This window comes from Aegilops tauschii, chromosome 5 (genome assembly GCF_002575655.3).
Source record: "Aegilops tauschii subsp. strangulata cultivar AL8/78 chromosome 5, Aet v6.0, whole genome shotgun sequence".
In the NCBI taxonomy this organism is placed as follows: domain Eukaryota; kingdom Viridiplantae; phylum Streptophyta; class Magnoliopsida; order Poales; family Poaceae; genus Aegilops; species Aegilops tauschii.
Window position 1 is genome coordinate 69,326,975 of NC_053039.3, and position 144,179 is coordinate 69,471,153.

Consider the following 144,179-nt stretch of genomic DNA (forward strand, 5'->3'; position numbering starts at 1 on the left):
CCTTCGAGCGTCTCTCTGGCTGAAGGGGCCTGCCGCCCGCGGGCCGTACTGGCGCCTGTCGTGGGTGACGTCGCGGTCAACATGGCTACAGTGCCGCGCCAGACGGGGGATGGCTGACCCGTACGGCGCACTGTGGCCATGCATGCTCCGGGATTCGGGGGTGGCAGGCTGTACTGCGGCCACGCCCCGTCTTATCACCGTTATGTGGGTGCAGTCTTGGCCGGCTTCTGGGAGTTGGCCTTCTTCATGGCCGGCTTCTGGGAGTCGGTCCTCTTGGGGCCGGCTTCCTGGAGTCGGCCGTCTCGTAGCTTTCTTCGGGAAGGTTTTTGAGGCCGGGTCGCCTTCTGGTAGTCGGCCTTGGGGACAGCCGGCCAGAGGAAGGCGGCCCCGTGCTCTGGATGCTTGAAGGCTCGATTGGCCTGGTAATTTTTCGAAGAGCCAGGGGGAGTCGGTTAGGCTACCCGCGGCCATTTACTCTGACACATCTAGGTGGTTTGAGGCACCTGGCGAACCCAGTGTTGCCTGTATTTTTGGATATCCCGGAGTACCTGTGAGATTATCCTATGGACCGCCACCCAGGCTCAAAGGGATCATGAGATTATTCATGCTAGAAACTTCCGTGTGCAGCCACAAGCTATTATGGGCTCTAGCATAGTTGAGTATGTTGCATGACCTCTTTCAGTGGTGGGCTAGCAGATGTAGGGGAAAGTAGGTGTAACTGTCCACCCAGAGTAAAGAGTTAGTGTTTCTGAAAGACTGTGTCTCGGTCATCCATTTCTCAAACATCGTGTAGTGCGAGAAATCCAACGGAGGAGATCGAGTCTTGTGGGGAAAAGTGCGCAAACCTCTGCAGAGTGTACAAACTAATCATGGTTAGCCGTGTCCCCGGTTATGGACATCTTGAGTATCTAGTTCTTGGATTATCATGTGAATCTCATCATCATGTTACTTAATTTAATTTGATTGGGTTAATCACGTTCTTAATTGGGATTGAGTTGGAGGTACCTTCTCAATGTTTAACAATCACCATGATAGTTAAATAAAATTTATTCCTTTGTTGTAGGGAAAAATTGGCTTTTCGCAAACTGTAACCATAGAGCTTTCCACCAGCCATATGTGCATGTAGTGATAGCATTATTCGGTTCATTACTCTCTATGTGTTACTTTGCCAGCATATTCCATGTGCTGACCCGTTTTCGGGCTGCAACGTTCATGTTGCAGACTTTTCACACGACGAGTAAGGTGCCATAGGTCGTGGTCTTATACTCAGTGATGCCGTTGGAGTTGATGGACTCACTTTATCTTCCAAGCCTTCCGCTGTTATCGTATTTAGATGGCCTTAAGCCATATTTATTGTAATAAGTTCTCTCTTGAGACTATTCGATGTAATAAGTGTGTGATTGCTACTCTGTTATAAATCCTTCAAGTACTGTGCGTGTTAGCATTACCGATCTAGGGATGACACTGATGCACAGAGACTAGACTGTTTGAGGTCTGGTCGCTACAAGATGGTATCAGAGCACACGCTGACTGTAGGACACGACCACTAAGCTAAAGCCCTAGATCACTACTCTCTTCTCATTTCTGACTCCTCTCCTTTCTTCCACTATTTTAGGATGGCGGATGCAAGGAACAAGTTTGCGCAACCGGATGAGGATACACCTTTTGGACGACACTTGAAGGAAGTTACTAGGTACCTGAACATCGGAATACCAAGCTTCATCAGGACCTACAACGCCACACTACGAAAAGAGGAGCATTGGATGATTCAAGTTCAAGTTCCAGGAAGGACGTTCATGCCAGTCACTGAGCCCATAGAGTTTTCCTTTGATGCACCAACCTGGAGTCTAGGAAAGAGCATGGCAGCCCACATCACCATGGGACGCATTGGAGAAGTGTACCACAATGATCTCAAGGATACTATCTATCAGATTTGTGGGCGCCGAGACGAGCAATGGGAGATGATCAGCACTAGGAAGGATAGATCTATTGCAGCTTTCATTCAGGAGTTAAACCAGCACATTCGTCGCCAGGAGAACCAGATGTGCGCAGGCATGATAGACTGAAGAAAGTAATGACAAGGATCATGGAACTGGAGGAAGAACTCAAGGCTACACGCGAGGACTATATGGAGGAAATCGTCGCACTAGTGGAGAAGAATGGCGACCTGACAAAGAAGCTAGGAGTTTTCATGGGAGACCCTGTGCCAAGAGGAGAAGATGACGATTCTACTTGCCCGGAGAACTACATCATCATCGACGACACCGACTCGGACCCCAGTGATGATGATTTGGAGGATGAAGCCGGAGCAGATATCATGGAGTCTTCGACCGATCAATTTTTCTAGTAGACCACCAAATTAGTAGTAGTATTCCACCATGTATATAGTATAGTCCAAGCACTTTGTAACGATAGTTAGATCGATTGTATGCCTTGTTTGAATTGATTGGAGTGATATGATTGTGTTTGTCTCATGTGCATATGGGTAGTGTTTTCCCTCTAGATCTCATTCTATCCTATTTTCTCATCTTTTCTAAACCCATCAGATGCCTCCGAGACGGGACACCGGATTTGTTTTCCCACCGGAGATCACTCAGTTGATTCAGCAGCAGAATGCCCTGATGCAAGCGCTAGTTCAGAACCAAGGCAACAACAACAACAACCCACCACCACCACCACCTGTTGATCACTTAGCCCGTTTCTTGATGCTGAATCCGCTGGTGTTTTCCAGCAGCACTGAGCCGATTGTTGCAGATGATTGGCTCCGCAAGATTGGAAGGGAATTGACCACTGAGGGATGCACAGATGCAGAGAGAGTGCGTTTTGCCGCACATCAGCTTGATGGACCCGCAGCATCATGGTGGGAGAATTACACAGCCACTCACCCCATTGACACTGTCACATGGGACATGTTTCAGCAAGCTTTCCGTCCTGCCCATGTTTTAGCAGGAGCTATGGCCATGAAGAAGCGTGATTTTCGCAACTTACGCCAAGGAGGACGTACCGTTGGCCAATACGTGGAGGATTTCAGTAAGTTAGCACGTTATGCCCCAGAAGACATTGCTACAGATGCAGCTAAGCAGGAGAAGTTTCTGGAAGGACTGAATGATGAGCTGAGCATGCAGTTGATGGTGGCAACTTTTAACAACTACCAGGAGTTGGTAGACAGAGCTCTCATGATTGAAGGGAAGCAGCAGCAGATTGGGAGCCGTAAGAGGAAGTATGGACAAGGAAAGTACAGTACAGGAGCTCATCAGAAGCCTCGTTTTACCCCGAACTCGGGAGGACACCTTCAGCATAACCACGGAGGTCATAATCACAATGGAGGGAGCTCGCACAATCATAGTGGCCCCAAGAATGGCAATGGGAACAGAGGAAGCAACGGACAGAACCGTACCAACCCATCAACCCTAGCCAAGAGGGATCTGAGCCACATTACTTGTTTCAAGTGCCAGAAGACTGGACATTATGCAACTGAATGTCCGGAAGCTAAGAATGGAAATGGCAATGGAAGCTCGGGGAAGAAGCCGAACCCTTTCAACAGGGGACAGGTGAACCACGTTAACGTGGAGGAGGTTGAAGCACAGCCTGATGCAGTAATAGGTAAGTTTTTGGTTAAGTCATTTACTGCAATCGTTCTTTTTGATACTGGTGCATCACATTCATACATATCAAGGGGATTTGTGGATAAGTATAAGTTGCCCACCAAAGTTCTTAGAACACCTATGTTAGTAACCTCGCCAGGAGCAGAGTATATGGCAAGCCAAGGATGTTTTTAGATGCCATTGGCCATAGGTAGGCATGTTTTCCCCTCAGACCTAATATTTTTGGAGTCGCAAGGTTTGGATGTGATTTTGGGAATGGATTGGCTATCGATGTATGGAGGAAACATCGATTGCGCCAGTAAGACGATCTTGCTTACTACCCCAGAAGGAAGAAGGATTAAGTATGTATCCCGGCATGTGCCGAAGAGGACTCAAGTGAATTCCTTATCAGGAGTTGTACAGGAGGAAGTACCAGTGGTGAAGGATTTCCCTGACATATTTCCAGAGGAGTTGCCAGGCATGCCACCGGATAGAGACATTGAGTTTTTGATTGAGCTTTTGTCAGGCACAGGGCCGATATCTAAGAGACCGTACAGGATGCCCGCTAAGGATTTGGAAGAAATTAAGAAGCAGATTAAGGAGTTACTGGATAAAGGATATATTCGCCCAAGTTCGTCACCTTGGGGATCACCAGTACTTCTAGTGGAGAAGAAAGATGGATCGTTGAGGATGGTTGTTGATTATCGTGGATTGAATGAAGTAACAATCAAGAACAAGTACCCACTGCCGATGATCAATGATCTGTTTGACCGAGTACAAGGAGCTAAAGTATTTTCCAAGATTGATTTGCGATCAGGATACCACCAGTTGAAGATTCGAAAGCAGGATATACCCAAGACAGCATTTACCACAAGGTATGGGCTATATGAGTACACCGTTATGTCATTTGGCCTGACTAACGCACCTGCCTATTTCATGAACATGATGACCAAAGTGTTTATGGAGTTTTTGGATAAGTTTGTCGTAGTGTTCATTGATGATATTCTGGTCTATTCGAAGAATGAAGAAGAGCATAAGGAGCATTTGCGTTTGGTACTTGGAAAGCTCAGAGAGCATCAGTTATATGCCAAGTTCAGCAAGTGTGAGTTTTGGTTAAAGGAAGTTGGATTCCTTGGACATGTTATATCCGGAGAAGGAATAGCAGTAGATCCCACCAAGGTTAACACTGTGACAAATTGGGAATCACCCACGTCAGTTGGAGAGATCCGGAGTTTTCTTGGACTCACAGGATACTACCGGAGGTTCATTGAGAATTTCTCAAAGATTGCAAAACCTATGACCGAGTTGTTGAAGAAGGACACCAAGTTCAATTGGACGGAGGAGTGTGAGGCTAGTTTCCAGGAGTTGAAGAAACGTTTAGTTACAGCGCCAGTGTTGATTCTGCCAGATCAACGCAAGGATTATGAAGTATATTGCGACGCTTCTCGTCGAGGACTTGGAGCAGTGCTTATGCAGGAGGGAAGAGTTGTTTCATATGCCTCACGACAGCTTAAACCCCATGAGTTGAATTATGCTACACATGATTTGGAGTTAGCAGCCGTAGTGCATGCGTTAAAGACATGGAGGCATTTTCTCATCGGAAACCATTGTGAGGTGTACACGGATCACAAGAGTTTGAAGTACATTTTCACGCAGAAGGAGTTGAATCTCAGGCAAAGGAGATGGTTGGAGCTCATTAAGGATTATGATATGAGATTGCATTATCACCCAGGGAAGGCTAACGTAGTAGCTGATGCGTTGAGCCGCAAGAGCCATGTCAACACACTCATGACCGGAGAGTTACCCAATGAGTTAGCCAAAGATCTTCGTGAACTACGTTTGGAAATAGTTCCAAGAGGCTTTGTAGCAGCATTGGAGATTCAGTCTACTTTGATGGATAAGATCAGAGAAGCTCAAAAGACAGACAAGTAGATTGCCGAGATAAAGGAAAGGATGAGTAAAGGAAAAGCCAAGGGATTTCGTGAGGATGAGCACGATACCTTATGGTTTGAGGACCGCGTTTATGTGCCCAATGATCCGGAGATCAGGAAGTTGATCTTGCAAGAGGCCCATGATTCGCCGTATTCAATTCACCCAGGAAATACCAAGATGTACCTGGATCTAAAGGACAGTTTCTGGTGGACTGGAATGAAGAAGGATATTGCGGAGTATGTAGCAGTTTGTGATGTATGTCAGAGAGTGAAGGCAGAGCATCAGAAGCCAGCAGGATTGCTACAACCATTGCCGATACCCGAATGGACATGGGATAAGCTAGGCATGGATTTTATCACGGGATTGCCCAGGACTCGTTCAGGCTATGACTCGATATGGGTTGTTGTCGATCGTTTGACGAAGGTAGCTCATTTCATCCCAGTAAAGACCACTTATACCAGTGCTAAGTTGGCAAAGATATACATGAGCAGGATAGTATGTCTGCATGGAGTTCCAAGGACCATTGTATCAGATAGAGGAACCTAGTTTACCTCAAAGTTCTGGCATCAGTTGCACAAAACTTTGGGTACCAGGCTAGAGTTCAGTACAACCTTTCATCCATAGACAGACGGACAGAACGAGAGAGTCAATCAGATTTTGGAGGACATGCTCAGAGCTTGTGCGCTTGATTATGGATCTAGTTGGGACGACAATTTGCCATATGCAGAGTTCTCTTACAACAACAGTTATCAATCCAGTTTGAAGATAGCCCCTTTCGAAGCTCTGTACGGAAGGAGGTGCAGGACACCGTTGTTGTGGGACGAAGTTGGAGACCGCCAGTTGTTTGGACCAGATTTGATTAAAGAGTCTGAACAGAAGGTGAAGTTGATTCGCGATAGGCTCAAGGTAGCCCAGTCCAGGCAGAAGAGCTATGCAGATTCTAAACGCAAGGAGACAGTTTACGAAGTCGGAGACAGAGTTTATCTTCGTGTGTCCCCACTTCGAGGTGTTAAGCGCTTTGGGGTTAAGGGAAAGTTAGCGCCACGTTTTGTAGGACCATACAAAGTTTTGGAGCGTATGGGAGAAGTTGCTTACAAGTTGGAATTGCCCGAAGGATTGTCGGGAGTTCACGATGTGTTTCACGTATCCTAGCTGAAGAAGTGCCACGCGGAGATGGCTGAGATACCACTAAGAGATACAGTGCCACTGGAAGCGATTCAGCTGGATAGTGATTTGACCTATGAGGAGAAACCAGTCAAGATTCTCGAATATGCCAGCCGAGTCACCCGCTGCAAGGTTATCAAGTTTTGCGAAGTTCAGTGGAGCCACCATACCGAGGATGAAGCCACCTGGGAGCGAGAGGAAGATCTATGGAAGGACCACCTCACCTATTTTCTAGCCAACCCGAATCTCGAGGGCGAGATTCATCTTAAGGGGGGTAGGTTTGTAACATCCCAAATTTTTAATTTGGAATGTTATACAATAGATCATCATTGCATATCATATTTTTATTTGCATCTTGGCTAGATCCAAGAAAGTCAGAAATTCTACGCAACTCAAGGACCCACGAAGAGAGTTGGGGATTTCGTTATTTTCATATTTGGGTTTTCTCAAATTTTGAAAATGGGATCATTTGATTTTATTTATTTTATCTTCAATTATTTCAATAATAAAAATAAGTGAGAGGGAATAAAATGAATTTCCCAAAATAAAGAAATATTGAGGATCTAATAATAAAATCAAATAAGATTTTATTTCGGATTTTATCGCTATTTTATTTGAATTTAGGAAAATGCACGTTTTGCAAAATTTCATTTAGGCCCCAAATAAATGTTCATCTTGTCCGGCTTGATTTTAGAGGACGGGGAAAATTTATTTCGGGATTTTTGGAGTCTGTTTAGTATTTCTTTTAATTGTTTTTCTGCGCAAAACTATTAAAAGAAAGAACCGACCTAACCGGGCCGTGTCCGCCTGGGACACCGACCCGGCTGGGCATCTAAAGCCCGAGCCACCCCAGCCACGCCAAACCCTAGCGTCGCCGCCGAATCGCGCTGCCGCCGCCGGATACCGTCGCCGCCGCCCGTCCCGACCGCCGCCGCCGCCGCCTCGTCCCGCCTCGTCGACCACCGCCGCCGCCGCCGCCCCGCCCGCCGGAGCCCGACGCCGGACCTCGCCGGAGGTAGCCGCCCCGCCGCCGGCGGTTTTCTTCAGAAAAACCGCCCGTTTTTTTTAAACTGCGGTTGTTTTTTTATTAGATCGGGTTTTTTTCGGTTTAGTTTATTTAGCGAACGCCCGTTCGTATGTTCGTTTTGACGAACGGTTTTCGTCATTTAGCCGTAGACAGCGAACGTTCGTTCGTTAGCCTGTTCGTCAGTTTTTCTTTTTCTCGGAATTTTTGCGATTATTTTCGATCGCGATTGCCGATCTGTTTTTCCTTTTAGTATAACTTTTCGCTCGTTTATCGGAATCACGCGATTCAATCGCCTAGAGTTTCATCTCGAAACCCTCTTTCTGTTTAACCAACTTAAACAAGTTTTTGCTATTGTAAAATTTGACTTAGGTCCAGATTAGTAAATGGAGATTGTTTCTTTCGCCGTTTGAGTTTCGTTGCTTCGTTTGATTTGATTTTTTTTGCAAACCGGAGTTCTTAAGTTGAACTTTCTGGTTAGGTCTCTTATTTTGAGTTTTACCCATGCACCCTTGCTTGATTGCTTATGTATGTATTGTTTGTTTGCGATAGAGTACCCAGAGTGCGAAGCGTGCTACTACGAGTCTCTAGGTTTCACGGATCATCAGCAAGGCAAGTAACACTTTGATCATACCTCTTTACCACCCATTTTATTGCATTAGATCAACCCTCAAACTATTGCATGGTTAGGAACTGTTTAATATGTGGGTTTTGGGAAGTAGATGAGGTAGTACCTATTGCCCTGTTTATTATCAAACCATTGGGAGTTACTTCTACGTTTGCTTATATTGCTATGCTATGCTCGTAGACGTGGATTGGGTTTGAGTGAATTTCCATGACAGATGTGAGGATGTTAATTAATGGTTCAACTTAAGGTGGTTACTTTAATTCACATCTGGGTGGATTGAGGCACCTGGGGAACCCAGTGTTGCCTGTATTTTTGGATATCCCGGAGTACCCGTGAGATTATCCTATGGACCGCCACCCAGGCTCAAAGGGATCATGAGATTATTCATGCTAGAAACTTCCGTGTGCAGCCACAAGCTATTATGGGCTCTAGCATAGTTGAGTATGTTGCATGACCTCTTTCAGTGGTGGGCTAGCAGATGTAGGGGAAAGTAGGTGTAACTGTCCACCCAGAGTAAAGAGTTATTGTTTCTGAAAGACTGTGTCTCGGTCATCCGTTTCTCAAACATCATGTAGTGCAAGAAATCCAACGGAGGAGATCAAGTCTTGTGGGGAAAAGTGTGCAAACCTCTGCAGAGTGTACAAACTAATCATGGTTAGCCGTGTCCCCGGTTATGGACATCTTGAGTATCTAGTTCTTGGATTATCATGTGAATCTCATCATCATGTTACTTAATTTAATTTGATTGGGTTAATCATGTTCTTAATTGGGATTGAGTTGGAGGTACCTTCTCAATGTTTAACAACCATCATGATAGTTAAATAAAATTTATTCCTTTGTTGTAGGGAAAAATTGGCTTTTCGCAAACTGTAACCATAGAGCTTTCCACCAGCCATATGTGCATGTAGTGATAGCATTATTCGGTTCATTATTCTCTATGTGTTACTTTGCTAGCATATTCCATGTGCTGACCCGTTTTCGGGCTGCAACGTTCATGTTGCAGACTTTTCACATGACGAGTAAGGTGCCATAGGTCGTGGTCTTATACTCAGTGATGTCGTTGGAGTTGATGGACTCACTTTATCTTCCAAGCCTTCCACTGTTATCGTATTTAGATGGCCTTAAGCCATATTTATTGTAATAAGTTCTCTCTTGAGGCTATTCGATGTAATAAGTGTGTGATTGCTACTCTGTTATAAATCCTTCAAGTACTGTGCGTGTCAGCATTACCGATCCAGGGATGACACTGATGCACAGAGACTAGACTGTTTGAGGTCTGGTCGCTACAGTTGGTGCCAATTTCGTCGGTGCACCCAAACCCCGTGATATGATACGCTCTATCACACATAAACCTCCTTATATCTTCCTCAAAACAGCCACCATACCTACCTATTATGGCATTTCCATAGCCATTCCGAGATATATTGCCATGCAACTTTCCACCGTTTTCATTTATTATGACACGCTTCGTCATTGTCATATTGCCTTGCATGATCATGTAGTTGACATCGTATATGTGGCAAAGCCACCATGCATAATTTATCATACATGTCACTCTTGATTCATTGCCCATCCTGGTACACCGCCGGAGGCATTTATATAGAGTCATATTTTGTTCTAGTATCGAGTTGTAATCACTGAGTTGTAAAAAAATAGAAGTGTGATGATCATCATTAATAGAGCATTGTCCCAAATAAAAAAATAAAAAAAGAAAGGCCAAAAAAAGAGAAAGGCCCCCCAAAAAAGAGAAAAGAAATAAAAAGGGGGACAATGCTACTATCCTTTTTTTCCACACTTGTGCTTCAAAGTAGCACCATGATCTTTATGATAGAGAGTCTCCTATTTTGTCACTTTCATATACTAGCAGTGGGAATTTTTCATTATAGAACTTGGCTTGTATATTCCAACAATGGGCTTCCTCAAATGCCCTAGGTCTTCGTGAGCAACCAAGTTGTATTTTCCACTTAGTTTCTTTTGTTGAGCTTTCATACATTTATAGCTCTAGTGCATCCGTTGCATGGCATTCCCTACTCCTTGCATTGACATCAATTGATGGGCATCTCCCTAGCCCGTTGATTAGCCGCGTCAATGTGAGACTTTCTCCTTTTTGTCTTCTCCACATAACCCCCATCATTATACTCTATTCCACCCATAGTGCTATATCCATGGCTCATGCTCATGTATTGCGTGAAGGTTGAATTTTTTTGAGATTACTAAAGTATGAAACAATTGCTTGGCTTGTCATCGGGGTTGTGCATGATGAGAGCATTCTTGTGTGACAAAAATGGAGCATGACCAAACTATATGATTTTGTAGGGATGAACTTTCTTTGGCCATGTTATTTTGAGAAGACATGATTGCTTAGTTAGTATGCTTGAAGTATTATTATTTTTATGTCAACATTTAAGTTTTATCTTGAATCTTTCGGATCTGAACATTCATGCCACAATAAAGAAAAATTACATTGAAAAATATGCTAGGTAGCATTCCACATCAAAAATTCCGTTTTTATCATTTACCTACTCGAGGACGAGCAGGAATTAAGCTTGGGGATGCTTGATACGTCTCCAACGTATCTATAATTTTTGTTTGTTCCATGCTATTATATTATCTGTTTTGGATGTTTAATGGGCTTTATTATACACTTTTATATTATTTTTGGGACTAACCTACTAACCAAAGGCCCAGTGCAAATTGCTGTTTTTTTTGCCTATTTCAGTGTTTCGCAAAAAAAGAATATCAAACGAAATCCAAACGGAATGAAACCTTCCGGAGAGTGATTTTTGGAACAAACGCAATCCAGGAGACTTGGAGTGGACGTCAAGGAAGCGACGAGGTGGCCACGAGGCAGAGAGGCGCGCCCAGGGGGTAGGCGCGCCCCCACCCTCGTGGGCCCCTCAAGGCTCCCCTGACCGACTTCTTTCGCCTATATATACTCACATACCCCGAAAACATCTAGGAGCACCACAAAACCCTATTCCACCGCCGCAACCTTCTGTACCCGTGAGATCCCATTTTGGGGCCTTTTCCGGTGCTCCGCCGGAGTGGGAATCGATCACGGAGGGCTTCTACATCAACACCATAGCCTCTCCGATGATGTGTGAGTAGTTTACCACAGACCTTCAGGTCCATAGTTATTAGCTAGATGGTTTCTTCTCTCTCTCTGGATCTCAATACAAAGTTCTCCTTGATTCTCTTGGAGATCTATTCTCTGTAATTCTTTTTGCGGTGTGTTTGTCGAGATCTGATGAATTGTGGGTTTATGATCAAGATTATCTATGAAGAATATTTGAATCTCCTCTGAATTCTTTTATGTATGATTTGATATCTTTGCAAGTCTCTTCGAATTATCAGTTTGGTTTGGCCTACTAGATTGATCTTTCTTGCAATGGGAGAAGTGCTTAGCTTTCGGTTCAATCTTGCGGTGTCCTTTCCCAGTGATAGCAGGGGCAGCAAGGCACGTATTGTATTGTTGCCATCGAGGATAAAAAGATGGGGTTTATATCATATTGCTTGAGTTTATCCCTCTACATCATGTCATCTTGCCTAATGCGTTACTCTGTTCTTATGAACTTAATACTCTAGATGCATGCTGGATAGCGGTCGACGTGTGGAGTAATAGTAGTAGATGCAGAATCGTTTCGGTCTACTTGTCGCGGACGTGATGCCTATATACATGATCATGCCTAGATATTCTCATAACTATGTGCTTTTCTATCAATTGCTCGATAGTAATTTGTTCACCCACCGTAGATGCTATCTTGAGAGAAGCCACTAGTGAAACCTATGGCCCCCGGGTCTATTTTCCATCATATAAGTTTCCAATCTATGTTACTTTGCAATCTTTACTTTCAATCTATATCATAAAAATACCAAAAATATTTATCTTATTATCTCTATCAGATCTCACTTTTGCAAGTGGCCGTGAAGGGATTGACAACCCCTTTATCGCGTTGGTTGCAAGGTTCTTATTTGTTTGTGTAGGTACAAGGCGACTTGCGTGTAGTCTCCTACTGGATTGACACCTTGGTTCTTAAAAACTGAGGGAAATACTTACGCTACTTTGTTGCTTCATCCTTTCCTCTTCAAGGGAAAACCAACGCAGTGCTCAAGAGGTAGCAGTCCCCGGGCCGGGTTGAGGCGCGGCTGGGTCAGGTGGGATGTGGATGGACTCGGAGTCCGTAGACGGCTTGACGGATGGCTTGTGCAGGTGCTCGAGGGAGACGCCGGACGGAATGGACTGCCGGGACGAGGCGATCTTGGCGAGCGTGTCGGCGGCCTCATTTTCCGCGCGCGGGACATGGTGGAACTCGCGGCCTGCAAAGAATCCGGATAGCTTCTGGACGAGGAAGCGGTAGCTCGCCATGTTGGAGTCGTGGGCGTCCCACTCGCCGGAGCACTGCTACACCACCAGGTCCGAGTCACCATAGCACAGGATGCACCGGATGCCGAGTTCCTTGGCAAGCCGGAGGCCATGCACAAGGGCTTCGTACTCGGCGACGTTGTTGGAGGCGGCGAAGTGGATCTGCAGTGCGTACTTGAGCCGGTCGCCCTTCGAAGAGGACATCACAATTCCGGCCCCTAGGCCGAGACGCATCTTTGAGCCGTCAAAGTGCATGCACCAGTGCATCAAGTCCGGCGGCGGCGGCAGGTACTGGGTCTCGGTCCAGTCAACGAGGAAGTCGGCCAAGGCTTGGGACTTGATCATAGTGCGGGGCTCGTAGAGGATGGTGTGGCCGGCTAGCTCGAGCGCCCACTTGGCGACCCGGCCGGAGGCATCCCAGCACCTGATGATTTCGCCGAGGGGGGCCGTGCTGACCACGGTGACAACATGCTCTTGGAAGTACTACTTCAGTTTCTTGGCGGTGAAGTAAACGCTGTAACACATCTTCTGGTAGTGCGGGTAGTTCTGCTTCGAGGCGGAGAGCACCTCGCTCAGGTAGTAGACGGGACGCTGGACGGCTTGGACCTTGTCCTTCTCTGGTCGCTCGACCACTATCACCGTGCTGACCGACCGCGAGGTCGCGGCGATATAGAGCAACAGCGGCTCCTTCTCGGCCGGTGCGGCCAGGGCTGGTGCGGTGGAGAGCATGCGCTTGAGATCCCGGAAAGCCTCATCCGCCTGATCGTTCCATTCGAACGGCATCGTCTTCTTCGTCAGCGGATATAGGGGCAAGGCCCTCTCGCCCAGCCGACTGAGAAACCGGCTGACCGAGGCCAAGCAGCCGGTGAACTTCTGGACATCGCGCAGCCGGGCCGGCTCGCGCATGCGCTCGATGGCCTTGATTTTCTTCGGGTTTGCCTCAATGCCGCGCTCCGAGATGAGGAAGCCGAGTAGCTTTCCGGCCGGGACACCGAAAACGCACTTTTCTGGGTTGAGCTTGACCTTGTACTAGCGCAGATTGGCGAAGGTCTCCTTCAGGTCGTCGAGGAGCGTGAGGTGCTGCTTGGTATTCACCATGATGTCATCCACATAGACGTGGATGTTGCGGCCGAGTTGCGGCAGCAGGCATTTCTGCATGCAGCGCTGGAAAGTGGCGCCGGCGTTCTTCAAGCCGAACGACATGGTGATGTAGCAATATGCCCCGAAGGGCGTGATGAAGGACATCTTCAGGGCATCGGCCGGATCCAGCTTGATCTGGTGATAGCTGGAGAAAGCATCCAGGAAGGACAGGAGCTCACACCCGAGAATGGAGTCGATGACTTGGTCGATCCGCGGGAGGGCGAACGGGTCTTTGGGGCAGGCCTTGTTCAGGCTGGTGTAGTTGATACACATGCGCCATGTCTTGTTCTTCTTTAGGACGAGGGCTGGGTTAGCCAGCCGCTCGGGGTGAAACACTTCAATGATGAAGCCGGCCGCCAAAAGCATGGCGACCTCTTCACTGATGGTCCTTCTCTTCTCTTCGAAAAAACGTCGCAGGGGTTGACGAACGGGCTTGGCGTCCTTGCGACCGTGGAGTTTGTGCTCGGCGTACTTCCTCGGGATACCCGGCATGTCCTTTGGGGTCCATGCAAAAATATCCTGATTCTCATGGAGGAAGTCAACGAGCTCGCCTTCCTATTTGCTGTGGAGGCGGGTGCCCACGACAACGTACTTGCTGCAGCTGGGGTCTTCCGGGTTCAGCTTCACTTTCTTGGTCTCCTTGGAGGGCTTGAACGAGGCCTCGTCGGCCGGCTCCTCGGCCGGGATCGGCGCGGCCAACGCTTCTTGGGCCAAGGCGACAATCCGGTCGAGTTGGCGCCGCTCCTCGGCTACGACTAGCGACTTGGCCAGCTTGATGCCGTCTCGGGCGGACTCTATGGACTTGCGGTAGTCGTCGGTGTTGGTGATGAGGCCCCTCAGACCCGGCAGCTTCAGCTTCAAGTAGGAGTAGTAATGAACTGCCATGAATTTGGTGAGCGCGGGCCGGCCCAGCAGCGCATGGTACGCACTGGTCAGGTCGACCACCTCGAACCAGAGCGGCCCGCGTCGGAAGTGGCTGCTGTCGCCGAACAGGACGTCAAGCTGGATCTGGCCGATCAGGGAGCTGGAGAGGCCGGGAACGATGCCGTGGAAGATCGTCTGGGTTGGCTCCAGGTCTTTGGCCTTGAGGCCGAGCTTGGTCATGGTGTTGCGGTAGAGGATGTTGATGCTGCTGCCGCCGTCAATGAGAACCCGGGAGAACTTGCACGTGTGCCGAGGTGCGATGATGGTGGGGTTGAGGACGAGGGCGTAACCACCCAGGTTCGACATGACGGCCGGTTGGTCCTCCCGAGTCCAGGTGACCGGGCGCTCCGACCAGTGCATGTATTTCGGCTTGGCCGGGATGACGGTGTTCACCTCCTTCCGGAAGAGCCGCTCGCTGCGCTTGTCGTTGCCAAGGCTGGTGAAGACGACGTAGGTCGCGTTCTGTGCCGGGTAGGTGTCGTCGCGCATCGCGCCGCCGGCCGGTGGAGGTGGTGGAGGCAGAGGCGGCTGCCCCGCTCCCGGAGCAGGGGCCGGAGGAGGCGGGATGTCGCCCCTCATGATGCGCTTGGTGATGGCGCACTGCCGGAGCATGTGCGTGGATGGCCTTGCGCCGCTGTAGTGCTTGCAGGGAGCGTCGAGCATCTCTTCGAAGATCATGGCGGGCATCCACGTCGCGTTGCCGGCCTGTCGGCGTTTGGCGGCCGGGTCGGTCGCGGGCGCCTGCTCGGTGGCCGCGACGAGCCGGTTGTCGTAGCGTTGGGCCGGCTGATCGGCCTTGCGCTTGTTGTTCTCCTGGTTGTGCTGCTACCGGCTTCCTTCGCCGTCCGACTTCGGGGGGGGGGGGGGACCGGCTTTGCTTTGCCGGCTTCATCCAGCGCCACCTGGATCTTCATGGCGGAGTCGGCGTTGGCGTACTTGTCCGCCGTCACCATGAGCGCGGCCATGGTGGCCGGCTCGGAGCGCAAGAGCTTGTGCTTGAGGAGGGTGCCATATTGGCACCCGTTGACAAAGTACTGGATTGCTTGGACTTCGTGGACGCCCTCGCAACTGTTCCGGAGCTCGGTCCAGCGTGCGAGGTACTCGCGGCCGGTTTCCGCCGGCCCCTGCACGCACATGGCGAGCTGACTGGGGCGGCCGGGTCATTTGTAGGGGCCGGTGAAGTTGCGCACGAAGGCCTGCTCAAAGTCGACCCACGCGTTGATGCTGCCCGCCGGCAGACTGTTCAACCAGGTGCGGGCCGACCCCTAGAGCATGAGAGGCGTGTAGCGCACGGCGAGGCGGTGGTTACCGCCGGTGATGCCGATGGCGGTGGTCTAGTCGGTGTGCCAGTCCTCCGGCTTCACAGTGCCGTTGTACTTGGGGGTGTCGCGGGGGAGCGTGAACCCTTTAGTAAAGGGCTCACCCCGGATGCGTGGCCCGAAGCACGCCGACCCGACGGGGCCGGTCTCCTCCAGCTCTTGGGAGAGAGCGAGTCGGTCGAGGCGGTGGCGGGCATCGGTGTCGTCGATGGCGCGTGGGCCCAGCCGGTCAGTGACCGTGCCGCGCGGGGGGGGGGGGGGGGGTGGGTTGGCTCCAGTCGGACGTTGGCCGGGTTGGAGCAGAGGGTCGAGTCAGCGTCGGACCTCCGAGGCCGGCTCGTAGCCCAAGCCGCCGGCAATTGTCGGGGTGGGGTTGCACCGGGTCCGGGTGCGGTCGGAGTGCGCCTCGCCGGGTGGTGAAGATGCCGTGTGCTGGAAGTCGCCGGGTCCAGCGATGCGGGCGGAGCCAGATCCGGCCGGCTTGGCGAGTTGGTTGAGGCAGTCCTGCTGCGCGTTGGCCGCAGCGAGGAGGTCGTTCACCCTCTTGAGGCGGTCCTACAGCTCTTCGCCTCCGAGCTGGTCCAGGCCGACCGCGGCCGCCTGGGCAGCGCGCATGTTCTTCACAGGAGTCTCGTAGACCGGAGGGATGGCGCCAAAAGCGCGCCCGATCGCGCCGCCCCGTGCCCGCACATCGGCGACCCGGCTGGGCTAAGGCGCATCCGGTGTGAAGCCGTAGGCGGCGTTGCGCTCCAGCTGAGCACAGTCGAGGCGGCGCTGCGTGGCAGCGAGCGTCTCGGTGATGTCCAGCAGGCGCTGGCGGTCCTCGTCGAGGCGAGTCCAGGCCCCGACGATGTCGGAGGCGTCGATGTCGGTGCCGATGGGGACGCGAAGGCTCTGCACCGTGGTGCGCAGCGGGTTGGACGGGATGGCCCGCTCCGCTGCGGCCCTGGCTTCGGTGGCCTTCCTCGCCGCGCTGGACGAGGAAGCGGCGCTGGTGTCGGTGACGAAAACCTCCACGCAGAGGTCCATTGCCCCGGCGGGAGTGCCGCCGCCGAGGGAAAGGGGGGAGTCAGAAAAGTCAAGTACCTCACTGGGGTACTCGTCGGCCACAGGTGCGTCAGAGATGCGCAGCGCGGCGAAGGAGGCAGCGAGTGCGTCGATGACGTTGTCCGCCAGTGTGACGGGATCGTCGGAGTCGAAGAGGAGCCCCGTCTGAAGCATGCTCCCGGCCAGGACCTCGAGCCGCCCCATGGTGGGCGCCAACTGTCGTGGTGGGCGCACGGCAGATGCCAAGGGATGGCTAAAGATAGGAGGAGGCTCGAGGGCACTGGTGGGCTCCAGAGGCAGGGTCGAAATGAGCGAGCGCGGGACGCAAGACATACCCAGATTCGGGGCTCTCCGGAGAGATAACACCCCTAGTCCTGCCGAGTGTAGTTGATGTGTATCAGTACAGAGTTACTCCTAGAGCTGTATGGAGGAAGAAGGAAGGTGAGACGAGGCTTAGGCTACTCCCTCTCCTTGGGTGTTGCTTGCTACATGCGTATGGGTGAGTGATCGCCTGTGCGAGTGAAAGAGTTGCCCTATGCATGAGGGCTCCTGGGGGGTTTTATAGGTCAATCCCCCAGGGGTACGATGGTAATGTTACAAGGCCGTGGGGCCTGGTTGTCATTGTCCGGGAAGCCGGCGCTGGGACCTGTCGGGGGTCAGGGCTCGCCGGGTTCTCCGGGCGTGGGGCCCGCCTGGTACGGGGGCACTGTTGGCCGTCTTGTCGATCGTTAGGGAGTGGCCGGGTTGAGTCGGCTACTGTGGCGCTCCGTCAGGTCGCCGCTTGCTGGCGTCATGGGTGACGATGGTTGCACTGTGGCCACGCCAGCCCTGGTCAGCGGGGCACTGTTGCCACGCTCCGGCTGACCAGAGGCATGGGCGGGGCACTATTGTCTTCGTCATTGGTAGGTGGTGACTCGTCCCATCGTACGGCCGGGATAGGACGGGAGCTGACCCGTGGCCAGGTTGGAGAACACGCCAAGGGTGGAGCTAGCTTGTTGGGGAAGTCTTGGTGCACCGGGCTCGGCCGTCTTGAGCTGGTTGTTGGGGCCGGGCTGAGGAGTCCGGCCGGGTCGAGGATTAAGCCGGGTCGAGGGGCTTGGCCGGGTCGAGCAACCCGGCCATGCGCGAGTCGGCTTGAGGGGCGATGTTGGCCCCGTTGTTTTTGAAAAGGATCCGGGTTCCGTTGCCTGCCCAGGGTTCATCCCCCGACAGGTGGTTATGGCGAATGTACTTTCAGAATTGAACTGGTCAAATTGTTCAGCAGTCAAGTGAAGAAGATTTGTGTGTACTTTTCCTAAATAAAAAATTGATGTACAACTCCTCTAAAAGAGATATGTGGTAGAACTTGAGAGCATCTACAACCATAGTCGCCTAATATGAGTCCCTATACACCCGCGGACGAGTCCGGACACGCACGCTGTGTAGTCCCCATATGTCCGCACCAAATCCATACAATGCATGCAATAACGTAGATCAACATCCAAAGAGAAATTTAGGGCATAGTTCATCGGACAAACTAAATCAAACACAAAAGACATTGTTCGCCGAATTATACTACAAACAAAATAAACATAGACGATGCAGAGAGGGCGAGATCACCACTTCTTGCCCGGGCCCTTGCCCTTGCGGTCACCTCGGCGACAGTCCATCTCCTCTGTGTACGCGTCCATGGCGGGAGGATCATCGTCGTCCGTGCCGGTGGTGCCGCTCTCCTCGCGTGTCATGCCGCCTTGGCGACGGCGGACTCCTCCCTCGCGAGGCGCTCGGATGCTTCGAGCCCGAGCCGGAATGCCTTCGCGTTTTTGCGCCAGAGGCGCCTGGTGTCCAAATCCACCGTGGTCAGCGGATGGCGCATGACCTCATGAAGGAGCACCTCCTCCGAGTTGAGAGGGACGGAGCGAGTGCGATGGTGGGAAGAGACGGGCTCAGCCGCGGCCATGGCCCGCTGCCGTTCGCGCAGGGCCACCTTAGCTTCCGAATTTGGCATCTGCACTGGAGCCGCGGGCACGAGCACCCAGCGGCTGCCTGGACGGGGCTAGCATTGGGGGGAGGGGAGACGACCACCATGCTCTAGATCTGGAGCGGCGCATAGCGGGATGGGTGACCGCGACCCGCATTACGGCGGAGGACACGATGGAGCTCGAGCTCCCGCTGGTGTCCAACAGCGACCACTGGATGGCGATGTGGAGCGCCAACTCCTCTTGGTCTGGTGAGTCGCTGCTGGAGTGGGGCTCCTTCTTCATGCAGAGATGAAAAAGGGTTACCCCGCTTTATATATATAAAGCAACCATCACCGAACAAGCCAATACAAAACACACACCCCACACCAACACAACACACACACCCCACACCAACCCTCGTCCACGGATACACCGTACCGACGTGGCCGACCGGAAAGGGGCAGAAGACCCCCTCCCACCCCATAGCAGACACCTTCGCAGGGTTGGTGGCCTCGGCGGCCAGATCTGGGCCAGTGAACTCCGGTAGCCACACGGTGCAGCCGCCAGATGCAATGGAGGGGCAACCCTGTCCCCTAACCGAAGTCCCCTGCCACCTCCGGCAAGCCCTCGCGCGCACCAACACTGCACCGTGAAACCACCCCTGCCCGTCGAGCCCGTACCTGAATCTGTAGAGGAGGGAGGACGCTCACCTAAGTAAGTCGTAGATGAATAGACGCCGGAGCAAGTCCCGCCGTCGCGCGAGCAGCCCGACTGACCACGTGGTTGCAGTCGTGCTGCTGCAAGCCACCTCCATGCAGAGTCCACAAGGACCACCGCCGCCACCCCGTGACGCCCTCTGCCGCCTGGGACCAAATCCGCGAGGAACTGGCCGGCGGCGCACCGGCCCGCCACCACCCGATCTGACCTTTCGCAGCCGCCGTGTTGCAAACGCCCACCAGGTCGCTGCCTTGCCGCCACCAGGGGTCCCCAACGCCACCCCAATGGAGCGCCGCCATACCGTTAGCCCCCGCCATAGACCAGCGCCCTCATTCGAGAAGTCATCTCACGTCGGGCATCACTACAAAAAAAACACACATCCGTGACATTTTGGGCCGAACGAATTTTTTTCTGTCATACATATGACACTTCTATGACAATAATTGTGACAAAACCCGGTATCATCATAGATGTGGTGGGCTCCTACTTCTATGACAAAAATCATGACAGAAAATGGGCTTTTCGTCCTGGGCGGGCCGGAGACGTAGCTGCATGACATTCTTTGGGCCGTCCATGACGGAAAAAACCGTGGTAGAAGCGAGGGCGAGGAAAATTTCAGGGAGTTCCCGGTTACGGTGGGAGGTCGGGGGCCGAGCGATGCACGTTTCTCTCGTACACGTACGCGCGTGTGTGCGAGGCACTGGCTCTAACTGAACCCGAGGGAGGCGTTGGGCTCTAACTGAACCCGAGTGATTGCACTGCAAGCTACGCGTTACTGAACCCGAGCGATCGATCGATGGCTGTTAACTGAACCCGATCGAGCGATTCCTTCGCTACTGCTGCTAACTGAAGCCGATCGATGCTGCCTCTGGATGAACAGTGAGCGTTGCTGGGGGGGTTTGGATGAACAGTTCCCGGTGGGGGTGGATTAACAGGACCCCGTGGTGTTGCCTCTGGATGAACAGGACCCCGATCGATCGAGCCAGTTGGGGCTAGGTGAACAGGACCCCGTGGAGGGCAGGATGAACAGGACCACCCCGTGGAGGACAGAATGAACAGTAGATGTTGGAGGGCTGGATGAATAGTAGCCCGTGGAGAGGGCTGGTTGAACAGTAGCCGATGGAGTAGCGCGTGGTGGAGGCTGGATGAACAGGAGCCCGTGGATGAACACTCGCAGGTGGAGGCTGGAGGAGGTCGACGGTGGATGAATAGTAGCCCGTGGAGGCGGGAGGGGGTCGACGATGGAGATGAACAGTGTCCCGTGGAGTCCCGTTTTGCGGTACGCCACACCCCTCCCGATGAACAGGACCCCCGTTTCGACCGTAGCGCTCCAACACAAGTCTGTTTCCTCTGTTTTGCGGTACGCCACACCCCTCCCGATCAACAGGACCCCCGTTTCGACCGTAGGAGGTCCGTTTCCTCCGATTTGCGGTACGCCAGACCCCTCCCGATGAACAGGATCCCGTTTCAAATGTGGCCGGTCGAACACAAGGCCGTTTCCTCCGTTCTGCGGTACGCCAGGCCTCGTTTCCATCGGCTGTTCCGTCCAAGCCCTCCCGATGAACATGATGACGCATTTCGTTCCGACCCAGCCGGTTGGCTCCCCATGAACACGACGACGACGCTGTTTCTCCGTTCCGACCCAGCCATGTACACGAGCCCTGGCCATACGTATGCGCGAGTAGGCGTTCGAGACCCTACCCGTATGTACGTACGTGGCCGTATTTTCTTTCTTGCACACTGGCCGCTGTACGTACATGTACATGCTACGTGCGCGCCTCTACTACGACACGTGCACGCCTCTACATCGACCAGTATGTACGTACACGTTCGCGACCAGAATGACAATGCTACGTACGCTTCGACCAGGTGGGTCCCGACTTCAGGCACTTCCTTGCCTGCAAAGATGTAGCTGGTGGGTCCCAGCAGTCAGGGGGACGAATCATTTTTTGCCCGGACGCACTTCCTTGCGTGCGAAGATGTAGCTGGTGGGTCCCAGCAGTCAGGGGGAAACGTTTTTTCATGAAATACAGTGGCCCGTGCGGTGGGTCCCAGCTGTCAGGTGGAGGAATCATTATTTTCCGCGTAATAAGGAGGCACTTCCTTGCTGCGGCCGTGGACCCAGCTATCAGCCTCTCCACGTACAGTCCACGTCCAATGGAAGTCGTTCCTTGACCACGTTGACCACGCCGCGCCGAGAGCACCAGGGTGGTGGACGACGGCGAGGCCTAGGAAGGGGACGACGGGGAGCCGGGGAAGACGCGCCAGTGGAAGCCCGTGCGGAGAGGAGTACGAGGGTTCACTGGTTCGGCTGCGGTGTGAGGCTGCCGTCGCCGCAGGGCCTGGCCAGCGGTGGGAATAGTAGGGGGCGGTGAGGCCTCCGCGGCACCATAGCCGGCCACGGGAGGCAGGAGCATGCGGCACGACCGACGCTGCTTTGGGCGGCTGGAGCAAGAAGACCAGAGGTTGAAGAAGCACTACGGCCGTTGGATGGACATCGTACGGTCACTGGAGCTAGAATCGTTCATATTGACTAAAGTTGACAAAGGCCCCCGTCCCAGTCAACTTAGTAGGCCCACAAGTCAGCCTCCCACCATGGTGGGTCCCAGCTAGCAGGGGGAGTATTCATTTTTTTGTGCGTAATAAGGAGGCACTTCCTTGCGTGCGAAGATATAGCTGGTGGGTCCAAGCTGTCAGTGGTGGTAACGTTTTTTCGCGAAATACAGAGGCCCTTTCGGTGGGTCCCTGATGTCAGGTGGAGGAATCATTATTTTGCGCGTAGTAAGGAGGCATTTCCTTGCGTGCGGCCGTGGACCCAGCTGTCGGCCTCTCCACGTACAGTCCACTTCAGATGCATGTCGGTCGTTGACCACGTTGACCAGGCCGCGCCGAGAGCACCAGGGCGGTGGACGACGGCGAGGCCTAGGAAGGGAACGACACGGAGGCAGGGAAGACTCGGCAGTTATTTCCCACGCGGAGGGGAGTACGACTGTACGAGGGTTTACTGGTTCGTCAGCCATCGCCGGAGAATAACAACAGGTGTGGGTGAGTAGAGGGATGGCTAGGCCAGCGATGGGAGTACGGTGGGGCGGTGAGGCCTGCGCGGCAGCAGAGCCGGCCGCGGGGAGGAGGGAGCAGGCAATCCCGCCGGCGCTTGTTTGAGCGGCTGGAGCAGGAAGAGTAGAGATTGAAGAAGCACGACGGCCGTTGGATGGCCATCCAACAGTCACTGCTTGTGCGTCAACCTTTTTTTAGGAAAGCCTCAAATCTGTGGAAAACAGCATACAGCCCATCTGCCATTATTTCTAATAATTTAGAACCCATTTGCTAATTATTAAGGTTTTTTTTGGACCCCATATTCTTTTTATTAGCATTACAGCACATATTGTGGCCACGGTTAAAAAATTATACGAAATTTTGCATATTTCTGTGCGGTCCGAACTGTTTTTAATCCCGAAATTTCGACTCACATTCAAACTGATTTTAAAAATAAATGTATATCAATATAAAATCCAACAAATTCTCCATGCATAAAAATTAATGTAATTTAAAATCTCGAAATGAAAAAAAGGTATTTGAAACTAATTGCCGGTTTGATGTGTTTTAAAAATGTACAGCCCATTTCTCATTACTGATGGGCCATTTTCTCGGCCAGCCAAATGAAAGCTCTCCTCGTCTTGAAAGATTTGCAGCCCAACAGGCCTGACAAAGCGACTTACTTGGCAAATCACAAAAAAAAAACTGGGCTGTGGCCGTGCACCCAGCTGTCAGCCTCTCCACGTACAGTACTCTTCTGATGGAAGTCATTCCTTTACCACGTTGACCACGCCGCGTAGAGAGCACCACGGCGGTGGACGACGGCGAGGCCTAGGAAGGGGACAACGTGGAGCCAGGGAAGACGCGGCAGTGGAAGCCCGCGCGAAGAGGAGTACGAGGGTTCACTGGTTTGGCTGCGATGTGAGGCTGCCGTCGCCGCAGGGCCTGGCCAGCGGTGGGAATAGTAGGGGGCGGTGAGGCCTCCGCGGCAGCACAGCCAGCCACGGGAGGCAGGAGCATGCGGCACGACCGGTGCTGCTTTGGGCGGCTGGAGCAAGAAGACCAGAGGTTGAAGAAGCACTACGACCGTTGGATGGACATCGTACGGTCACTGGAGCTAGAATCGTTCATATTGACTAAGTTGACAAAGCCCTTCATCCCCGTCAACTTAGTAGGCCCACAAGTCAGCCTCCCACCAAGGTGGGTCCCAGCTAGCCGGGGGAGTATTCATTTTTTTGTGCGTAATAAGGAGGCACTTCCGGTGGGTCCGAGCTGACAGCGGGGGGAACGTTTTTTTCGCGAAATATGGTGGCCCGTCAGGTGGGTCCTAGTAGTCAGGGGGCAAACTTTTTTTCGCAAAATACGGTGGCCCGTCCAGTGGGTCCCTACGGTCAGTTGGAGGAATCATTATTTTCCGCGTAATAAGGAGGCACTGACCCAGCTGAGACTCTCCACGTACAGTATACGTCCGATGGAAGTCGTCCCTTGACCACGTTGACCTCGCCGCGTTCCGTTGCATGCATGCGTCAATGGGCGTGGTGCGTCCCCACTGTCAGCCTCTCACGTACAGTCATCTTCCGATGACTCTCGGTTGTTGACCACGTTGACCACACCGTGCCGAGCGCACCCAGACTGGAACGACTCGGAGATGGGGAAGACGGGGCAGTGGAGTCACAGATGGAGAGGAGTGGGAAACTTCACTGGTTCGGGTGCGCGGCAGCACAGCCGCGGTGCCGCCACGGGAGACAGGAGCAACAACAGAGGTTGAAGAAGGAGCATGGCTGTTGGATTAACATCCAACGGTCCAGCTACTAGAATCATTTGTTGATTAAGTTGACAAAGCCGTGCGTACACGTCCGCTTAGTAGGCCCACAAGTCAGTCACCAAATCTGACGGGTCCCAGCTGTCAACAGGATGAATAATTTTTTTCGCAAAACAAGGAGGCACTTCCTTCCGTGCAAAGATACAGCCGGTGGGTCCCAGCTGTCAGGTGGAGGAAACATTTTTTTCAGCTTAATAAGGAGGAACTTTCCTTGCGTCCAACCATGGACCTCGTGGGTCCCAGCCATCAGGCTCTCCACGTACAGTCCTCTTCCGATGACTCTCGTTTGTTGACCACGCCGCACCGAACGCAGCGAGGCGGTGGACGACGGCGAGGCCCCGGACGGGAACGACTCGGAGATGGGAAAACGTGGCAGTGGAGTCGCAGATTGAGAGGAGCAAAAGGGTTATAACTAGTTCTGTTGCGGCGTGGGGCTGTAGTCTGTGGAGAATAACAGGAGGTGTCGAGGGGTGGAGGGATAGCCTGGCCGGCGGTGGGGTAGCGCTTCGCAGCGATGCGTGCTAAGCAGAGCCGCTAGCCGCCGGAGGCTAGACCAGGCGGTCCCGGCGACGCTGGAGGAAGAAGACGAGAGATTGAAGGTGCATACCGGCCGTTGGATATAAATCCAATGGCTGTGGATGACACAATCATTTGTTGACCAAGTTGACAACGCCCTGCGTAGGCTTCGACCTATTGGCCCACATGTCAGCCTGCAAAAATGTGGCATATATTTAACCCATGTTTTCTAGAATGTATAGTCCATTTGCTGGGCTGGGTGAACAAATAATTTCGCGTCAATCAGGCCCATTTATATTTTCTAAGAAAACCCAGCCCATTTGCACTTCCTTGAAATACACGTATTAGGTGGGCTCGTTATATATATAATGTTATGTTAGAAGGAGCAATTAATATCAAAGAATAAACCGGAGAGGCACATTTTTTATATATATAATTAAGAAATTAGCGAGTTATTGCTCAAAATAAAAATGAGCGCGTTATTATTAAATTGGTCCTTAAAATCTTCGCAAGCTTTTGTACGCAATCACCAGGATTTTCCTTGCCTGTGAGTCAAAAACAACCAGGATTTTCCTTGCCAACTTCCGTTAAACATTTACTTTTATAAGTTAATAACACGTGGGATGTTTTTATAATGTATATAAGTCTCTATAAAATATACGATAATAGTAATAATATAAATATATATAATGTGGTTAGAAGGGAAAACATAAATTGGACACAACATTACTTTTATAAGAGACATGCGTTTTATACCCCACAGTAGGCATACTAACAAGTTCACACACAAATACAACAGAAAAGGTAAACATTCATATCAAACTCAGGTTCACAGGACATGTTCATATTCATAGCCAACATTCACTATCAACAACTCAAAAGATTCATATATACACAAGCTCATCATATCTATGCATCCAAATGATTGATAAATCACACGACAATATTCATACATAATTCACAAAAAGATTCAGATATACACATGTTCAGTATGTTTATGCATCCAAATGATTGAGATCACAGCCAATATGATCCATGGACGAACTTTAATTACCTAGGGTACAGATGGTAAATGGTGTTCAATCGGAGGTACTTCTTGCTAAAATTAGTTCTTGTACGAGTAAACTTTCGAGTACATAAGAGGCAGCACAGACAAACTAAACTTTGCTTGTAGGTTTATCCTCAAATAGTGGCCTCGTGCCGAGGGAGGTTTGAGCAACTTGGTCACTACTTTCATCCAACTAGTTTACTGGCTCATTTTGGTCCTGTATCTCGCCAAAATTCTACATTGCAGACGAGAAAGGAGGCGGTTGAGAAAATGAACCACCCAAATTTTTTGTGCAGTTCAACTGAAATGGAGCATCCTTGGCGTGCAGACTGATTAAGTGCCAGATGAATATACGCGTCAACCAACTTGTCTGGAATCTTTAGACTCCATGCCATATAGTTCGCTACCATATGTGCTGATAACCAAAAGGCACAAGTTGGGACCAAAGACTAGACTGCGTTTTTCTGGGTATGCACCAAGCAATATTTGTGGTGTTCACTCTCCTAATACTTGGAGTTTGACAATTGGTTGACGCCGGTTGATACTTGAATGAATATAGGCACTTCTTGTCAACATCGATGCTTGTCTGAGTGAAATTTGGAGTACATAGCAGCAGCATAAGTACCTGTCCATCTGATCATTTTGTGCAGTTCTACTGAAATCACCCGATGTAATGATTTGCCTGCGAGTTCAGGCTCCAAATTACTCCTTTATGAAATTGGCAAATAGTAGCACAATACCAAATTACCAATACATATGACAGGCACAATAATCAGGATAAAGACCAGTACCAACCTGTGTGAGGTAGCATATCAATTACTATTTCCTTTGACTGGAAGCTGAGATAAGCCAAGCGACTGACAGCAAAGGAAGAAAGCAAGCGGAGATTAGCGACTGACAGGAAAGGACGGAAGCTGTCGAGGCAATGAAGAACTCAAAGTTTTTGTGCAGTTCCACCAAAATCGAGCATCCCTGTTGGCACATATATTGAGAGAGTGAGATTACTGTAATAGTGGGACTAGTTGATGAAACATACACTAACAAATAGAAGCACCCTCATTATCTTAATGGGTAAAGTTAGCAACATAGTAGTCTTGCTTAAAGAGAGGTATTAGTTTATTTAATCAGTGCCAATTAGCTCAACTCAACACTCAAAGCATTGCCATTTATCATAGGTTGCAAAACTTTAACGTGCAAAGATAAAGGAGTTTCTCATGACAGTAGCACGATACAAATAGAGATGACAACAAACTAATATGGATGAAGGCCTTAGGCCCGTACCAACCTGAGAAAAAAAGCTTATTCATGTAGTCCCATAAGAGATGATAAAGCACTCACTGGAATCACACAATAGTATATATTTTTGTGCACTTCAAATGTATGGTTGAAATCACTCTTGTTTACCAGTGCTGAGATTATATCGAAAGATTATCAAGAACTTCCAGCAAAGTTAAAGCACTGGCTGGGATACAGTTCATTGTATTGTCTTGTGTAGTTCCACTAAAATGTATGATTAGCACAACATGATCCCTGTTTGCACAAGTAGGAACAAGGTGAAACCTTCATTAGCTTAGTGAGAAAGGATAGGAAGACATTAGCATATTACTCAAACAGTAGCATCAAATTCATGATGGACAATACGCAAAACATTGCCTCATTGAACCAATGGCAATAAATTGACATGCAAAACAAGAGCACTATTATGTGACACTAATAATATTCCCTCCCTGCTCCACCACATGATTCACCTCCATAGACAAACATACAAACGTACATGATTCAGCATAGGGTCCTACTAAAGATTTGTTTAACTCCAACAGGAAAATTAGGCAGTAATAAATTAGTGGTACTTAAGTACTCCTAATTAATTAAGTGAGACAGCAGAAGTGGAAGGGCTCCCTGGAGGATCGTCTCACATGTAAGGTAGTCGTTGCCGGAGCCCTTGAATGGCCTCGACTGAGGCCTCTGGCTTCAGCAAGATCGCCTTGGCACTGTTTATTCTTCTTCTTCCTCCTCTTCATGCTCTGTTTCTCTTTCTCCTCACCAGTTGGTGAAACCAAGTACATGATTGGCCTTCTAATTCAGAATTGGTTTTGTCAGTGAGGGAGTACAAGTGTACTAGTAAAAAACAGCATTATTTTCTCATGGCAGTCGGAAAATAGAGATGAACACATGCATTAAATATCATTCTTACCTAAAGGAAGGTTATGGCGCCAATATGGATGATGAGGATTGGAACACAGATCTCCCTTTGTGCAGTTCCACCAAAATGAACCAACTGTTCCATTCTGACATTCCAGTTAAACAGCACAAAAGTCACTTTTTTGAAGAAGAGTTTTGTGCAGTGCACCAAAAGGTCACAACAGCAACCAGGTGAATTGGATATCCCTGTTTGCACAAAAAGGCACAGAGGAAACAGTCAGAGTCTCAAACAATTACAGGCAAAAACATTTGGCTAAACTTGTCATGGCTTATAACAGTGGCATGGCTTCATTTTTACCAGGGACATTAGATTAAGAACAGCTAAGGCTGCGTTCGGTTCACAGGTTTGGTGCAGGATTTTCGTAGGAACACAATTCCTACGGTATTCTTTCCCTTCCAACCGTTTGGAACACGGGAAAGGTGAATAGTGTTTCATAGGAAAGCTGGTCTGGTAGTACTGATTCCATAGGATTAGAAACATCCACGCGCTGCTCATTTTTTGGGCGGAAGCCCGAGGTAGGCGCTCGCTGCCATGCGTTAGACAGGTTGTTGTGCTGTGTTGCCGGAATAAAAAAATCAACCTATGTGTGGTACGTGAGGTGAGGACAAGAGTAGTCACTGTGCAGCTGAATAAACAAATAGCATCTCATACTGCCAAGCATGCTACTCTAAAAAAACAAATCTGTACATTTCGTAGTCCATCCGAACACATTCTCTTGAGAGTTTCCTCCGGTTCGCTGTTCCATAGTTTTATACCTACATTCCTTTCCTATTCCTCTATTTTCATCAAGACCTATGTTTTCTGCCCCTTTATTCCGAACGGAGCCTAAATATTTGGTATAAGGGCATGGGACAGTGGGTGCACCAGCAGTCCAGCACCATGTACGTAAACAGGGGCATAAAGTGGTGATTCATAGTTTGTTGCCCCAAGAAACAAACATCCAAGAAACATATCTGGGTTGGTCCCATTTTTGTTCACTCTAGCCACCTACTCCTATGTGTGGATAGCAAATCTAGTCCTGGTCATACCACTGTGTACAGCGTTGCCCCTATATTTCCCTTTTCGACCAAGAGACCGGTTGGATGACCAGGTTGTACTACTTTCACCCCCTTTCCTTCCTGTTTGTACCAAGTCCGATGTACTCCCTCCATTCGGAATTACTTGTCGCAGAAATGGATGTATCTAGATGTATTTTAGTTCTTGATACATCCATTTCCGAGACAAGTAATTCTGAACGGAGGGAGTACATACTAAATTCCGCCACCCCCACTTTATTTCTTGTTTGAACCAAGTACTCCCTCCGTCCGGAATTACTTGTCATCAAAATGGATGTGTCTAGAACTAAAATACATCTAGATACATCCATTTCAATGACAAGTATTTTCAGACGGAGGGAGTACAAGATTCGACTCCATGAAGTAGCTTTACCTCTAACAAAAGAAAAAAATATGTGACGTTGGACCATCCGATCGAGAGGGGCTGAGAGGTAGAAAATGATGCACATGCAGCGATGTAGTGAGCTGGGGAAGTAGAGCTAAGGCGGTTTCGAACGAAGATATACCTGAAGGTCGTCAGGATGTGGATAGGTGGGCGGCGGGAGGCCGGATCCGCCCACAGGCAACGACGAAGGGATCGGAGGACCTCCCGCGCTGGCGCTCGGCCAGAGATAACGGTGCGGCCGGCAGTGGGTCTCCTCCCTCGATGTCGACGACGGCCTAAACGCTGCCCCTACTCCCCTTCACCGGCGAAGGGGGATACGTCCGGATCTGTAACCAGCGGTGAGGATAGAAAGCCAGTGTTTTTTGAAGGGAGAAAGACAGTGTTACTACCCCTATCTTGTTTAGATCTGGAGAGGATGAGAGTGTGTGAATAGAGCAATCCTAGCGAGCAAGCGCGGAGGCTCCGGCCTATATATACGTAGTGGGGTAGTTTTCCTTTTTCACTCCATCAAAACAATCGTTTAAAATTGTGTACTACTACATGCCAGGTCGCGGTTTTTTTAGTTGTTGATTGTTTTTTGAGATAGCTACCCGCTTGTTCCAAGTGGTGTTACGGTGTGCCAGGTCGCACTTTGTATCGTTCAAGTCTGGTACTACAAGTCCCTCCATTAAATGAACAACCAACCCCTCGTAAAAATTGTGAACAAGCCCATGGCTAAAATTAGCGGAAACGTGGGTTGCGCCAACATGCATTATTATTTATATTTTCTACCCCCTCCGTTCCTAAATATAAGTCTTTTTTATAAGCCACACCTAAGACAAGAATTTTTTTATTAGCAGTGAACCCCACATGTCATAGACACAAAAATTGTGGCAAGATTCCCTTAGGCAAGCCAAAGTGTGTCTAACAATTTGAGCAACTCAGGTTAGGCAAGTGTGGCAAGTGTGGGAAAAATAATGTGGCAACATAAGACAAACATAGTCAGAATCCAAACAGCCCCGTAATTTTTTGTGACATGCATGAAAATTTGGTTAGTTAAATTTATAGTCAAAATTTGGCAAGGTGCATCAAATCAACACATGCAAGTATCAAAAGGAAAGTCAAGGCATGCATGCATGCGTTGTACTCCCTCTGTTTCCAAATATAAGTCTTTTTAGAGATTGCAACAAGTGACTACATACGAAGCAGAATATGTCTACTCCTACATACGAAGTAGCCCATTTTAAATGTGTAAAAAGACTTATATCGAGTGCAGTGCTTTGATGTGTCGCGTCAACTCGTACAAGACCGAGAAATTTAATTACTACAACGCCCTCTCCCTCGCGGACTGAGCTCCGGTGCCTTAACTGCACCTGCCTTTGGCTGCATGACAGGAGGGCCAACCACCTGTTGGGCCCACCTGTCATAGACGCAAAGCCAGGAGCAGTAAGTAGAAGCTTTCGCTACACGCTATCCCTCCCGCACTAGGTGGACGGACATGCAGCAGTGGATTCGATACTGTAGAAGTAGGAGTAACATCATTGTTCGTCTTCTCGAAGAGGCGAAGAGCCAAGCGCAACCCGAACGTGGCAGTTGCGAACGCTCGCGTGGTGTGGTTCCTTGGAGTACTAGCCAGGATCTTGCATGAGACAAAATTGCTATTGTTTAACAATTAAACTCCATTATCCATTGGTTGATACTCATTCTGCATAGGTCCACGCGCTTAGCACCGTTTCCTCCTGGGGTCACCAATGTTTATTTGCTAATTAATAGCATTGCATGCAATGAACTAGCCATTGCAAGTCATTAAAATCATGCACACCTCTCATCTCTTATTGGTTGATATGTCAAGAAACAAGAAACAAGGTAGAAGTTAATGCACCGCACCTAAGTGTTTTGGGACTATTTGGTTTTCGTAAGATGACTTACACACCTAGACGGAGGGAGTAGTATAGCCCTGTAAACTGGAAAGGAGTGTTTGCCTTTCTAGAGATTTCAACAAGTGACTAGACTACACCGTGTGCAGTACTCCCTCCCTTCCGGTTTATAGGGCTCAAATCTCATGAACCAAGGCATTTTGCGATTGGAGGAATGTATCTCGTACTTTACAAAACTACCCTAATTAAACTCATGCATTAATTACGTAGTTCTCTCGTTTTCCTCTCCGCCTTGGTCGCGGTGCACAATATTGAGCACTCCTATATGACTAGCCGCTCTATCTACATGCGGGACATTTCAAAGCATCCGGGCCCGCGTGCCATCCACCAAATCACAGCGAGGTGCTACAGTCGAGACTCACCTGTTACCCTGGTGTGGCCGTCATGACCCGTCATATCACAAAACCCACACCTTTACCAGCAGTGGTAAGGTGGCCTCCAAGTTGGACTGGACGAAGCAACCATCATTTCACTGGAATGCTCGTTCAAGCCCTTTCTTCCTTTTCTTGAAGAAAACCTCACTCCAGGCTACTCACTTCTGCCATTTTTCTTCTGTACCGACGAAGGAAAGGTGGGCGAATCAGTTATGCTGCTATATTTTCATTCCAAGAATCTTCTTTTTCCGAAGCACCGACCGATTCTCACATCCTATTCTTTTCCCGTTTTCATTGCGATTGTGGTTTCCTTTCGATTGCTTTTTGTTTGTTAGTTCATTGATGGATCTTGGAGCGCTAGGCAAAAGAGTTGCCGGCGGACAACCCACTGGAGACAGCGATCTCCAGGAAGCGAGCACCGACCAACGAGTTGACCATGTTGGCGGGCCAACCCATGGAGACGAAGAACTTCAAGAAACAAGCACTGGCTAAAGAGTTGAGGACGTTGGCGGACGAACTCCTCAAAGAAAGTTGGAAGAACAGCAAGGGCCCCACCGTGCCTACCCCAGGAACTCTGATTGCCACCTATGTGAGGCTCAAGACCGAGTTTGAGGAGATAGTTGCCGTTGAGAAGCAGTATTCCCCTGGCAAGGTGATGGCCCCCATCGAGGAAGAGGAGATGGCCCCCGGAGGGATGAGATCCCCCGGTGAGCTGCACAAGGTAAAAAATAATGGCTTATTACCATAGTTGTGGTTTTTGATTATTTGCAATGTGCTTGCTAATATGTTAGGGTTGTGCAGGTGCCGGTGGACGTCCTTGATGATTCCGATGTCATGGCCCGTCCTGTTGGCATCGCCCCGGAGATCGATTCCGATGCCGCTGTCCATCCTGTGGACATCGCCCCAGAGATTGATTCTGATGTCGCGGTCAGTCCTATGGACATCGCCCCAGAAATCGATTCCCATGCCGCTGTCCGTGCTGTGGTTATTGCCCGAGAGATCGATGACAAGAAATAGTTGGTCGCGCTAATCCTTCAGGGTAGTTTGCATTGCCCTGTGTTTAATTACCAGAACGATGCATGTTATCAAACCATCTTAGGGCTAGTGCACTGTCTTGTGTGGGCGAATCTTGCTACTTTTGTTTGATAGTGAATCATGCGAACCCTCTCCAAGTTATGGAAACAGATGTATCCTCACCAGCTTTTGATGTAATATATGGCATGCTTAGATGTAAGTTTGAACTGTTTATCATATCAGTAGGGCTTGTTTGATAATTCTTGGTGTTAGTAGGCTAGCTACTGTGCAAGCTATAGTACTTGCAAAACACTCACCGAAGAGAAACGTTGGGGCTGATGAGCTCATGGTACGCTTATACTTACCCCTCGTCGATCGACCAATAGCCCTAGCTCCTAAAATTGTAGGCTTAGCGATCGATCAGACAATAGTCGACATGCATTCAGGCCTCATTTGGTTCATAGGGTAGGAAAATCGTAGCAAAAGTACAGAGAACGTGCAACACAAAATCATAGCAGTGCAGAGACGTACTCCCTCCGTTCCAAAATAGATGACCTAGGCGGGCTAGTTTGACCTAGTGGGTTTCAGTGATATGACGTGGTACAGTGCCGTCCAGTCTTCGCGTGTGGTAGCAGTATTGCGGGTACAGTGAGTTTTCTTGAAGAAGCGGAATTCAACAAAGTCATGATGGTTCCTTCGTCCGAACAACTTACAGTGGGAAAGGTTGGGCCTGCGATACGACCGGGGTAGACCAGGATAATTTTGTGCATGGCAGGTGGACCAGGATGGTCGACGTCCCACATGTCGGCGAATGAAAGTATTCTTTCTGATATAGAGGACGAGCAACGAGTATTCATTGTTTATTTTGATGAAAGCTATTGTCTCCACTATTACGACGGAGGAGTGTGAAACACGGCAGCCCAGTGAACTTGGCATGTGCACCACTCCCTCCTTCCTCATGTAATGCCCAGGTTACAACTTTTTCTCACTTTCTCTCTATCTATTTCCTCTCAAATGTTTTTTACCTTTCTTTTTTAAGACACAATTGTTTTTTATGCCTTTTTTTAGAATTATTTTTAATACGTAGGAGCATGTGTAGAGATGGGCTCTTGCAGAGCCCACTCCTTGACTTTGTCAATGCCTCTCTCTCCTCCACATAAGGAGTACTACTTGCTATGCATGCATGCGGCAGGCAGCTGGCGTCTTGAGGGGCCAGGGCGGTGAGAGCGGGCTCCGGAAGCGGTCCGGACTCCAGCATGGCCCACCTCACATTATCACCATATATTTCTTGGAGTCCGTGCGCGGCGGGCGGGCGATCTCTTCTCCCTCCCCCGTTTCTCTCTTCTCAGCCGACGCCCGCTGAGCGATTAGATTTCAGCTATCGATGGTTTATTCAATTACGGTCCCACATGTCAGTGAAGTTGCAAGACAACGCGTGTCCCCTCTGGTGAGCGGCGTGCGAGATGGACTATCAGGGTTGCGACGCGTACGAGTCGTAAGTGTGCCGCCTTTTCCTTTAGAACTTGTGAAGCGTAACATTTTCGCGCGATCGATCGATAGAAATCCAGAACAAAATGACGAGGGCGGTGCTTTCCCGCTCGTTAGGCGGGCTAGTTCGAGTGATATGACGTGCTACAGTGCCATCCACTTGCTCCATTTTTATGTAAGCAAGAGTTTACACTCATACGCGGGAGGAGTGCGAAACACCGCGGATCTGATTTTGATCGAGGGATAACTGTTCCCTGCCAAATAATGGAGGATTGTTAGCGATTATAGCATGATAGTTAGGGCATCTCCAGCGCTGGCCCACAAATTTACACCGGCATCTGTCCGAGGACACTGATGGATACCATCCGATGCTGCCCGCATACCTTTCGACAACTATATGAACTAACCGGACGAAATTCGTGCAAACAAAGCAAATTTCAAATTAACCGGATGAAATTCATTACATTTCGAAAACTTTTCCTACAAACTGGACGAAATTCATTACATATTTTGCACAAACCGTACTAAAACCTACTGTAAACCTAATCTAAACAATCGCCGGCGCCCGACCACCATGTCCGGCCATGAACCCGAGAAAGCCGGCCATTGCCTTTGCCTCCTCCTGATCCGCCTCGATAACCTCCTCCTCTAGAGCGGCGGCGACCTACCGTGTACTACTCTTCCTCGCTGCCGGCTGCGCCCACGCACGCGCGCCGGCTTCGTGGTCGTGGCGGCGGAGGGCGGCCAGGGGGGTGCCGGCGATCTCCTTCGTTTGCTCCTGCGACAGTACGTCGAAGAGAGCTTTGGAGCGCGCCCGGAGCGGAGCCGCCGATGTCCCTCGTCTGCTCCTCGTGGTCGTGGCGGCGGAGGGCGGCCAGGGGGGTGCCGGCGATCTCCTTCGTTTGCTCCTGCGACAGTACGTCGAAGAGAGCTTTGGAGCGCGCCTGGAGCGGAGCCGCCGATGTCCCTCGTCTGCTCCTGCGACAGTACGTCCAAGAGAGCTTCGGAGCGCCAGGAGGCCATGGTTGAAGTGGTGTCGGCAGAAGGAAGGGACCGAAGGAGAATAAGTGTGTGTCTTTGGCTATGGCTGGGAGCTGGGGCTCAAGTTAATATAGCGGGCGAATGGCAATGAGCCGCGGCAGGCGGATGGACAACTGGCGCCGGAGGAGGTTCGTCGGGCGTGAATGCGGACGCTGCTTCAGTGACTTAACTGCAGATGCGTTTGGGTTACTGACATGTGGGCCCAACGGGCATCTGGCCCGCATGTTAGTGACACACCAATTGCACCTGCAGTTAAGTCCGGTGAATGCGGCATTGACATTCTGGAGAGACGGTGACCGTTTCAGGCGGGAAGCGCGCGCTAGCGATGGAAGGGGTTTCGGTGTGCAGTGGCACTAAGATCGGTCGCTCACGATAGTACATACTCCGTACCATACTACCATAGTACCCTCTCTAGCTTAGGTTGTTTTATAGATTGTCGTTGTGATGGACGATATACATGAGCAAGGCGGTCCGAGTATGACCGTTGGTGTTGAGCCAGGTGAATACATGCTCGGCGTTCGCGTAGGCCTCCATCAAACGTCTAAACAGTAATGTCAGGCACCGCCGGGGCGCGCAGGTGATGGGCTCGCCGTTTGCGTTGCGCCATGAGCAGGACATTGATTTAGAGGGCGACGTGCATGCATTAGCATGCTTTGACAGTGTGAGCCTGAGTGTCTGACGCGAAGTATTTCATTTTCATTTGGCTGACGAGGGTGTGTTGCAGCGACGAGTCCGTGGTTTGATTCCCCACATACGCATAATTTTGGTTTTTACAGTATTTCTTTCTCCATTGACAGGTAGGCCCGCGTAGATAGATAAATAACACGAGCTGATGAGGCGCATGCGGACTGTTTGACTGGTCAACCAGACAAATACGGAGCTATACGCTGAGCCAGTGACCGTATAATCACGATATCTCGTATACAATGATCAAAGTGAGCTATCAAGACAAGTTCGATGACCGCCAATGCATTTTACTCCGTAATAAATGACCAGGATTGAAGGGGAATCCAAATTTGCTTCGTCTTCTGTCCTTGAGCTCTTGACAAACCAATGCACTATACGGTTGTCCGGCCACTCCACCCCAGAGCTCTCACCAAGCGTCGTTCATGCCACCGCGCCGCACACTAACCGGTAAGGCAGCGATGGCATCCCGCCGCGCCAAGTTCCTCGCCGCCCACGACCGCACACAAAATGGTAGGGAAGCGATGGCATCCCGCCGTGCCGAGTTCATCGCCGCTCGTGACCTCACAACTATGTGGGAGGAATTTGAAGATGCCAAGGCCGAATGGGCGGTAGAGCAAGAGGCGGCGAAAGCCGCACAGAGGGAGCGGAAAAGTCAGAAAGCACTCAAGAAAAGAGAGGCCCGCCGCCGCAAGAAAGAAAAGGACGCACGCGCTGCTGCGGAGAGGTCGGCGGAGATCCAAGCACGGTGGGGTGTCGCCAACAAAGCCGGAAAGGAGAACGACGGCGATTGGCCAGCATGTGAGAAGTAGTAGTACTAGTAGTTAGTGTGGGTGTCTGTGTCTGAGTACGAGCATGTACCAATACTACTAGTTACTACTGTAGTTTTTAGAGCAAATTACCAGTACATTAGCCTAGACTAAATGGAAAAAATCCTATCCTAAGCATCAAATGGCATCTCTTTCTCTATAGGAATTGAGATGCATGTCATCTCACTTCCTATGATTTTCATATTCCTATCCTATGAACGAAAGGAGGCCTCTGTTGGAGTAACTACTGTAGCTAGCAGTACTGCTGGTACAGTAGTTTTCTTCAAGAAGCGGAATTCAACGAAGTCATGATGGTTCCTTCGTCTGAGCAACTTCAAAGTGGGAAATGGGCCTGTGATTTGACGGCTCATTAGTCATTGTTACTGCGGCGCTACGACCTGGGTGACTCTCCCTTGGAGTTCTGCGTGCATGGCAAGTGGACCAGGATGGTCGACGTCCCACATGTTGGCGAACGGAAGTATTCTTTCCGATATCGAGGAGCAAGGAAACCGCGTGGTATAGTATCACTGCTGATTGGTTCGCAAAAAAATAGTATCACTGCCGATTTATAATTATTTTTTATTTCTGATGAATGCTAGCGTTTCAACTCTTACGACGAAGGGTGCCAAACACGGCACGTGCTGGATGTCCCACACGTCAGCGAAAGGAGTGGGACATGAACAACGTGGTAGAGCCCATCGTAAAAAAAACAGCGTGGTAGAGCGTCTCCACTTCTTCCACTTCTGGGTCGGAGACCACACGTAGTAGTACTTAGTGGTATAAACGATACAAAGTGCGACCTGGAGAGAAAGACACGTCTAGTTGGAAGGTCTCGGGGCATACACGTAAACAAATATAAAAGTTAATATGTGCCTCCAACTAATATAGTAGTAGTAGAGTACTTAGGCACGTACTCCATAACATCACCGTGCATTGCACGTATAACATTTAGTGGTAGTACGTAGTAAGAGACAAATGCCGCCCAAGAGTTCCCTTCTCGACCTACTTTTGGGTGTTTGGTAGAGTGTATGGAGGGTGCATGAGTCCACACTAGTTTAGCACAAATACACTAGAGGCATGCATGAAGAGAGCATGCATGAAGAGGGGTGTTGAGTTGAGCATGCATGAAGAGGGAACAACTATGCTGAGACGAGAACGCAACCAAACACACTCTATATGCCACGCATGTTCATACCATTTGTGCCTTTCTACTTCACTTACTGCGCTACATTACTCGGGTTCGTACGTCCACTCCTGGGTACATGTCTGTCTCGTAGTTCCAGTCCCACGTGTTCTTCATATAGATGGAACGATCCTTGCATAACACGTGCACCTTGATGCTAGATGTCTCACATGTTGGCAAAAGGATGAACAAAGCTCACGTAAAAGAATAGAGTGGAAGAACATAGATTCCGGACGACCGAGAAGGAGCAATGAACCTCGTGGTGGAGCGTCTGCACTCATAATATTTAATATTATTCAGCGATATAAAATTAACCAATCATCTCCATAGTGGACTGGAAGAGTACAAAACACGGTAGCCCAGTGTAGTTACATCATACTAGTACATGGTTAACCCACGCTATCACCATATTTCTTGGCTTCCGTGCGACACCTATCTCTAGTAATCCAGCAGCATGTATCGCTTCTCCCTCCTCGTCTCTATCAAAGTGCGGCGGGCTGGCGTTTCTGCCGTCTATTGAGGTCGGTTAACTATCACATGTTAGCGACATGCCAAGAGCATTCTAAAAAACTTCCTTTCACGTTCCGTTTTCAAAAAGAAAAAAATCCTTTCACGTACGAATTTTCCTGTATGCTTTGAGCAACTTGCATGTCCTATACTGCTCCTGTTTGATACTCTAACTTAGCTAGAGGTTAGACTAACTCATGACTAACCCTGAACTAACTGTAGCCAAAGAGGTGTTTGGGTGACAGGGTTAGATTGACAATAAATGCACTTCATGGAGAGAGAAAAGTGATTTTTCAGTGGTCCCAATGAGAACTATCTCCAGTTAGCACCTCTTGGGTGGGATAGTTTTTTTTGGTGGGTTCGGTGCAACTTGCTCCAATTTAAACCCTCATGCTTGGATACTTTAGGGCTATTTGAGCCCCAACTAGCTCAAACTAACTCTAACCCATGGATCCAAACAGGGCCTATGGCCAGTCTCGACGCGGAGCAGTCGCGTGCACCGGGAAGCGGCGCTCTCTCGGCCGTCGCGCCACTTCAAAGCCGGCGCCAGTGAGAGGTTGCCTCCGCTCTGGCCGGGCATTAATGCGGCACTGACGCTCCAGGGCGACGCTGACCGTTTCACGCGGGAAGCGCGCGCTGGCAAGGGAGTATAGGTTTTGAACCGTTTCAGGTGTAGTACTGATAGTTTGCAAAACTACTCAATTATTGCACTCAGTTTCCTAAGAAATTGTGGTAAAAAACGTTACTCCACAGCCCGCTTCCCTTCTCCTTCCTCTTCCACCGTCCGCGCACGTCCGCGGGAAGCGACCGGTCAACCCTTATATAGGAGTGCTAGCACAAAAAGATGCATGCATGACCACTAAAATTTCCATATTAAAGCGCCGCTCCGGCGGGAGTATGGCGTATGTTGTTACCTTCAGCCGGCCCATGGCTACCGGGCGACGGCGACCAGAGAAGAGGCGGCGGGAGGGGAATGAATGCAGCTACTGTTTGGGTTCGCCTTCCGGCTTAAATAAATGCGCAGCATCACGTGTACCCGCGGGTGCACAAATTGTAACATACGTGTCTGCTTAAGTGGGCGTCACATAACTGGTGTGTGTGAGAGAGATTCTGAGAGACAGAGTGCGTGTGTGCGACTCTACCCTTCGGACATGTACTCAACCTTTTGCATCGGGATATAAGTATAATGGTATTTACTTTAGCTAGTGATTTACGTGGCCATGTTCACGTGGTTGTGTCAAAAAATGTCACTTCCTGCTCGTGATTTGCGTTATATAATTACAAGCAAGATTCTCGTGCATTGCACGGAACATCAATATGCATTTTTTTACAGAACACCTGTTGTGATTGACCCATGCAGGAGTAATCCCATGTGTAAAAACTAATGATATCTCAAGAATTTTATCGGAAAACTGGTATCTCGAGAATGTCATCGAAAAAATGAAAGATGAGAGATAAGGCGAGGAGGAGTGGAGCGTGGTGGTGACTGGTGGTCGGAATGGGCGGAGGCATGGGGATGGACGGCGCCGGCAGGCGGCAGCGGCCACCATGCATGCTAGATTGTTCCAGAGACTTATTCCTTTTTTAATTGCTGAGCAATGAGGTTGCGGGAGATAATGATGTGGAGAGAGGTGTGGGTATCTTTTGTAAAATTATCATAGTTTGCTTTCTATCCTCAGATATAGATCATACGGTCTGTATTACAAGATGGCAGGCACACCATCACCGCCAACTCGTTTTTTTATAAGGGTACAGATGATAAGTTTGCTGACTACTAAAGTAAAGTGGAATTTCTCCATGTTATGCAAGTAAATAAAGGTGATTGTTTATCATACGGGTAAGGTTGGATGAAGGGTGGTAGGAACAAATGCTCCGCCTAGAGCATGTGTGTGTGAGATGGAGTCTTAGTGTGTGTGGGGGGTGTGTGCGTGTGTGAGAGAGAGAGAGAGGAGAGAGAGAGAGATGGAGTCTTAGTTTGTGTGTGTGTGTGAGAGAGAGAGAGAGATGGAGTCTTAGTGTGTGTGTGGGGGGGTGTGCGTGCGTGTGTGTGTGTGTGTGTTTGTGTGTGTGTGTGTGTGAGAGAGAGAGATGTAGTCTTAGTGTGTGTGGGGGGGTGCGTGCGTGCGTGTGTGTGTGTGCGCGCGCGTGTGTGTGTGTGTGTCGCGAGGTCCTCTGTGGCGGATGTAATTTAAGTGTGCATGGCTTCATCATAGAGAGGTGATGTGTATGGCAAAGGCCACCAACGATGGGGTGCGAGAGAGAAAATGCCCGTACAGAGGGAAGAGAAGGTGTGTGCGCGTGAGAGGAGTCGACATCAAGAGAACGTGTTTGTTCGAGAGACACCGAGGAAGACTACTATATATCGATGGTGCATGTAGGCGGGAATTAAACAAATGGATGGTCTTATTGGTTTCGGGGATATAGGGGAAGAGTGAGAGGCGAGGGGGGTAGCTAGAAGGAGATTGTTAAGTGTGAGTGTGTGTTTTACCCATCCAGGCGGAAATTATGTGCACAAAAGAGGAGAACGATTCGATGTGGCGTTAGGATTGAGGGTAATTAACTACGTATGGAGACATAGAGACCTTGAACGTGCATGTGTGAGAGGTATACATGTATACGTGGGATGTGTGTGTGTGTGTGTGCGTGCGCATGATCGAGATAAAAGAAAGAAGACATAAGTCATAAGATCAACGACATGGGAGAGACGGACCGGTATGACAATATGCATGCATGTGAGAATGCAGCGAAGAAGGCCCGACAATTGAGCATGTGTTTTTGTCTTTAAGAGATAGTGGCGTGGGCTGGAGCATGCATCTATGGCGAGCAGAGGGAGTGAGGCGCAACGATTGTGCAAAAGAGACCAACCTATAAATGCATATGTATGGAGAGACATATATAGTGTGGGTGATAGGAAGCAAGACTCCGTGCGAGAAAGAAATGTTGACGGAGAAACTACAGATAGATACAGAGATGGAGATGCTAGCTAGAGGGACATCCGCTAGTTTGGGTGTTGGAGATGACCGTCGGGTGGTTCAAAGGGTGAAGTTATATATGTGTGTGAGAGGGCACTTGACTGCATGTAGAGAGAAACATATGTAGTGTGCGTGATAGGAATCAAGAGTGAGGGCGAGAAAGAAGGTTGATGGAGAAACAGATAAATAGAAAGATAAAGATGCTAGCTAGTGTGCATTAGAGATAGGAGTCGAGTGGATCAGAAGGCTGGGTTATGTGTGTGGGTGTGAGAGAGATAGAGAGAGGGTGCATGTGAGTCACATACAAACAGATATCAGAGAGAAATGAGATCCAGAGAGACGGAGTTTTGTGTCTGCGAGAGAGAAAGATATATTCACAACGAGAGTGATAGCTAGAGAGACAGACGAGGGAACACAAGATATCTCTAGGGAGGGAGGGTGTGTGTGAGCGACATACAAGAGAACAATGGAGAAATATGAGACCCTGGGAGACAGAGTTTGTGTTTGTGTGTGAGAAAGAGACATTGAAGAGGAAGAGTCGTAGGTTCTCATATCTAAGGAGCGAAAGACATCTCTGTATGAGGGGTGTGCGAGTGGCACGCATGGGAATAGTAGAGAGAAATGAGACCCCGGGAGACAAAGTTTTGTGTTTGTGTGAGAGAAAGAGATTGCACATGGAGAATCATAGTTAGAGACACATAGCAGGGAGCGAGATATACTTGAGAGAGATAGAGTGATGAAGGTCGAGGGAGAGAGTACCGTCAGTGTGTTACGAAGATAAAAGATCATTGTCGACATACAGGTAGCACGAGAGATACCTGAGAGACGATGAACGCGTATAGGTCCAGAGAGATAGTCCTATATAAGCATGAGTGATAGCTATATGAGACGAATATCTGGATTAAAGGGGATTCAAATATTTAACTGGAGATCACGACATCGATAATATCATAACGCAAATTGGTGTATCAAACATGCATATTCATTTGAATTTGGGCACACGTGTAATGTTATATAGTTTATCAATATTGGTGATCCATAGATTCTTCAATTACAAACAATGCATGGTTTATATGCAATTAATGTCTAAACGGGATTACACTATATGTTGCGTGTGTGAAACACATTATACATGTTTGAGAAGTAAAAAAACCCGCGTGAAACACACATTAATTGGAGACAGTTAGCGAGGAATGCATACATTGGATTTCAACATAAAGTGGTTTCAAATATTTGAAAATCCAAATTGATGGATACAACCTTATGAATCTGAGATCATGCCATTTGTAAACCATATTTATGTATAAATGGTGTTGTGCTTTTGAAAGTATATATAAAAAATGATGTATCTAGAATGTAATTCCAATTGAAAATGGATCCCGACCGAAAAAAATAGAATACAAACGGGATTCGAATTGAGTTGGCACGGTAAACGTGCACTCTGCAAAATTTGAACGAAGCGGTGAAAGTCGCAGTAACCGCCCGAAACCAAAATCTGCGAGATGGAAATCATTACTGCCTATCCCTGCCACGCAAAGTCTATCTGCTGGATTTCTATAGGTTTCGATAGGGGTAGGTTTGTAACTTCACCCAAACATGACGTAACCGCCTCTCACCCGGATTCATACACGGTGGGCGCCAAAACACAGTGTGTCCTCGGCCGAAATCGACTCCCTCCCCGATTCATATTCATACACGATGGGCGCCAAAAACAAACTCTCGTCGGCAAATATTCGGTGTATGCGAGATTACCGTCCTATCCCCAACCGACTAATGTTGCTGTGATGTAGTAGAAATTTGAAACGGGGGCTAAGTTTGTAAATTTTCTCGCATTTGAGACAAGCGCACCCTAAATACATGGTTCCCCCCTTCCTGTCTACCTCCCTTTTCCCCATTAGTACTCCGTGGGCGCCAAAACACCCTCTCCACCCCACCCTCCTCCGTCCGCCGCCGTCCGTCACCCCATCCACCGCCGTCCTCCTCCACCATGCCGGAGCTGATACCCCGACGCCGCTGTCCATTACAAGAGATCGACCTCTCTCATCCATGGCTTCGGACCGGGATCCTTGCATCCCATCCTCTCGCTTCATCCCCGCCGTCGTCCACCTTGCCGGCGCCGCTCCTACGACCGTCTCGTCCACTGCGCCCCGCCGCCACCGTCTACCCTCCTAGATCTGCTTCCACGCCGCCGACAGCCATCGCTACCGCAGCACCGTCAAATTCTCAGCAGATGTGTACACGGCGCCGCACCAGAGGCGGTACTCTTTCGTATCTGCTCAACTTATTTATCAGAGCAAGAAAATAGATCGCCACTGCTTTACTCTGATTTCTTGTCTTGGTTGCGAAGTTGCCTTTGTCCGGTTTGCACCTTCAGATCCGCCATGGCACGCTCAACACTATACTCCCAATGCTTATGGTTTTCCCCTTTTATATTCCACACTAGTTAAATCACAGTAGACTAAATTTCAAAATTGGGTCAGTCGATTTTTCAGAGCTCGCCGGAGTTCGCCGGTGCGAACGAAGGGGCTCGGGTGGTTGTGGGGCCTCGCCGAACGAAGAAAACTCGACGCGGGTGGGGGTTGGGGCGGGGTGGGGGTGAGGGTGGCGGAGGAACACAGGCGGCGGGGGCCGGTGGTCCGGCCGGCAGCCCATGCGGTGTTCTGTATGGGAAGAATCAGAGACAAGGAAGAAGATGGGTTAGGAGACGTAGGATCTTCATCCAACCGCCTGAAATGGTCGAGAGACAGCTGGGTGTTGCATTCTTAATGCGCTCTGGTTCATCATGTGTGGGCACTGCACAACCAACATTTTATTATCCAAAATCTGCTTGCTCTTTTTTACCATGTTCCTCTTCCGTTCTTCTTTAATATGTACTCTCTCCGTTCCTAAATACAAGTCTTTGTATAGATTCCACCATGGACTACATATGGAGCAAAATGAGTGAATCTACACTCTAAAATGTATCTGGATACATCTGTATGTGATCCATAGTGGAAATCTCTACCAAGACTTATATTTTGGAACGGAGGGAGTATGATAGTGGTACAGTATGTTCCTTGTACTGAAGATGAGCCGGAACTTTTGCGGTGTAGAGGTCTATACGGTCGGTTGTGATGGACACTTTGAGCCTCTTTGATTCGTAGGATCTTGTAAACATAGGAATAGGATTTGTAGTCACCTGCCCACTTGAATCCTATAAGAATAGCAAGGAAATGCGGGGAGCTGTGTCGCCTTTGAGAGTAACACTGATATTAACAGTACCACACCTTCACTTGAAGAGAGCTGGTATCCGAAGCCTTTCTAGCCGTACCGGCAATACTAGCACATATATTCCAGCAAGTTCCACTTTGTTTTTTTTACTCTGATGCTTACGGTTTCCCCCGTTATATCTACACTATGATCTGTGTAGCTGCTTTGTGTCGCACTAGCAGCAGTCCACTCTTGAAGCTAAACACTGCAATGACTTACAAAATTGGCACCAAGGCATTGAGTGCCATTCTGGATGCAATGAAACTCATACGCTCCCCACCTGTTGATTCTTGTTCAGAATATGATCCTAATGACTCTTGTTCAAAATTGCCACATATAGAAAGACAACATGGAATTGCATTTCTTTGGGCGCTGTGATTCATCATGAGTGGGCAACCAACATTATATTCAATGAAGCGGAACCTCAAGAATATGCTTCCTCTTCTGTTCTTTAACATGTTCCTCTTTGTTTATTCTGTATTTAGTACGTACAGTATGTTCCTTGTCAGGAAGGGGCGCAGGGACATCTGGTCAACAGCTGATAGAGCTGGCCTGTACGTGATCGATAGGCTTTCAATTACTAGCGGCAATACAACACCGTATTTTCAAGCCAGATCCACTTTCCCGATTTATATATCGTGGTTATGGTGTACCCGTGTTATGTACACTATGATCTGCCTAGTTGTTGTGTGCTCTTGTTATCATGGTTTGGCAATAAACTCTCTATATAGTATATTATGAACCTATCATCTGCCATCTATCCTTACTTCTAGAGCCTATTTTTTTGTGTACTTGTGCCAGATTATATAAATGCATGCACCATATTACAGCACACATGAGCTCTCTCATCAGAATCCAGTGATAGCACACAAGTGTTTATAGGGGCGCCCCTATATTAGAATATCATCTGCATTACAAAGATAATCTCACAACTATTTATGTTTTCATGGTTCTCAGATATTATACGCAATTACAGTGAATATCAGAATCCGCGCATCAGAAGAATATTGTGGAACACTGCAATGACTTACAAAATTAGCACCAAGGCATTGAGTGCCATTCTGGAAGCAATGAAACTCATACGCTCCCCACCTGTTGATTCTTGTTCAGAATATCATCCTAATGACTATTCTAACCTCGAGGAGTCAAAGGCAGATGGCCTGTCCTGTTCACCCATCATGGTGCCTGTTCTAATTTGGCAAGGTTTTATTGATTGCACGTATCTTGCATATGTTGTCTTGCATTTCTTCTACTTTGTTGCACCGCCATCTGCTTAGTTTACTTATCATATAACTCGAGATGCCATGCCCATCCATTATCAATACATATTCCATCTGTCATCATACCATGTTTTTTCACTCAAACGCTGTTCTTGTGCATCAGACATCAAAAAGGAAGAGGGTGATTGCCGAACCTGAAGGAGCACCAGCAAAGTCCTTGAAAAATGTGGTGGTGCCGGAGAAATCAGACAGCGCCCCACTTATATTGGCTGTACAACCAGTGACACTAAACGTAGGACCGACTCCAGCAGACTGTACCCATACTTCACTGGCCACGCCACTAGCCCCACCACACAGGACCTTCACTCCAGCAAAAGGTATACCGATTTCATTTGCCATAGCACCAGCTGTACCACAGAAAAATCCCACTCCAGCAAAAAGTACAGCAAGTCCACCGGCCGAAGACCTATCCCAACTGCAGAGACGGCCAATTCCTGCAGATTGGAACCCCATTCCATTTATTCCCAGTTTAAAAGACAATGCTTTCAATGTTGTTAGGGACTACGTGCATATATTCCCATCATGGGAAGATTATAGTGAAGACAAACACCATTTTCACATCTTCCTGTCCAACTTACGTGTAAGTGCTATTATTCATGGTTATTATTTTCCTGTTTTCTGCTGATCGAACACATCAATGATTTACATTACATTGTTGTAACTAGGCGAGGGTCAATCTGGATAGTCATGACGAACAAAGCTTGCTTGTGCTTTTCAAGGAAGCATTGCAGCAGTATCGGTGTTACCTGAGGAAATCACACTTTGATGGCAAGTCTATAAACGAATTTCCGGTGAAGTCTCCTGTGCTAAATTTAGAAGACATTGAGTGGAAAAACCTTGTTATGCACTGGTCTCGTTCCCAGGATGAGGTACTGTCTATGAAATCAAATGACAATTTGAACTTCTACTTTTCTGCATGTGCCTTCCGGATCTTTTTTGCAGGAAATCTGCTCGAAGAAGAACTCCGGTTTGAAAAGAACGACAGGATATCGCAAATATGTTGCCCGCTGCTTTGCTCTTGTTAGTACCTGTTGTCCTGTATCACTGTACTTGCATACATACCTTGTTCATTATGTGACAGCAGTATGCATGATAGCTTGCTTATCAATTGTTCGCTCCAAATTATCTAATCTGTATGAATGGTTACATTAGTGTAGAATATATCCAATGCCAATGATTTTTTTAGCTCTGCATTGTTCTTGTAAGTACATGCTGTCCTTTATCAGTGTACTTATATTGACAGGTAGTTTTTCATGTACCATCACTCTTCAGCTTATTTTTCTTTGCCCTCCATTTTCTACACATCAGATCTATATTTACTCTTACCATAAGGTTGGTATTGAAGAAGTTTAGCTGTGCATTGCTCTTGGCTGTGCCTTTTGCCTGTATCGCTGCACATACATTTATAGCTACTTGGTTATGTAGCATCACTCTTCATCTTATCTTAAATATTCTCCATTTTTTCGTATATTATCACATCTATATTTACTCTTAACAAAATGCAGAATAAAGGCAATGCTTATGAAGAAGATTCTGTGGTAAACTTCTTGAATTGCCCCCCCCTCAGCATGGACAAGGGCTTTATAGAGCCTGTCTTCACCAGTAATGTAAGTTTGTCCTTCTCAAGCCTTCAAACTTTGTTGTGTATATTTGGTTAGGCATGACTACAACAGCTGTTTATTTTTGGTGTTTGCATCAAATTGCATGTTTAAAGTTTATTATGTAGTTCATAAACAAAAGTTTGTCCTTCTCAATTTAAGTTTTCAGTTGTACAACCAAGTGTAGGGTAACGCAGCAGAAAACAAAAAATTTCCGACCTACGCACCAGCCCAGGACCACTATGGAGACTGCATACATGGTTTGATCTTTTTCGTTACCGACTCGTAGCGCAGCGGGAAGTAGAGTCGATGACGATCGGCGGTGCAGATCCCCGCAGCTAGGATTTACAACCTCCCAACCGCGAGGATGTATACCCTTATCTGCTCCTCAGACAGCCCTCCGGGAGGCGGTCGAACAGCCCCCCGGACGGTGTCGCGGACAGCCCTTCGGGAGGACCTTCGAAACTCGAACGGTCACTCGGACAGCCCTTCGGGAGGACCTTCAAAACTCGGACGGTCACATGGACAGCCCTTCGGGAGGCACTCACGAACTAAGACCGAAACTACGATCTCTCTACAGAGTTGCACACATACGGTGTCATCTATCCGGCAGGGCTTCGCCGTCCAGAACTAGTTCCTGCCGGAACCCAGACAGCCTTACGGCTCTACGAAACTCTTTTCGTGGGAGGGAGAGAAGAAGCCAGATAATGCATGGCATGTGTATGAGAGCAAGGGATGAGTGTGGAGGGCTGCCCCTCCACCTCTATTTATAGGAAATCCCAAGGGGGTAGGGTAGTTTCACAAAAAACCCAAAATGCACATGAATGAAGTCCTTCCACAAGGACCTAGGAGTGAAACCAAGGAACAAGAGGGTCCCCAAGGGGGGATACCCCATGTGGCCGGCCACACCCCCATGAGGGGCCCAAAAAATGGCTCCTATCCATCCATGTCATCCCCAAGATCTTTTGGAGCAAAGCCCCAAAAGGTGGCTTTCCATAAAGTAACCATAAAGCTGATTTTCACTATTCACGACGACATTTTTCAGCGTCTGATCGAACTGAAAATATTTATGTGGGCTAAGAACATTTCCAGTACCCACTAAAATGATTTTCAACGCGTTCCGAAACAATTCCGGTTTTAGTGATTTTCATCTGCGAAACGCATCTGAAGTGGCTCCGGCAGCTCCGGAACATTTCCGGTTTTTATCTCAGAAAATTCCAAAAAGCTTCCAGAATGATTCTGGCATCCTCCAAGAATTATCAGGCATGTGCCGAAACCAATTTGACTTAATGGTGTATCCCGAAACAACTTTTCGGTATCATCCAAACTTATCCGATGACCTCTCTCTGCGGTACGATTCCGCTGTCCGAAACTTTTCGGTGTCCGAAACTTTTTCGGTGATTTTCTCTCAGACTCCCTGTCTAGTATTCAGCAGATAGATGACCCTTAAGCGTGTGACCCTATAGGTTCGGTGAAGTATAGACATGAACCGGAACCCCTTCCGATCAATGATCAACATCGGAGCCGTGGACACCCATATTGACCCCTATACCCACACGAATAAATATTCGAGTGAACCTCCAGCTGCCGTGTGCTATTCCTGTTGCTTCGCGATATGTTACAAATACCCGAGGTGAGACATGTTGGCATTCCCGTGGATCAACAACTTGTCCACTATGCTAGTTACCTCGTTACCGGTATTGTTCTCTTTTCTCGTTATCGTGTTCCGGCATCCCCGTGATCAAATCACAAAGTGTCTGGCCAGACGATGATGGATACCGTAACACCGAGAGGGCCCAGAGATATCTCTCCATCGTCGGAGGAGCAAATCCCAATCTTGAGCTATCAAGTTACTTGACACACTTTTCCATGAACCCGTAAGCCGCCGTAATAGCCACCCATTTACGGATGACGTTTAACAAACCCCAAAGTTCATGAAGCAAGCATGAAGAAACTCGATACTCTCATGGTCTAAGGAATCATGCAAACGTTAACCATCTCTGTGTTATGTACCAATAAACTTGTGACGAATGAATCTCATAGCATAACATCATGCCGGGTCGATTCAACACAAATGTTCTCTTAACATTATGCCCTCAAGGTTGCTGACATAGACATGCCCATGATCAGGAAAACATAACCATCATGCAACACTTGAGCTAGTCTTAGAGGCCAGACTAGGAATACATTTTATCGTTTATTATTCCACACGTGCATATGAGTCTTCCTCCGAGCCTCGTGGTTATTGCAGACTCGAGAACCATAGCAGTTATAGCATGGAACATAAACATAATTATGAACTCGGAGATAAATAATATCATTTATTATTGCCTCTAGGGCATATCTCCTACAGACTCCCACTTGCACTAGAGTCAATAATCTAGTTAATGCTAATGCACTTTACACCTGTGCCACACCGGTGTAAATATGCTTCGCTTGTGGTATAGCCTGATGTCCAACGGATCTGACGACTTCAGTTCCGTGTGTATCTTTGCATGTCCTCGTGTTTTCACGTTTTCACAAAATTCATATTTTGTGTGGACTTGGCTTTGTATGTATGTGAATCACAGGTCGAACCTGGATTCCTCAGACTGAGTTTTGGAGCAACTACCTGCAGTAGTGTCCCATTGTCAAAAGACATCTTGGAACTATACTAAGTTCATGAATGAACTATATGATTCAACATCTTCTTTGTCGCTTCTAAAGCGTCAACATACTTAGCCCTTGTTATAGAATTCGCCACAGTAACTAGTTTGAACAAATTCCAACTAACTGTGCCACCACATTGTGTGTTACACAAAACCCTTAACTTAAATCGAAAATCGCACGGTGAAAAGATGAAGACTATCGATGTAACATTTTACAACGAACTCTTCATGATCTCCGCTTGCAAGAAAACATATCATCAGTACTTACTCTAGTACTCAATGACATCTTTCACTGTTGTCCCACGATCAGTACTTTGATCACTTTAGTATCCATACTCGCAACACCATGGGAGTATCGGACATATCTGGTTGTTTTACATACCATGGAATACATGATTAATCCAAACACAAAAGTGTGTGGAATCTGCATCATGTATTTTACTCATCAGTGTTTTGGGACACCGAGTCTTGCAAAAACTCTTTCCATGTGACTTTGGCAAGAATCACTCCTTGGCGTTTTAAATGCTAAAAGGTTTTAGCATCTTGTCAATATGTATTCATTGCTTAGCCCCATTAGGTAAATCTATCTCAATAGATCATCATGCCTAATATTGAGGCTATTTAGCCTAAGCACTTCATCGAAAAACTATTTTCAAATGAAGTCCTAATTTGTGTCAAGAAATTTATTTCCAATTACCAATGTGCCAAGCACATAAGGTTTTTAGAAATATTAGTACGCTCCCACTTACTTTCTTGAATTACAAGCATCTTCGTTACCCATTGATGAAGTCAAAACCCCTTTGACCATTTCATCAAAACCCGAAGATTCCAACTCCATTTTGCTCTCTTCTGTCCATTGCTGGAACTCTGAAGTTTGCATACCTACTAGCATCCTCTGGATCGACAAATTACTTTGGACTATTCATATACAAGTCCTAGCTTTCATTTCCATCAGATGGAAATCCTTTTATCATCCATGTTTCATATCTCATGATTGAAATATGTATTAATTACTAGTTCAACCCGAACCGACTTTAAGCATCGCTACGATGAAAACAACCTCATCGTAGTCAACTCTTGAACTTGTTATTTCAACAAGTCGAGCTTTATGGATAAAACATTTTATCCGTATCAGTTTTAAGTTCCATAAATATTCGTTAGACTCTAAGTCTTCCAAAAGGTGTATCAAGGTTTTAATCTTGAATCACTTATATGGAAACTAACTCGGGTTGTATTGGCATTTAGCCAATTCCGGAGTCAGGGCCCATCAACGCTTCCTTGTGTATCGTAGGCATAATGTTGTCTAACAACAATATCTCGTTTGCGCACCTGAGAGGTTTGCACGAGCCTTGCCTACGTGGTTCAGCTGCAAGTTCGACCGAAGTTCATACATTTTATTGTAGAGACTTCCGTATCAGTCGCAGTAGGAAACTCTGGAATTACTTCCAAGGTCTCTTTCCTTTGATCTGATGACGTAGATACTGTTTATCTCGTCGAGTTGCACTATTCTCCCACTCACCTTTTTGAAAGAACCATTCTCTTTAAAAGCACACCGTTTCGCGGCAAAACTATTTGCCTCGGTATAGTGAGGGAGGAATACCCAACATTTTGGTATAACCTACAAAGTAGCACTTGTCTGATTTGGAATAGGTTTGTAACCTTTTACACAAGCCCCATATTCCAAATGTTAAGAAAAGATATAACATGGTTGGGCGTACCATACCATGGCTTCATTTCAACAGACCCGATGTAGCTCTTTTCAGTGTAAAAGCCGCAGTCTCTAAAGCATCACTTTAAAAGGGATAATGGCAAATTTATTTATGTCATCTTTCACGTTACCATGTCATAAATGGTTTGATTACATCTCCACAGACTTTCCACTTGCAGTGGTGTTCCGGGAGGTGCAAGTTATGAAACCCCTTTCACAACTCATCAGACATTCGCTAAACATGTAACTCAAATATTCCTTTGTGCAATCAAATTGCAGAAACATAATTTTCTTGTTACAATAACTTCTACTTCATTTTTGAGAACCTTTCGAATGATTTCAAAAGATCCAGACTTACGTCTCATCAAGTAAATATCGATATATCTACTTGAGTCATTTCTGAAGATAAATAAATCCACCACTAACAACACTTATCGGACTACACACATCAAATGTATGATCACTAATAAGTTTGTTGTTCGTTCCTTATGGCCTGTGAACGGTATTTTAGTCACTTCACTTTTCGGAGGAAAGTTGCAAGTGTCAGATGATTCAAAATCAAGAAGACTTCAAAATCCATCATAATGGAATTTTCCATGCGGTTTCTCCAATGTGACCAAATGTAGTGCCACACTTGTGTGGTATTCTTTTAGTCTTGCGACATTTAGCGTCAGTGTTATGGATGTATCATATTACCATCAATATTCATAACATACATGCCATCTTGGATGGAAGCATGGCCCTTCATGTTATTCATAATACTTAACAACAATTGTTGTTTTTATGAACAACTCTTTTGCAACAAACATTGTGCAATGGGCTAGAGTGTATGAAACTCTAAAATGAATTATGAAAGTAAACCCAGAGGTATTGTATTATTATCAATATTCATAACATACATCTCATTCATAATGAAAGTATGGCCCTTGTGTTATTCATAACATCGAACATAAAAAGTTCTCTTATGAACAACCTTCTTGCAAGATACCTTATGCAATGGGATAGAGTTTGTAAAACTCTAAATGAATTATGAAAATAAATACAGACGGCAATACACCGATGGAAGGTATAGTAACATTTACTATGTTCCCTGTGTATACCTTAACCTCATTTCTAGCTAGTCTTTCAGGCCATAGTAGTTCTTACATCGAGTTGCAACAGAATGCAATCGAGCGGGCAATTTTGTGATGAACTCACAATACCCAAGAATTAGTGATTAACATGTTTAACCATAATTCACAAGAACTATATCTTTGACCAGCCTTCTATACATCAAAAACTTGTATGACATTCATACATGAGCTGGATATTCCAGTCTTCTTTCCTTTTGCCTTTATACTTCTAACAGTTTAACTTTTAGTATTTCTCCTACTCTCAGAAGAAGCACCCAACTTAAGAGTGGCATTAGCCCCGGACTTCCTAGGCGTGTAAGTCATACTAACACCCTTTGGACACTTCCTTTCTCTTTAAGTTGTTGTTTTATTCACCTTTCATTATATGACAGGCGTTCTTCTGGATCCCTTTCCCAACAGTCAAATGCATAGTAAACACTTTTACTAATACTTGCAAACAAACATTGCTTTGTTTGTATCTGAAAATAATTTTCAGTTCCATGAATATCATATAACTATCCCAACTTTCGAAGTTTGGGTTTCATGGAAGCAACCATATTCCACTTGACCGTAACAGAATTCTAGCTTTTGGATCGAAGGACGAGAGTCACATGATCCATAACATTAGCGGGAGGATACGGAAAGCATGCGATAGGACAAAGTCCTTCTCGGCACTTTTGAGGACAATCCTCATATTACGTTACCAATCGTAAAGTTTTAACCAGATATTTAACAGCTATTCAATTTTAATAGGGAAGGTGGAAATGCGAACCATTATTCTACAACTATTATGCAAAAAACACTTAGACAGTGTTCATAATTAATTGCACTGAGAATTAAACATGTTAATTCAATAGTGCACTCCCACTCAAATCAATATCTCTCATAATTAATTTTGAGTGATACAAGATCCAGACTTCAATTCATCGCCATAGAATCATCATCTCATAACGGGAATTTTAATCGGTAGGCCAACTTGCCGATCACATCTCTATGTGACTCTTGCTCATCTTTCGATGCGTGTGTTCCGAGCTCAGGACGATCCTGCCATGAACGTCAAGACAACCAAGTGATCTTGCTGCGAGGTCTGACCTCACCCGCCTCACACTTCTCTAATCGTTCGTACCCATGCATCCATGGCGCACCCCGAAAAGATAGGTGCCGTGACGGTGCTACACTTGGGAGAACACTAACTACTTGATATTTTAAGTGAGAGATCACCCTAATAAAAGCGACTACCGCGCAATCAAGAAGGGTGCATCATAAGGGATAAACATCTCAGGCAATTCATAATAGCATGATATGGTATAGCCCTTTCTGACGGAGAAGTATTTCATTTCTTCGTCTTCGGCATTCTCGTCGGTGTTCACCTTCGCGAAGATTGCCACCACCTTGTCGATGCACCAGATAATATTGCTATCTCTATAGCTAACAAAATAATGCATTACAACAAGGTTGACACGCAGGTCATTAAAGTGCAATCATATGGCTCCAGCCATCATGCCGAATCATGACACACAGGTCATGTTAATCAAATTACATCATATAGTCATCTCATACATAATCAAATTAGTATGAGCACTGCTATACCACATCACATGCACATCCTGCAAAACCAAGTTAGACGCCTCTAATCGGTTTATGCAAAATTTATTTTACGTGGCTTCTAAGGTTTTGACTTAAACCGCGGCGACCAACGTTCATCATCAAGTATGATTATTCAGGTTGCTAGATTAACATCTCGGGGTGTATGAAACACGGGATAATTAAATCTCGAGCCCCATACTAAACTTCGTCATACGCATGACCCCCGTGCAGATCATATCTGCAATGCCCTTTCATCTGCGAATTTCATCTTTCTTTTGACTACGGCAGAACCCAAAGAACTGATAGCACTTCCATGATCAATCAGGATCACGGATTGCCAGAACTTTGTCAAATTCCACCATGCTGTCTCGAGATTGAGCAAACGCAAATTCTAGGGAAGCAACAAGAACCTCGGGTAACAGATTTCATCTGTCACCCGCATAAATAATTTTCAGCAATAGATCTCATCTACTACCTAATTATATTATGCAATACCCATACATCTCCATGTATTCTAGATCGAAACCTGCATCTACGCATAGCACGGCTCTTGATGCCACTGTAGGGTAACGCAGCAGAAAACAAAAAATTTCCGACCTACGCACCAGCCCAGGACCACTATGGAGACTGCATACATGGTTTGATCTTTTTCGTTACCGACTCGTAGCGCAGCGGGAAGTAGAGTCGATGACGATCGGCGGTGCAGATCCCCGCAGCTAGGATTTACAACCTCCCAACCGCGAGGATGTATACCCTTATCTGCTCCTCAGACAGCCCTCCGGGAGGCGGTCGAACAGCCCCCCGGACGGTGTCGCGGACAGCCCTTCGGGAGGACCTTCGAAACTCGAACGGTCACTCGGACAGCCCTTCGGGAGGACCTTCAAAACTCGGACGGTCACATGGACAGCCCTTCGGGAGGCACTCACGAACTAAGACCGAAACTACGATCTCTCTACAGAGTTGCACACATACGGTGTCATCTATCCGGCAGGGCTTCGCCGTCCAGAACTAGTTCCTGCCGGAACCCAGACAGCCTTACGGCTCTACGAAACTCTTTTCGTGGGAGGGAGAGAAGAAGCCAGATAATGCATGGCATGTGTATGAGAGCAAGGGATGAGTGTGGAGGGCTGCCCCTCCACCTCTATTTATAGGAAATCCCAAGGGGGTAGGGTAGTTTCACAAAAAACCCAAAATGCACATGAATGAAGTCCTTCCACAAGGACCTAGGAGTGAAACCAAGGAACAAGAGGGTCCCCAAGGGGGGATACCCCATGTGGCCGGCCACACCCCCATGAGGGGCCCAAAAAATGGCTCCTATCCATCCATGTCATCCCCAAGATCTTTTGGAGCAAAGCCCCAAAAGGTGGCTTTCCATAAAGTAACCATAAAGCTGATTTTCACTATTCACGACGACATTTTTCAGCGTCTGATCGAACTGAAAATATTTATGTGGGCTAAGAACATTTCCAGTACCCACTAAAATGATTTTCAACGCGTTCCGAAACAATTCCGGTTTTAGTGATTTTCATCTGCGAAACGCATCTGAAGTGGCTCCGGCAGCTCCGGAACATTTCCGGTTTTTATCTCAGAAAATTCCAAAAAGCTTCCAGAATGATTCTGGCATCCTCCAAGAATTATCAGGCATGTGCCGAAACCAATTTGACTTAATGGTGTATCCCGAAACAACTTTTCGGTATCATCCAAACTTATCCGATGACCTCTCTCTGCGGTACGATTCCGCTGTCCGAAACTTTTCGGTGTCCGAAACTTTTTCGGTGATTTTCTCTCAGACTCCCTGTCTAGTATTCAGCAGATAGATGACCCTTAAGCGTGTGACCCTATAGGTTCGGTGAAGTATAGACATGAACCGGAACCCCTTCCGATCAATGATCAACATCGGAGCCGTGGACACCCATATTGACCCCTATACCCACACGAATAAATATTCGAGTGAACCTCCAGTTGCCGTGTGCTATTCCTGTTGCTTCGCGATATGTTACAAATACCCGAGGTGAGACATGTTGGCATTCCCGTGGATCAACAACTTGTCCACTATGCTAGTTACCTCGTTACCGGTATTGTTCTCTTTTCTCGTTATCGTGTTCCGGCATCCCCGTGATCAAATCACAAAGTGTCTGGCCAGACGATGATGGATACCGTAACACCGAGAGGGCCCAGAGATATCTCTCCATCGTCGGAGGAGCAAATCCCAATCTTAAGCTATCAAGTTACTTGACACACTTTTCCATGAACCCGTAAGCCGCCGTAATAGCCACCCATTTACGGATGACGTTTAACAAACCCCAAAGTTCATGAAGCAAGCATGAAGAAACTCGATACTCTCATGGTCTAAGGAATCATGCAAACGTTAACCATCTCTGTGTTATGTACCAATAAACTTGTGACGAATGAATCTCATAGCATAACATCATGCCGGGTCGATTCAACACAAATGTTCTCTTAACATTATGCCCTCAAGGTTGCTGACATAGACATGCCCATGATCAGGAAAACATAACCATCATGCAACACTTGAGCTAGTCTTAGAGGCCAGACTAGGAATACATTTTACCGTTTATTATTCCACACGTGCATATGAGTCTTCCTCCGAGCCTCGTGGTTATTGCAGACTCGAGAACCATAGCAGTTATAGCATGGAACATAAACATAATTATGAACTCGGAGATAAATAATATCATTTATTATTGCCTCTAGGGCATATCTCCTACACCAAGTTCCTTCTTCATACCATGTAAATTAAACTATACAGAGCAAGTTATCTTCTTTTGCACTGCATGTATGCTTCTGTTCTTCATCCGTAATCCAGTGGTGTGGTGAACCTACCCACTACAACACAATGTCATATTCTGCAATGTCTTAACTATGAACAATGTCATATCATTCTACTATTATTTAAACCGTCTCTTTATTTGCCAATCTGAAATTGGATAAATTGACAGCACACTAACCATTGATACTTATGAGTTCTTGATCTGTAATCCAGTGGTGTCGTGAAGCTGCCAACTCCTTCACAATGTCATTTCCTGCCATGTCTTGACCTGAACAATACCATATTGTGTTAATGCAATTTTAAACTGTGTCACTTTATTTGTCAGTAAGAAATGTGATGAATTGTCAGCACTGATACTTTTATGTGCAAAACCTGTCATTTGTGTGCTTGTTTATCTTTCAGAGTGAGGAAGATATAAGTGTTGAACAAGCACAGTCTCATCATCTTGCTCAGGTGGTTGCGCTACAGCTCGCCAGCAGGGCTAACCTTTCTTGAACTCTATTGAAGTGTTGTCGGTTTTGTATATTATTTTGTCGGCGTGTTTATTTGCACTGGTGGCGATCTTTGATGCCCAGTGTATGTAATCTGCTGTCTGCTTGTGCTTTATTATCATAGTGGCGAACTTTGATGCCCAGTGGATGTAATATGCCGTAATTTCTTATTGTATAGTCTAGGTTTTTTCTTATTCACGATGCTGCAGTTATTTTACTGTATATATATCCTGTCTTCGCAGTAAACCGGCCAAACCGTAAAATTACGGTACATAATCGGGCCGTCATGCAATCACGATGTATGATCCGCATCATGGGCCTCGTCAAACTGGCCCACTAGTAGATTCGGGCCTTTAATAGGCCGAGTAACCCCCGGCCCTCTTTTCGCAAGAAAACTCAATGGGCTTTTAGGAGGCTGAGAAGTAGGTTGGGCCTGAAACGTGCCGAACAGCTCACGGGCCGGCAGCAGCCCGAAATGGACCCCGGCCCATGATTGTGCGAATCAAATCACGAGCTTTTAACAGCCCAAAATTGTCTCGGTCCTTGTTTGGCCCAATCAGATATCGGCTGCGAGCACGCCGGATGCAAACCGGGCCGTAGTTAGGCCCAACTATATGACGGGATTTTAACAGGCCGAAATTAATATAGGGTCGAAATGTTAAACGGGCCCTTAACAGGCCGAAACTAATATCAGGCCGAATTACTAAATGGGCCTTTAGCAAGTGGGCCCAAAAGCATAGCGTCTAGTTAACGGGCCCAATCTGATATGAGCCATAATTGAGGCCAAAGCCTCTTAAAGGGCCGGACCTGATCTGGGCCGTGATTTGGCCCAGAATGTGGGAGGCTTTTAACGGGCCGGATCTCATATGGGCCATTATTAGGCCCGGAACGTGGCAGGCCATTAATGGACCGGATCAAATATGGGCCGACATTTGGCCCAAAACATGGCAGCCAGTTAATGGGCCGGCCTACTAGGGTCCTCAAAATCTTGTGGGCCTACAGTTAGGCCGGCCCATTAGTGTCGGCGAAATCTCGTGGGCCTTTAGCTGGGCCGGCCCATTATGATCCGCAAGAATTTTGTGGGCCTTTACCTGGGCCGGCCCATTATGGCACACAAAAATCTTGTGGGCCTTTACCTGGGCGGCCCATTATGGCCCGTGAAATCTTGTGGGCCTTTAGCTGGGCCAGCCCATTATGGTCCGCAAAATCTCGTGGGCCTTTAGCTGGGCCGGCCCATTATGGTCCGCAAAATCTTGTGGGCCTTTAGTTGGGCCGGCCCATTTAAACTTGATGGGCCGTGCCACGTGTCAACGTATCATAGGCGCCTTCTGTCAAATGAGTGGATGACATCTGTCCCAACGATGAGCCGACACGTGTTTCCTCCAGCCAATGATGATTTTACACGTGAAAAATCCCCCATTGGTCGCGGCTGTTAACGGGTTATCGGATCCAAAACCCGACCCGATAGCTTAACGGCGTTCCGTTACGGTGGATGCCACGTGTCGGTCACCCTTGACGAAAGCACTTCTGTGACGCGCGATTTATCGTCATGGAAGTGGACACTTCCGTGATGATAATTTTGGTAATGTCATGGAACACTTCTATGACAGCACATGTATGACTATCTTGATTCTGTCATAAATTTGTCATGGATGTACATGCATGACAAAAAACGCGACCTACTGTGACAAACACGTATCATCACGGAAGTGTATTTTTTTTGTAGTGCATGGACCACGGGCGGAGGGGAGAAGAAGGTCGCGTCACCGCCCCTGCTGGCCGGGCGACGACGAGGGAGGAGGGCAGAAGAGTGGGGAGGAGGCGGCGGGTTAGAGTTCCCCTCAGGGCGCTCGCGGGAGTGCCGCGCGAGGGGAAAGGAACCTCCTTCTTCATGTAGTCGTCCAGTCTATGGTATCGGGCTCGCTGCAGGAGCCGTGGCCAGACATGGCCAAGGCTGAGGGGCGGAAGAGATTGGAAAGGAAGGGAAGGGGACAGGAGGGAAGCGGAGAGTGCGAGAGGACTAAGGGTTTGACTAGGTTTCGTCAGTTAGACGCAGGTGGGGTTTTTGTGGGGCAGTGGTGGGGGCGGCGTGGGCTATCACGGGCCGATTCGACATGGCGGCAATGTCCGGGTGCGTCCGGGCATCCATATTCGCTCTACATATGTGCTGGATATGAGCCACGGACACAATTCAGCTCCACCACCTGAGCGATTGTTGTGATGAAGGCATTGTCTCAGTGATACCCATGTATTTCACTTCTCCGCGCTGAAAAAGACCCATGCACCAGCTTGTGCTCCTGTCCATGAAATTTAGATCTTCTTCTGTGGGGCCACACTATTTTTTCATGGAAATTTCCGAAGCTGCTAGCCAAGAGTTGAGATTTAACTATTGTTTGGCGTCCATTTTAGAGTTGTTGGATGTCTCATTTGAATGCAATCCCAAACGTCAGATTAATAATGTTAAGTGTGTATCTTAATCGAAATGCTTAGCTGGATGGTCGTTGATAGAAGATATGTTTTGTGTAGCAGTTCGTTGTTGATTGCATAGCGCACGACAACGACAGGTAAAACTGTACTCCCTCCATAGCTAAATATATAGAAGAAAAATATCAACAGCTATAATATTGAATAAATACATTATAAAAATATATCTAATGGTGAATATATTTATATTGGTTTGGTATATTTATCCTAATATATTTTTTATATATGCTTGGTCAAATTTAGAAGACATTGACTTTTGAATATATTTATAAGCCATATATAAATGAGAAAATGTGGTTTATATTTTGCCAATAAATTGAAAAACAATGATAGCCTATGAAAATACACCCAACAAGCCTCGGAAAAGCTAGATCATTTTTCTTGGCTTCTTGGAGCTCAATTGACAAGCACCGGATGCATTCTAAAAAAATTGTGCCAAAGTTGTGCACGCCCAAAGAATCGGTCATAGTGGGAGCAAAAAAACAGTCGCTATCAATTTCTTTCACCTATCTGGCTATCCCTCATCTTTCAAGAAATCATAAAGCCTACTTGATAGCCAAGTTGCCAAAATCTGCCCATCTTCCAGGTTGTACGAGATTTTTTCTATGTGGGACCAACACTGTATCTTTGCTTTGGCTGCAAGTTCAGCCACTCAACAAGCTGGAGGATGCGACCATCCCAAGAGCAAAATTGATCTAATAAGAAATTATTATTTTTGCGGGGAGATCTAATAAGAAATTCAATGGTGACTCACACACTTGGAAGTCCCGAGATTAGTCATTGTACACATATAAGCAAGTACTACGCTCAAAATATATTATGTTCTACAAAACTATAGTTAACCGTCCATGACTAAACTATATTTTGATATGTTTGATAACCAGATCTTGTATGGAAAACAATTTGAAAGTGTAAATATTTTGATTCGTATTTCTTAAATGTTCATACAAAAATTGGGCATTTTACCAAATCAGAACGTTATTCTTTAGGTGTTGGGTAATTTATCGGTTCTTGAAAACACACTACCACCACCACCATCACCACCACCATGTCAGTGTAGAGCTGTCATAAAGTAGTGAATCCCATAAAGTTCCTACCAAGACTCCACCAGGGCTGGCATTAGATGCGCGCGCGCGCGCACACACACACACTTGAGGGTGCACATGAGATAAATCTGCCAAGTATCACATAGTTTTAGGTGCAACTTTTGTGCATAAATATTGCCAACATGATTCGAGTTAGTGTGTGAAACCATACGCGTTGCTTCACACACACCAAAGTTGATTTTCGGATAAAATATATTCCAAAAGTGTGTGTTCGTTGTTCAATATTAATTTATAGATCCATTGTCTTTAAAAAAATGTTGAGTTCAACATACTACTGATGGATGCATCTTATGAACAAAAGTGAGTTCATGTTGGTGGCAGATAAAATATCGAAGAGTGCTTAGGTTTGAAGCAAAAGTCTAGGAAAACTTAATAAAAAGGCCCACAACTTTGTATTCACATTATCGACAATTCAAAAAGTCCAGACCAAGTGTCCTTGTCAATTTCATTCATCTCTCCATGTTGCAAAAGATCTAATGAGCTTGGTAGCAAGCTAAGTGGCCAGAATCTCTCTCTTTCAAGGTGCTCTTGTCCATGAAATGCGGATCTTTTTTGTGGTGGGCTCACACCATATCTTTCTCATGGCTACCAAGCTTTCCAGATCAGCGAACATATGTAAAATCATTGTATTGAGTTTGAGGCACATTGCATTCGCTGCCAAGAAGCCATGTTGCACCCATTGACTACCAGGACATAGACATGGGCAGCTGAGCTAACCAAATCCATGCCACACGTATAACATTGACCAAGGTGATAAGGCGAGACGTGTCCTTGATATTATTTCAGTATCGGCTTCGCTATCTAGTCGAAGACGCTTTGAGGAAAACGAGGGTAGAAAGGTTATGTGAGAGCAACATGCAGGCCATGATATTATTTCGGTATTATCTATGACTTTACATCGACAATCGAAATGTACACATGTGCGCCTTCAGTGTCCGAAAAAATAGTTGTGGTTTTGGGGGCCAACGCCTTGTGTGCACCAAGGGTTTTAGGCTCACTTGATGCACTATACCCCTAATTAACTGTTAATTTTTTTGTAAAATCCAAAAATTGGATAACATTCACACAAAGAATTTGTTTGTTGTTCTATTTTATTTTCGGACGCGTAGATTGAATTTTGAGCTGAAATATGACAACACATAAAATTCTAGTACATGCTAAGTGAATGGCGTAAATAAAACCTAGAGCTTTCAATGTCTTCCCAACTACGAAGTATGGAAATCGAGTGAACCGAAGGCACCCCCGGTTTAGGCAAGGTCATGTATGTTTTATATACTTTATATGCAGTAACCAATCCTATAAAAACAAGCAGAGACAAATGTCATTTTCAGATTCATTGGCAGCCACCAAGTTGCAAAAAGATCACAAAACCAAGTGGGCAGAATCTATGCATGTTCCAGGGAGGTTGTAGACATACCTTTCTTCCCCAGGACCCACACAGGCTACAGCGTATCTTTAACTTGGCTGGGAGGCTATCCAGCTCAGCGGTCCGTGCGATCCACCAAACTTTGTTTGTGGCTGATATTTCTCTGAGTTGGGGACACGTCGGACGCTGCTTTCGTGCTCGTTCCTATCCACGCAAACCAGATATTATTTTATACCGTTATTATCAGCTTCTCTCTCTCTCTCACACACACACACCCACCCACGCTGCAAGGTAGCATCCGATTGGTGCCACTGGTGTGCACATGATTCATGTCTAGCGCATCAATACCCTCACGGTGGCACTAGTGCTTAGACTTTTACTTTTTTTAGATAAGCTTAGAATTTTACTGATGCTGATGGCTACATGCGTTATGTTCGGACTTGGGCCAGGTCGGGCCAGCATGGAATGACTCGTCATGCCTCGGGCCGCGTTGGGTTTGCGCCAGTCAGCCTGCCGTGCCGCACGGCCTGGACGCCCTGCCAGAGCGGTGAAGCACAACAACGCCGCGAAGGCTATATCTTGCTTAAGCGTGTTCGATGAAAGTCTCGCCTGAATGGTCTACAGTAACAGGCCGACCCATTAGCGCATATTCAAAACAAATAGAGAAAAAAATAGGGCGTGCAGGATTCAATCCCGGGATAGTTAGGTTGCAGCACAGAGCTGCTAGCCAGCCGGCCATCTTCCAGTTCATGTTATGATGGTAGGCCGCGACCTAGTTGAAGAAAAACAACCGGTCTTCCACTGGTTTTCAGGGTTCTTTTATTTTTATTTTTCTTGTTCTATCGGTTTTTCTTTATTTCTTTCTTCATTTTACTGGTTTTTTCTTAGTTTCATATTCGTTTTCACTAGTTTTTTTCTTCTCTTCCCTTTTCCTTCATTTTGCTTGGTTTTGTTTGTTTCTTTTTCTCTGTTTTCATTGGTTTTCTTTTGTTTACTTTTGGAATTTAATTATTTTGCTACACATATTTTTGGTATATATATAAAACATTTTTTCATAAATGATTTATATTTTTCAAACACAAGATTAACATTAATTGACAACATGGTCAACAATTTTTCTATACACATTTAATATTTTTTAAATGCTTGATTAACATTTTTTAAATACTAGATTAACAATTTTTGTATACACATTTAACTTTTTTTTCAAATCCTTGATTTTTTTTAAATACAAGTTTAACTTTTTCTAAATACATGGTCAACATTTCTTCTATACAATTTTTTTTCAAATCCTTGATTAACGTTTTTCAAATAAAAGTTTAACATTTTTTTAAACACATGCTCGACATTTATTCTATACACATTTGACATTTTATTTTTCAAATCATTAATTAACATTTTCAAATACAAGCTTAACAATTTTTAATACATGTTCAACATTTTATATATACATATATAACAATTATTTCTAATGCTTGATTAACATTTTCACATAATAGATTAACATTTTTTAATACATGGTCAACACTTTTTCTATACACATTTAACTTCTTTTTCAAATGCACGATTAACATTTTTAAATACAAGTTCAACAATTACATGGTCAACATTGTTTCTATACACATTTAATTTTTTAACTGCTTGATTAACAACATTAAATTAATAGTTCCACAGTTTTGAATACATGGTTAATATCTTTTCTATACACAACTGCTTGATTAACAATTTTCAAATACTTTTTTAACATTTTTTCAAAATTTTGGATTCAAAATTTTTAAATACATGATCAAGTTTTTAAATTTTTTGTATACATTTTTCGTATATATGAGAAACATTTTCTCTATGTACGTTTAGCATTTTTCAAATGCTTGGTTAAGGATTTTTTTTGAAATTTTTATGTACCATTTTATAATATATTTATATAGAATATTTGGAAGTATAAATGAAAGTAAAAAAAGAAAGCAAAAACGTGAAAAAAAACAAGGCAGTGGCCTCCGGCACACTGGATCGGCCCTTACGCTTGCGCGAGTGCAACGCGTTTCAGCGAGTCGAAAGGTTGCCTCGCTATAAGAGGAGAGCAACTAATTAACGAGCGATCCGTCGGGAGCTTCACAACGATCAGCGCCGCTTGGCGCACAACGATCAACAACTTTTTATTTTTCCGCACACGTTTTCGGCTTTTTAAATGGATTTTTTGATGTTTTGGTTTTCTACCGATCTTCCTTAGCTTTTGGGTAAAAAAAATACTCAAAAAAAATTTGCACGAAAAAAATGTGTTTTCTTTTTTTTTTCTTTTACGGGAGTCACGGTTTTACTTCCGTGAAAGGCACGGCTGTGCTTTCGCGAGAGTCACGGCCGTGTCTTTCGGAAAAAAACGATTTTCTATTTTTTTTCCTTCCGCGAGAGACACGGTTTTGCTTCCGCGAGAGACACGGTTGTGCTTTCATGAGAGTTACGGCCGTGCCTCTCGGAAACGAAAAAAATGTGTTCTCTGTTTTTTTTCCGCGAGAGGCACGGTTTTGCTTACGGGAGAGGCACGGTTGTGATTTCGCAAGAGTCACAGCCGTGCCTCTCGAAAACGAAAAAAAACGTATTTTCCGGTTTTTTCCTGCCGCGAGAGGCACGGTTTTGCTTCCGCGAGAGGCACGGTTGTGCTTTCGTGAGAGTTACGGCCGTGCCTCTCGAAAATGAAAAAAAATGCGTTTTCTTTTTTTTTCCCTTCCGCGAGAGGCACGGTTTTGCTTCTGCGAGAGGCACAGGCGTGCCACTTTCGGAAAGGGAAAAAACTTATGCTCCCGGGTCGGTTTTTTTTATGAAAAAAAAGTTCGTCAAAACCTTTTAACATGGGATCTAGTTTTGAAGATCTCGACGCGAGGAATCCAACGATAAAAACGGTTTAAGATTTGGACGCATGATTTAAGAATAAAGCGTTTTGAATAAACAGATCTACGAAGAAAAGGAAAACTCTCAGGTTGCGACAAGTGGCGCACATGCAGCGAGTCCTGGGAAAGTGGGAGTGATCTTTGTAACGAGTACTCCTTAACTAGTTATTTTTGAGGGATTACTCCTCAACTAGTGATTTCGCTATAAGAGAGGTATAGCCGTGCCCCAGTGACGCGGAACTTACACGACTGCTATATCGCTTATAGCAATTGTTTGCATAGCAATTGCTCACTGACGGTAGGTAGACGGACGGCCCATTATGAATCTAGGCGAAGCAAGCGAACCACAGTGACTGGTTTTTAGCAGTACGTAGATGGGCTGTTTTTTTCTTTTACTATTCTATCCGTTCTTTTTGTGTTTCTGTTTCCTTCCCTATTTCCTTGTTATGTTTCTGATTCTTTTTTCACATCTTCTTTGTTTCTTAAAAAAAATCACAACTTCCAGAAATGTAAAAAAAAAAAACTCTGTTCAAAAATTCATAAAATGTTGATGTTTTCAAAATTTGTTCGCCTTTCTAATGATTGACATTTTAAAAATCGTTCACGATTTTATAAAGTTAGGACTTAAGAAAATCTATTTATAGATTTTTTTTACAAATTGTTGAATTCGGGAATATTTTTTCAAATCCATGAAACTTTTTTTGGTCCATGAACAATTTTTTGAATCCGCATACTGTTTTTTTATCGACAAATATTTTTGAATCCGTGATATTTTTCCAAATCCGCAAACAATTTCTGAATTCATAAACAATTTAAAATTTATGAGTTTTTTAATTTGATATTTTTAATTCGCCAGGATTTATTTGAATTCACAATTTTTTTCAAACCCATGAAACATTTTTGAATTCATGAACTTTATTTCAAATCAACGAACAATTTTATAATACGTGAACATGTTTTGATTTAATGAACATTTTTTTTGAATTCATATTTTTTAACTTAAAAGTGAACAAACGAAAAAAAACAAAACAAAAAACAGGCGTGAGCATCTGTAGCTAGCTCGGATTGTGATCGCTAGACCAGGCCCATGTCGCACAGGCGAGCGACCTGCTCGCTACGAGCGATACATAATAGCTCTCCGAATCTCCGAGTATGGAAACATACTATAGGTACATTTTTTTGCGGGGATACTATAGGTACATTTACTAATGTACAATGTCTAGCTCTCACCTAGATGCAAAATAATTAGGTCTTATTTAACTTCTACACCATTGGATGTTACTAGAGATTCCTGGGGATTTTTTCTTTGGTTAATCACATAGTATAGGAGTGAGATGAGAATTAGCAAATCCGCACACCAAAACACTAAACACCTAGGTCGGAAAGCGTACCGAGTAGTAAATATCATCACTTGCTCGCACGGCGGGCACGACAACGATTAATCGAGGGACTTGTATAGCGAGTGGTCGTTGGCTCGGTAGACATTCGGAGTGGCCGACCATATTAGAAAAAAAATACCATGTAAAAAGAGAAAATATACTTATGTGAACGTTTTTAATTCGGGATCTCAAATTTTTTAAAGCATAGCTTTTGAACCGAACATCGGAATTAGATATTTTTTCATCGTTGGAATCCTCATGACGCATTCTTTGAAACTAGATCCCGCATGAGTATGTTTGGACGGATTTTTGTATGTACAATTTACTCCTTGTTAGGTGCAACTATCTAGCAGTCGATGTGCAACTACCTGAGAGTCGATGTGCAACTCTCTCCCTACTCATGGACGTGCAATTATCACTAATGACACCTCCACGCCAAAGTACCCACTACCAGTGAGATGTGCAACTTCTCATCTGCTGCCCCATCCAACTGCCTAGTAGTTAATGTGCAACGTCCCCCCTACCCGTTGAAGTGCAGTTTTCATTGTTTGTTGCCTCGGTCAACTGCTTAGTAGTAGATGTGCAATTTCAGATGTTGCCCTGGCCAACTACATAACGACCAATGTGCAACTTTTCACCGTACCCCATGGATGTATAGTTTTCACCGCTAGCACCCCATTCCACCCATCCCAGATAGCGAGATGTGCAACTTTAGGGCCCCACCTATAGGAAACTTTTCTCTATCATCATGGGTGTGCAGTTTTTTCACCATCCAACAAATCCCAGCCAATGAGATGTGCAACTTCGTTTGTTTCTCCGACCAACTTCCTAGAAGACTATGTGCAACTTTGTCTGTTGCCCCAACCAACTAAAACTATATATATCCACAAGTAGGAAGGGGAAGGAGTTACGCATCGACTACTAAAAAGTTGGTTGGAACAAGAGACTAAGTCGCACATCACTAGTAGGGTAGGTGGGGCAGGGTGTGCTAGCAGTGAAAACTACATATCCACGAGTAGGAAACATTTGGAAAAGGGCCACCTTCACCTCCTCCAAAGAGTAGGGAGAGTTGAGGGATAAATTCATCATGTTTGTCACTTTTTGAGGTACATGAGATAATACTTTCTCGATTCCTATCATGTGTTCCGCCTTATAGAGATCTTTATAGAAATCACGTGCCATAGACTCCAGCTTGGCTTGATCTTCGTGCACGGTCCCATTGTATTGTGTGAGTCGGGTGATCTTTTTCTTCTTCATCCTGTTATCCGCCTTCATATGAAAAAAGTGAGTGTTTCGATCCCCTTTTGCAAGCCATTGTACACACGCATGTTGCCATCACATTATTTCTTCACGATAGCCAAGTTCAGCAGGGCGCTCCTCTACTTCCTTCTCGTACGTTGGTCCAACACGTAATAGATCCAACCTTAAAATCTTGAGTTTCTTCCAAAGCTCTCTCTCTGCTCGGTTAGGACTGCACCAAAGGTGGAGCTACCCCATGGAGATAATGCACTGGCTATCGACTAGAGCTTTGCATGTAATTCTGCCATGTACCAAACTGGGTTGCACTATTGGTGGATGGTTCTTTCTCATCTCATGATGGTAGTGTGGGTGTGGGTATGATTTTGCGTCAAGAGGACGACACGGTGATCTTCGCGGCGTATCGAGTGATCTTTAATTGCAATGAGGCGTTGAAAGCAGAGATACATGCATTAATGCAAGGAATGACCCGAGCTTTACAACATACTGATCAGTGCAAATCTGATTCTTCTGTTAAGCTTTCAGTCTTATCAGGCGATACTATGTCTAGATCGGCCTATGGTCATTTAGTAGCAAAAATTAAGTCTTTGATGGAGGTTAGGGAGTTTGTTCCTCACAAGATTAGTAGAACTCAAAATAGGGTTGCTAGCTGTATGACAAACTATAGTTGTACCGACTCATGTACTCTGGTGTAGGTGAGCAGATGCCCTCTATGTTGTGAGGACTTATTGTCTCTCAATTGTAACCCTATGACGTTGGAATAAAACTCCCATATGTTTTCGTAAAAAAATAAAAAAATCTGCCACGTTCCTTCCTCGTGACGCTCCCACATGACCTTAAATTTAAAGGGCTTTTTTTGAGAAACTAAAGGCTTCCTAATGCATCGGTTATTCGCGAAATCACTAGTGAAGGAGCACTCTTTGCAAAGCTCACTCCCATCACCCCAGGTTGCAACAAGTGTCACATTGCATGTATGCCACTTGCCGCAACCTCGGAGTTTTTCCATTTTTTGTTGATTTGTTTATTCAAAACATTTTATCTCTCAAACCGCGCATCCAAACTTGAACCGTTTTCACTGTTGGATTCCTCACATCGAGATTTTAAAAACTAGATCTCATGTTGATAGGTTTCGCCAAACTTTTTTTTACGAAAAAACCAAATCGAGGGAACGTTTTTCCCTTTCCAAGAGGCATGGCCGTGCCCCTCGCGGAAGCAAATGCGTGCCTCCACGAGAAGTAAATCTTGAAGGAAATATGCCCTAGAGGCAATAATAAAGTTGTTATTTATATTTCCTTATATCATGATAAATGTTTATTATTCATGCTAGAATTGTATTAACCGGAAACTTAGTACATGTGTGAATACATAGACAAACAGAGTGTCACTAGTATGCCTCTACTTGACTAGCTCGTTGAATCAAAGATGGTTAAGTTTCCTAACCATAGACATGAGTGGTCATTTGATTAAAGGGATCACATCATTAGAGAATGATGTGATTGACTTGACCCATTCCGTTAGCTTAGCATTTGATCGTTTAGTATATTGCTTTCTTCATGACTTATACATGTTCCTATGACTATGAGATTATGCAACTCCCGAATACCGGAGGAACACTTTGTGTGCTACCAAACGTCACAACATAACTGGGTGATTATAAAGGTGCTCTACAGGTGTCTCCGATGGTACTTGTTGAGTTGGCATAGATCAAGATTAGGATTTGTCACTCCAATTGTCGGAGAGGTATCTCTGGGCCCTCTCGGTAATGCACATCACTATAAGCCTTGCAAGCAATGTGACTAATAAGTTAGTTGCAGGATGATGCATTACGGAACGAGTAAAGAGACTTGACGGTAACGAGATTGAACTAGGTATTGAGATACCGACAACCGAATCTCGGGAAAGTAACATACCGATGACAAAGGGAACAACGTATGTTGTTATGCGGTTTGACCGATAAAAATCTTCGTAGAATATGTAGGAGACAATATGAGCATCCAGGTTCCGCTATTGGTTATTGACCGGAGACATGTCTCGGTCATGTCTACATAGTTCTCGAACCCGTAGGGTCCGCACGCTTAACGTTCGGTGACGATCGGTATTATGAGTTTATGTGTTTTGATGTACCGAAGATAGTTCGGAGTCCCGGATGTGATCACAGGACATGACGAGGAGTATTGAAATGGTCGAGACATAAAGATTGATATATTGGACGGCTATATTCGGACACCGGAAGTGTTCCGGGTGGTTTCGGAGAAAACCGGAGTGCCGGAGGGGTTACGGGAACCCCCCGGGTAAGTATTGGGCCTTAGTGGGCCTTAGGGGAGAGAGAGGGCAGCAGCCCAGGAGGTGGCGCGCCCCCTCCCATGGGGAGTCCGAATTGGACTAGGGGAGGGGACGCGGCCCCTCTTTCCCTCTCCCTCTCCCTCTCTTTCCTTCCCCCTTCCCCCTTCCTAGTAGGACTAGGAAAGGATGAATCCTACTCCTACTAGGAGGAGGATTCCTCCTCTCCTCGGGCGCACCAAGGCCGGCCGGCCTCCCCCTTGCTCCTTTATATACGGGGGCAGTGGGGCACCCTAGGACACATAAGTTGATTGTTCCAAGCCGTGTGCGGTGCCCCCCTCCACCATATTCCACCTCGGTCATATCATAGCGGTGCTTAGGCGAAGCCCTGCGTCGGTAACTTCATCATCACCGTCATCACGCCGTCATGCTGACGGAACTCTCCCTCGAAGCTCTACTGGATCGTGAGTTCGTGGGACATCACCGAGCTAAACGTGTGCAGATTGCGGAAGTGCCGTACATTCGGTACTAGGATCGATCGATCGTGAAGACATACGACTACATCAACCGCGTTGTCATAACGCCTCCGCTTAGGGTCTATGAGGGTACGTGGACGACACTCTCCCCTCTCGTTGCTATGCATCACCATGATCTTGCGTGTGCGTAGGAATTTTTTTGAAATTACTACGTTCCCCAACAGTGGTACCAGAGCCAGGTTTATGCGTAGATGTTATATGCACGAGTAGAACACAAGTGAGTTGTGGGCGATACTAGTCATACTGCTTACCAGCATGTCATACTTTGATTCGGCGGTATTGTTGGATGAAGCGGCCCGGACCGACATTACGCGTACGCTTACGCGAGACTGGTCTACCGACGTGCTTCGCACACAGGTGGCTGGCGGGTGTTAGTTTCTCCAACTTTAGTTGAATCGAGTGTGGCTACGCCCGGTCCTTGTTGAAGGTTAAAACAACACATACTTGAGGAAATATCGTTGTGGTTTTGATGCGTAGGTAAGAACGGTTCTTGCTCAGCCCGTAGCAGCCACGTAAAACTTGCAACAACAAAGTAGAGGACGTCTAACTTATTTTTGCAGGGCATGCTGTGATGTGATATGGTCAAGACATGATGCTAAATTTTATTGTATGAGATGATCATGTTTTGTAACAGAGTTATCGGCAACTGGCAGGAGCCATATGGTTGTCGCTTTATTGTATGAAATGCAATCGCCATGTAATTGCTTTACTTTATCACTAAGCGGTAGCGATACTCGTAGAAGCAATAGTTGGCGAGACGACAACGATGCTACGATGGAGATCAAGGTGTCGCGCCGGTGACGATGGTGATCATGACAGTGCTTTGGAGATGGAGATCAAAAGGCACAAGATGATGATGACCATATCATATCACTTATATTGATTGCATGTGATGTTTTATGCATCTTATTTTGCTTAGAGCGACGGTAGCATTATAAGATGATCTCTCACTAAATTTCAAGGTATAGGTGTTCTCCCTGAGTATGCACCGTTGCGAAAGTTTGTCGTGCCGAGACATCACGTGATGATCGGGTGTGATAAGTGTTGGAAATATGCCCTAGAGGCAATAATAAAATGGTTATTATTATATTTCCTTGTTCATGATAATTGTCTATTGTTCATGCTATAATTGTGTTATCCGGAAACCGTAATACATGTGTGAATACATAGACCACAACATGTCCCTAGTGAGCCTCTAGTTGACTAGCTCGTTGATCAATAGATGGTTACGGTTTCCTGACCATGGACATTGGATGTCGTTGATAACGGGATCACATCATTAGGAGAATGATGTGATGGACAAGACCCAATCCTAAGCATAGCACAACATCGTGTAGTTCGTTTGCTAAGAGCTTTTCTAATGTCAAGTATCGTTTCCTTAGACCATGAGATTGTGCAACTCCCGGATACCGTAGGAATGCTTTGGGTGTACCAAACGTCACAACGTAACTGGGTGGCTATAAAGGTGCACTACAGGTATCTCCGAAAGTGTCTGTTGGGTTGGCACGAATCGAGACTGGGATTTGTCACTCGGTATGACGGAGAGGTATCTCTGGGCCCACTCGGAATGCATCATCATAATGAGCTCAATGTGACTAAGGAGTTAGCCACGGGATCATGCGTTACGGTACGAGTAAAGTGACTTGTCGGTAACGAGATTGAACGAGGTATTGGGATACCGACGATCGAATCTCGGGCAAGTAACATACCGATAGACAAAGGAAATTGTATACGGGATTGATTGAATCCTCGACATCGTGGTTCATCCGATGAGATCATCGAGGAGCATGTGGGAGCCAACATGGGTATCCAGATCCCACTGTTGGTTATTGACCGGAGAGTCGTCTCGGTCATGTCTGCGTGTCTCCCGAACCCGTAGGGTCTACACACTTAAGGTTCGGTGACGCTAGGGTTGTAGAGATATTAGTATGCGGTAACCCAAAAGTTTTTCGGAGTCCCGGATGAGATCCCGGACGTCACAAGGAGTTCCGGAATGGTCCGGAGGTAAAGATTTATATATGGGAAGTCTTATTTTGGTCGCCGGAAAAGTTTCGCGCATTATCGGTATTGTACCGGGAGTGCCGAAAGGGGTCCGGGGGTCCACCAAGGGGGTCCACCAGCCCCGGGGGGCCACATGGGCTGTAGGGGTGTGCGCCTTGGCCTATATGGGCCAATGGCACCAGCCCCAAGAGACCCATGCGCCAAGAGATAAGGGAAAGGGAGAGTCCTAAAGGGGGAAGGCACCTCCTAGGTGCCTTGGGGAGGATGGACTCCTCCCTGGCCGCACCCTTCCTTGGAGGAAGGGCCAAGGCTGCGCCCCCTTCTCCCTTGCCCCTATATATATGTGGGGAGGGGGAGGCCAGCAATACCCAAGCCCTGGCGCCTCCCTCTCCCTCCCGTGACACATCTCCCTCCTCCCGCAGCGCTTGGCGAAGCCCTGTTGGTATCCCGCTACTTCCACCACCACGCCATCGTGCGGCTGGATCTCCATCAACCTCTCCTCTCCCCTTGCTGGATCAAGAAGGAGGAGACGTCGCTGTTCCGTACGTGTGTTGAACGCGGAGGTGCTGTCCGTTCGGCGCTAGGATCATCGGTGATTTGGATCACGACGAGTACGACTCCATCAACCCCGTTCTCTTGAACGCTTCCGCTCGCGATCTACAAGGGTATGCAGATGCACTCCTCTCTCTCGTTGCTAGATGACTCCATAGATTGATCTTGGTGATGCGTAGAAAATTTTGAATTATTGCTACGTTCCCCAACAATAAGCTCTACGTTCACATACAACGGGTGCAAGCCAGTTTTGCACACGCAGAATACTCAGGTTAAACTTGACGAGCCTAGCATATGCAGATATGGCCTCGGAACACTGAGACCGAAAGGTCGAGCGTGAATCATATAGTAGATATGATCAACATAGTGATGTTCATCATTGAAAACTACTCCATCTCACGTGATGATCGGACATGGTTTAGTTGATATGGATCACGTGATCACTTAGATGATTAGAGGGATGTCTATCTAAGTGGGAGTTCTTAAGTAATTTGATTAATTGAACTTTAATTTATCATGAACTTAGTACCTGATAGTATTTTGCATGTCTATGTTGTTGTAAATAGATGGCCCGTGTTGTTGTTCCGTTGAATTTTAATGCGTTCCTAGAGAAAGCTAAGTTGAAAGATGATGGTAGCAACTACACGGACTGGGTCCGTAACTTGAGGATTATCCGCTAGGTGCCAAACTAGCTGCAGGAGCAACACCAGATGTGATGAACGTCTGGCAGAGCAAAGCTGATGACTACTCGATAGTTCAGTGTGCCGTGCTTTACGGCTTAGAACCGGGACTTCAACGATGTCTTGAACGTCATGGAGCATATGAGATGTTCCAGGAGTTGAAGTTAATATTTCAAGCAAATGCCCGGATTGAGAGATATGAAGTCTCCAATAAGTTCTACAGCTGCATGATGGAGGAGAATAGTTCTGTCAGTGAGCATATACTCAAAATGTCTGGGTATAATAATCACTTGATTCAACTGGGAGTTAATCTTCCGGATGATAGTGTCATTGACATAATTCTTCAATCACTGCCACCAAGCTACAAGAGCTTCGTGATGAACTATAACATGCAAGGGATGGATAAGACAATTCCCGAGCTCTTCGCAATGCTAAAGGCTACGGAGGTAGAAATCAAGAAGGAGCATTAAGTGTTGATGGTCAACAAGACCACCAGTTTCAAGAAAAAGGGTAAAGGGAAGAAGGGGAACTTCAAGAAGAACAACAAGAAAGTTGCTGCTCAAGTGAAGAAGCCCAAGTCTGTACATAAGCCTGAGACTGCAAAGGGACTGGTCACTGGAAGCGGAACTGCCCCAAGTATTTGGCGGATAAGAAGGATGGCAAGGTGAACAAAGGTATATGTGATATACATGTTATTGATGTGTACCTTACTAATGCTCGCAGTAGCACCTGGGTATTTGATACTAGTTCTGTTGCTAATATTTGCAACTCGAAACAGGGACTACGGATTAAGCGAAGATTGGCTAAGGACGAGGTGACGATGCGCGTGGGAAATGGTTCCAAAGTCGATGTGATCACGGTCGGCACGCTACCTCTACATCTACCTTCGGGATTAATTTTAGACCTGAATAATTGTTATTTCGTGCCAGCGTTGAGCATGAACATTATATCTGGATCTTGTTTGATGCGAGACGGTTATTCATTTAAATCAGAGAATAATGCTTGTTCTATTTATATGAGTAATATCTTTTATGATCATGCACCCTTGAAGAGTGGTCTATTTTTATTGAATCTCGATAGTAGTGATACACATATTCATAATGTTGAAGCCAAAAGATGCAGAGTTGATAATGATAGTGCAACTTATTTGTGGCACTGCCGTTTGGGTCATATTGGTATAAAACGCATGAAGAAACTCCTTTCTGATGGACTTTTGGATCACTTGGTACTTGCGAACCATGCCTCATGGGCAAGATGACTAAAACTCCGTTCTCTGAAACAATGGAGCGAACAACAGATTTATTGGAAATCATACATACTGATGTATGTGGTCCGATGAATGTTGAGGCTCGCGGCGGGTATCATTATTTTCTCACCTTCACAGATGATTTGAGCAGATATGGGTATATCTACTTGATGAAGCATAAGTCTGAAACATTTGAAAAGTTCAAAGAATTTCAGACTGAAGTGGAAAATCATCGTAACAAGAAAATAAAGTTTCTACGATCTGATCGTGGAGGAGAATATTTGAGTTACGAGTTTGGTCTTCATTTGAAACAATGCGGAATAGTTTCGCAACTCACGCCACCCGGAACACCACAACGTAATGGTGTGTCCGAACATCGTAATCGTACTTTACTAGATATGGTGCGATCTATGTTGTCTCTTACTGATTTACCGCTATCGTTTTGGGGTTATGCTTTAGAGACAGCTGCATTCACGTTAAATAGGGCACCATCTAAATCCGTTGAGATGACACCTTATGAACTGTGGTATGGCAAGAAACCAAAGTTGTCGTTTCTGAAAGTTTGGGGCTGCAATGCTTATCTGAAAAAGCTTCAACCTGATAAGCTCGAACCCAAATCGGAGAAATGTGTCTTCATAGGATACCCAAAGGAGACAGTTGGGTACACCTTCTATCACATATCAGAAGGCAAAGACATTCGTTGCTAAGAATGGATCCTTTCTAGAGAAGGAGTTTCTCTCGAAAGAAGTGAGTGGGAGGAAAGTAGAACTTGATGAGGTAACTGTACCTGCTCCCTTATTGGAAAGTAGTTCATCACAGAAATCTGTTCCTGTGACTCCTACACCAATTAGTGAGGAAGCTAATGATGATGATCATATAACTTCAGATCAAGTTACTACCGAACCTCGTAGGTCAATCAGAGTAAGATCCGCACCAGAGTGGTACGGTAATCCTGTTCTAGAGGTCATGTTACTTGACCATGAAGAACCTACGAACTATGAGGAAGCGATGATGAGCCCAGATTCCGCGAAATGGCTTGAGGCCATGAAATCTGAGATGGGATCCATGTATGAGAACAAAGTGTGGACTTTGGTTGACTTGCCCGATGATCGGCAAGCCATCGAGAATAAATGGATCTTCGAGAAGAAGACTGACGCTGGCGGTAATGTTACTGTCTATAAAGCTCGACTTGTTGCGAAAGGTTTTCGACAAGTTCAAGGAGTTAACTATGATGAGACCTTCTCACCCGTAGCGATGCTTAAGTCCGTCCGAATCATGTTAGCAATTGCTGCATTTTATGATTATGCAATTTGGCAAATGGATGTAAAGACTACCATTCCTGAATGGATTTCTGGAAGAAGAGTTGTATATGATGCAACCTGAAGGTTTTATCGATCCAAAGGGTGCTAACAAAGTGTGCAAGCTCCAGCGATCCATTTATGGACTCGTGCAAGCATCTCGGAGTTGGAATAAACGTTTTGATAGTGTGATCAAAGCATATGGTTTTATACAGACTTTTGGAGAAGCCTATATTTACAAGAAAGTGAGTGGGAGCTCTGTAGCATTTCTAATATTATATGTGGATGCCATATTGTTGATTGGAAATGATATAGAATTTCTGGATAGCATAAAAGGATACTTGAATAAGAGTTTTTCAATGAAATACCTCGGTGAAGCTGCTTATATATTGGGCATCAAGATCTATAGAGATAGATCAAGACGCTTAATTGGACTTTCACAAAGCACATACCTTGATAAAGTTTTGAAGAAGTTCAAAATGGATCAAGCAAAGAAAGGGTTCTTGCCTGTGTTACAAGGTGTGAAGTTGAGTCAGACTCAATGCCCGGCCACTGCAGAAGATAGATAGAAAATGAAAGGTGTTCCCTATGCTTCAGCCATAGGCTCTATCATGTATGCAATGCTGTGTACCAGACCTGATGTGTGCCTTGCTATAAGTTTAGCAGGGAGGTACCAAAGTAATCCAGGAGTGGATCACTGGACAGCGGTCAAGAACATCCTGAAATACCTGAAAAGGACTAACGATATGTTTCTCGTGTATGGAGGTGACGAAGAGCTCGTCGTGAATGGATACGTCGATGCAAGCTTTGACACTCATCCGGATGACTCTAAGTCACAAACCGGATACGTGTTTATATTGAACGGTGGAACTGTCAGTTGGTGCAGTTCTAAGAAAAGCGTCGTGGCGGGATCTACATGTGAAGTGGAGTACATAGCTGCTTTGGAAGCAGCGAATGAAGGAGTCTGGATGAAGGAGTTCATATCCGATCTAGGTGTCATACCTAGTGCATCGGGTCCAATGAAAATCTTTTGTGACAATACTGGTGCAATTGCCTTGGCAAAGGAATCCATATTTCACAAAAGAACCAAGCACATCAAGAGACGCTTCAATTCCATCTGCGATCAAGTCAAGGAGGGAGACATAGAGATTTGCAAGATACATACGGATCTGAATGTTGCAGACCCGTTGACTAAGACTCTCTCACAAGCAAAACATGATCAACACCAAGACTCCATGGGTGTTAGAATCATTACTGTGTAATCTAGATTATTGACTCTAGTGCAAGTGGGAGACTGAAGGAAATATGCCCTAGAGGCAATAATAAAGTTGTTATTTATATTTCCTTATATCATGATAAATGTTTATTATTCATGCTAGAATTGTATTAACCGGAAACTTAGTACATGTGTGAATACATAGACAAACAGAGTGTCACTAGTATGCCTCTACTTGACTAGCTCGTTGAGTCAAAGATGGTTAAGTTTCCTAACCATAGACATGAGTGGTCATTTGATTAAAGGGATCACATCATTAGAGAATGATGTGATTGACTTGACCCATTCCGTTAGCTTAGCATTTGATCGTTTAGTATATTGCTTTCTTCATGACTTATACATGTTCCTATGACTATGAGATTATGCAACTCCCGAATACCGGAGGAACACTTTGTGTGCTACCAAACGTCACAACATAACTGGGTGATTATAAAGGTGCTCTACAGGTGTCTCCGATGGTACTTGTTGAGTTGGCATAGATCAAGATTAGGATTTGTCACTCCGATTGTCGGAGAGGTATCTCTGGGCCCTCTCGGTAATGCACATCACTATAAGCCTTGCAAGCAATGTGACTAATAAGTTAGTTGCAGGATGATGCATTACGGAACGAGTAAAGAGACTTGCCGGTAACGAGATTGAACTAGGTATTGAGATACCGACGACCGAATCTCGGGAAAGTAACATACAGATGACAAAGGGAACAACGTATGTTGTTATGCGGTTTGACCGATAAAGATCTTCGTAGAATATGTAGGAGACAATATGAGCATCCAGGTTCCGCTATTGGTTATTGACCGGAGACATGTCTCGGTCATGTCTACATAGTTCTCGAACCCGTAGGGTCCGCACGCTTAACGTTCGGTGACGATCGGTATTATGAGTTTATGTGTTTTGATGTACCGAAGATAGTTCGGAGTCCCGGATGTGATCACAGGACATGACGAGGAGTATCGAAATGGTCGAGACATAAAGATTGATATATTGGACGGCTATATTCGGACACCGGAAGTGTTCCGGGTGGTTTCGGAGAAAACCGGAGTGCCGGAGGGGTTACGGGAACCCCCCGGGTAAGTATTGGGCCTTAGTGGGCCTTAGGGGAGAGAGAGGGCAGCAGCCCAGGAGGTGGCGCGCCCCATCCCATGGGGAGTCCGAATTGGACTAGGGGAGGGGGGCGCGGCCCCTCTTTCCCTCTCCCTCTCCCTCTTTTTCCTTCCCCCTTCCCCCTTCCTAGTAGGAGTAGGAAAGGATGAATCCTACTCCTACTAGGAGGAGGATTCCTCCTCTCCTTGGGGCACACCAAGGCCGGCCGGCCTTCCCCCTTGCTCCTTTATATACGGGGGCAGGGGTGCACCCTAGGACACACAAGTTGATTGTTCCAAGCCGTGTGCGGTGCCCCCCTCCACCATATTCCACCTCGGTCATATCGTAGCGGTGGTTAGGCGAAGCCCTGCGTCGGTAACTTCATCATCACTGTCATCACGCCGTCGTGCTGACGGAACTCTCCCTCGAAGCTCTACTGGATCGTGAGTTCGTGGGACGTCACTGAGCTGAACGTGTGCAGATCGTGGAGGTGTCGTACGTTCGGTACTAGGATCGGTCGATCGTGAAGATGTACGACTACATCAACCGCGTTGTCATAACGCTTCCGCTTACGGTCTACGAGGGTACGTGGACGACACTCTCCCCTCTCGTTGCTATGCATCACCATGATCTTGCGTGTGCGTAGGAGTTTTTTTGAAATTACTACGTTCCCCAACAAATCCCTCTTGTGGTAGAAAAAAAGAGAACACTTTTTTTTCTTTTTGCGAGTGACACGGCCGTGCCTCTTGCGGAAGGAAAAAAAGGAAGACACGTTTTTCCCTTTCCGAGAGGCACGGTCGTGCCTCTCGCGGAAAAAAATCCGTGCCTCCATGAGAAGTAAATCCGTGCCTCTACAAGATTTAAATCCGTGCCTCTCGTCATAGGAAAAAAACAAGTGTTTTTCCCTTTTACGAGAGGCACGACCGTACTTCTCACGAAAGCAAATCCGCGCCTCTCGCAAAAGAACACACGTTTTTTCGCATTATTGTTTTTCGATTTTTCCTACAATAGATGTAGAACCGGAATTGTATACTGTAGCGAATCGGAACCAGTACTGTAGCGAACCGAAAGTACCTATTGTAGCGAATCTGAATTAGTTACTTGGGTGAACCTTTTCTTAATGTAAAGTTTCAAAAATTACCAAAATTTTTCGAATTCCTGAAAAAAAACCGGAGACAGGAACATTTTTTGAATATGTGAACAAAATTTTTTGAAAAAGCAGAAAAATTTATAAAGAATATTGTTTTTTGAAAAACATAAACCATTTTTTTGAATTTGTGAACAAATTATAAAATTCTGAACAAATGCTGAAACGGCGAACATTTTTTAAATTTTTTAATAAATATTTGAAAACTAGAACATTTCATGATAATTGGAACAAAAATTTGAAAACGTGAACATTTTACGAATTTATGACCAAAAACTTTAAAATGGAACATTTCATGAAATTCCAAACAATTAGAAAGGAACATTTTTTTAAAATTCTTGAACATTTTCTGAAACGCGAACATTTTTTGAAGTCCTGACCAAAATTTGTAATCACGAAATAATGGAACATTTCATGAAATTTTGCGAACAAAAATTATAAATTGCGAACGTTTAAAAAAAAATTCTTGTACATGTTCTGAAATGCGCACATTTTCTTAATATCTGACCAAAATTTTAAACGACAAACAGACCTAAACTTTTTTTTAAAAATGAGTAATTTTCAACCTGTGAACAATAAAAAAAGAAAATATATTTTGGAATTCCTGAACATTTTTTCAACTTGTGAACCAAATTACAGACAGGAACATTTTTTTTTGAAATTCCTGTACATTTTTTGGTAGTAGAATATTTTTTTGAATATGTGAACAGAATTTTAAAGGAGGAATAGTTTTTGAAAATCTGAACCAAATTTGAAATTTTCGAAAAAAATATTAAAAGGAAAATCAACTTGAAAAAGAAACAATGAAAACAAAAGGAAAAATAAACTAAAAAGCGAATAAAAAAAGAAACATAAAAGAAAAATAAACAAATAATAAAAAAGGTAAAAAGTAGAAAAGAAAAACCAAAACAACAACGGGAAACCAAAAAAATCGTTCAGGAAACTTAAACCAGAAAAAACCGGAGTTTGAACGTTCCCAAAACCAGGATCTGAGTACACGCTAAACAGCTAACATCGGCAGGCCAACTGCGATCGCTCCGTCGATTGCTGCTAGTTGAGAAACATCGACATCTTGATGCAACGTGCGTCCGTTAGGGAATTCCCCTGCTGAGAGCTCTTGTTCGACGTCTGCGTGCCTCAAACAGACAAGCTTTCGCGCAGGGGACTCTCTTAATGGGCTAGCCCACTCATCGTGTCACGCGGAGTCGCTACTAAAATCCCACACAAAAAGGACGATCGATCGTGGAATCGAACTCTAGACCCCATGATCGTAAGCAACTCTTCTTTGCCACTCGTGATACCGAGTTTACATGATTACTTGGCCACGCGAACATTTAAGAAGTAAATGTAGGGCTAGATAAAAAAAACAAAATTTCGACCATTGAACATTTTTAAATGTAATTTGAACATTTTTATAATGTACAGTGAACAAATTTTAAATAAACATTATTTTTTTGTGAAATATGCTGAACAATATTTAAATACACATTGAACATTTTTTGTGGTATATGCAGAATAATTTTTAAATATACATTGAACATTTTTGTAATGTACGTTGAACAACTTTTAACTACACATTGAGCATTTTTGTGATAAACGCTGAACAATATTCAATACACATTGAATATTTTTATGATATACGCTGAATAATTTTGAAATGTGAACAATTTTTTAAAACATGAACAAAATCTGAAAACCATGAACAATTTTTGAAATCATGAACAAAATTTGGCATTTCAAATTTTTTTCTTGAAAACAAAATAGAAAAATAAAAAATAAAATGGATAAAATGAAAGAAAGTAAAAAATAAAAGAAATAGAAACATAATACAAAATAGAATGGGAAGAAGTAAAAAAGAAACCGGAAAACCCGCTAAAAGAAAAAAAACAGAAAGAAGACTGGTTGAGGGAACACTAGTGAGCCGACCCGTTTCGCGGTGGTGGCTTGCGCGCTTCAGCGAAAGCGCGCCAGTTTGACGCACGCGCGCGTCAAATAGGGATTGCCCTCCCTGCTCCCCCAGAGAACCCCACCATTCCGCCGGCGAGGATCTGTCGGGGAATCGCTGATCTAGAATGGCCGCCAACTTCTCGGCGTCGTCGCACAAGTAAGCCACCGGCACCTACCCGACCTCGATCACATTTAGTACCGCCTCTGGTCCCTTTGTAAAGGGATCTGCCAGGTTTTTGTCTGTTTGTATATACGTAACAGTTATTAGTCCGGAGTTTCTCAACTTCCTGACAGACTTCAAACGTCTTTTCACGTGTCTTGATGACTTTGCATTATCTTTAGAATTGTTCACTTTAGCGATAACCGTTTGGTTATCACAATTCATAAGAATAGCCGGTACAGGTTTTTCAACAACCGGCAAGTCCATCAAGAGCTCACGCAGCCATTCTGCCTCAACAGTAGCTGTGTCCAAAGCAGTTAATTCTGCTTCCATAGTTGACCTTGTCAATATGGTTTGCTTGCAAGACCTCCATGACACTGCGCCACCACCATGAGTAAATACATACCCACTTGTTGCGTAAAGTACATCAACATCGGAGATCCAATTTGAATCACTATATCCTTCTAGCACAGCAGGATGCCCTGAATAAGTAATTCCGTAACTCATAGTACCTCTCAGATAGCACAAGACCCTTTCTAGTTCATGCCAATGATCATCACCCGGGTTGGACATGAACCTACTCAGTTTGCTCACAGCAAAAGAGATATCTGGTCTTGTAGCGCTAGCTAAGTACATGAGTGAACCGACAATTTGAGAGTATCTTAATTGATCTCTCGTTTCTTTCTTGTTCTTTCTGAGTGTCACGCTGGGATCATAAGGTGTTGGAGAAGGCTTGCTATCCATAAAACCGAATCGGTTCAAGACCTTCTCAACATAGTGAGATTGCGTTAATGTAATCCCACTCTCATCCTTAATAAGTTTGATGTTTAGAATTACATCGGCTTCTCCCAGATCTTTCATGTCAAAACTTTTTGATAGAAAAGACTTGACCTCATTAATTGCATTAATGTTTGTACCAAAAATCAGTATGTCGTCCACATACAAACATAATATGACACTATTTCCCCCACCATGGCGATAGTAAACACACCTATCAGCCTCGTTAATGACAAATCCTGCAGAAGTCAGAGTTCTTTCAAACTTCTCATGCCATTGCTTAGGTGCCTGTTTCAGACCATACAAAGATTTTAACAACTTGCACACCTTTCTCTCTTCACCCTTTACCACAAACCTGTCAGGCTGATCCATATAGATCTCCTCTTCCAACTCTCCATTGAGAAAAGCTGTCTTTACATCCATTTGATGAATGATAAGACCATAATAGGCAGCCAAGGAAAGTAACACTCGAATGGTGGTCATTCTAGCAACGGGTGAATAGGTGTCAAAGTAATCTTCGCCTTCTTTCTGAGTGTAGCCCTTGGCCACTAGCCGCGCCTTGTACTTATCAATAGTACCATCAGGCTTTAGCTTCTTTTTGAACACCCACTTACAGCCCACAGGTTTACAACCATATGGTCTAGTTAGTTCCCAAGTTCCATTAGAAAGAATTGAGTCCATCTCATTATGAACAGCTTCTTTCCAATCATCTACATCCGGAGATGCATATGCTTCTGCAATCATCTTGGGTGTGTCGTCCACAAGGTATACAATGAAATCATCACCAAAGGATTTTGCAATCCTTTGTCTCTTGTTCCTTCTAGGAACTTCATTGTTATCCTTCTCAAGGACTTCCTCATGTGATTGTTCGAAATATTCATCAGTTGTACTAGATTCAGGAATTATCTCAGAAGAAAATCTAGCAATGCTATGCATATCTTTCATAGGAAATATGTTCTCAAAAAATGTTGCATCACGAGATTCCATTATAGTATCAACATGCATATCAGGTACTTCAAATTTTACCACTAAAAACCTATAAGCAATGCTCCGTTGAGCATACCCTAGAAAGACACAATCCACTGTCTTTGGTCCAAGTTTGCGTTTCTTAGGAATAGGAATATTGACCTTTGCCAAACATCCCCAAGTGCGCAAATAAGAAAGTGATGGTTTTCTCCCAACCCACTCCTCATAAGGGGTTTTCTCCTTATTATTATTGGGAACTCTATTCAGGACATGACATGAAGTCAATAGAGCCTCCCCCCACCATGCCTTAGATAAACCAGCAGTGTCTAACATGGCATTCACCAAGTCAGTCAATGTGCGGTTTTTCCTCTCGGCCACTCCATTTGATTGAGGTGAATAGGGAGGCGTCCTCTCATGAACAATACCATGTTCCTCACAAAATTCATGAAAAACTTTTGGAAAATACTCTCCACCACGATCGGACCTAAGACGCTTGATCTTTCTCTCTAGTTGATTTTCAACTTCAGCTTTATAGATTTTAAAGTAGTCTAATGCTTCATCTTTAGTTTGTAGCAAATAAACATAGCAAAATCTAGTCGCATCATCAATCAAAGTCATGAAATATCTCTTTCCACCTTTTGTCAACACACCATTCATCTCACAAAGATCAGAATGTATGAGTTCTAGAGGTGCCAAGTTTCTCTCCTCGGCAGCCTTATGAGGCTTTCGAGGTTGCTTAGATTGCACACAACTATGGCACTTAGAACCTTTGGCAACTGTGAAGTTCGGAATTAAACTCATGCTGGATAGCCGAGACATTAAACCAAAATTAATATGACATAAACGAGAGTGCCAAATACTTGCATCATCATTAACACTAGCACAAATTTGGTTTATTGACTTATTGCAAAAATCTGAAAGAGAAAAACGGAACAAGCCTCCGCACTCATAGCCTTTTCCTATAAATTGTCCAAATCTTGACACGATTACTTTATTGGACTCTAAAACTACCTTAAATCCATCTCGACATAGAAGGGAGCCGCTAACTAGATTCTTGTTCATAGTAGGGACATGCTGCACGTTCCTTAGTTGCACGATCTTTCCCGAAGTAAACTTCAGATCCACCGTGCCAATGCCACGAACAGAAGCATGTGACCCATTCCCCATTAGGACGGAAGAATCCCTTGCGACCTGATAAGAAGTAAACATGGAGATGTCAGCACACACATGAACGTTAGCACCCGAATCAATCCACCACGAAGATGATTGAAATACTGAAAGCACAATAGGTAAATTACCATACCCATCAGTATTGCTAGCGGTCACCATGTTGACAGTCTTGGAGCTTGTTTTCCCTCTGCGGTCTGCACGTTCAGGGCATTGCTTGGAAAAGTGTCCAGGCTTCCCACAGGCGTAGCACTCTAGCTCAGCCTTGTTGAACTTCTTCTTCTTGAAGGTAGTAGTCTTGGTAGGCTTGTTGAAAACAGGTTTGTTCTTCCCTTTGTTCTTGTTCTGTGGGTACCTCTGCACCATGTTAGCAGTAGGCTGAACCTCACCTCCTTTTTCAGTAGTATCTTTAGCCCGAGCTTTTTCTTCAACATCAAGAGATGCAATCAGATTTTCAACTGATATCTCCTGTCTCTTATGCTTCAGAGTTGTGGCGAAATTCCTCCATGAAGGAGGCAACTTTGCAATCATGCACCCAGCCACGAATTTGTTGGGTAGAACACATTTAAGGAGTTCAAGTTCCTTCACAATGCACTGTATCTCATGAGCTTGTTCAACCACAGAACGGTTATTCACCATCTTGTAGTCATGAAAACTCTCCATGATGTACAGTTCACTGCCTGCATCTGTTGCACCGAATTTTGCATTCAGTGCATCCCACAGAATCTTTCCGTCATTTATGTGCATGTACACATCACACAGACGGTCAGCAAGAACACTCAGAATGCATCCCACAAACATAGTATTGGCTTCCTGGAATTTTCTCCGTTCTTCGTCGATCATTCCCTCTAGAGCACCAACACTAGCGTGGAAAACTTTCAGAGCAGTAAGCCAGAGCGTGGTCTTCACCTGCCACCTCTTAAAGTGCACACCGGTAAACTTATCCGGCCTTAGTGCATCAGCGAATCCAGCCATAGTTAACTCAGGAAATTGCCTATAATTAGGTTTTTGGATTGTTGGAATATTAGGCAAGTTCATGATTAATTCCAGTAAATAATTCATGACCAGAAGAGATACTAGCATGCAAAAATCTAGCAAACTAGAAGAACAGCAAGACATGCATAACAGCAGCAAACACGTAACAATAGCTATAGAAACAGACATGAACAGAGGATGTTGGACGTACTGATCGTTAGCTATTATGGGTGCGACAGGGTTGATGACGATGTTGGCGACGATCTGCTGCTGACGGCGATGAATACGACGATGAGTAGCACCGCCCGACTTGGACGGAAGACGACCCGTGATGACGAATTTGAGCAGTCGCGCACAGCGCTTTCCAAAAACCTAATTCGTCCTCTCCCGGTGCAGGATCGCAAAGACGAACGGTTCCGGAGACCTGCTCTCCCACGCGCCGATGCACGCCGGCGTTTGGGACGGAGTAGACTACGATGGCAGCGCAAGTTGCGAGATGAGGCAAAACCCTCGGTGTTTTTCGGTGTATCTCTGGCCGCAGCCGGTAGATGTATATATATTAGGACCAGAGGCGGTACTGTGTCGCGACCACAATCCCAAACCGACTCGGTTTCTAATTCGTATACTTACCGGACAAGAAATCAAAAACTTGTCTGCCAAGACATAAAAATAAAACGGCAAAAGGAAGCTGCGCTCCTGCAAGGAGACGGACCGGATTTCGGCGGACCATTCACGCGCATGTCGCATGTACGCGCCGCCTCGCCTCGCCTCGCCACGCCACGCCACGGCCCGGCCCGGCCAGGCAAGGCGAGGCGAGCGAGCGAGCGCGTGTGGTTTTCCCTTTCTCTTCTCACACACCACTTAGAGTGGCGGAGAGAACCCACTATATAAAGAGGTCCAACTCTTCTTCAACTTCCGGGGTGGGACTAAACTTAGCACCACCACTTGCCATTTTACACATGGGCTTTGAGATTTCAGAAATTGCTATGGGCCTAGCCCATTAATTCTAACAATCCCCCACCAGATCTCAAATACCCATTTAGAGATTTGCCTTCTCTCACCACTTGTTTAATATACCAGTGTTTCAGCAGAGACTGTTAAGTTGAACTTCTGCCTAGAACTTTAAGCTACATCCATTCACAACTTGACAATGGACTATGCCTTGAATTGCTAGTTTTGTGTGAACAGGTTTCACTCAAAGTCTTAACCAGTACCTGACCGCCAGTAGGCTACCCCGCGGTTTGGAGCTTATACGTCATACTCCCTGGTCTCTTCGTGAGCTTACTAGAGATCACCCAAATCTCATAGACTGCGACGTTTACAGTCAGAACTCATATAGGTGTGTTCTTTCAAGACTGCTCTGTAGGACAGCATCTTTGCTAATTATAGCCAATAGAACCACATTAAGGCATGTTGCCAACCTGCCTTACAGATCTGAGCCTTACAGCTCTGAGAGTTTTGCATCTTCACTTGGAGACGATCATAAGTTATTACTCTCCTCAGTTAACCAATAGCTTGTTCTTCCCAGATCCTAATTCACGGGATCTCCGATCACAAAGGTTGGGTTACTACTATGGTGTAACATCTATGGGTCTCATACCCATCTCCCTCGATGCAATATCTATCACATTTCGTGATAGTCCCTTTGTAAAGGGACCTGCCAGGTTTTTGTCTGTTTGTATATACGTAACAGTTATTACTCCGGAGTTTCTCAACTTCCTGACAGACTTCAAACGTCTTTTCACGTGTCTTGATGACTTTGCATTATCTTTAGAATTGTTCACTTTAGCGATAACCGTTTGGTTATCACAATTCATAAGAATAGCCGGTACAGGTTTTTCAACAACCGGCAAGTCCATCAAGAGCTCACGCAGCCATTCTGCCTCAACAGTAGCTGTGTCCAAAGCAGTTAATTCTTCTTCCATAGTTGACCTTGTCAATATGGTTTTCTTGCAAGACCTCCATGACACTGCGCCACCACCATGAGTAAATACATACCCACTTGTTGCGTAAAGTACATCAACATCGGAGATCCAATTTGAATCACTATATCCTTCTAGCACAGCAGGATGCCCTGAATAAGTAATTCCGTAACTCATAGTACCTCTCAGATAGCGCAAGACCCTTTCTAGTGCATGCCAATGATCATCACCCGGGTTGGACATGAACCTACTCAGTTTGCTCACAGCAAAAGAGATATCTGGTCTTGTAGCGCTAGCTAAGTACATGAGTGAACCGACAATTTGAGAGTATCTTAATTGATCTCTCGTTTCTTTCTTGTTCTTTCTGAGTGTCACGCTGGGATCATAAGGTGTTGGAGAAGGCTTGCTATCCATAAAACCGAATCGGTTCAAGACCTTCTCAACATAGTGAGATTGCGTTAATGTAATCCCACTCTCATCCTTAATAAGTTTGATGTTTAGAATTACATCGGCTTCTTCCAGATCTTTCATGTCAAAACTTTTTGATAGAAAAGACTTGACCTCATTAATTGCATTAATGTTTGTACCAAAGATCAGTATGTCGTCCACATACAAACATAATATGACACTATTGCCCCCACCATGGCGATAGTAAACACACCTATCAGCCTCGTTAAAGACAAATCCTGCAGAAGTCAGAGTTCTTTCAAACTTCTCATGCCATTGCTTAGGTGCCTGTTTCAGACCATACAAAGATTTTAACAACTTGCACACCTTTCTCTCTTCACCCTTTACCACAAACCCGTCAGGCTGATCCATATAGATCTCCTCTTCCAACTCTCCATTGAGAAAAGCTGTCTTTACATCCATTTGATGAATGATAAGACCATAAGAGGCAGCCAAGGAAAGTAACACTCGAATGGTGGTCATTCTAGCAACGGGTGAATAGGTGTCAAAGTAATCTTCGCCTTCTTTCTGAGTGTAGCCCTTGGCCACTAGCCGCGCCTTGTACTTATCAATAGTACCATCAGGCTTTAGCTTCTTTTTGAACACCCACTTACAGCCCACAGGTTTACAACCATATGGTCTATCAGTTAGTTCCCAAGTTCCATTAGAAAGAATTGAGTCCATCTCATTATGAACAGCTTCTTTCCAATCATCTACATCCGGAGATGCATATGCTTCTGCAATCGTCTTGGGTGTGTCGTCCACAAGGTATACAATGAAATCACCACCAAAGGATTTTGCAATCCTTTGTCTCTTGTTCCTTCTAGGAACTTCATTGTTATCCTTCTCAAGGACTTCCTCATGTGATTGTTTGAAATATTCATCAGTTGTACTAGATTCAGGAATTATCTCAGAAGAAAATCTAGCAATGCTATGCATATCTTTCATAGGAAATATGTTCTCAAAAAATGTTGCATCACGAGATTCCATTATAGTATCAACATGCATATCAGGTACTTCAGATTTTACCACTAAAAACCTATAAGCAATGCTCCGTTGAGCATACCCTAGAAAGACACAATCCACTGTCTTTGGTCCAAGTTTGCGTTTCTTAGGAATAGGAATATTGACCTTTGCCAAACATCCCCAAGTGCGCAAATAAGAAAGTGATGGTTTTCTCCCAACCCACTCCTCATAAGGGGTTTTCTCCTTATTATTGTTGGGAACTCTATTCAGGACATGACATGAAGTCAATAGAGCCTCCCCCCACCATGCCTTAGATAAACCAGCAGTGTCTAACATGGCATTCACCAAGTCAGTCAATGTGCGGTTTTTCCTCTCGGCCACTCCATTTGATTGAGGTGAATAGGGAGGCGTCCTCTCATGATGTTTGATAGCATACAAGGTATTCCTCTGGTATTGGGAGTTGCATAATCTCATAGTCAAAGGAATATGTATAAGTCATGAAGAAAGCAATAGCAATAAAACTTAACGATCATTATGCTAAGCTAGCGGATGGGTCTTGTCCATCACATCATTCTTCTAATAATGTGATCCCATTCATCAAATGACAACACATGTCTATGGTTAGGAAACTTAACCATCTTTGATTAACGAGCTAGTCTAGTAGAGGCATACTAGGGACACTGTGTTTTGTCTATGTATCCACACATGTATCAAGTTTCCGGTTAATACAATTCTAGCATGAATAATAAACATTTATCATGATATAAGGAAATAAAAATAACAAGTTTATTATTGCCTCTGGGGCATATTTCCTTCAGTCTCCCACTTGCACCAGAGTCAATAATCTAGTTCACATCATCATGTGATTTAACACCAATAGTTCACATCGCCATGTGACTAACACCCAAAGGGTTTATTAGAATCTAGTTCACATCACTATGTGATTAACACCCAAACAGTACTAAGGTGTGATCTTGTTTTGCTTGTGAGAGAAGTTTAGTCAACGAGTCTGCCACACTCAGTGCCGTATGTATTTTACAAAATTTCTATGTCTACAATGCTCTGCATGGAGCTACTCTAGCTAATTGCTCCCACTTTCAACATGTATCCAGATTGAGACTCAGAGTCATCCGGATCGGTGTAAAAGCTTACGTAACTTTTTACGACGAACTCTTTATCACCTCCATAATCGAGAAATATTTCCTTAGTCCTCTTAAGTAACTAAAGATAACTTTGACCGCTGTCCAGCAATCCACTCCTGGATCACTATCGTACCCCCTTGCCAAACTCATGGCAAGGTACACAATAGGTTTGGTACACAGCATAACATACTTTATTGAACCTATGGCTGATGCATAGGGAATGACTTTCATTGTCTTTCTATTTTCTGCCGTGGTCGGGTTTTGAGTCTTACTCAACTTTACACCTTGCAATACAGGCAAGAACTCCTTCTTTGACTGTTCCATTTTGAACTACTTCAAAATCTTGTCAAGGTATGTACTCATTGAAAAATCTTATCAAGCGTCTTGATCTATCTCTATAGATCTTGATGCCCAATATGTAAGCAGCTTCACCGAGGTTTTTCTTTGAAAAACTCCTTTCAAACACTCCTTTATGCTTTCCAGAAAATTCTACACCATTTTCGATCAACAATATGTCATTCACATATACTTATCAGAAAGGCTGTAGTGCTCCCACTCACGTTCTTGTAAATACAGGCTTCACCGCAAGTCTGTATAAAACTATATGCTTTGATCAACTCATATCAAAGCGTATATTCCAACTCCGAGATGCTTGCACCAGTCCATACATGGATCGCTGGAGCTTGCACATTTTGTTAGCACCTTTAGGATCGACAAAACCTTCTCGTTGCATCATATACAACTCTTCTTTAAGAAATCCATTAAGGAATGCAGTTTTGACATCCGTTTGCCAGATTTCATAAAATGTGGCAATTGCTAACATGATTCGGGCAGACTTAAGCACCGCTACAAGTGAGAAAATCTCATCGTAGTCAACACCTTGAACTTGTCGAAAACCTTTTGCGACAAGTCGAGCTTTGTAGATAGTAACACTACCATCAGTGTCCATCTTCCTCTTGAAGATCCATTTATTCTCAATGGCTTGCCGATCTTTGGGCAAGTCCACCAAAGTTGACACTTTGTTCTCATACATGGATCCTATCTCAGATTTCATGGCCTCAAGCCATTTATCAGAATCTGGGCTCATCATAGCTTCTTCATAGTTCGTAGGTTTGTCATGGTCTACTAACATGACTTCCAGAACAGGATTACCGTACCACTCTATTGTGGAACATGCTCTATTCGACCTACGAGGTCCAGTAGTAACTTGATCTGAAGTTTCATGATCATCATCATTAGCTTCCTCTCTAGTTGGTGTAGGCATCACGAGAACGGATTTCTCTGAGTTACTTTCCAATTCAAGAGAAGGTACAGTTACCTCATCAAGTTCTACTTTCCTCCCACGCACTTCTTCGAGAGAAACTCCTTCTCTAGAAAGGATCCATTCTTAGCAACAAAGATATTGCCTTCGGATCTGTGATAGAAGGTGTAACCAATAGTTTCTTTTGGGTATCCTATGAAGACACATTTCTCCGATTTGGGTTCGAGCTTATCAGGCTGAAGCTTTTTCACATAAGCATCGCAACCCCAAACTTTAAGAAACGACAGCTTAGGTTTCTTGCTAAACCACAGTTCATACGGCGTCGTCTCAACGGATTTAGACGATGCCCTATTTAACGTGAATGCAGCTGTCTCTAATGCATAAACCCAAAACGATAGTGGTAAATCGATAAGAGACATCATAGATCGCACCATATCTAATAAAGTATGGTTACGATGTTCGGATACACCATTACGCTGTGGTATTTCAGGTAGCGTGAGTTGTGAAACTATTCCACATTGTTTTAAATGAAGTCCAAACTTGTAACTCAAATATTCGCCTCCGCGATCAGATCGTAGAAACTTTATGTTCTTGTTACAATGATTCTCCACTTCACTCTCAAATTCTTTGTACTTTTCAAATGTTTCAGACTTGTGTTTCATCAAGTAGATATACCCATATCTGCCCAAATCATCTGTGAAGGTCTGAAAATAACGATACCCGGCGCGAGCCTCAACACTCATCGGACCGCATACATCGGTATGTATTATTTTCAATAAGTCAGTGGCTCACTCCACTATTCCGGAGAACAGCGTTTTAGTCATCTTGCCCATGAGGCATGGTTCGCAAGTATCAAATGTCATAATCAAGTGATTCCAAAAATCCATCTGTATGGAGTTTCTTCATGCGCTGTACACCAATAGGACCTAAACGGTAGTGCCACAAATATGTTGCACTATCATTATCAACTTTGCATCTTTGGGCATCAATATTATGAATATGTGTATCACTACGATCGAGATTCAATAAACCATTTACATTGGGTGTATGACCGTAGAAGGTTTTATTCATGTAAACAGAACAACAATTATTCTCTGACTTAAATGAATAACCGTATCGCAATAAACATGATCAAATCATATTCATGCTCAACGCAAACACCAAATAACATTTATTTTGGTCCAACACTAATCTCAAAGGTAGAGGGAGTGTGCGATGGTGATCTTATCAACCTTGGAATCACTTCTAACACACATCGTCACCTCGCCCTTAACTAGTCTCTGTTCATTTTGCAATTCCTGTTTCGAGTTACTAATCTTAGCAACTGAACCGGTATCAAATAACATGGGGTTACTATGAACACTAGTAAAGTACACATCAATAACATATATATCAAATATACCTTTGTTCAAGGTCAAAAAAATATACCTTTGTTCACTTTGCCATCCTTATTATCCGCCAAGTATTTGGGGTAGTTCCGCTTCCAGTGACCATTCCCTTTGCAGTAGAAGCACTCAGTTTCAGGCCTAGGTCTAGCTTTGGGTTTCTTCACGGGAGTGGCAAATTGCTTGCCATTCTTTCTTGAAGTTCCCTTTCTTTTCCTTTGCCCCTTTTCTTGAAACTAGTGGTCTTGTTAACCATCAACACTTGATGCTCTTTCTTGATTTCTACCTTCGCCGATTTTAGCATCGCGAAGAGCTCGGGAATCATTTTCGTCATCCCTGCATATTATAGTTCATCACGAAGTTCCAGTAACTTGGTGATAGTGACTAGAGAACTCTGTCAATCAGTATCTCATCTGGAAGATTAACTCCCACTTGATTCAAGCGATTGTAGTACTCAGATATTCTGAGCACATGCTCACTGGTTGAGCTATTCTCCTCCATCTTGTAGGCAAAGTACTTGTCAGAGGTCTCATACCTCTCGACTCGGTCATGAGTCTCAAATACCAATTTCAGCTCTCGGAACATCTTATATGCTCCGTGGCGTTCAAAATGTTTTTGAAGTCCCGGTTCTAAGCCGTAAAGCATGGTGCACTAAACTATCAAGTAGTCATCATACCGAGCTTGCCAAACGTTCATAACGTCTGCATCTGCTCCTGCAATAGGTCCGTCACCTAGCGGTGCATCAAGGACATAATTCTTCTGTGCAGCAATGAGGATAATCCTCAGATCACGGACCCAGTCCGCATAATTGCTACTATCATCTTTCAACTTAGTTTTCTCTAGGAACACATAAAAAATAAACGGGGAGCTACATCGCAAGCTATTGATCTACAACATAGATATGCAAATACTATTAGGAATAAGTTCATGATAAATTAAGTTCAATTAATCATATTACTTAAGAACTCCCACTTAGATAGACATCCCTCAAGTCATCTAAATGATACATGATCCAAATCAACTAAACCATGTCCGATCATCATGTGAGATGGAGTAGTCATCAATGGTGAACATCTCTATGTTGATCATATCTACTATATGATTCACATTCGACCTTTCGGTCTCCAGTGATCTGAGGCCATGTCTGTACATGCTAGGCTCGTCAAGTTTAACCCGAGTATTCCACATGTGCAAAACTATCTTGCACCCGTTGTATGTGAACGTAGAGCCTATCACACCCGATCATCACGTGGTGTCTCAGCACGAAGAACTTTCGTAACGGTGCATACTCAGGGAGAACACTTATACCTTGAAATTTTAGTGAGGGATCATCTTATAATGCTACCGCCGTACTAAGAAAAATAAGATGCATAAACATCACATGCAATCAAAATATGTGACATGATATGGCCATCATCATCTTGTGCTTTTTATATCCATCTCCAAAGCACCGTCATGATTTCCATCGTCACCAGCTTGACACCTTGATCTCCATCGTAGCTTCGTTGTCGTCTCCTCAACTATTGCTTCTACAACTATCGCTAACGCATAGTGATAAAGTAAAGCAATTACATGGCGATTGCATTTCATACAATAAAGCGACAACCATAAGGCGCCTGCCAGTTGCTGATAACTTTTACAAAACATGATCATCTCATACAACAATTTATATCTCATCACGTCTTGACCATATCACATCACAACATGCCCTGCAAAAACAAGTTAGACATCCTCTACTTTGTTGTTGCAAGTTTTACGTGGCTGCTACGGGCTTCTAGCAAGAACCGTTCTTACCTACGCATCAAAATCACAACGATTTTTGTCAAGTCTGCTGTTTTAACCTTTAACAAGGACCGACCGTAGTAAAATTTGATTCAATTAAAGTTGGATAAACAGACACCCGCCAGCCACCTGTGTGCAAAGCACGTCGGTAGAACCGGTCTCATGAACGTGGTCATGTAATGTTGGTCCGGGCCGCTTCATCCAACAATACCGCCGAATCAAAAATAAGACGTTGGTGGTAAGCAGTATGACTATTATCGCCCACAACTCTTTGTGTTCTACTCGTGCATATCATCTACGCATAAACCTGGCTCGGATGCCACTGTTGGGGAACATAGCATGCAATTTCAAAAAATTTCCTACGATCACGCAAGATCTATCTAGGAGATGCATAGCAACGAGAGGGGGAGAGTGTGTACGCATACCCTCGTAGACCGAAAGCGGAAGCGTTAGTTTAACGCGGTTAATGTAGTCGAACGTCTTCATGATCCAACCGATCTTAGTACCGAACATACGGCACCTCCCTGTTCAGCACACGTTCAGCTTGATGACGTCCCTCGAACTCTTGGTCTAGTAGAGGGTCGAGGGAGAGTTCCGTCAGCATGACGGCGTGGTGACGGTGATGGTGATGTGATCTGCGTAGGGCTTCGCCTAAGCACTACGACGCTGTGACCGGAAGAGTAAACTGTGGAGGGGGGCACCGCACACGGCTAAGAGAACAATTGATGTGGCTTTGGGGTGCTCCCCTCCCCCGTATATAAAGGAGGGGAGGAGGAAGATGCCGGCTAGGAGGGGGCGCGCCAAGGGGGGAGTCCTACTAGGACTCCTACTCCTAGTAGGATTCGCCCCCCCCCCCTCTTTTCCTTTCTTCATCGGAGGGAAAAGGAAGGAGAGGGAGAGGGAAAGGGGGGCGCCGCCCCATCCCCTAGTCCAATTCGGACTGCCATGGGGGGGCACCCCTTGCGGCCCTTCTCTCTCTCCACTAAGGCCCATGTAGGCCCATTAATTCCCCCGATGGGTTCAGGTAACCCCTCGGTACTTCGGTAAAATATCCGAACCTCTCGAAACCATTCCGATGTCCGAATACTACCTTCCAATATATGAATCTTTACCTCTCGACCATTTCGAGACTCCTCGTCATGTCCGTGATCTCATCCAGGACTCTAAACAAACTTCGGTCACCAAAACACATAACTCATAATACAAATCATCATCGAACGTTAAGTGTGTGGACCCTACGGATTTGAGAACTATGTAGACATGACCGAGACACATCTCCGGTCAATAACCAACAGCGGAACCTGGATGCTCATATTGGTTCCTACATAGTCTACGAAGATCTTTATCGGTCAAACCGCAATAACAACATACGCTATTCCCTTTGTCATCGGTATGTTACTTGCCCGAGATTCGATCGTCGGTATCATCATACCTAGTTCAATCTCGTTACCAGCAAGTCTCTTTACTCGTTTCGTAATGCATCATCTCGCAACTAACTTATTAGTCACATTGCTTGCAAGGCTTATCATGATCTGCATTACCGAGAGGGCCCATAGATACCTCTCCGATACTCGGAGTGACAAATCCTAATCTCGATCTATGCCAACCCAACAAACACCTTCGGAGATACCTGTAGAGCATCTTTATAATCACCCAGTCATGTTGTGACGTTTGATAGCACACAAGGTATTCCTCCGGTATCCGGGAGTTGCATAATCTCATAGTCAAAGGAATATTTATAAGTCATGAAGAAAGCTATAGCAATAAAACTTAACGATCATTATGTTAAGCTAACGGATGGGTCTTGTCCATCACATCATTCTTCTAATGATGTGATCCCGTTCATCAAATGACAACACATGTCTATGGTTAGGAAACTTAACCATCTTTGATTAACGAGCTAGTCTAGTAGAGGCATACTAGGGACACTGTGTTTTGTCTATGTATCCACACATGTATCAAGTTTCCGGATAATACAATTCTAGCATGAATAATAAACATTTATCATGATATAAGGAAATATAAATAACAACTTTATTATTGCCTCTAGGACATATTTTTTACTAGAATTTATCATGATATAAGGAAATATAAATAACAACTTTATCATATAAATAACAACTTTATTATTGGGCGACCTCTTCCCAGGCCGCGCCTGCTCCAGGCAGCCCAAGGAAGAGGTCGCCGCGCCGACCGCGCCCCCCTGGGGCATCGGCAACCGGACAGCTGCCGCCGCGGCCCGTCGAGGCACCCTGCTCGACACCCCTAGTCGACGGGTACCACGACCACCAGGCGCGAACGCGCCGCGCCGCCCAGACTTGAAGGAGCCCCCAAGCTCCTCCGCCCGGGCCACGAATGCGCCGACCGACGCCTGAGTGCCGCCGCCGCGCCCCGCATCTTCCTCCCCGTCCTCCGCCTCCGAATTTCACCAGAGCTCGCATCCGCCAGCGCCCAGAACCTGCTCCCTGCCCAGCCCGCGGACGGAGCCGAGCTCGGGGACACCACAGGAGTGGGGGACGACCTCGCCGGCCGCCCGCACCTCCGTCCAGGCCGCCGCCTCGCTGGAGCCTGAGCCCGGAACCGCGTCGCCTGCCCTGTCACCGCCCGAATCGCCAGTCCGTACAGGAGCCGTTGGGTCTAGCCTATCCATACGACGTCCCAGCATTATGTAATCTTGCTTCAACATCTTATCTCTAAATCATGAAAATCCAACAAACTAACAAACTAATCAAACAACTTGCTACCTGCTGGAACCGTGATGGGCACATGACAGTATCTTACAATTTATAGATATGCTTTCCGCATTAGTTCTCTTCCTTACAGAGTAAAGCATTTGATGATTTCAGATATACGGTGGTTGGCCCAGCAGGTGAAAGTCAGACAAACGTAAGAGACCTTGTTTCCATTTCCTGACCTGTACCTTTGTTTTTATCTGTGTATTTTTTTTGGAAAAGGAGGATGTACCCCCGCCTCTGCATCTGGACGATGCATTTAATCATATTATTAATTATTCACAAAGACCATACAAGGTGATACATCATCAACTTGGCAACGCTGTTGCTACTCCTATCCCCTTGATGAAGGTGTGTCGAATGTCCGGGCCTAATATCGAACAGACATCGCACCAAAACCTAACATCTAAAGCCGGGTGTCCCATCCAAGCCACTACCTGTAATGGGTCCCACACCGGTCTGGCACACTCCCAGTGAGCACCGCACGCTGCAAGGGCCGTCACCTCCATCTTCCATCGATCCATCCTCGGAGAAGAAGTGATGCACTGACCTTGCCAGGCCTCTCTGCCATCAAAGCCACCATGACGCCAGACAACTTCCTCCTCCTGCGCGAGTCCATCTCCGCGCATCAGACGCCAAGTCTCCACAGCGCATCAGACGCCGAGATCCGCCACCATCAATGTGTAAGATGAAGCACCGCTTCACCAAAGACGCCGCCCTCCGTTCCCTCGTACCCGTGTGCACCTCCAAAAATGACGCCCCCAAAGGGGAAACGACACCAGAGAGCCGCCGTCATCCAATCTACTGATCTAGGGTTTCCCCCGAAGGTAGCAGAGAGCGGCCTTGAACTACTCCACGGTGATGCCTTCAGGAAGGGAACGACGCAGACAACGTCGCCATCGCCGGCCTTGGCAATAGCCAATATTAGGTTTTCACCCAGATCTGTTCGAAGACGTACATCTCTCGTGCACGGGCCGCCGCCATCCCTGCCGGGATATGGATGATCCAGGCCGCCGCTGCCAGATCACAGCAAGGAGATGTCCCCCCACCGAAACCCGCTGGTCGAGCAGGGGAGGCCGAGACCGCGCCCGCAAGACCAGATCCGCGGTGGATCCGTGCCCGCGCCGCCGCCCCGGAGCCAACCCCACGCGCAACCGCCACAGCCTGGCTGCCCGCTCGCGCCGTCGTCTGGCCGCCGTGCCGCCCGACGCGCCCTCGCCGCATCAGCACCAAGACTCCGCCGCGCCGCCACATCTAGCGCTACAGCCGCATGCCGGGAGGAGAAGAAGGGCCCCGCCGCCGCCGAGGGGAGGGGATGGTGTAGGAGGCGGGCACGGGGTGGAGGCTAGGGTTCCCCGCCGCCGCCCGCGAGAGCGACGCGAGCTTTATTAAACTCCAGTGTGATCAAATAAACTTGTGTTCTGCTTTTAGACTGTAGTTAGCAAGCTTTGCTTTTGCAGTCAACACATAGTTCCTTTTAAGTGGCTACCTTTGTATAAAAGAATTTATACATATTGGAGGTTTATTACCTGAAAGTCATTCAAATGTTTGGTGTTATTTATTCTTTTCCTCATAAAATCCTTCCTGGTAACGTTTTTGTGGAGTTTGCTTGAACTTCAACACTAATATAGTGATACCAAAGCTAACTGCTTTCAAGGGAAAAGTAAAAAATACCAGTACTATTCCAATCTTCTTTATCTGTATTCCTTATTAATCATAAGGTTGTTGCAGTTTTTATTGTAAGACTAACTTGTAACTAATACTATTTAGCTAATGTCTGCTACCGGATGGCTTACTTTTCCACCTTATGGCATGAGGTTCATCTTCCACCGCACCTTTCTGGCATTAACTCATGATTGCTATTTCAGAGTCATAGCTACTGCAATCACATACTTCAGGCGTGTCTATACAAGGTGTGATTCTCTATTTAGTAAAGATGCGTCAGATAGAAGAGTGCCCCTCTGGCCTCTAATGTTGCTGTCTGGATATGACTATTCTTTTACTAGTCGGATATGGATTTGACTATTTTTTACTAGTCAGAGAAATGAAAGCACAGTATTATATTTTAGATTGTAAGTTGTGCCACTAAGAAAGTAGGAAGCATATTCTTATGATGCAAGATGGTCAACGTGCAGGCAAGTAAGAATCATGTACTGTGATTGTATATTTATGTCTATGAGAACTTGTCTGCTTCACCCAGAACTCTATAATTCACTTTGCTTCATTCATAACTTGAGGGACTGTAGATGTGAGGTTCTCATCAAGTTGCTTCAACCAGAATTAGTACGATGGTGCTTTAATTGGAAACCTTTGAAATTTGATTGCAAATATTATACTTCAAGCACCAAACTCATGTTTTTATACTTTGCATGAACACAAATTGGACATGAAGGTTCATATTTTAATGGCTATTTCTACATAACTCTTTAAACATTTAAGAAGTTTTTTAATGGAACTTAAGTATTCAGAACTGTGTCCGAATCTATTTACAGAAAGAGCATAACGGAGCATGTCCTCGTTTGGTAGCACCAGCTTGTTTGTATTTGGCATCAAAGGTGGAGGAAAGCACAGTGCAAGCAAGGCTTCTCATATTTTACATCAAGAAGATGTGTGTGGTAAGTCTCTTGATCATTCAGATAGACCCATGTTTACATGGAAGGCTGGAAAAGTTGCACAACTTGCAATAACCATGTATTTTTTCGTCCCCCAAAATGTAGGTTCTGATGACAAGTACAGATTTGAAATCAAAGATATTCTTGAAATGGAAATGAAGCTCCTGGAAGGAATCAACTATTATTTGGTTGTTTTCCACCCATACTGTCCTCTTTTACAGTATGACTTTGCTTCCCCTATCATCTCAATAGAAATGGCATTTTCCGCAATAACATTTTATATCTTCTGGTGCTCTGAGCTTTTGAAATTAACTCCCCTTCGATAGATTCTACAATGGCATTGAGAGATGTGCTATTTTACAGGTTATTGCAGGATGCTGGCATAACAGATCTGACACAATTCGCCTGAAGCACGAGTTCTTGAATGCAATGCAGTGTCAGGTTGAGAACTGGATGCAATGGAACTTGTTGGCCTTTCTTATAATTTCCGTCATGGCGTACTGTTTTTTTCTTTTTGCGAATGGAAGCTGCTTGTATTTCATATACAAAAAAGTTGCTTGATTCGTTTTAGTAATATTTGGTGGTTAAAGTAGCCATTCTTTTTGAAGCATTTTCTGACAAGACTGATTTTAGTCTCGGAGCCAGACCCTTTAAATTTTTTCTCTTTGCATATATTTCACGTAAGTAAAGAGCGTTTACAGTTGGTATCATCATAAATAAATATCCTTTCTAGGAATGCAGGATCGCAGGGATACACAAATACCTCTATTGACTTTTCCTTCTCACTTTAGTAATACTAGTACAATATGATGAGATGGGTATCTTTTTTACGAAGGATCATCACATGGACGACAAATTTGAGCAAAATACCTTTTAGATGATTTATGGGTGTACAACTAGACCTATATGGCTATATCTCTATGCTGATTAGACAATGTTACTTACAGGGCCTTGTCAGTGATACTTACAAGATGGATCTTATTCTCATATATCCTCCATATATGATTAAATCGCAAAAAAAAACCCTCCATATATGATTGCATTGGCCTGCATGTACATTGCAAGCGTTCTTAAAGATAAGGACACGACTTCCTGGTTTGAAGAACTCCATGTTGACATGAACATTGTAAGTGTTTCATTGATATTTTTCCAATCATTGATGATTTGGTCTGTTCTCGTAATCCACTTGCACTCGTTTGCAATTCTCAGGTTAAGGACTTGCACGACACCTACAAGATTGATCCTAATAGGGGCATCCAAGGGGAGAAGATCATTCCTGTGATGAACAAGTTGCATAAAGGCCTGAAGTCAGATTTAGCACCGACTTCAATCTGACTGCTTAACCACACGACGCTTCTTTGACTGGAGTGTGCGTATGCCGTAAATCTTGGACAAATTCTTAGTTGAGATTTAGGGAATGCCCTGATGCACTTGGAGGGCATTGACTCAAGATAGGCGAAAATTATTTTCATGATGGTGATCCCCATGGTAGGGGTCGCCTAGTTTATGTCTTATAACAGTCTGTAACACTTGGTATTTGCAGCTTCTGTATCTTAAAATACCCAAGCCGCAGAACAGTTTCAGTTTGAGTCCTGCTTGTTGACTTGTTCTTTGAGGTCTTTCATTCATTCATCTATAGAATGGGGTAGCTGTCGAGCTGATTAAAATTGTGGAAATTTACCAGGCGGAGTACTTGAAAAGAACAGACCTAAAACTGTGACAAGCAGACAAGGTCTCTAGTACAAAAATATCATTAATTTATATATATAAAGATGTTGATACAAAAGTAATAAAATATTCTCAACTTCTCCATTGAAAGAAGTTCAACTGAACACTCGAAGCTCGCCTAAGATAAAAGAGTTACAAAAATTCGGCTGCTTTGCCCACACGACAAAACAAATCTCAAATCACTCCAAATTTGAGCTAAAAGCTTATCGAAGGCATCAGACATAGTGAACACCCTTGCCCTGGATCACCTCTCCAACGCGGTAAGCAGGGCTTGATTGCTCGATAATCCTGTCAGCTGCCCCCTTGCTTACTACAAGGACCATCCCGACGCCCATGTTGAACGTCCGCATCATCTCGGCGTCTTCAATTTTTCCAACCTATAAACGTGTACCAAATAATCCAATAACTGAGTACAGTGGCAATGAATATATTGACTGAGAATGTTCAAGCCAAGATTGTTTGTTAGATATTTACATGTTGAAGCCACTTGAACACAGGTGGCACTTCCCACGATCCAGTGAAGATTTTGGCCCCGAGTCCAGAAGGAAATACTCTCGGGATGTTATCAGTGAAGCCACCACCAGTGATATGGGCTAGTCCTTTCACACCACCCTTGCTTATGATCTCAAGCACCTTTTTCATCCAACATTATTGAGTTAAAACTTTGGGTATAAAAATAAAACCATGGGAAATATGGGTCATTCATCGATAAAGACTAACCTGCTTAACATAGATGATAGTCGGTGTCATGAGAGTTTCACCGACGGTAGTTGTTTTGCCATCGTTTCCTGGGAACTGATCAGTCAAGGAGAGTCCACTTTTGTCCAATACTCTAGAAATAAGAATCTTTTTAGCTATTATTAACCATAAAAAATTCAAGAAAAATAAAAATAATAAAGGGATAAAATTTGAACTATGAATGATCTATCTGAATTTGAGAAAAAATGAACTAGATAAGTATGATATACCTTCTAACGAGAGAGAACCCGTTTGAATGAACCCCATTTGAAGGAAGACCAATGAGGATATCTCCCTCCACGATATTTTTACCGTTGATGAGCTTATCCTTGTCCACAACACCCATGGCAAAACCACCTAGATCATATTCACCTTCCGCATAGAAACCCGGCATCTCTGCTGTCTGTCGCTACCAATTAATTAATTGGGAATGTTTTCTTATATTATTTATTATACAAAAAAGGCATAGTCCATATGGAATGTTTATGGAGAGTAAATACAATTTTACAATGAAATGAACAATGGCAACAAGTATCACAGTATTTTCAGTTAAAAATTTGTCCATGCACCAAAGATAAAAATTATTACTCAATACATATCATTGCAATTATACTAATGTTCATATATGAGAGATAATTCAAATAACTCGACGAGATCATTATGGAGAAAAGCTTATCTCAGGAGGTCTCACCTCTCCTCCTATCAGATTACAGCCTGATTGTTCGCATCCATCCAGAATTCCCTTAATAACCTATATACAGTTCATTCATTTATAAAAAGACACCACTTCATGAGCAGAAGACAAGATTACAAATACGCAACAAATGTTGCATCAAGTGAACAATAACACCGACATTACCTTCTCTGCAAGATCGACGTCAAGCTTGCCTGTAGCATAGTAATCTGAGAAGACCAATGGTTTTGCACCTGATGTTAGGATGTCATTAACACTCATAGCTACCTGCAACGATGCACAAAAAATATAGGGATTGATTCACTTGACGTGATAGATGTGACAAAGAGCGCATTTATATATAGCAGTTGATCACATACCAGGTCAATCCCAATTGTATCATGAATACCAGTTTCAAATGCAAGCTTCAGCTTTGTCCCAACACCATCAACGCTAAATACAAGGTATTCATCCTCTGTTCAATCCAACCACAGGAAACAGAAATATTTATGAATATGGCATTAGATTCATGTGCCCAACCTGAGTAAACAAAAAATACAAGGTCCGACCAAGCTAGTGGTTCATGAACTTCTAAAAAAAAGGGCCAATGGAGCATCATATCACAACTACAATCAACACATCAATGCTCTCTTTGCACGCCAACCACATATCTATTAAGTTATATTTGATAGTTAGAGAGAACATGGAATTAGATAGGAATTGTTTGCATATTATATTTAGTGGGATTTTTATCCTCTTAGTCTTAAGGACCTCTACATGTACTCGTCCGAAAGGTTCAATGTACGAAACAAATTGCATTGTCTCAATTCTCATTCTCTATCATGATATCGCAGTATCCTAAACCTAGATCAACCACAACTTCCGCATAGCGCCACCCCGGGGAGATCGATCTCCATGCTACTCCCTGAAAGTCTTTTTCCTATCGTTTCGTCGGTGGTTTTCTCCGTGGGTCATTTGACTGTTGTCTTTTTTTGGGTTCATCGAACATAAAACGGTTTGTGTCGCCCATGGCCCACTGGCCTCATACGCCTGTACTTGCACATCGGCATCGACTGGACACCAGTCGACTCCTCGTCACGAACTATGTGTCAAGTCCGGACATGTCACAAAAGGGATGTCTTCATGCGTAGTGGTTGGCTTCTTTCGTTCGCACCTTGTGCATCGCTGGTCCATCGTCGTCGCCACCGATCATGATGGCTCCGACAACACCATCGTGACTCCCATGTGAGCGGCATCATCCCATCAACTCAACATGGTCTACACCGTGTGCACCTCGATCTAATCTACCGAACACACCATTGCAATCAACCAAACGTGTGTGAGCACGCGCGCATCAACACTAATCGAGCATTGGGCTGCAGATATGTTTCCCCCGGGCTGCAACTTTGATGGCCTTGGTCCTGGTACCAGCTGTCAAAGTGCATTTCTAGGCGCATACGTCGCTAGAGGCATCTCCTTCCATTGCACCGACTCGTGACCTAGGTCGCTCCCTCAGGCCATAATGTCATCAAATGCGGTCATCTTTGTTCTCCCCGCGCGCGAAGACATCCTTCTATACCATTGAGGCGCCTCCCTAAGTATGGTGTCCACACCATCTGCGTATGATCTTCATCACGCTGTCGGAGTGTCAAGTTCTTTCTCGCCTACTTCTTGTACAGCCGGCATGCTTCTACATGCAATTTGCATTGCCACTTTGGGATGTTGTTGGTTCCGCTACACGTTCCTCTGTGTGTACTACAACTTCATCGCTGGTATCATCGCCTCATCCCTGACTAGTGACTCATGGAAATTCAGAGACGCACTTAGACTTTTTGCGCTGCTAACTCGCCTACAGCCTTTTCTGTTTCCTCATTCCTTTTATTAGCAAAAAACAGAGGACCAAAAGGACGTGACCATACGTCATTTACTTACCCAAGCTACTGGTGCTGGCCGACCTGACACTAGGAACTCCATGAGTCGCAGTACATGCATCGTGGTCTAACTAATTTGGACAACACATATGAAGTGAAGGCAGCATAAGAGATGAAGTGAATAATACTGTGGGGGAGGATGCCGCCGAAGCCGCCTATCCAGGGGGCCATCTTGCGGATGCGGCGCACGAGCTCGGAGCCAGCGTCTATGTCCACGCCGGCGCCCTTGTAAGTCATGCCCTCCTCCTCGGTGGAGCTGGAGCAGGCCACGCCGACGCGCCGCTTTACCGGTGGGAGGCCGACGCGCTGCGGCCGGGGAGGGCCCCGGCCGTGAGCTGCCGCCGGGGAAGCCGCCGGCGCGCGAAGGAGGTGGAGGACGCGGTCGGCTGTCATGATGATGGGACGATTTAGGTTAGGGCTTGGCTAGGCGCAATCGGGATTATAGGCCCGAGAGAATATAAACTGGACGACTTACTTTTTTTTCCAGCCAAATTTGATGACATTTTTTTTTGAAAGAGTAGGCTGCGAGGCCCAAGCAGCCAGAATGTGCAGCGGCCCTTCGTTGGAGTCGTGGCTGCCTCACGCATACTGTCTCAAATGCAGCGCCGTCGTACTCTTCACGCGTGTACTTCTAAATGCAGCGCGGACATACTTCTAAATGATTCACGAGCGTATACTAACATGAAGTACAAGTACACTGAAACCAAAATAGTACAAAGTAGAACCGTGCTAATTTTGAAAGTATGAAAAATGTTGTTCAAAATCTATTAACATGCGATCTAGTTTTTAAAATCTCGATGAGAGAAACACAACTGTCTGAACGAGTTCGTAATTTGGACTTTTAATATTTGTTTCTCTACCAAGAGCAAAAGTTGTAAACTCCTACCATCTCATGTTGTCCCCCTCTCTCATCCTCATCCCCACTGATTCCCCTTGCGGCAAGTGGCGAAAAGAGATGCAACCTGCATGAGATGCAGAAGGAAAATGCGACACTTAGAATGAGGGGAGCGTGCCTGAAGAGACCTTTTGTGAGGTCGGCCTTTTATAATGATTACCTTGAACTTCTAGTATTATCTAGGGCTGATCCTAAGATGTCAAAGCCGAGATGAAGCTAGAATTCAGGCGATGTTAGACCGGCCCAGAATGGCCCTGTCTGATCCCACATATACCCTAGCCCGTCTCTACTCTCGACCAAACCTCATCCCGACATCATCCTCACGACTTCCTATGATTTAAATAGGGTTTTAGTAATATGATTTAAATATAACCCGGAGCCATAGTTTTCACTAGAGGCATCTCACTCACGAACATAACAAACTACTGGTACACAAATTGTTGTTCGGCAATTGATAGAAAAGCGCATAGTTATGATGATATTCATGGCAATGATCAGTACATAGACATTACGTCCATGACAAGTAGACCGTTAGACTTACTCAGACCTACTACTATTACTCCACTTTGAGAGCGCTTCTATGCTTGCCTCTCTAGGTATTAAGTTCATGACAAACAGAGTAGTGCATGAAGTAAGATGATATAATGTAGATAAAATCAAACCAAGCAATATTATTAAACCCTGTCGTTTTACCCTTAGTAGCAACAGTACAAATAAGTGCCTCACTACCACTCCTGTCACAGAGTGAGGACACCGCAAGATTGAACCTACTACAAAGCTCCTATCTCCCGCTGAAGATAAATCAATCTAGTTGGCCAAACCAATGGATAGATCAGAAAGAAATACAAAGCTATAACAATCACACATAAAACAGTACAAACAAGACTCAATTACTTTCAATGAATAATCTGACCATAAACCCACAATTCATCGGATCGCAACAAGTGCACAGTAAAAGATTACATCGAATTGATCTCCGAAGAGAACATTGTATTGAAGATCAAAGACAGAGAGAAAGTCATCTAGCTAATCACTATGGACCCATAGGTCCTGTGGGAACTACTCACACGTCATCGGAGGTGCAACAAGGTTGATGTAGAAGCGCTCCGTGATCGATTCCCCCTCCGACAGAGTACCGGTGAAGGCCTCCGGATGGGATCGCCGAAGAAGAGAAACTTGCGGCGGCGAAAAAGTTGTTTCGTTGGTGCTTTTGGGGGCTTTCAAATATTTGGAAATTTATAGCACTGGAATTAGGTCAGACGGAGCCACGAAGGGCCCACAAGACATCAGGGCGCGCCCTGTTGTCTTGTCGTCTCCTCTTCTCTTTTCTGGGGGCTTTCAAATATTTGGGAATTTATAGCACTGGAATTAGGTCAGACGGAGCCACGAAGGGCCCACAAGACATCAGTGTTGGGGATCGTAGCAGAAATTAAAAAATTTCTACGCATCACCAAGATCAATCTATGGAGTAACTAGCAACGAGAGAGAGGAGAGTGCATCTTCATACCGTTGAAGATCGCGAGACGGAAGCGTTGCAAGAACGCGGATGAGGGAGTCGTACACGTAGCGATTCAGATCGCAGCAGAATCCGATCCAAGCACCGAACAACGGTGCCTCCGCGTTCAACACACGTGCAGCCCGGTGACGTCTCTGTTGGAAATATGCCCTAGAGGCAATAATAAAATGGTTATTATTATATTTCTTTGTTCATGATAATTGTCTATTGTTCATGATATAATTGTGTTATCCGGAAATAGTAATACATGTGTGAATACATAGACCACAACATGTCCCTAGTAAGCCTCTAGTTGACTAGCTCGTTGATCAACAGATAGTCATGGTTTCCTGACTATGGACATTGGATGTCATTGATAACGGGATCACATCATTAGGAGAATGATGTGATGGACAAGACCCAATCCTAAGCATAGCACAAGATCGTGTAGTTCGTTTGCTAGAGCTTTTCCAATGTCAAGTATCATTTCCTTAGACCATGAGATCGTGTAACTCCCGGATGCCGTAGGAGTGCTTTGGGTGTACCAAACGTCACAACGTAACTGGGTGACTATAAAGGTACACTACAGGTATCTCTGAAAGTGTCTGTTGGGTTGACACGGATCGAGACTGGGATTTGTCAATCCGTATGACGGAGAGGTATCTCTGGGCCCACTCGGTAATGCATCATCATAATGAGCTCAAAGTGACCAAGTGGTTGGTCACGGGATCATGCATTACGGTACGAGTAAAATGACTTGCCGGTAACGAGATTGAACGAGGTATTGGGATACCGACGATCGAATCTCGGGCAAGTAACGTACCGATTGACAAAGGGAATTGTATGCGGGATTGATTGAATCCTCGACATCGTGGTTCATCCGATGAGATCATCGTGGAACATGTGGGAGCCAACATGGGTATCCAGATCCCGCTGTTGGTTATTGACCAGAGAGTCGTCTCGGTCATGTCTGCATGTCTCCCGAACCCGTAGGGTCTACACACTTAAGGTTCGGTGACGCTAGGGTTGTAGAGATATTAGTATGCGGAAATCCGAAAGTTGTTCGGAGTCCCGGATGAGATCCCGGACGTCATGAGGAGTTCCGGAATGGTCCGGAGGTGAAGAATTATATATAGGAAGTCCAGTTTCGGCCACCGGGAAAGTTTCGGGGGTCACCGGTATTGTACCGGGACCACCGGAAGGGTCCCGGGGGTCCACCGGGTGGGGCCACCTATCCCGGAGGGCCCCATGGGCTGAAGTGGGAAGGGAACCAGCCCCTAGTGGGCTGGTGCGCCCCCCTTGGGCCTCCCCCTGCACCTAGGGTTGGAAACCCTAGGGGTGGGGGCGCCCCACTTGCCTTGGGGGGCAAGCCACCCCCCTTGGCCGCCGCCCCCCTGGAGATTGGATCTCCCAGGGGCCGGCGCCCCCAGGGCCCCTATATATAGTGGAGGGGAGGGAGGGCAACCGCACCACAGCCCCTGGCGCCTCCCTCTCCCTCTCGTGACACCTCTCCCTCTCGCTGAGCTTGGCGAAGCCCTGCCGAGATCCCCGCTACATCCACCACCACGCTGTCGTGCTGCTGGATCTCCATCAACCTCTCCTTCCCCCCTTGCTGGATCAAGAAGGAGGAGACGTCGCTGCTCCGTACGTGTGTTGAACGCGGAGGTGCCGTCCGTTCGGCGCTCGGTCATCGGTGATTTGGATCACGACGAGTACGACTCCATCAACCCCGTTCACTTGAACGCTTCCGCTTGCGATCTACAAGGGTATGTAGATGCACTCCTCTCTCTCGTTGCTAGATGACTCCATAGATTGATCTTGGTGATGCGTAGAAAATTTGAAATTTCTGCTACGATCCCCAACAGTGGCATCATGAGCTAGGTCTATGCGTAGTTTCTATGCACGAGTAGAACACAAACTTGTTGTGGGCGTAGATGTTGTCAATTTTCTTGCCACTACTAGTCTTATCTTGTTTCGGCGGCATCGTGGGATGAAGCGGCCCGGACCGACCTTACACGTACGCTTACGTGAGACAGGTTCCACCGACTGACATGCACTAGTTGCATAAGGTGGCTAGCGGGTGTCTGTCTCTCCCACTTTAGTCGGAACGGATTCGATGAAAAGGGTCCTTATGAAGGGTAAATAGAAATTGGCATATCACGTGGTGGTTTTGGCGTAGGTAAGAAACGTTCTTGCTAAGAAACCTATAGCAGCCACGTAAAAACTTGCAACAACAATTAGAGGACGTCTAACTTGTTTTTGCAGCATATGCCTTGTGATGTGATATGGCCAAAAGGACGTGATGAATGAAATATATGTGATGTATGAGATTGATCATGTTCTTGTAATAGGAATCACGACTTGCATGTCGATGAGTATGACAACCGGCAGGAGCCATAGGAGTTGTCTTTATTTTTTGGATGACCTGTGTGTCATTGAATAACGCCATGTAAATTACTTTACTTTATTGCTAAACACGTTAGCCATAGAAGTAGAAGTAATCGTTGGCGTGACAACTTCATGAAGACACGATGATGGAGATCATGGTGTCATGCCGGTGACGAAGATGATCATGGCGCCCCGAAGATGGAGATCAAAGGAGCAAAATGATATTGGCCATATCATGTCACTATTTGATTGCATGTGATGTTTATCATGTTTTACATCTTATTTGTTTAGAACGACGGTAGCTTAAATAAGATGATCCCTCGCAATAATTTCAAGAAAGTGTTCCCCCTAACCGTGCACCGTTGCGAAGGTTCGTTGTTTCGAAGCACCACGTGATGATCGGGTGTGATAGATTCTAACGTTCGAATACAACGGGTGTAAGCCAGATTTACACATGCAATACACTTAGGTTGACTTGACGAGCCTAGCATGTACAGACATGGCCTCGGAACACGGAAGACCGAAAGGTCGAGCATGAGTCGTATAGAAGATACGATCAACATGAAGATGTTCACCGATGTTGACTAGTCCGTCTCACGTGATGATCGGACACGGCCTAGTTGACTCGGATCATGTTTCACTTAGATGACTAGAGGGATGTCTATCTGAGTGGGAGTTCATTGAATAATTTGATTAGATGAACTTAATTATCATGAACTTAGTCTAAAATCTTTACAATATGTCTTGTAGATCAAATGGCCCACGTTGCCCTCAACTTCAACGTGTTCCTAGAGAAAACCAAGCTGAAAGATGATGGCAGCAACTATACGGACTGGGTCCGGAACCTGAGGATCATCCTCATAGCTGCCAGGAAAGATTATGTCCTAGAAGCACCGCTAGGTGACGCACCCATCCCAGAGAACCAAGACGTTATGAACGCTTGGCAGTCACGTGCTGATGATTACTCCCTCGTTCAGTGCAGCATGCTTTACAGCTTAGAACCGGGGCTCCAAAAGCGTTTTGAGCAACACGAAGCATATGAGATGTTCGAAGAGCTGAAAATGGTTTTCCAAGCTCATGCCCGGGTTGAGAGATATGAAGTCTCCGACAAGTTCTTCAGTTGTAAGATGGAGGAAAACAGTTCTGTCAGTGAGCACATACTCAAAATGTCTGGGTTGCACAACCGCTTGACTCAGCTGGGAGTTAATCTCCCGGATGACGCGGTCATTGACAGAATCCTTCAGTCGCTTCCACCGAGCTACAAGAGCTTTGTGATGAAATTCAATATGCAGGGGATGGAAAAGACCATTCCTGAGGTATATTCAATGCTGAAATTAGCGGAGGTGGAGATCAAAAAGGAACATCAAGTGTTGATGGTGAATAAAACCACTAAGTTCAAGAAAGGCAAGGGTAAGAAGAACTTCAAGAAGGACGGCAAGGGAGTTGCCGCACCCGGTAAGCCAGTTGCCGGGAAGAAGCCAAAGAATGGACCCAAGCGTGAGACTGAGTGCTTTTATTGCAAGGGAAGTGGTCACTGGAAGCGGAACTGCCCCAAATACTTAGCGGACAAGAAGGCCGGCAACACCAAAGGTATATGTGATATACATGTAATTGATGTGTATCTTACCAGTACTCGTAGTAGCTCCTGGGTAGTTGATACCGGTGCGGTTGCTCATATTTGTAACTCAAAACAGGAGCTGCGGAATAAGCGGAGACTGGCGAAGGACGAGGTGACGATGCGCGTTGGGAATGGTTCCAAGGTCGATGTGATCGCCGTCGGCACGCTACCTCTACATTTACCTACGGGATTAGTTTTAAACCTCAATAATTGTTATTTAGTGCCAGCTTTGAGCATGAACATTGTATCTGGATCTCATTTAATGCGAGATGGCTACTCATTTAAATCCGAGAATAATGGTTGTTCTATTTATATGAGAGATATGTTTGATGGTCATGCCCCGCTAGTCAATGGTTTATTCTTAATGAATCTCGAACGTGATGTTACACATATTCATAGTGTGAATACCAAAAGATGTAAAGTAGATAACGATAGTCCCACATACTTGTGGCACTGCCGCCTTGGTCACATTGGTGTCAAACGCATGAAGAAGCTCCATGCAGATGGACTTTTGGAGTCTCTTGATTACGAATTATTTGACACGTGCGAACCATGCCTCATGGGTAAGATGACCAAGACTCCGTTCTCCGGAACAATGGAGCGAGCAACCAACTTATTGGAAATCATACATACTGATGTGTGCGGTCCAATGAGTGTTGAGGCTCGCGGTGGCTATCGTTATGTTCTCACTCTCACTGATGACTTGAGTAGATATGGGTATGTCTACCTAATGAAACACAAGTCTGAGACCTTTGAAAAGTTCAAGGAATTTCAGAGTGAGGTTGAGATTCAACATGACAGGAAAATAAAATTCTTATGATCAGATCGTGGAGGGGAATATTTGAGTCACGAATTTGGTACACACTTACGGAAATGTGGAATAGTTTCACAACTCACGCCGCCTGGAACACCTCAGCGAAATGGTGTGTCCGAACATCGTAATCGCACTCTATTGGATATGGTGCGATCTATGATGTCTCTTACCGATCTACCGCTCTCATTTTGGGGCTATGCTTTAGAGACTGCCGCATTCAATTTAAATAGGGCTCCGTCGAAATCCGTTGAGACGACATAATATGAATTATGGTTTGGGAAGAAACCTAAGCTGTCGTTTCTAAAAGTTTGGGGATGCGATGCTTATGTCAAGAAACTTCAACCTGAAAAGCTCGAACCCAAGTCGGAAAAATGCGTCTTCATAGGATACCCTAAGGAAACCATTGGGTATACCTTCTACCTCAGATCCAAAGGCAAAATCTTTGTTGCCAAGAACGGGTCCTTTCTGGAGAAAGAGTTTCTCTCGAAAGAAGTGAGTGGGAGGAAAGTGGAACTTGATGAGGTGATAGTCACCCCTTCCGAACCGGAAAGTAGCGCAGCACGGGAAGATGTTCCTGTGGTGCCTGCACCGACTGGGGAGGAAGTTAATGATGATGATCATGAAGCTTCAGATCAAGTTACTGCTGAACTTCGTAGGTCCACAAGGACACGTTCCGCACCAGAGTGGTACGGCAACCTTGTCATGGAAATCATGTTGTTAGACAACGGTGAACCTTCGAACTATGAAGAAGCGATGGCGGGCCCGGATTCCAACAAATGGCTTGAAGCCATGCAATCCAAGATAGGATCCATGTATGAAAACAAAGTATGGACTTTGACTGACTTGCCCGATGATCGGCGAGCCATAGAAAATAAATGGATCTTTAAGAAGAAGACAGACGCGGATGGTAATGTAACCAACTATAAGGCTCGACTTGTCGCTAAGGGTTATCGACAAGTTCAAGGGGTTGACTACGATGAGACTTTCTCACCCATAGCGAAGCTGAAGTCCATCCGAATCATGTTAGCAATTGCCGCATTCTATGATTATGAGATATGGCAAATGGACGTCAAAACGGCATTCCTTAACGGCTTTCTTAAGGAAGAATTGTATATGATGCAGCCGGAAGGTTTTGCCGATCCTAAGAATGCTAACAAGGTATGCAAGCTCCAGCGCTCCATCTATGGGCTGGTGCAAGCATCTCGGAGTTGGAACATTCGATTTGATGAGATGATCAAAGCGTTTGGGTTTACACAGACTTATGGAGAAGCCTGTGTTTACAAGAAAGTGAGTGGGAGCTCTGTAGCATTTCTCATATTATATGTGGATGACATACTGTTGATGGGAAATGATATAGAATTCTTGGAAAGTATAAAGGCCTATTTGAATAAGTGTTTTTCAATGAAGGACCTTGATGGGAAATGATATAGATCAAGACGCCTCATTGCTCTTTCACAGAGTATGTACCTTGACAAGATATTGAAGAAGTTCAATATGGATCAGTCCAAGAAGGGGTTCTTGCCTGTATTGCAAGGTGTGCAATTGAGCATGGCTCAATGCCCGACCACGGCAGAAGATAGAGAAAAGATGAGTGTCGTCCCCTATGCCTCGGCCATAGGGTCTATTATGTATGCCATGCTGTGTACCAGACCTGATGTAAGCCTTGCCGTAAGTTTGGTAGGAAGGTACCAAAGTAATCCCGGCATGGAACACTGGACAGCGGTCAAGAATATCCTGAAGTACCTGAAGAGGACTAAGGATATGTTTCTCGTTTATGGAGGTGACGAAGAGCTCGTCGTAAAGGGTTACGTCGATGCTAGCTTCGACACAGATCTGGATGACTCTAAGTCACAAACCGGATACGTGTATATTCTGAATTGAGGGGCAGTAAGCTGGTGCAGTTGCAAGCAAAGCATCGTGGCGGGATCTACATGTGAAGCGGAGTACAAGGCGGCCTCAGAGGCAGCACAAGAAGCAATCTGGATGAAGGAGTTCATTACCGACCTAGGGGTGATTCCAATGCGTCGGGCCGATGACTCTCTTCTGTGACAACACTGGAGCTATTGCCCTTACCAAGGAGCCCAGGTTTCACAGGAAGACCAGGCATATCAAGCGTCGCTTCAACTCCATTCGTGAAAATGTTCAAAATGGAGACATAGATATTTGTAAAGTACATATGGACCTGAATGTAGCAGATCCGTTGACTAAACCTCTCCCTAGAGCAAAACATGATCAACACCAGAACTCTATGGGTGTTCGATTCATCACAATGTAACTAGATTATTGACTCTAGTGCAAGTGGGAGACTGTTGGAAATATGCCCTAGAGGCAATAATAAAATGGTTATTATTATATTTCTTTGTTCATGATAATTGTCTATTGTTCATGCTATAATTGTGTTATCCGGAAATCGTAATACATGTGTGAATACATAGACCACAACATGTCCCTAGTAAGCCTCTAGTTGACTAGCTCGTTGATCAACAGATAGTCATGGTTTCCTGACTATGGACATTGGATGTCATTGATAACGGGATCACATCATTAGGAGAATGATGTGATGGACAAGACCCAATCCTAAGCATAGCACAAGATCGTGTAGTTCGTTTGCTAGAGCTTTTCCAATGTCAAGTATCATTTCCTTAGACCATGAGATCGTGTAACTCCCGGATGCCGTAGGAGTGCTTTGGGTGTACCAAACGTCACAACGTAACTGGGTGACTATAAAGGTACACTACAGGTATCTCTGAAAGTGTCTGTTGGGTTGACACGGATCGAGACTGGGATTTGTCACTCCGTATGACGGAGAGGTATCTCTGGGCCCACTCGGTAATGCATCACCATAATGAGCTCAAAGTGACCAAGTGGTTGGTCACGGGATCATGCATTACGGTACGAGTAAAGTGACTTGCCGGTAACGAGATTGAACGAGGTATTGGGATACCGACGATCGAATCTCGGGCAAGTAACATACCGATTGACAAAGGGAATTGTATGCGGGATTGATTGAATCCTCGACATCGTGGTTCATCCGATGAGATCATCGTGGAACAAGTGGGAGCCAACATGGGTATCCAGATCCTGCTGTTGGTTATTGACCGGAGAGTCGTCTCGGTCATGTCTGCATGTCTCCCGAACCCGTTGGGTCTACACACTTAAGGTTCGGTGACGCTAGGGTTGTAGAGATATTAGTATGCGGAAATCCGAAAGTTGCTCGGAATCCCGGATGAGATCTCGGACATCACGAGGAGTTCCGGAATGGTCCGGAGGTGTAGAATTATATATAGGAAGTCCAGTTTCGGCCACCGGAAAGTTTCGGGGGTCACCGGTATTGTACCGGGACCACCGGAAGGGTCCCGGGGGTCCACCGGGTGGGGCCACCTATCCCGGAGGGCCCCATGGGCTGAAGTGGGAAGGGAACCAGCCCCTAGTGGGCTGGTGCGCCCCCCCTTGGGCCTCCCCCTGCGCCTAGGGTTGGAAACCCTAGGGGTGGGGGCGCCCCACTTGGCTTGGGGGGCAAGCCACCCCCCTTGGCCGCCGCCCCCTGGAGATTGGATCTCCCAGGGGCCGGCGCCCCCCAGGGCCCCTATATATAGTGGAGGGGAGGGAGGGCAGCCGCACCACAGCCCCTGGCGCCTCCCTCTCCCTCCCGTGACACCTCTCCCTCTCGCTGAGCTTGGCGAAGCCCTGCCGAGATCCCCGCTACTTCCACCACCACGCCGTCGTGCTGCTGGATCTCCATCAACCTCTCCTTCCCCCTTGCTGGATCAAGAAGGAGGAGACGTCGCTGCTCCATACGGGTGTTGAACGCGGAGGTGCCGTCCGTTCGGCGCTCGGTCATCGGTGATTTGGATCACGACGAGTACGACTCCATCAACCCCGTTCACTTGAACGCTTCCGCTCGCGATCTACAAGGGTATGTAGATGCACTCCTCTCTCTCGTTGCTAGATGACTCCATAGATTGATCTTGGTAATGCGTAGAAAATTTTAAATTTCTGCTACGATCCCCAACAGTCTCCCGCGCCTTGATCCAGCAAGGAGGATGGAGAGGTTGAGGAAGAAGGCTCCAACAGCAGCACGACGGCGTGGTGGTGGTGGAGTGACAGTTCTCCGGCAGGGCTTCTCCAAGCACAGGCGGAGGAGGAGAGGTGTTGGGGAGGGGAGGTGCTGCGCCTTGGATGTGGTCCTGCAGCCCTCCCCTCACCCCTCTATTTATAGGGAGAAGGGGGAAGGGGGCCGGCCCCTCTAGATGAGATCTAGAGGGGGGGCGGCGGCCAAGGGGGAGGGAGCTTGCCCCCCAAGCAAGGGGGGCGCCCCCCCTTTAGGGTTCCCCCCAAACCCTAGGCACATGGGCCCTAGGGGAGTTGGCGCCCAGCCCACTTAGGGCTGGTTCCCTTCCACCTACAGCCCATAAGGCCCTCCGGGGCAGGTGGACCCTCCCGGTGGACCCCCGGAACCCCTCCGGTGGTCCCGGTACAATACCGGTATACCCCCAAATATTTCCGGTGACCGTATGATGACTTCCCATATATAAATCTTCACCTCCGGACCATTTCGGAACTCCTCCTGACGTCCGGGATCTCATCCGGGACTCCGAACAACATTCAGTAATCACATACAAACCTTCCTTATAACCCTAGCGTCATCGAACCTTAAGTGTGTAGACCCTACGGGTTCGGGAATCATGCAGACATGACCGAGACACCTCTCTAGCCAACAACCAACAGCGGGATCTGGATACCCATGTTGGCTCCCACATGTTCCATGATGATCTCATCGGATGAACCACGATGTCGAGGATTCAAGCAATCCCGTATACAATTCCCTTTGTCAATCGATACATTACTTGCCCGAGATTCGATCGTCGGTATCCCAATACCTCATTCAATCTCGTTACCGGCAAGTCACTTTACTCGTTCCGTAATGCATGATCCCGTGACTAACTACTTAGTCACATTGAGCTCATTATGATGATGCATTACCGAGTGGGCCCAGAGATTCCTCTCCGTCATACGGAGTGACAAATCCCAGTCTCGATCCGAGCCAACCCAATAGACACTTTCGGAGATACCTGTAGTGCTCCTTTATAGCCACCCAATTACGTTGTGACGTTTGGTACACCCAAAGCATTCCTACGGTATCCGGGAGTTGCACGATCTCATGGTCTAAGGAAATGATACTTGACATTAGAAAAGCTTTAGCAAACGAACTACACGATCTAGTGCTATGCTTAGGATTGGGTCTTGTCCATCACATCATTCTCCTAATGATGTGATCCCGTTATCAATGACATCCAATGTCCATGGTCAGGAAACCGTAACCATCTATTGATTAACGAGCTAGTCAACTAGGGGCTCACTAGGGACATGTTATGGTCTATGTGTTCACACATGTATTACGATTTCCGGATAACACAATTATAGCATGAACAATAGACAATTATCATGAACAAGGAAATATAATAATAACCATTATTTTATTGCATCTAGGGCATATTTCCAACAGTCTCCCACTTGCACTAGAGTCAATAATCTAGTTACATTGTGATGAATCATACACCCATAGAGTTCTGGTGTTGATCATGTTTCGCTCGTAGAAGAGGTTTAGTCAACGGATCCGCGACATTCAATTATCTATGTCTCCATTTTGAACATTTTCACGAATGGAGTTGAAGCGACGCTTGATGTGCCTGGTCTTCTTGTGAAACCTGGGCTCCTTGGCAAGGGCAATAGCTCCAGTGTTGTCACAGAAGAGAGTCATCGGCCCCGATGCATTGGGAATAACTCCTAGGTCGGCAATGAACTCCTTCATTCAGATTGCTTCATGTGCTGCCTCCGAGGCTGCCATGTACTCTGCTTCACATGTAGATCCTGCCACGACGCTTTGCTTGCAACTGCACCAGCTGACTGCCCCACCATTCAAAATATACACGTATCTGGTTTGTGACTTAGAGTCATCCAGATCTGTGTCGAAGCTAGCATCGACGTAACCCTTTACGACGAGCTCTTCGTCACCTCCATAAACGAGAAACATATCCTTAGTCCTTTTCAGGTACTTCAGGATGTTCTTGACCGCTGTCCAGTGTTCCATGCCGGGATTACTTTGGTACCTTCCTACCAAACTCACGGCAAGGTTTACATCAGGTTTGGTACACAGCATGGCATACATAATAGACCCTATGGCCGAGGCATAGGGGACGACACTCATCTTTTCTCTATCTTCTGCCGTGGTCGGGCATTGAGCCGTGCTCAATCTCACACCTTGCAATACAGGCAAGAACCCCTTCTTGGACTGATCCATATTGAATTTCTTCAATATCTTGTCAAGGTATGTGCTTTGTGAAAGACCTATGAGGCGTCTCGATCTATCTCTATAGATCTTGATGCCTAATATGTAAGCAGCTTCTCCAAGGTCCTTCATTGAAAAACACTTATTCAAGTAGGCCTTTATACTTTCCAAGAATTCTATATCATTTCCCATCAATAGTATGTCATCCACATATAATATGAGAAATGCTACAGAGTTCCCACTCACTTTCTTGTAAACACAGGCTTCTCCATAAGTCTGTGTAAACCCAAACGCTTTGATCATCTCATCAAAGCGAATGTTCCAACTCCGAGATGCCTGCACCAGCCTATAGATTGAGCGCTGGAGCTTGCATACTTTGTCAGCATTCTTAGGATCGACAAAACCTTCCGGCTGCATCATATACAATTCTTCCTTAAGGAAGCCGTTAAGGAATGCCGTTTTGACGTCCATTTGCCATATTTCATAATCGTAGAATGCGGCAATTGCTAACATGATTCAGACGGACTTCAGCTTCGCTACGGGTGAGAAGGTCTCATCGTAGTCAACTCCTTGAACTTGTCGATAACCCTTAGCGACAAGTCGAGCTTTATAGATGGTAACATTTCCATCCGCATCCGTCTTCTTCTTAAAGATCCATTTATTTTCTATTGCTCGCTGATCATCGGGCAAGTCTGTCAAAGTCCATAATTTGTTTTCATACATGGATCCTATCTCGGATTGCATGGCTTCAAGCCATTTGTTGGAATCTGGGCCAGCCATTGCTTCTTCATAGTTCGAAGGTTCACCGTTGTCTAACAACATGATTTCCAGGACAGGGTTGCCGTACCACTCTGGTGCAGAACGTGTCCTTGTGGACCTACGAAGTTCAGTGGTAACTTGATCATGATCGTCATCATTAACTTCCTCTCCAGTCGGTGCAGGCACCACAGAAACATTTTCTTGTGTTGCGCTACTTTCTGGTTCGAGAGGGGTCATCTCATCAAGTTCCACTTTCCTCCCACTCACTTCTTTCGAGAGAAACTCTTTCTCCAGAAAGGACCCATTCTTGGCAATGAAGATCTTGCCTTCGGATCTGAGGTAGAAGGTATACCCAATGGTTTCCTTAGGGTATCCTATGAAGACGCATTTTTCCGACTTGGGTTCGAGCTTTTCAGGTTGAAGTTTCTTGACATAAGCATCGCATCCCCAAACTTTAAGAAACGACAGCTTAGGTTTATTTCCAAACCATAATTCATACGATGTCGTCTCAACGGATTTCGACGGAGCCCTATTTAAAGTGAATGCGGCAGTCTCTAAAGCATAACCCCAGAATGATAGCGGTAGATCGGTAAGAGACATCATAGATCGCACCATATCGAATAGAGTGCGATTACGGCGTTCGGACATACCATTACGCTGAGGTGTTCCAGGCGGCGTGAGTTGTGAAACAATTCCACATTTCCTTAAGTGTGTGCCAAATTCATGACTCAAATATTCCCCTCCACGATCTGATCGTAAGAACTTTATTTTCCTGTCACGTTGATTCTCAACCTCACTCTGAAATTCCTTGAACTTTTCAAATGTCTCAGACTTGTGTTTCATTAAGTAGACATACCCATATCTACTCAAGTCATCAGTGAGGGTGAGAACATAATGATAGCCACCGCGAGCCTCAACGCTCATTGGACCGCACACATCAGTATGTATGATTTCCAATAAGTTGGTTGCTCGCTCCATTGTTCCGGAGAATAGAGTCTTGGTCATTTTGCCCATGAGGCATGGTTCGCATGTGTCAAATGATTCATAATCAAGAGACTCCAAAAGTCCATCTGCATGGAGTTTCTTCATGCGTTTGACACCAATGTGACCAAGGTGGCAGTGCCACAAGTATGTGGGACTATCATTATCAACCTTACATTTCTTGGCATTCACACTATGAACATGGGTAACATCACGTTCGAGATTCATTAAGAATAAACCATTGACCAGCGGGGAATGACCATAAAACATATCTCTCATATAAATAGAACAACCATTATTCTCGGATTTAAATGAGTAGCCATCTCGCATTAAACGAGATACAGATACAATGTTCATGCTCAAAGCTGGCACTAAATAACAATTATTGAGGTTTAAAACTAATCCCGTAGGTAAATGTAGAGCTAGCATGCCGACGGCGATCACATCGACCTTGGAACCATTCCCGACGCGCATCGTCACCTCGTCCTTTGCCAGTCTCCGCTTATTCCGCAGCTCCTGCTTTGAGTTACAAATATGAGCAATTGCACCGGTATCAAATACCCAGGAGCTACTACGAGCGCTGGTTAGGTACACATCAATAACATGTATATCACATATACCTTTGGTATTGTCGGCCTTCTTATCCGCTAAGTACTTGGGGCAGTTCCGCTTCTAGTGACCGTTTCCCTTGCAATAAAAGCACTCAGTCTCAGGCTTGGGTCCATTCTTTGTCTTCTTCCCGGCAGCTTGCTTACCGGGCGCGGCAACTCCCTTGCCGTCTTTCTTGAAGTTCTTCTTACCCTTGCCTTTCTTGAACTTAGTGGTTTTATTCACCATCAACACTTGATGTTCCTTTTTGATCTCCACCTCCGCTGATTTCAGCATTGAATATACCTCAGGAATGGTCTTTTCCATCCCTTGCATATTGAAGTTCATCACAAAGCTCTTGTAGCTAGGTGGGAGAGACTGAAGGATTCTGTCAACGACCGCGTCATCCGGGAGATTAACTCCCACCTGAGACAAGCGGTTGTGCAACCCAGACATTTTGAGTATGTGTTCGCTGACGGAACTATTCTCCTCCATCTTACAACTGTAGAACTTGTCGGAGACTTCATATCTCTCGACCCGGGCATGAGCTTGGAAAACCATTTTCAGCTCTTGGAACATCTCATATGCTCCGTGCTGCTCGAAACGCTTTTGGAGCCCCGGTTCTAAGCTGTAAAGCATGCCGCACTGAACCAGGGAGTAATCATCAACACGTGTTTGCCAGACGTTCATAACGTCTTGGTTTGCTGGGACGGGTGCTTCACCTAGCGGTGCTTCAAGGACATATTCTTTCTTGGCAGCTATGAGGATGATCCTCAAGTTCCGGACCCAGTCCGTATAGTTGCTACCATCGTCTTTCAGCTTGGTTTTCTCTAGGAACGCGTTGAAGTTGAGGTTGACATTAGCGTGGGCCATTTGATCTACAAGACATATTGTAAAGATTTTAGACTAAGTTCATGATAATTAAGTTCATCTAATCAAATTATTAATGAACTCCCACTCAGACAGACATCCCTCTAGTCATCTAAGTGATACATGATCCAAGTCAACTAGGCCGTGTCCGATTATCACGTGAGACAGACTAGTCATCATCGGTGAACATTTCCATGTTGATCGTATCTACTATACGACTCATGTTCGACCTTTCGGTCTCTTGTGTTCTGAGGCCATGTCTGTACATGCTAGGCTCATCAAGTCAACCTAAGTGTATTGCGTGTGTAAATCTGGCTTACACCCGTTGTATGCGAACGTTAGAACCTATCACACCCGATCATCACGTGGTGCTTCGGAACAACGAACCTTCGCAACGGTGCACAGTTAGGGAAACACTTTCTTGAAATTTTAGCGAGGGATCATCTTATTTATGTTACCGTCGTTCTAAGAAAATAAGATGTAAAACATGATAAACATCACATGCAATCAAATAGTGACATGATATGGCCAATATCATTTTGCTCCTTTTGATCTCCATCTTCGGGGCGCCATGTTCATCATCGTCACCGGCATGACACCATGATCTCCATCATCATGATCTCCATCATCGTGTCTTCATGAAGTTTTCTCGCCAACTATTACTTCTACTACTATGGCTAACGGTCAGCAATAAAGTAAAGTAATTACATGACGTTCCAGTTGACACGCAGGTCATAAATAAATTAAGACAACTCCTATGGCTCCTGCCGGTTGTCATACTCATCGACATGCAAGTCGTGATTCCTATTACAAGAACATGATCAATCTCATATATCACATATATCATTCATCACATCCTTCTGGCCATATCACATCACATGAAACTTGCTGCAAAAACAAGTTAGACATCCTCTAATTGTTGTTGCAATTTTTACGTGGCTGCTATAGGTTTCTAGCAAGAACGTTTCTTACCTACGCCAAAACCACAACGTGATATGACAATTTGTATTTACCCTTCATAAGGACCCTTTTCATCGAATCCGATCCGACTAAAGTGGGAGAGACAGACACCCGCTAGCCACCTTATGCAATTAGTGCATGTCAGTCGGTGGAACCTGTCTCACGTAAGCGTACGTGTAAGGTCGGTCCGGGCCGCTTCATCCCACGATGCCGCTGAATCAAGATAAGACTAGTAACGGCAAGTAAATTGACAAAATCGACGCCCACAACAACTTGTGTTCTACTCGTGCATAGAAACTACGCATAGACCTAGCTCATGATGCCACTGTTGGGGATCGTAGCAGAAATTAAAAAATTTCTACGCATCACCAAGATCAATCTATGGAGTAAGTAGCAACGAGAGTGAGGAGAGTGCATCTTCATACCATTGAAGATCGCGAGACGGAAGCGTTGCAAGAACGCGGATGAGGGAGTCGTACACGTAGCGATTCAGATCGCGGCAGAATCTGATCCAAGCACCGAACAACGGTGCCTCCGCGTTCAACACACGTGCAGCCCGGTGACGTCTCCCGCGCCTTGATCCAGAAAGGAGGATGGAGAGGTTGAGGAAGAAGGCTCCAACAGCAGCACGACGGTGTGGTGGTGGTGGAGTGACAGTTCTCCGGCAGGGCTTCGCCAAGCACACGCGGAGGAGGAGAGGTGTTGGGGAGAGGAGGGGCTACGCCTTGGATGTGGTCCTGCAGCCCTCCCCTCACCCCTCTATTTATAGGGAGAAGGGGGAAGGGGGCCGTCCCCTCTAGATGAGATCTAGAGGGGGGTCGGCGGCCAAGGGGGAGGGAGCTTGCCCCCCAAGCAAGGGGGCGCCCCCCTTTAGGGTTCCCCCCAAACCCTAGGCGCATGGGCCCTAGGGGGGTTGCACTACAGGAATCAGCTATTTTGCCGTCTGCCACGGCGGACGGCAAAGGCATGAACGGCGGACGGCAAAGGCCTTTGCCGTCAGCCGCGGACGGCAAAAGGCTCCGGCAAAGTAGGCTACGGTAAACAGCCTCTTTGCCGTCTGCTTCCTGGCGGCTGACGGCAAAGGCCCTTTGCCGTCTGCCGCGGACGGCAAAGAGAGCGGACGGCAATAATTGCGCTGTCAGTCCGTTAAGTGGCTAACGACAGGCCTTTGCCGTCTGCGGCAGACGGCAAACTTTCTAGTGTCTTTGTCATCTGCCTTATGATGTCATCTACACGTCACTACATGGCAGGCCTTTGCCGTCCGCCGCTGATGGCAAAATCGTTTACTCTTTGCCGTCTGCCACTTTAGGCAAACTGACCAAATGGGTCAGCTCCCAGGAAGCACAGCTGGATGCCACGTGGCTTCTTTGCCGTCCGCGGCAGACGGCAAAGAGCCCGTTGCCGTCGGTGGCAGACGGCAAAGAGCCTGCATATTGGCTCTTTTTCTGTTTTTATTAAATCCAACAATTTTCACAGCAAATATATATGACATATATAGATATATTTCACAAGGCAATTACAGAGCAAACATATAAGATATCCAACACATAACTTCATCATACATGCATAGTTCCATCCAACCATACCAAGTTCCATGCATAGTTCCATCATACATAGCAAGTTCAACATAGAGGCATCCAACCATATATATTACAATAGTTTCATCCAACGATACATGCATAGTTCAACGATACAAAAGAAACAGAGAAAGGGATAAGGAGCACTCCATCTATGCAAGCTTTCGTCAAGTGAATGAAATCTGCAAAATGAAAAATAAGAAAGTTAGAAATAGGTGACTAGAATAAGAAGACTAGAACAAGAAGAAGACTAGAACAAGAAGAGTAGAACAAGAAGAAGACTAGAACAAGAAGAGTAGAACAAGAAGAAGACTAGAACAAGAAGAGTATGTCATTTATGAGCTAACTTACGTGAAATGGATCATATATGAGCTAACTAAGTTGAAATGGGTCGTTTATGAGCTAGCTAAGGTGAAATGGATCATTTATGAGCTAACTTAGTTGAAATGGGTCGTTTATGAGCTAACTAAGGTCAAATGGATCGTTTTATAGGTAACTAAGGTGAAATTGATAGTTTTTTAGCTAACTTAGGTGAAATGGATCATTTATGAGCTAACTTAGTTGAAATGGATCGTTTTTGAGCTAAGTTAGGTGAAATGGATCATTTATGAGCTAATTTAGTTGAAATGGATCTTTTTGAGCTAACTTAGGTGAAATGGATCATTTAAGAGCTAATTTAGGTGAAATGGATCATTTTTTAGCTAACTTGGTGAAATGGATCGTTTATGAGCTAAATTAGTTGAAATGTATCGTTTATGAGATAACCTAGGTAAGATGGGTCATTTTGGAGTTAACCTAGGTGAAATGGGTCATTTTAAAGCTAACGTAGGTAAAATGGATCATTTAGGAGCTAATCTTGGTAAAATGGGTCATTTTTGAGCTAACTTGGATGAACTGGATCATTTATAAGCTAACCTAGGTAAAATGGGTCATTTTAGAGCTAACTTAGGTAAAATGAATCGTTTATGAGCTAACTAAGCTAATTATGCAATTTTTGACATAAGTAAGCTAAGTACAGATCGTTTTAGAGCTAACTTAGGTAAAATGGATGGTTTTGGAGGTCAGTAAGCTTATTAAGTCATTTTGGAGGAGAAGAAGCTAAGTCTAGGTCATTATGGTAAGCATTGGAGGAAATAAAGCTAAGTCTAGGTCTTTATGCATGTGTTAAGCAAAACACTAGATAAACTTACCAAGATCCAGGAGGTGTAGGAGCGGGCTGGCTCGTGTCGGTAGCTGGAGAAGGATCGTGCGATGCTTGTCTGGAGTTACGCTGCACCAAAGATCATTTCCAATGTCTTCTTAGCATGATGACACTCAAATGTTAAGACTAGCAAGTAATGTCCATTCAAATTAAACTCACCGCGGTCCCAGGAGCAATCACTGGCATCGGCGGAGCGGTCTGACCAGTCTTCTCGCACACAGACTGCACATTTGGTTTTGACGACTCAGTCATACTAGTTAGTAATGAGACAAACACTACATGAATGTTTTGGCTAATCTGCAGAAGAAACTTACCACAAGGAGCTCGTACATGGCCCTTGCCTGCATGTCATTCCGTGCCCTCTCCTCCTCCATCATCTTTGTCGTCCTCTCCTCCAACTCCCGCTGCCTCTCCGCCGCCTCCGCCAGAAGTTTCTCCGTTCTATCTCTCTCACTCTGTATAGCAGCCTGCAACACCACTCACATGACCATTTGTAATCATTGATGGAAGCGCACACAATGTAATGGAGAAAGATAACTGAGTACGTATCACTAACCTTGATGGCGAGTTGCACTGGCCGTTCACGAGGCCTTATCTCAGGAGCGGAGCTCGACTGGCGCGCCTTGATCTCCGGGAGAGTGCTAGGACAACGGATAAGTCCATCTCCAATGGCTATGGAGCCATGGGACCTCCCGCCATCAGATATCATCACCAGCTCTGGATCAATGGGACCCTGGCTCGGGTTAAAGTCCTCCCCTTTCCTCGCCTTCCCCTCATCTCTATATCTCACGAGCTTGTTGTGGGAGGAGATGTTGGTGAAGTTGTTTGCATCATCGAGGTCAGACTGAGAGAAAGCCTTGACTTTCTTGAAAGAGGCAGTGTGGGCCATGGCATACAGGTCGTACACCTCTGGCACCTTATCCACCTTATTGTGGCGTGCCTGAAAGAGAGAAACAATGTAAATTAGTAATTAAAGGGCTCAAGCTAGAATGATGAATGAATTGCATGAATCATGAAGCAGACCACATACCCAGTTGCGCCCGAACTAATATATGTTGGAGCTGCCTTGATGGTGTGGCACACCTTCCATTTGGGCACGTTTATCCTTGGCCTCGTTGTGGAGGGCTAGCCATTCTTTTGAGCACCACTCATTGACCAACACCTCCCAACAATCCATCCGATCCGCACACCATCTCGGAGGCGCCTAAGTTAGCAAAATAGAAACTTGAGCGCTACGGCTAAGAATTACTAAATGAAGGAACTTAAGTAGAAGGCCTTAAGAATTACCTTCATGTACTGCTCCTTACTCAGGAACTTATCGCGGCACGCCGGCTTGGTCTTCTTGATACCACGCAAGGCGTAGTAGTCTCGAACAGCCTGCACCCGAGCCTCGTGCCGTAAGTTCTGTAGTAGGCGCTTGCAGACGTTCTCGATAACATGTGCCGCGTCCTCCTCGTATCCCTCCTCACACCTGTAGAATGTCTGCAATCAAATGAGACAATATTGATTAGTACAATTAATAACTAGCTAGTTGAAGATTTTTAAATGTGTAAAGGAGAAATTACCCAGAACTTTCTGATCACCATGTCTGCCCTCGTGTCGCACACGACACCGTCGATAATCTCATCCGGCGGGGCCGGGGCAGCTACGTAGTGCTCCCAGCTCAATCCAAGCTCTGGAAGCCGACCCTTACCAGGCAGTGACAAACCCCGGGAAGTTTTGCTGGCAAAGAACTCCAAGGATGGAGTTGGGCCGGCGGACACTATGATGGTGGTCCCAACCCCTGCAGCATGACAAGGCCAACGCATTAGTTATTTGAAGAAACGTGAATGCAGAAGGTACAAAAATATTAAATGCACTTACGTACCTCTCCCCATCAGGGAAAATCAACCACCTCTGCTCGCGGGTCGCCGGCACAGACGGGAGCCGAGTAGCACCACGCTGGTAGACGGTGCCCCCCTCCTCCTCAATATCAGTCGGCTCCCCGCCATCATCAGCATGGCCACTCGGCTCCTCGGGTTGATCCGGCTAGGTACCCCATCCGGACGTGTGCTCCTCCGGGGTCTCGTGGGCCGAACTCTCGTGGGCCGAAGGCCAGTCGACCCGAGGCTCGTGGGCCCAAGACCCGTGGACCGGAGGCTCGTGGACCGGAGTCCGTGTAGCCTCCTCCTCGGACGAGTCCACCCTAGCAGTCATGTGCTCGGGTGAAACAGCTGGGGGTGGCGACGAGGAAGGCGCCGTAGCAGTCACCCTACCTCCTCTCCCGCGACCACGTGCCCCACCTCCTCTCTTCCTACCTCGTCCCCTGCTGGGCACCGCGGTCGACGAAGAAGGGCCCGGCGGTGTGGCCATACTGTCCAGCAACGCTCGGCGGAGAGGTGCGTCTGGAATGGAAGACCTCAGACCACGCGCCGACGAAGAAGGGGCCTTGGCGCGCTCCCGACCAGCGCCCACCATCTTTCAACACCTGCCATGACAAACAGTAAACGAAATTAGTACAACATAAAAAAAAGACCGACATGAATAATAATATGTGTATCACTTAAGTGTATCATCATCAAGTACAACATAAAAAAATTTAATACCTGACACTACTAATAATCTCGATCAGTATCATCAATAAATGCATAATCATCATCATCACTATAATCAGGCTCATAGGGTTCAGTGGCATCAACATGTGGAAGGCCACCTTGACGTAATCGGTCAAGCAATGACAGGTCATCCGCAGCAGTAACCTCTTCTTATTCCGGCTCTTCTTGTTCCTCCTCTGGGGTGATGTCGGATTCACTGTCGCTGTCTACTTCAATGTTTTGGGGTGAAGTATAGCGGTTCTTAAAACGCTTTTTGGAAAGACGTGTCTCTTGGAAGAATTCTCCTTCATATGTGTCTGGGTTAATGTGAGGTTCATAATCATCTTCCTTTGGGGGAGATAGTCTAGCACGTGGCGGCACTTCATAAACGACATCCCAACCTTTCAGATTTGGATTAGTTTGGCAGGCCCACGGTAGATAGAATACTTGGGTCGCCTGTTGAGCCGTAATATAGACATCAGGAACATCTAAATGGGTGCTTTGGTTGATTTCAACTAGCCCTATATGTTCATGAGTCCTTCTAGTCTCCTTCGGCTGAAACCAATAACATTTGAAGACTACGACATTCGGTGGGTTTTCACCATAGAATAGAAGTTCATAAATTGCTTCAACTCTCCCATAATACTCGGTACCTCCTTCGCCGATAGCAGATACACAGCAATTTGTAGACTTTCAGTCGGCCATAGATAGCTCTTTGCCATAGGTACGAAAGCGATACCCGTTGATGTCGTATTTGTCAAATGAACGGACCTTATAGTCAAAACCATTAGCGACTTGTCTCAGTTCGGCGTCCATAGACTCTGAATTAGCCTACAAGTTTAATATGAAAGGATTGTTGCATTACGCACAAATTAGCGAATGAAATGAAATTGTCTAATAGAAATTACCTTTTTTTGAACCAAGAGATGAAACCGGGATAGCCGCCTCCTTGCTTTGCGAGAAGCTCATACTCTTCGACAGAATCCTTTTGGATCACCGCTCCATACGAGAATAAGGCGACGTATCGACTGTATGAAATATCCAGGAATAAGAGCAGTTCAAAGGAAATAGAAGTTGCGAAACTATGTACCGAGAACTTGCTCGATGTACGGCCGCACTTCTATCAGGTTGTTGAAGATATACAACGAAATGGTCCGCCATTGTTCGCTATCCAAAGATACTGGATTTGAAACACTGGCTGGTGCGAGATTCCCTTCGAATAGGCTGAGGTTGGATCCACCCTTTTTAGGGTCGTCGGCATTGTTCCGAGGCTTCGGATTATGCAAATGACGATTTTTGGCTTCGTAGTGTGCTCTCACGAAGTTTGCCGCCTCCTTAGTGATGAATGCCTCAGCCATCGATGCTTCAATTCTACGTTTATTTTTACATTTTTGTCGAAGCGTCTTCTGCATCCTCTCAGTTGGGTAGCACCAACGATTTTGCACGCCCCCCCCCAATCTTGCCTCGGTCGGGAGATGCAAAATCAAATGTTGCATTGGATTAAAGAAGCCTGGTGGAAAGATCTTCTCTAACTTGCAGATCAACTCCGGCGCCAACTCTTCCATTTCTTCTAGCACGCCAGGCGATAGTTCTTTCGCACAAAGAACACGGAAGAAATAGCTGAGTTCTGCCAGTACTAGCCATTCATCCTCAGGGATGAAGCCACGCAACATCACCGGCATTACCCGCTCAATCCATATGTGCCAATCATGACTCTTGAGACCAAATACCTTCAATTTATCAAGACTGGCTCCCCTCTGTAGATTCGCTGCATACCCATCGGGGAACATCAACTGCATTTTCACCCAAAAGATAATTTCCCTCATAGCTGGCCTTCCAAGATTGAACCATGCCTTTGGCTTCGTCCAGTTCTGCTTTCCTTTCGGTTCTTTCATGTTTTGTAACGGCCTATCACATAGCGCCTCCAGATCGACTCTAGCCTTAGTATTATCCTTTGACTTCCCATCTATGCCGAACAATGTACCAAAAAGTGCCTCGGCGATATTCTTCTCAGTGCACATCACGTCGATGTTGTGTGGGCAAAGGAGGTCTTTGAAGTAAGGCAGATCCCATAAGCATGTTTTGTGAGTCCAGGCGTGCTTAGAATTATACCCCTTGAAGTACCCTGGACGCTCTGGATCTGGCTCGAGAGCGTTTAACTGATCCAGGGTCTGTTGGCCTGTCAATGCAGGTGGTGCAGAGTTTTTGACAACTCTACCTCTGATGAAGTTCTTCTTGTCTTTCCTGAACTTGTGGCGAGGATTCAGGAACTGTCTATGCATGTCAAAGCAAGAAAACTTGCGACCGGCCTGAAGCCGACGAAACTCAAGAGCTCCCTTGCATGTGGGGCACGGGAACCTTCCATGCACACACCAGCCAACGAATAGCGCATACGCCGGCAAGTCATGCGTCGAGTACATGTACCAGACACGCATTATGAAGTTCCGTTTGCTATAGGCGTCGTATGTCTTGAACCCATTATCCCAGGCTTCTTGCAATTCGTCCTTAAGCGGCTGCATGTACACATTCATATTTTTCCCCGGATAGTTGGGCCCTGGAATTATCAACGTCAGGAAAATGTTCTTTCTTTGCATAATCTGTCCGGGGAGGGAGATTGAGTGGAAAGACAAATACGGGCCAACAACTGTATTGGGCTGCCGTCATACCAAGCACACTGAACCCATCCGTGCTGATGCCGACTCGAGGATGCCTCGGATCTGCCGCTTTGTCACCATGTAATTCATCAAACTTTTTCGACGCAACACCATCCGATGTGTGTACAATCATCAGATTCCCATCTGCATCTAGTTCGGTTCTTTTGCCCGTTTTGTGCCATGTCATCTGTCTGGCCGTCTCTTCGACCATGAAAAGACGTTGAAGTCTTGGTACGATTGGCATATACCGAAGAACACTAACTGGGATTTTGGTCTGTGTCTTCTCACCCATACCGTTGTCTACAACATACCTGGAAGACTTGCAAATGGGACAATAGTTCAAGTCCGCATAGTCAAGCCTAAACAAGACACATCCTTTCTCACAGGCATGTATCTTATCATAGGGCATCTTCAGTGCACGGAGGATTTTGTCCGACTGGTACAGGTTTGCAGGCATTACATGGCCTTTGGGTAGAAAGCGTCCAAATACTGTCATCATTGCATCGTAGCATTCTCTGCCCAAGTTGAACTGAGCCTTCAGAGCCATTACTTGTGAGATGGCATCCAACTAACAAAGCTCAGTGTGCTCATGGAGCGGACGTTTTGAAGACTCCAACATTTCATTTAAGGCCTTTGCAGATTCCTCCATCTCCTCGTCCGAATCCCGAGCATCATCGAAGTCTTGCACCATGTTTTCCATCCCGGTACCATGCTCGTCGGTGCGACGACGATCCACCTCAGCTCGGTCACGTTGGGCAGACTCACCATGAAATGTCCACACCGTATAATCGGGCGTAAAACCACTCTTCTGCAGGTGTTTGCCCATTTCAGCCTCTGTCCTCTTTTCCCAATTGCCGCACCGTAAACAGGGGCACCAGGTTTTCCTCTGGCCATTTGCAAATGCGGCTCGCACAAACCCCTTGGTTTTTGTGAACCATTCAGTGCTCCATTTGTTCTGACCAGTGTGACCGGTGTACATCCACGCACGATCACTCATCTTGACTTTCAGAGCTACTAGACACACAACAAATATATATATATATATATATATATATATATATAATTCACCATGTATATATTCATCAGTTGATCTAGTTGTCAATTTTATTACGTCCATGCAACCTACACTCTAATAGGTAATGATAGGTCCTAATCCCACCCGAGTATGTTTAGATTGGGTTCATTTTCCCATGCTATGCTCCGGATCCTACGCAAAATTTCGGCAGCACCTCCCCGCTGTTCTCCTGATACACGTCTCTGTAATAAACAGAGAGGATGTGTACCCGGAGAACAACAGGGGAGGCACTGACGAAACTTATGCGTCGGATCCGGAGCAAAGCATATGGGAAAACGAACCCAATCTAAACATACTCGGGCTGTCCATGGATAGCGTTGGACAATTCGAAAGAATCAAGGTTATAAATATGCAAATGCATGCATATTTATAACTATGACGCTTTCGAACGGGAGACACATATTGGTTACGCATACTGATGATTCAAGACACATATATAGCTAGCTATCAAGTTTCATCGGCACGAACACCGGAACAGAGCAAATAATTAACGGGGGAGGAGGACATGTCATTTGTGCTCACCCACGAACGAAGGGGCAGAGCTCGTCAAACGCACGGCGAGGTCGTCGACCACCAAACCTCGCAGCGATGAAACAACTGCACATTTAAATCTACCCGATCAACACAATTATATATGATGTTTTCATAACAAAATCGAAAAATATATGACCTAACTAATAATTCACAAATATATGACCCCATCGGCCTCTGCAAGGCCAAAGAACACCTTTTCGGGAGGTGTCGGGGGTCGGGGTGTCGTGTCGGTGTCGGGGTGCCGTGTCGGGGTCGGGGTGCTGTTTCGGGGTCGGGGGGTCGGGTCGGGGTCAGGGGGTTAGGGGGTCGGGTGTCGGGGTGGAGTCGGGGTCGGGTGTCGGGGTGTGGTGTCGGGGTTGGGGGGTCAAGGGGTCAGGGGGTCTTCTCATTCTTCTACTACTTCTACTTCTTCTCATTCTTCTACTTCTTCTCATCCCCCGTCTTCTACTTCTTTTCTTCTTCTTCTTCTTCTTCTTCTTCTTCTTCTTCTTTCTCCTCCTCCTCCTCCTCCTCTTCTTCTTCTTCTTCTCCTTTTTCCTCTTCTTCTTCTTTTCTTCTTTCTTCTTCTCCCTCCTCCTGTTCCTCCCTCCTCCTTCTACTTCTTCTTCTAAACTAAAACTAAAACTAATCTAAAATAAACTAAACTAAAACTAATCTAAAATAAACTTAAACTAAAACTAATCTAAAATAAACTAAACTAAAACTAAAACTAAACTAAAACTATAACTAAAACAGAAACTAAACTAAAATAAACAAAAAGAAACTAATTAAACAAAAAAAGGGGGAGAGGAGCTCACTTGGTGGAGGGGGAGGCCGGACGGCTGCGGCGGCCGCTGGAGGAGGCGGCGACCCGGTGGAGGGGGAGGCCGGACGGCTACGGCGGCCGCTGGAGGAGGCGGCGACCAGGTGGAGGGGGAGGCCGGACGGCCGCGGTGGGACGGGGCGGGGACAGCCGCGGCGCGGCTTCCCGACGTGAAAGAGGCGGCGGGGCCGCGGTGGAGGTCGTGGAGGGATGCAGGGCGGCGGGGCGGCCGGCTACGCCGGACGGGGTCGACGGCGGCGGCGCGGGCCGGTGTGGGTGGGGGATGGTGACGGAGGGGAGGGGCGGTGGGGGCGGGGTGACGTGGAAGGGGCGGCGGGGGTGCGGTGGAGGTCGGGGGTCGCAGGGGAGGGGTGTGGGGCGGCGGGGCAGCCGGCTACGGCAGACGGGGTCGGCGGCGGCGGCGCGGGTGTGGGTGGGGACGAATGAGAGAGTGGGGAGAAGAGACGGGGCGGGACGGCCGTTAACGTACCCGCCTCTTTGCCGTCAGCCAACGGTCGGCAAAGTTTCTTTGCCGTCCGCTTGCGGACGGCAAAGAGGTGGGGCCGGTGGGCTTGAGTTGGTTAAACAATAACTGGACCCACCCACCTCTTTGCCGTCTGCTAGCGGACGGCAAAGATTCTTTGCCGTCAGTCAGCGGACGGCAAAGAACTGGCTGATGGCAAAGACTTTGTTTGCCATCAGCCACATCTTTGCCGTCTGTTTTCTTGTGGCTGACGGCAAAGACCTTCTTTGCCGTCAGCCAGCGGACGGCAAAGAGGTGGCAGACGGCAAAAAAGTGGATTCCAGTAGTGTTGGCGCCCAGCCCACGTAGGGCTGGTTCCCTTCCACCTGCAGCCCATAAGACCCTCCGGGGCAGGTGGACCCTCCCGGTGGACCCCTGGAACCCCTCCGGTGGTCCCGGTACAATACCGGTATACCCCCAAATATTTTCGGTGACCGTATGATGACTTTCCATATATAAATCTTCACCCGGACCCTTCCGGAACTCCTCGTGACGTCCGGGATCTCATCCTGGACTCCGAACAACATTCGGTAATCACATACAAACCTTCCTTATAACCCTAGCGTCATCGAACCTTAAGTGTGTAGACCCTACGGGTTCGGGAATCATGCAGACATGACCGAGACACCTCTCTAGCCAATAACCAACAGCGGGATCTGGATACCCATGTTGGCTCCCACATGTTCCACGATGATCTCATCGGATGAACCATGATGTCGAGGATTCAAGCAATCCCGTATACAATTCCCTTTGTCAATCGATACGTTACTTGCCCGAGATTTGATCGTCGGTATCCCAATACCTCGTTCAATCTCGTTACCGGCAAGTCACTTTACTCGTCCCGTAATGCATGATCCCGTGACTAACTACTTAGTCACACTGAGCTCATTATGATGATGCATTACCGAGTGGGCCCAGAGATTCCTCTCCGTCATACGGAGTGACAAATCCCAATCTCGATCCGAGCCAACCCAACAGACACTTTTGGAGATACCTGTAGTGCACCTTTATAGCCACCCAATTACGTTGTGACGTTTGGTACACCCAAAGCATTCCTACGGTATCCGGGAGTTGCACGATCTCATGGTCTAAGAAAATGATACTTGACATTAGAAAAGCTTTAGCAAACGAACTACACGATCTAGTGCTATGCTTAGGATTGGGTCTTGTCCATCACATCATTCTCCTAATGATGTGATCCCGTTATCAATGACATCCAATGTCCATGGTCAGGAAACCGTAACCATCTATTGATCAACGAGCTAGTCAACTAGAGGCTCACTAGGGACATGTTATGTTCTATGTGTTCACACATGTATTACGATTTCCGGATAACGCAATTATAGCATGAACAATAGACAATATTCATGAACAAGGAAATATAATAATAACCATTTTATTATTGCCCCTAGGGCATATTTCCAACAATCAGGGCGCGCCCTGTTGTCTTGTCGTCTGCTCTTCTCTTTTCTGGACTCCCTTCGAAGCTTCCAGGGTCTCTTTTGGTCCAAAAATATCATCAAAAAGTTTCATCGTGTTTGGACTCCGTTTGGTATGGATTTTCTATAAAACCAAAAACAAACAGAAAACAACAACTGGCACTAGGCACTGGGTTAATATGTTAGTTTCAAATAATAATATAAAATTGCATGTAAAGCGTATAAGATTGATAATATAATAGCAAGAAACAATAAAAAATTATAGATACGTTGGAGACGTATCACCAAGCACCCTCGAAAACCCATATCTGTATTGATCGCCAACAATCGGGTTGCATGTGCAACAGTTGGGTCTCTCAAATACTCCGGGTCAGACACTGTTGCCATAGCCTTGCAGAACATGTACATGTATTTTAGGCATGTGGACTCACTCATGCGGACACACTCATCAATCAGATCACCAGGTATTTCGTATGCAAGCATCCGAATAGTTACAGTGCATTCCTGATAAGAGGAGAAGCCAACCTTTTACAGGACATCCTCCTTGAATACCAAATAATCATCATACACCATCACCCCCTCCCGAATACGATTGAACACATGTAGCCATCCAGAAGCGACGCCGGAATAGCATGTGTTTGAAGAGTGGGGAAGAGGACTTGAAGTAGTCTTCTCAGAGTAGGCGATGGTCGCTCTCTCTGTTGTGATTCAACGCCGGAGCATGGCCCAGGATCAAGCCCCTAAACATCGTCCGTTGGCTAGTAATGTGGTGATGGACGACCAAAGTAGCAACCACAAACTCCTCAACGACCGACGATGAATCGTCCGAATTGTAAATGAAGATGTTGAAAAAGTACTCATCACCACTATCCGTTGTACCTTGCGGGCATGGTGGAAGAAGCCGGCTGGTGAAGAGCCCTACGCCTCTCCCAGACCAGGCAGTAGGCCTGTCGGTATGGAGGCGACGGTGGCGGCGACCGTCGAGCGAGGATGCCGCGCTTGGAGCGTTTCCGGTGGTGGCCGAGGCGAGGGGGTGGCGTTGTCGTGGGGTGCTACGACGGCGGCGAAAACAGGCTACCAACATCGGTAAGAGCGCCCGTCGGGTACGGCATGCTGCTGGGGAGGTGGCTGTGGGTAAGGGCGATGGCCTGAACAACGTCCAACCGGCCGGAAATGGGCTACTGCGGCGAGGGCGGGGGTGGCTGGGTGTCTTGGTTGTGGATGGAATAGGGGAAGAATGGCCAATGTGCCATGCGGGCTGGGAGGAGGACAAGGGCGCGCATCCGTGTCATGTCTGCGCCGACGAAAGCCCGACCCAAACTTGAGCATGAAATGGGTCACGCGCGAAGAAAAAGCGGACGCTCGTCCATTTGTGTCGGTGCGCTAGGCCACGGTTTGTATCTGTTTCAACCTAAACATGCATGCGTGTACAGAATGTGTTAGGCGTTGGAGTTGCCCTTAGCACCACAGTGACCACCACACAATAACGGATGGAGCGAACTATAGGAAACACATAGATGGGTGGAGAGAGAAAAAGCGCTATAATGGAAAAAGTCCAAAATAAACCTTGAAGTTATAGGTGAAAGCTAAATCGAACTCTGAATTTGTAATCTCGGAAATTAACACACCGAACTCTTTGATCCCGGTCTATTTTAAACCTTGAGGGGTTTAGCTGGGATTTGCGAGAGCAACTAGTGAACGAGCGCTCCTTCGGGACCCTCGCAACGATCGCGCCACTTGCCGCGCTCTCACCATTCGCCACGTGTCGCGCTCTGGACGCTCCCTCCGGATTTTATTTTTTTATTTTTCTGCAAGCGTTTTTGGCTTTTTAAACGGGTTTTTTCGACGTTTTGATTTTCCTTAGCTTTTCGATAAAAAATTTGGGGAAAAACTTTTTGCGCGAAAAAATGCGTTTTTTCCTTTCACGAGAGTCATGGTATTGCTTCCGCGAGAGACATGGTTTTGCTTTCGCGAGAGTCACGGCCATGCCTCTGGGAAACAGAAAAAAACACATTTTTTGTTTTTTTCCATTCGCGAGAGTCATGGTTTGCTTCCACGAGAGGCGCGGGTGTGCTTTCGCGGGAGTCACGGCCGTGCCTCTCGGAAACGAAAAAACGTGTTTTTTGTTCTTTTCCTTTCACGAGAGTCATGATTTTGCTTCCGCGAGAGGCATGGTTGTGCTTTAGCGAGAGTCACGGCCGTGCCTCTCGGAAACGAAAAAAACGCGTTTTCTGTTTTTTTCTTTCGCGAGAGTCACGGTTTTGCTTTCGCGAGAGTAACGACTGTGCCTCTCGGAAACGGGAAAAACGCGTTTTTTTTCCTCTCGCGAGAGTCACGGTTTTGCTTCGCAAGAGGCACGGTTGTGCTTTCGCGAGAGTCACGGCCGTGCCTCCTCGGAAACGAAAAAAAAACACGTTTCTCTTTTATTTTTTCTTCCGCAAGAGTGACGGTCTTGCTTTCGCGAGAGGCAAGGTTGTGATTTCGTGAGAGGCACGGGCGTGCCTCTTTGGAAAACGGAAAAAACCCGTGCGCCCGGTTCGTTTTTCGTCCCATTTTTTCTACAAAAAGTTTGTCAAAACCTATCAACACGCGATCTAGTTTTGAAGATCTCGACACGACGAATCCAACGGTAAAAGCGGTTCGAGATTTGGACGCACGATTTGAGAGATAAAATGTTTTGAATAACAGATCTATGAAAAAAAGAAAACTCTCATATTGCGACAAGTGACGCGTTGAATGTGCGCCATTTGTTGCAACCAGGGGAGTTGAAGTGATCTTTGCAACGAGTACTTCTCAACTAGTGATTTCGGGGATTTGCTCAGCTCGCAAGCATTGTTGACTGGCTGGACATTAGGACAAATTGGGACAGCCCATTAGCGCAGTCGCTCGCTTGCTCTACTTGTTTCTTTTTTCAATTTAGTAAGGATAATAAATTCGTTTACATTTCGGTAATGATAGTACACATTTTGTTAAACTACACGTACCCACTTGTCATCTATTATCTATATCTATATCAATATAAAAAGATTTAAAGAGGCAGATTCAATTAATCTCGGCCATTAAATCATGTCAATCCAACGACTTAGACTGCCTCAATGTTGAGCGCTCAGCACGTTTAATTTCATGCCAAATATAGTGCTAATCACATAATAACACGTAAATAATATCCTACTTAATATAAGCATGCACTTAATATACTTCTAAATTAACGTGCATTGCACGTACACATCGACTAGTGAGCAACAAAAATACCACCAGCCGCAAAAGAAAAAGTGCCCATAACTAGCATAGGCTTCACCTAGCAAATCGCCCTGCCTGACCCTAAAAAAAATCGCCCTGCCTGATACTACTGATTTCGTATAGCGCGTCCTATATAAAAACACCAAAAATGGATTTCCACGGAAGCGTTTAACATTCCTGAAAAATTTCAAACATTTCTTAAAATAATATATGAACAATTTAGAACTATCTATTGTATTTTTTAAGCAGAAATAATTTACAAAATTCCGAAAACATTTATGAAAAATGTGACACGATAACATTTTGCCAAATACATGTTTTACATTTTCTTAATGACAATAAACATTTCATAAAACTATAAAACATTTTTTACTTTGTTTTTTTTAATATTTGTTCAGGTTTTAAAAAATTGATATTTCAAATAGTGTTCACTTTTTCAAAACTGATTGTGTTTTAAAAGAATTGTTTGTTTTTAAAATTATTCCAAATTTTTAAAAATATTTTCACTTTAAAAAAGGATATCTCAAAAATTGTTCAGGCCTGCACGTTCTTAACATTTGTTTGTCTTTTTATAAAGTGCCTCAAATCTCGACACTGCTGTATCTGGTTTAATTGGTCTTGCCTCTAAATATAGAGACAACAAACATCCGATGGTTCTAGTGGCTAGTCGGAGTTATCAGCAGCGGCAGTTCCCAAGTTCGAATTCTTGTTTTATTTTGTATTTTTACTTTGCGTGTTTTATGAAAAAACAAATCTCGCCTCACGTCTGTTCGGTCGGCCCAGTCGCGACCACACGTTTTGGGTATTTTTACGTCGCGTTTTACGAAAAAAAATCCTCATTTTGTGTCTGTTGGGCCGGCTCAGTCTTAACCGCAGCCAACAAACCTAGGATTCACGTGGGTGATTTCTGTTTGGGAACGCTCTCAAAGTTAAAAATAGACCGAGATTGAAGAGTTCGGTATGCTGATTTCCGGGATTACAAGTTCAGTGTTCAATTTAGCTTTCCCCCACAACTTCAAGGTTTGTTTCGGACTTTCACGCGTCATAAGAGCAACTTCAATGGGGCAGCCCATTTCGTTCGCCGCCGTCCGTTTGGGTCAGCGCGGACACAAAAGGCGGCCTAACGCTAACCCAAACGGACGCACGTCCGCTTTTCGTCCACGGGCGACCCATTCCCGGCCCATTTTTGAGCCGGATTTGTGTCGGCGCGGACACGCGGCGGACGCTCGCACGCTTGCCTTCTCCTTTCCCCAGGCACGCTGGTCGGTGGCACATTGGCCTCCCCCCTCACCCCCAGCCAACAACAACCCTCGCTCGCCTCCTTCGTCGCTGACGCTACCGCCCATTTTTGCTAGCGACTCTGCCAACTGCCGCCGCCTCCACATCCGCCCAGCAACGGCGCCCACTTCCCCGTCGCCCGCCACCGCCGTCTTGCCGCCGGGGAGCAAACTGCTTCCCACCACCGCTCCCCCCACCGCACAGCCGCTCGCGACCAAGAAGCCGCCTCGCCGCCCCGGCCAGATCCGACCGGCATGCTCGTCGAACGCCGGCCCACTCGTCGGACGCCGGCAGGGCAGCTAGCTGGTCCGTGCGCGCCACGACTCCCCTCGCCGGCCGTCTCCTTCTTCGACGCCTGTAAGCTGTTCGACAGTTTGCCAAGGTACGAAAATGGACTCCGCCGACGAGTTCTTTTTCCATAGTTTCCTTTGCAACTCCGACGATTCGTCATCCGACGACGAGGAGGAGATATTGGCTGCCGTGTTGGTCCATCACCACCTCGGCAGCCAGCGGCCGTTGTTCCGTGACTCAATTCCGGGCCGATGGCCCACAAGTATAGGGGATCTATCGTACTTCTTTCGATAAGTAAGAGTATCGAACCCAACAAGGAGCAGAAGGAAATGATAAGCGGTTTTCAGCAAGGTATTCTCTGCAAGCACTGAAATAATAGGTAACAGATAGTTTTGTGATAAGATAATTTGTAACGAGCAACAAGTAACAAAAGTAAATAAAGTGCAGCAAGGTGGCCCAATCCTTTTTGTAGCAAAGGACAAGCCTGGACAAACTCTTATATCGAGAAAAGCGCTCTCGAGGACACATGGGAATTATCGTCAAGCTAGTTTTCATCACGTTCATATGATTCGCGTCCGGTACTTTGATAATTTGATATGTGGGTGGACCGGTGCTTGGGTGCTGCCCTTACTTGGACAAGCATCCCACTTATGATTAACCCCTATTGCAAGCATCCCCAAGTATAAAAGAAGTATTAAGGTAAACCTAACCATAGCATGAAACATATGGATCCAAATCAGCCCCTTACGACGCAGCGCATAAACTAGGGTTTAAGCTTCTGTCACTCTAGCAACCCATCATCTACTTATTACTTCCCAATGCCTTCCTCTAGGCCTAAATAATGGTGAAGTGTCATGTAGTCGACGTTCACATAACACCACTAGAGGATAGACAACATACATCTCATCAAAATATCGAACGAATACCAAATTCACATGACTACTAATAGCAAGACTTCTCCCATGTCCTCAAGAACAAACGTAACTACTCACGAACCATATTCATGTTCATAATCAGAGGAGTATTATATATGCATATAGGATCAGAACATATTGTCTTCCACCAAATAAACCAACTAGCTTCAACTACAAGGAGTAATCAACACTACTAGCAACCTACAGGTACCAATCCCAGACTTAGAGATAAGAATTGGATAAAAGAGATAAACCAGGGTTTGAGAGGAGATGGTGCTGGTGAAGATGTTGATGGAGATTGCCCTCTCCCGATGAGAGGAGCGTTGGTGATGACGATGGCGATGATTTCCCCCTCCCGGAGAGAAGTGTCCCCAGCAGAACAGCTCTGCCGGAGCCCTAGATTGGTTCCGCCAAGGTTCCGCCTCGTGGTGGCGGAGTCTCGTCCCGAAAGCTTGCTTATGATTTTTCTTCGGACGAAAGATTTCATATAGCAGAAGATGGGCACCGGAGGGCCAACAGGGGGCCCACGAGGCAGGGGGCGCGTCCAGGGGTAGGGCGCGCCCCCCATCCTCGTGGCCAGGGTGTGGGCCCCCTCTGGTATTTCTTCTTCTCAGTATTTTTTATTATTTCCAAATATAACTTTCGTGGAGTTTCAAGACTTTTGGAGTTGTGCAGAATAGGTCTCTAATATTTGCTCCTTTTCCAGCCCAGAATTCCAGCAGCCAGCATTCTCCCTCCTTATGTAAACCTTGTAAAATAAGAGAGAATAGGCATAAGTATTGTGATATAATGTGTAATAACAGCCCATAATGCAAAAAGTATCGATATAAAAGCATGATGCAAAATGGACGTATCAACTCCCCCAAGCTTAGACCTTGCTTGTCCTCAAGCGGAAGCCGATAACGATAAATACGTCCACATGTTTAGAGGTAGAGGTGTCGATAAAATAAAATACGGACATGAGGGCATCATGATTATTCTCATAACAGCAACATATATGGATATTGTCATATGATCTCTTATGCTCAAGTAATAATCTATTCACAATGCAAAGTATGAATCAGAAACTTTATTGAGAACCAACAAACTATAATCTCAGTCATTGAGGCAATTGCAATTTATCATAACATCAGAAAGAGTCTATGTAAGAGCTTTCTAGCAAGTCCACATACTCAACTATCATTTAGTCTTTCATAATTGCTAACACTCACGCAGTACTTGTGGTTACGGAATTTTAATCGGACACAGAGAAAGATAGGGGCTTATAGTTTCGCCTCCCAACCTTTTACCTCAAGGGTAATGTCAACAATAATAACTCATGCTAACTTACATCCAATTAGATATATATATATATATATATATATATATATCAGGATTTTTCCAACATACTGTGCTTGCCAAAGGATAAAATGTAAACAGGAAAGGTGAAGATCACCATGACTCTTGCATAAGGTAGAAGATAAACATAAAAGATAGGCCCTTCGCAGAGGGAAGCAGAGGTTGCCATGCGCTTTCAGGGTTGGATGCACAAAATCTTAATGCGAAAGAACGTCACTTTATATTGCCACTTGTGATATGAACCTTTATTATGCAGTCCGTCGCTTTTATTTCTTCCACATCAAAAGATCGTATAAAGCTTATTTCCTCCACACCAATCAATCATACATATTTAGAGAGCAATTTTTATTGCTTGCACCGATGACAACTTACTTGAAGGATCTTACTCAATCCATAGGTGGATATGGTGGACTCTCATGGCAAAACTGGGTTTATGATTATTTGGAAGCACAAGTAGTATCTCTACTTGGTGCAAAGAATTTGGCTAGCATGAGGGGGAAAGGAAAGCTCAACATGTTGGATGATCCATGACAATATACTTTATCTCAAATATAAGAAAACATAACCCATTACGTTGTCTTCCTTGTCCAACATCAACTCTTTAGCATGTCATATTTTAATGAGTGCTCCCAATCATAAAAGATGTCCAAGATAGTATATTTATATGTGAAACCTCTCTTTCTTTATTACTTCCTATTAATTGCAACGATGACCAAAGCTATGTTTGTCAACTCTCAATAACTTTTAATCATCATACTCTTTCTATGTGAAGTCATTACTCTACATAAAATCAATATGATCTCTTTGTTTCTTTTTATTATTTTCTCTTTCTTTTATTTCCTCAAGATCATAGCAAGATAATCAAGCCCTTGACTCAACACTAATCTTTATTATATATAGCTC

General features: G+C 45.9%; 1 protein-coding gene and 1 pseudogene across 1 annotated transcript; one reads left to right on the forward strand and one right to left on the reverse strand.

The window, feature by feature from the left end:
- Positions 1–19,258: 19,258 nt before the first annotated feature.
- On the forward strand, positions 19,259–102,562 carry LOC109781133 (cyclin-C1-1-like; annotated as a pseudogene).
- A 278-nt stretch (positions 102,563–102,840) lies between these two features.
- LOC109781140 (phosphoribosylformylglycinamidine cyclo-ligase, chloroplastic/mitochondrial-like) lies at positions 102,841–106,586 on the reverse strand. Its single transcript, XM_020339744.3, has 8 exons — positions 106,309–106,586; positions 104,630–104,724; positions 104,436–104,537; positions 104,268–104,327; positions 103,807–103,979; positions 103,559–103,670; positions 103,313–103,471; positions 102,841–103,215 (listed from the first exon to the last, which is right to left on the reverse strand). Exons 1-8 carry the CDS (start codon positions 106,571–106,573, stop codon positions 103,054–103,056), a joined length of 1,128 nt encoding a protein of 375 aa, XP_020195333.1. The 5' UTR covers positions 106,574–106,586; the 3' UTR covers positions 102,841–103,053.
- Positions 106,587–144,179: the final 37,593 nt, after the last annotated feature.

Coding starts and splice junctions, on each gene's coding strand:
- LOC109781140 (XM_020339744.3), bottom strand. CDS start 106,573: ATGACAGCCGACCGCGTCCTCCACCTCCTTCGCGCGCCGGCGGCTTCC. Junction 103,472..103,558: donor CTATCATCTATGTTAAGCAG/GTTAGTCTTTAT, acceptor TGGATGAAAAAG/GTGCTTGAGATCATAAGCAA. Junction 103,216..103,312: donor TGTTCAAGTGGCTTCAACAT/GTAAATATCTAA, acceptor ACACGTTTATAG/GTTGGAAAAATTGAAGACGC.